This window comes from Canis lupus, chromosome 19 (assembly GCF_011100685.1).
Source record: "Canis lupus familiaris isolate Mischka breed German Shepherd chromosome 19, alternate assembly UU_Cfam_GSD_1.0, whole genome shotgun sequence".
NCBI classification, from domain to species: domain Eukaryota; kingdom Metazoa; phylum Chordata; class Mammalia; order Carnivora; family Canidae; genus Canis; species Canis lupus.
In genome coordinates, this window is record NC_049240.1 from 51,377,752 (window position 1) to 51,521,930 (window position 144,179).

Below are 144,179 nucleotides of genomic sequence, written 5' to 3' on the forward strand. Positions count from 1 at the left end.
TTATTTATTTGTATGACCTTTGCTGACCTCTTTTTTTTCTAATTTAAGAACTGTTTCACTGAAAATGAAAACCCACGCTGCTACTTAAAGTTTTACAATCTGTATACTGGCTGTTGACAGATCTTCTGTAGGATCTTCTGTAGGTCTTTCGTAACCAGGAAGGCAGATGAGAGCTTTCAGCCTTTTAGTGGCATCTTAAGCTAGTAATTTGCAATCTTAAAATCAAGTTCTTTAGATGCTTTCACAGTGAGTGCCTTTAAGGCAGATAGTACTTCCCTAAAATAGTTCAGGAAACTTTTTTTAAAGGGAAAACTTTAGCTCAAGAGTAAAATCCTTGCTTCTAGTTAAGAGTGATGCTACCATCAATCTTGGCAAAATACCCCCTAAAAATCTGTAGACTATTGCACAGAACCAGTACGCCAGCCTTACCTTTACTGAGACTGCTGAAAAGTAAATGACAGTGATCTGAAGACTTAGAGGCGGGGAAGGAACAGCTATGTCTGCAAAAAAAAGGTTGAACCGAAGAGCTACATTTATACACAGAAATATTACAGTCCATTCTACACCTGATACTTCTTGAAAAGCAGATAAATCATTTCTTAGGGCGTACTTTAAAAAATACATGGCAAGAACCCATTAATGAATTTTAGCTCTTGATAGTAGGGCTTTGGTGTCAGTCAAATCTGAGTTGAATTTCAGGGTCTGTCAATCATTCGCTACCTGTGTTGATTCCGAACACTGCCACTACTATGTTAGTTTTCTCAACTGTAAAATAATAGTCCCTGAATATCACAGCGTGTTTGACAGTTAAAAGGATTATGAACTACACAAGGATATGGATGGTCTTTTGTAAACCTTCCATGAAAACAGGCAATAAAATATTCTTGAACAAATGAAGTCACTACCACTTAGCAAATGTTTATTAAATTGCACTTTAAACAGACACCTGAATGAGTTCCTGCCTGAACTCCTGAATCTGTAAGGTGAGCACTTCCACATTCCCTTTAGGGATTTAATTTTTGATACAAATGAGTTTAGTTAATAGTGCCAAACACTTCACATTAATTGCGGGAATATTTTTCCAGGGATTTCCTAAAGTCCCCGTTAAAAAGACAAATTTTGTTCTTTTGGGACTGTGACAGGCCCAAGAATTTGCCTTTTAAAAAATTCTACAAGGCATTCTTCTATAGACAATATGAATAAGTACCACCTTTTGAAAAGAAGCCTGGAAGAAATTCATATTCGAACTTTTCACCTTTTTCTTCCATGTGAACTACCTTCGGGCCAAACTGTTCAGTCTTCTGAACTAGAAGACCTGGGTCTGGGATAGAATCCAAATTTTCCATGGATAGAGGAAAAAAAAAAATACAGCACCTCCCAATGGACCAAAAGATTACTCAGTACACCTCAACTCTTCCCATTGTTTCTTTACTGCTTTAGGATTTGTAAGAGCACTTGGCTGCTGGGTTGAAACGAACTCTTCAAATATACTACATGAATACTTGACAAGTATTAAATAAACATATGGTTCATTCCCTAAAACAGTCACATTTATTTCTTTGAACTGCTACTTACAAGATAATCTAACTCACTGGAATGGTAACTGCCCATGACTCAAAGGCAAGACAAAGCCCAGATACTACATGTGTAACAGTCCCCATAAATACAAAAATACAGGTTTATAAATATAAGAAAATGTAGTAACATATCTTGTTAAAGGACAATAGCTTTGAGTTCCTTAGAAAAGTATGCCTGAAACTTCATAACTGAAGCCACTGGTTATATTCATAACCAGCTTAGTGAGGATGTTGCCCACTGCCTAACATCTGTAGGACAGTTGGGGTATTTCTGCAAAGCATTCATAATTTGAGTATTATCCAAAAGGAGTTTCATCAGCTGGTACTCTCTCTGTGTATTTACCGAAGTCCTTTCCATGGGCTTTATTAATTCTAATTGTTGTAAGTGTTCAAAAGCCTGAAAGATGAAAGAAATAGTTAAGGTTGAATAGAGGAAGTAAATAAAGTTAATCTAGGGAACAATGAGGGTTGTGGTCAACTGTAGAACAGAGTGCCAGGAAACAAAACTTAATAGAAATTAGCAGGGCTCAAAAACCACTCTCATCAACCTCATAAAAACTTCATCTATCAGGTGAAGGAGTGTCAATATACAATTATCTGTCTTTGCACTGTTGAATGTGAACAGGGCAAACTCTAATTCAGTCTGCACAATATAGTTTTTCTTCCAAAGCTCATTCTGTATCTAACACCTGCTAGTTCTGAATTTAAAGGAAGGGCTTCTAGCTCTTTCTATGAAAACCTAACATCTGGTAAGACTAGTCAATTTTTAACTAATTACTTAGGTCATTCAAATTGCCATTTACATTCTCTTTTTAGTTTTGTAAAACGTTGCTATGTAGAAGCTTAACATAGATGAAAAAAAGCCAGAGGCAGGAATGATCCCTAGCAGTACACCATGACTGTTCAGCTGATCCTATAAAATAAATGGTTCAGCAGAGTGGTATGGGCACGACGGAAAGACAGGTTCCTTTTTCCCTAAGAAGTCTGAAGCACATGCCACGACCTGTCAAAACAGCCTTCTCTTCCATCTCCCTCCCCAAAAGAGCTGTTTACTGTTTCCTCTTACCTCTAATATTCATGTATTATGTCTTTTCCAACCCTGATTGTTTTAGGTATTTTATTAGAGTATGAAAACAAACCATTAAGTCATGACATAATAACCATTAAATACTGACAAAATGAAATAGATTCTGGAGCTTTTAATCCTTACAACCACATTGTAACAACAACAACAACAACAAACAAAAAACAAAAAACTTTGGAATTTATTCTTTATGTATCATAAAAAGTCTTCTGATGAAAAGAGAAATAATTCAGACACCACTTGTTTCTGAAAATGAGAAAACACTGGAAGCTGCAGGTATTATTGGAGCTGAATAAAACAGAGATTTAAAGTATTTCTAGGGAGGAAAATACTTTATTTAAAATTAAGATATGAGCAGATACAAATCACAAGAATTTAAATGTTCATGTAACCCTTTGTACTAATACAACCTCCACAAACTATGACTATCAGGCAGACATGGACATTAGGAATGGGAAAAAAAAAAACAACCTCCAGTAGGCTAAATTCTTTCCCTGTTGTTCTCAAGAAATGGTAATTGCCTTGTACTCACATTTTTTAGTTGGTATAAAAAATACAAGTCTGATCACTAAGGCCTATAAAGAATGATAAAGAACTTATGGGGCCAGTTTTAAAAAGAAAAGAAAAGAAAGAAGAAAAGAAAAGAGGGAGGGATGAAAGGAAAGAAGATGCTTTTCCCCATAAAGTCCTCTAGAACTGCACTGTCCAGTAAGGGAACCACAGATGGCTACTGCTTTTCGTGGAACTTGGTTTTTTATTTAAGTTTATCATTAATTTTAATTTAAAATCTGATACTCGAGTCAATTATAAAATTTTAAGTTAGTTTGGAACAATTTCAGAATGTAAATCTTCTTCAGCTACAAATTTTATGAAATCTAAAGAGCAAGTATTTCCAATGAATATTTAGTAAATTAAGATGCGTGTTAAGTGTAAACACATGTAATTTTTAAAAAATAGAAGATAAAATATTTCATTAATAATTTTCTGTATTGATTATAGATTAAAATATTTTTGGTATATTAGGTCAAGTAAAATTTGTCATTAAACTTAATTTAATTTCTTTTTACTTTTTTTGTTGGTACTAGAAAATCCAAAGTTACGTTATGTGGCTCACATATTTCTAGTGGACAATTGTATGTTCTAATGAAATTTCTTAAGTTTTAAAACTCATAACTTAACTAACCCCTAATAACACTTTGTATGTCCTCACTAGTCTATGATATTTTACTCTAGTTTCTTAATGGCTAATACCTGCATTTTTGTCTTTTTACTGCTAAGATTATAAAGCCAACCTTTGAGTTGTAAAGGGACAGAATTTTATCCATGCAGTGTAACGTCTAGTTCTTTGCACCATGCAGGGCCGGAAACAGACAGTAGAGGGCAGTATACTTCCACAAACTGGGAACAACTGGCTGCTTCAGATTATTCAAAGATTTCATTTTGAGGTAATTTTTGTCTGCTATGCAAAAAAATTTCTAAGATAAACACCTAATGTTACAAAATTAATAAGCGTGCAACTATGACATATACAACCAAACTGGATGTAAAAATATACCTGTATGTAGAAAAAGAACAGTGTAACTTAAGTCTTACCTTCATGACAACAGGTTTTTCAAAATTATAAACAGAATGGGCCTTCCTTTGAACAAACTTCTGAAATTCTGGACAGAAAGCAATACCAACATTAACACCCTCAAATAAGCAGTGAGGTACAGTCAGAAAGAAACCACCAAAGTCCCATCTCACCGTTATAGACCATTTGAAAATTAAAGGGTTCCTCTTCATAGATGTCATTTAAATGTTTCATTGCAATTATAAGACAGATTTCCAAGACTGAAAGACCTAGAGTAAAAGGAAAACAAATTATGAGTTTTATATTAACTTACTGATTCATAAGATTGAAAGAACTCTCCTCCAAATAGAATGACAGAGTCAAAGACAATGGTTTTGAGGGATGGCAGGAGATCAAGACCTTCCCCAGGTTCAAATGCGTTTCAATCACTCTAACTTATACAATCTTAAGCAAACTGTTCAAGCTTCCTGCGTTTGTGTAGCTTACAAATAAGAGCAAACTAAGAAGCATAAAGCTTACAGAGATGTTTTAAGGATGAGAGAATATTATCAAGCACTTCTCATATGTCCCATAATAAACATAAACTGAAACTACCATTATGTACTTCATTTTTAATTTTTTGTTTGAGAGAGAGAGAGAAAGACAGAGAGAGAAGTAGATTCCCCACTGAGCAGAGGGCCCAAAGCGAAGCTCTATTCCAGGACTCTGGGATCATGACCTGAGACGAAGGCATATGCACTGAGCCACCCTGGTGACCCTACAATTATGAACTTTAAATCACATAGGGTCCTTGATTATTCAGAGAAACCCTAAACATGTAGAAATTATATCTAAAATTTTTTTCCTGGAGAGAAGAAAATTTGTTATATTCTTTAAAGGCATAGTGAACGCTTCAATGCCAATGCTCTTTAGCAGAACTTGATGCAATGTGAATGCCTGCAATACAAGTCTTAGCTGGATATCCAGTGTAGCAAGGGAGGCAGAGTATCAAGTTTCTTTCACTTTGTTTTTTATTTTTAAGATTTTATTTTAAGAATAAAATAAACTCATTTGAGAGTCAGAGAGATTGCAGAGGGAGAGGGAGAGGTTGAGAAGCAGACTCGTTACTGAACAACTGATGTAGGGCTTGATCCCATGACCCTGAGATCATGATTTGAGTGGAAGGCAGACACCTAACCAATTGAACCACCCAGGCGCCTCAAGTTTCTTTCACTTTAAATGTGGGTGATGATACCTTTTGCAGGGCTGAGTTAAAGGCTCTATGAGTATAAAAGTATTCTGTGTTATAGTTAAGTATAGTTTTGAAAGAACTCCATTAACGTAGACTTATAAAAAAAAACTAAGCAGGTTTCTCACCATGTACAATATTTGCTTTAGAATCCATGCTGCACAACTGGTTTGCCTCCATCAGATCTGCTGCAGTCATAAATGGGTGTGATGTTGTTACACGATTTAAAGCGAGCATCTAGGGAAATGTGGATCAGAAAAACACAGGTTTATTAGGCATTCTGGAGATACTACTGAATTACTGAAAATCTAATTTGGAGTCTATTCTTATGGGAGAGTTAGTATCAATGCTTGGGAAAGGTATTCTCATACTTGGCTCTATTAAAATATAGTATTTTAATACATATGCTATATAACTCTATAAATGTAAAGCATAAAAAAAAAGTTCTTGCTGCTCTCTATCTCTTCCCACTTATATATTTAATTCACAATTTCTCAAAAGAAAAACATTTAGAAAAGAGGAGGGCAAGAAGAGATCCAAAATAGGTAAAGAACTCTATTAAAAGGTTATTTTGATTTCATGGGGAAAATGGAGCAGGGAAGTACCTTGAGCTCACCTCCTCATGGACACACCAAGGCTGCAATTACATATAAAGCAACTCTGAGAATGCCCTGAAAAGTAGCAGCTGAAGATTTTGTTCTGTTTTTGTTTGGGTTTTTTTTTTGCAGCTAAAGATACTTTTAAAAGCCACACTGAGAAGGGTAAAAGAAGCAGAGATGTGGTTGGGGTAGGAACTCAAATACCCAGTGCAGTGACCCACAGGCAGGAGGTGTGGAAATCCTTCCTGAGGAGTGAGGGGTTCAAACCCCATATTGGGCACCCTCTGCCTTGGGTATCCGCACAGAAAGAGGAGTCTCCATAATGTTTGGCTTTGAAAATCAGTGGGGCTTCATTCTGGCAGAGCCAGAGGATGATAGGAAATGGAGACTCCATTCTTACAGGGCCCACACACAATTTCAATTGCTCAGAGGCAGCAGTTTGAAAAACATCTGGGCCACATATGAAGGTATACTGACTAATATAAAGTATACATAATGCTGGAGAGACAGGGATCTATAGGAGCTTTCTTTGGGAATGAAAGTGCTAGCAGTACTATTTTTCTTGTTTTTCTTCAGCGAAGCTAGTTACATGCTTCCAAGAGCCAGTTGTGACACTATCCATCAACCTGGTTAGCACCACTATCCATGCCAGGGCCATCCCCCTGTGGAATTGCACCATCAGAATCACCCACCCAGCTAAGTTCCCCTTCTAAATAAGTCCTACCCAAGGGAAGGGGAGCCAACCCCACCCACTAGCAAGCACACAAATGTCATGGAGAGATCTCACAATGAGCCACATGGGGGCTGCCCAACCCACCTGCCCTCAGCAGCTGCAGCTGGGTCTCTCAGCCACCTGGGCTGGGGCCAGCTCTACACACTGGTGTGCCTGTAGTAGTTGTGATGAGGCACTGCAGCCATATGGGCCAGGAACCAGCCTTGACGAGTGCTCTCAGCAGCTGTGGCCCAGTGACAAGAGAGAAGTGCAAGTAGCCAATATGAAACAGCCCTGAAGCTCCAGGGTCTAATGACCAGAACAGATTGTACGTCTGGGCTCCAGAGAATGACTTCTATATAAGGCCACTACTTTTAAGACCAGGAGACACAGCTACCCAATATAAGCAAACACAAAGATTCAGATAAAATGAGACAGAAGAGTATGTTCCAAATGAAAAATGATGAAACCTCAGAAAAAGAACTAAATAATAGAGTTATTTAAGCAATCTACCTGGTAAAGATGTCAAAATAATGGTCAGAAAGATGATTACCACACTTGGGAAACAAGTGGATGAACTTAGTGAGAACTTCAACAAAGAGCTAAGAAATATAGAAAGGAATCAATCATAGCTGAAGAATATAATAATTTGAAGTAAACAACAGATTAAAAGATGCAGAAGAATGGATGAGCAATCTGAAGACAAGGTAATGGAACCCAAGTTGTACAGCACAGAGGAGGAAAAGGAGTTTAAAATATGAGAATATGTTAAGGGATCATGAAGACAACATCGACCATACAGACATTCACCTCTAGTGGTCCCAGAAGGAGAAGGATGAGAGTAAGGGGCAGAAAACTTATTTGAAGAGAGACACCTAGGTGGCACAGAGGCTGAGTGTCTGCCTTCGGCCCAGAGAGTGATCCTGGGATCAGGGGATTAAGTCCCATATCGGGCTCCCTGCAAGGAGCCTGCTTCTCCTTCTGCCTTCTCTGCCTCTTTCTCTGTGTATCTCATGAATAAGTAAATAAAATCTTAAAAAAAGAAAAGAAAAATTACTTCTTATTTGAAGAAATGATAGCTGAAAACTTCCCTAATCTGGGAAAGGAAACAAGACATCCAGGGCCAGGAAGTACAGAAAGCCCTAAAGAAGAGTAATCCAAGGAGGTCTAATATATAATATTCAAACAAAATACATAATATTCAAAGTGTTGAAAGGAAAAAACCTACAACCAATAATATACTACATAGCAAAATTACTATTCAGAATTGGAGAGAAAAAAAGTTTCCAAGATACAGGAATTCATCATCATTGAACCAGCCTTACAAGAAATGGTAAAGGCACTTCTTTAAGCAAAAATGAAAAGGCCCTAAGAGGAAGTAAAAAAAAAATTATGAATGACAAAATTTCACTGGTAAATTGGTTAGCCCAATGAGAGGCTTGAACACACAACCCTGAGATTGAGATCTGAGCCAAGATTAAGAGCTGAATGATTAAAAAACTGAGCCACCCAGGCGCCCCTAAAATGCTTTTGAATTTAAGCAACTACCAACTTATAACCACATACCAAAAACTTAAAACAGATACACAAAAAATAAAGAGAAAGGAATCCAAACATAATACTAAAGAAAATCATATAATCACAAGGGAAGAGAGCAAGAGAAGAAGGGAACAGAAAAGAACTATAAAGACAACTGAAAACAATGAAAGGGCAGTAAGTGCATACATGCCAATAAGCACTTTTAATGTCAATGGATTAAGTGCACCAATCAAAAGGCATAGGGATGCTGAACAGATTAAAAATAAAAACAAGAACCATCTATATGCTGCCTATACAATATTCACTTCAGACCTAAGAATACCCACACACTGAAAGTGTAGGGACAGAAAAAGATATTCCATGCAAATAGATACAAACATACAAACAAAAGGCCAGGATAGCGATACTTGTACCAAGCAAAACAGACCTTAAAAAAAACAAAGACTGTGCTAAGACACAAACAACATCATGTAATGATAAAGGGATCAATCCAGTAAGAGAATATAACTGTAAATATATATGCACCCAACACCGAAGCACCTGAACATATAAAGCAAATATTAACACACACAAAGGGAGAAACTGAATGTAATACTATAATTTTATATGTTAATTATAATTTAACACCTCACTTACATCAATACACAGATCATCCAGTCAGAAAATCAATTAAGGAAACACTGGCCTTAAAAACACACTAGCCAGGGTGGCTCAGTGGTTGAGCATCTGCCTTTGGCTCAGGGAGTGATCCCAGAGGACCAAGTCCCACACTGGGCTCCCTGTGATGAACCTGCCTCTCTGTGTCTTTCACGAACAAATAAATAAAAATCTAAAAACAACAACAAAAAATACACTAGCCAGATGGATTCAGCAGATACATACAGATCATTCCATCCAAAACCAGCACAAGACACCAAACACGTTCTTTTTAAGTGCACGTGGAACATTCTCCAGGACAAGTTACGTTAGGCCAGAAAACAAGTCTCAATAAATTTAATAAGACTGAAATCGTATCAAGCATCTTTTCCAAGCACAATGGTATGAAACAGGAAATCAATCACAAGAAAAAAACCTAGAAAAACCACAAACATGTGGAAACCAAATAACATACTACTAAACAACCAATGAGTCAAGAAAGAAATCAGAGATAACAGAAAAATACATGGAGACAAATGAGAAGGGAAACAGTGTTCCAAAAATCTTTGGGTCAGAGCAAAAGCAGTCTGAGGAGGAAGGTGATATGACTGAAACAGGCCTACCTAAAGAAACAAGTGAAACCTCAATGAAAGAATCTAATGTGACATTTAAAAGAAGTAGAAAAAGAAGAACAGAACAAGGGAGGAATACAGATCGGAATGAAAACAAATAAGAAATTTTTAAAAATCCAGAAAAAACATCAATGAAATTAAGAGCTGGCTGTTTGAAAAGACAAACAAAATTGATAAACCTTTAGAAAGATTCATCAAGATATAAAGAGGACTCAAAATCAGAAATAAAAGAGAAGTTACAACTGACACCACAGAAATCAATGGATTTCAAGAGACCACCTTGAAAATTTATACACCAACAAAATGTACAACCTAGAAGAAATGGATAAATTCCTAGAAACACACAATCTTCTAAGATTGAATCAGGAAGAAACAGAAAATCTGAACTACTAGTAACAAAATCAAAAAAGTAATTTAAAAACTTCTCTGGGGCACCTGGGTGGTGGTAGTGGATTAAGCACCCAACTATTGGTTTCTGCTCAGGTTGTGATCTTAGGGTCAGGAGATCCAGCCCTATGTCGGGCTTTCCACTCAGTGTGGAGTTGGCTTGAGATTCTCTCTTCTTCACCCTCTGCCCCTTCAGCTCATGCTCTAAAATAAAATAAATCCTTAAAAAATGATAACAACTCCCAAGAAATAAAATTTTAGGACCAGATAGGTTCGCAGGTGAATTCTCCCAAATATTCAGAGTTAATACCCATACTTCTCAAACTATTCCAAAAAACCGAAGAGGGAAGAATGACTACGAGGCCAGCATTAGACTAATACCAAAACCACACCAAGACACTACAGAAACAGAGTATTACGGGCCAATATTCCTGATGAACACAGATGCAAATATCCTCAACAAAATATTAGCAAACTGAAAACAATATATTAAAAGGATCATTCATCATGATCAAGTGGGATTTATTCCAGGGATCCAATGCTGGCTCAATATTCACAAATCAATCAATATGATGCACCATATTAACAAAATGAAGCATAAAAATCATACAATTGGCAAAAGAGATGCAGAAAAGCTTGGCAAAATTCAATATCCATTCAGGATAAAAGCACTTAACAAAGTTATATAGAAGGAACATACCTCAATACAGTAAAGGCCATGCGTGAAAATCCACAACCAGGATCATACTCAAAAGGTAAAAAGCTGAAAGCTTTTCCTTTAAGGTCAGGAACAAGACAAGGATGCAGACTCTCAAACTTTTATTATTAAACATGGTACTTGGGACCCCTGGGTGGCTCAGCGGTTGAGCGTCTGCCTTTGGCTCAGGGCATGATCTCGGGTCTGGGGATTGAGTCCCACATCAGGGTCCCTGTGAGGAGCCTGCTTCTCTCTCTGCCTATGTCTCTGCCTCTCTCTCTCTCATGAATAAATAAATAGATCTTAAAAAATAAAATAAAATAAAATAAACATGGTACTGGAAGTCTTAACTGCAGTAATCAGACAAGAAATAAAAGGCATCCAAATTGCTTAAGAAAAATGTGAAACTGTCACTACTTGCAGATGATATAATACTAGGGCAGGAAATTCTAAAGACTTCACCAAGAAACCATTAGAACCAACACAAAACTTCAGTAAAGTCGCAGGATAAAATATTAATACGCAGAAACCTGCTGTGTTTCTGTACACTAACAACAAACTAGCAGAAAGAGAAATTAAGAAAACAATCCCATTTACAACTGCATCAAAAAGAACAAAATATCTAGGAAGACATTTAACTAACCAATGAGGTAAAAAACCCGTCCTCTAAAACCTGTTAAGACACTGATTAAAGAAACTGAGAATGACACAAATAAATGGAAAAATATACCATGCTCATGAACTAACATTGTTAATGTTTGTTCTACCCTAAGCAATCTACAGCTTCAATGCAATCTCTATCTAAATACCAGTAACGGTTTTCACAGAACTAGAAGAAATAATCCTAAAATTTGTATGAAACCACAAAGGACCCTGGAATAGCCAGTGATCTTCAGAAAGAACAAACCTGGAAGTATCACACTCCCAGATTTCAAACTATACTACAAAGCTATAGTAATCAATACAGTATGCTACTGTCATGGAAACAGCCCCATAGATCAACGGAACTGAATAGTTGAATAAAAAATAAAGTCACAGGTTTATGGTTAATTAATCTATGACAAAAAGGCAAAAATATAGAATGAGGAAAAGATAGTCTCTTTAATAAATGGTATTGGGAAATTGGACAGTGACATTCAACAGAATGAAACTGGACCACTTTCCTACACCAAATGGATTAAAGACCTAAATACAAGGCCTGCAACCATAAAACTCTTTAAAAAATACTCTTGTCAGTAAACTCTTGGATATCTGTCTCAGCATATTTTTTTATAACTGCGTTTATGTGAGGACAACAACAACAAAAAAAAGCAAGTCAGACTATATAAAACTAAAATACTTTTCACAGTAAAGGGAATCATCAACAAACCAAAAAGTCAATCTCATTACTTCTCCCATATTTGTAAATATATTTGATTAGGAGGTTAGTATCCAAAATACATAAAGAACTCATAGAACTCAACACCAGAACCCAAAACGATTGGATTAAAAAGTGGGCAAGGAGCTGAACAGACACTTCCAAAGACATAATACAGATGGCCAACAGACACATGAAAAAATGCTCAACCTCACTAATCATCAGAATAAGACAAATCGAAATCACAATGAGAGATTACCTCATACCTATCCGAATGCTAGTATCAAAAAGATAAGAACAAGTGTTACGGAGGATATGGAGAAAAAGGAACCCTCCTGCTGTTAGGGGGAATATAAATTGGTACAGTCAGTATGGAAAATAGTATGTAGATTACTCAAAAATTAAATGGAACTACTGTACAATCCAACAACTGCATTTGTAAGTATTTATGCATAGAAAACAAAAACATATGTATGAATACGTATATATTCTTAGACAACACAGACTAATTTCTAAGTTTTATATAAATATCATATTGTACCTCTGTAACTTTCTTCACTGAACATCTATTCTGAGAACTTATGCATGTTGAGGTATCACTTCCAGCTCATTCATTTTTTTCTGTTATTACATTCCTTCATGTATACTCAATTTATTCTTTCCCTTGACAGCTGTCATTTTCTTTTTTTTTTTTTTTTGCAATTATAAACAGCATTGCTCTAAATAATCTTGTATATGCTGTCTTGTGCATCTGAGTTTCCCTAAATATCTAATTTGCAAAATTGCTTCAAAGTACCTGGACATATTTATACTAGCAGCCACAAATTTTAGTAGTCACAGACATTTACGATACCATTAGAAACAAATATATTTCTGTATACTAACAATGAACATATTGAAAACAATTAAAAACAAGATGTCATTTAAATATATTTACAAAGTATCATTTCCAAAAAATAATTAAATACTTAAGTATACATTTTAACCATATAAAAAGTCTTTGTGGTAAAAATTATAAAATGATTAAACAAATCAAAGAAAAACTAAATAAAAGGAGAAATGTACCATATTCCAGATTGGAAGATTGCAGATTAGAAGATTCAACATAGTAATCATGGTAATTCTCCCAAAATTTATCTGTAAATTCAATCCAATTCCCATCAAAATGTAATTACCTGGTGAAATAAGTAGCAAAAATAAAATGAATACAAACCAATAGCATGTGTAATGACCGTAGGTTTTTGCTGACATTGAAATGCTTTTGTAGTACTTCTCGCACACTTCTATCTTCCATGAGACACTAGAGAGAGAGAAAAAAAAAAAAAAGATAAGGAAGAAGGCAGTTTAAAACCTAACTATAATGTGCCTCACTGGTTGGTGTACCTCATTAACTCTATCTGATTATTTATTCATTATTAAATAGGCGTTGGTTTTATTTGCAGGATACAAAAATCAAAATGAAATTTCTAGTCTATTAATTTTCTTCTTAACCCTTTATGTTAATTAAATATCACAAAAATAAAACATAATACCTATCCCAAACTTTCTGGTGTAAAAAGGGAAACTATACAGTCATACCAGGGGGATGATCAAAACTCAGCACAAAACACAACAGAGTAAGAATTACCATATTTGGGGAAAAAAGGTAAAGCAATACAAAGAATGCTTAAACCGTATGAGTCAATAAGCTAAAAAGAAAGCATTATAGGGAACAACATGAGCAATGCAGAAAGATCGTGGCATACTGACAGAAGATGATTAGTCATGTAACCCTGAGTTTCAGTTATTGGCAAAGTGATTTCATGGTAAGACAAGGACAGAAAAACCTAATTGTAGGACACTGCAACTATCCATATTAGAGACAAAAAGGGTCTGAATTAATAGTGTAAGTAGAGAATTAAGACATTTATAGAAGACATGGTCTGATGGAAAGTCAAATAGTGACTTGTGGAAAAGCAAAGGCTTAAGAGGGAAGAAAAAAATCATAAATGGTATTTTGGGGACAGAATATCCTAAAAAGAATGAAGATGTGGTCAAGAAGTGAAACTTGATTATTAATATTTAAGAAGTAAATGGAAAAAGAAGAGCAAAAAGACTGAGAAAGATATTGAAGACTGGAAGAGAATCTAAGAGAGAGCAATTAAACCAAGGGGAAGGAAGTAGTGATCAACAATGTAAATAGTGCAAACTAAAATATATTTTGAGAAGCTAATCGCTTTGGAAATTTGGAGATCAATAAGCCTCTTGAAAAGGCTGTTATCTAAATAGCCAAGTGACCGCAATGAATTAGAATTAATGAAAAGGTACATTTAGCATTAAACAAAAAGTCAGAAGTAAGGAAAGGAAATTAACAGCTGGCAGAGCCAAAAATAGCCTGGGGAAGACTGACATAAATTCTCAAAAATCATCTGCAAGGAATAAGGATTCTTTTTCTTAAACAAAAACCCATAAAACCTCATTTTCTAGAGATGATACTGGTTTGCCTCTACTTCTACTGCAAGAAGATCCAAATTCAGGAATAAATTCTAGTATAATGGAATAAAGTTTTATGCACTCAGTGAATACATTATCCCATTATCCTAGCTGAAGTCCCCATTCCTTTGTCATTGCTTTCACTATTCTCTTTGACTTTATTTTTTTTTTTATAAATTTTTTTTTTTAATTTTTATTTATTTATGATAGTCACAGAGAGAGAGAGAGGCGCAGAGACACAGGCAGAGGGAGAAGCAGGCTCCATGCACTGGGAGCCCGATGTGGGATTCGATCCCAGGTCTCCAGGATCGTGCCCTGGGCCAAAGGCAGGCGCCAAACCGCTGCGCCACCCAGGGATCCCCTCTCTTTGACTTTAACAGCATTTGTTTGCTATTACTATACATATCTTTTTATCATAAACAGGATCAAGTACCCTTTGAAAGTACAGTAGATGAACATAAAATAATAAAGCAAAGTAATACACATAAAAAAACTTTTGGCAATTAACTGTAGTGCTGTTGAAAATATTAAAAAAATCGCCTGGGATAAAAATATTGATAAAAGAAATTTTCTCTGTAAGAATTCAGTTATTTTTAAGAATAGCTGGTTTAAAAAAAAAAAAAAAAAGAATAGCTGGTTAACTGCTTTTCTTCCACATGATGCTTTAAAGGGTTAACCTATACTCTTTCTTCTTATATAGAGGTCTGAATCCAACTCTCCATCTTTCTGAAAGCTATCACCTTCTTGCTTCCTTAATTACTTAATACGCTTTTAAAAAAAAAGTCTAGATCTATATGTGAGCCATTAAAACAATCTCTTATTACACTTTCACCTTGATTCAAACACTAGAAACTACCTGGAGATAAAGCTATTAAAAAAAAAAAAGCACTCTTTGAATGTCTATTTTATTTAACTATGATAGTCACTGAAGATATAAGATCTTGGGTTTTGAAACACGACTGATTTTATTTCTCTGGATTGAAAACTCCTTTATAGGAGTTGGCTCAGGAAATGATGCAAGGGAAATAAAGATGGAGAATGGCTGATGTCACCCCTTACAGGAACATGGAAACAAAGCAGACCTCTCCTGTTATTCAAGGAAGCCAAAACATTAACTTTTCACTAATGCAACACATGAATAGCAGTTGCAGAAGCAAGTTCTTATTCTGATTGTACAGTTTGCTTGGATGGTGCCCTCTTCACAGGTAGATCGTAAGCAGAATGTAACACAGTTTACTGGTAACTCAAAACTCAGGATGCTGTCCAGGGATAACTTAGTGGCAGCATAATAGGTACTAAACCTCCTAGTCAATTTCTGCTGAATCTTCTCACCTACTGCTAACAGGGAAGGTTATGACAGTAGGTAAACATTCCTGGAACTGAGCTATAGTACTTTGGGAGGGAATTTCCTTTGAGAAGAATTAAATACCATCTTTTAAAATGCTCCTTCATACAGGGATTTCTCTTCTACTGCAATGCTGTGATGGTATTTACTCTGCCTAACTTATTTGACTCATCCGGGGTAGGTAGGGCTACAACATTCAAGTTAGGCAGGATTCAACCCTATATCCTGAAGTTATTTCTTGGATGAGATTCCATAGGTGAAATTTGTTATCTATACTATTGTTTTTGTTTTAATCTGGGTATCAAAAAAAAAAAAAAAAAACTTGCTGGGTAGTCAGTACTCAGAGAAAGGATAGCTCCCTCAGTGCAACCCCACTTTTCCTGGACAGGGCCTCTGGCCATGGTGCTGACAAATATTTCAAGTGAAGTTCATCATTAGCATACCAAAGGGAAGTGGCAAATGAGGTAAGGATAAAGGGAACAAAGTATTAGAACTAAGAGACACAAACTTCAGTGACACTAGTTCTACATTATAAAAGAACTGCAAGATTGTTAAACACCCAAAACCAAAAGGATAGTGCTCACATTCACTTCTACCATCTGCCCCTAAATTCAGTGATATTAGGATCAGTAATGATCCTAAGGGTTAACCACACTCCTGCCACAGGGTTACCATTTTCCGAGCCATCTAGAATTATGCTTCAGGAGTAATTCCTTTCATCTAATTAACACTTCTATATACCTACTCAGATGCACAAAATGGAATAGAGGCTGGGAAGGATACAAAGACAGGTGTCAGCACTGTACAACCTGGGCTATGATGTCATCTTAGGAAAGAAAGGAAGCAGGGACAGGAATAAAAGTCCTGGCAAAGCAAAGACCATGAAAGATTGCATTTGAATCTCTAAAGCAGAAACACATACTGTCAGAAAAACATACTGTCCTAACAATATCATCAGTTCAGGAACTGTGGGTGAAAGCCTGAGAGTGAGGCACAGAAAAGTGGATTCAGAGGCCAAAGATGCAGAGCTCTGTTCCACTCTGGATCTAAGTAAGGAAAGGGACAATGTGGGAGTACCAAATATAAAGAGTTCCTAAAGACTATAATCTTAATAATAAGACAGAGTATCAGAAAGACTTCCTGGGACTGACAAATACCCGAGTCTCAGGCAAGATTAATTTGTGGAGAAGGGAGAAGGAAAAACCACACCTAAGGACAGCATAGAACAATATCTGAATTTTAAGGATAGAATCAACCATTTTTACATATAATTCTGTAGAGTACCACTAGAAAAAAATACAGAATTGTCAATCAGATCAAATGGAAAAGGTAAAACAAAGACTAATATGCAAAATTTGAACTCTTTATGTAAAAGCACCTTTAGTATGAAATGCTATAAACCAAATAATTACTCTGTAGTAAAAGGAGGTAAAATGGGCATGGATATAAGGGAAACCTGTACCTTCAACCAATGCATTCTTATACACTTACGAAATTTTATTTGGTGAACTTTTAGTAATCTCTACACCCGATGTGAGGCTTGAACCCGCAACCCCAACATCAAGAGTTGCATGCTCTTCCAAGTGAGCCAGCCAGATCTTCCCTTGTTCAGTGAACTTTTAATTTAAAAAAAGCAAAGTCCCCAAATTAACAATTTAAAAAAGGGAAAGTGCCCAAATTAACAGTGCTTAGATGAGAAGACTGTATTTTATAATCAAAGCAAGAATCAAGTTTCAGTTATGCAAGATAAGTACATTTTGGAGATCGAATAATTAACACTAAAAATGTGACTATGGTTAACAATAGTGTCATATACTTGAAATTTGCTAGAATAAGATAGCTTATAAGAATTCTCACCTCCTCCCATAAGAAAGAAAGAAAGAAAAAAGAAAAGAAAAGAAAAGAAAAGAAAAGAAAAGAAAAGAAAAGAAAAGAAAAGAAAAGAAAAGAAAAGAAAATAGTAACTACTAGGGTGATGGATGTTTTGAATAGTTTCACTGTGGTATTTCATGATGTATACGTGTATCAAATCAAGTTGTACAGATGAAACATACATAATTTTTGTCACTTATAGCTCAACAAAGCTGATAAAACTGTTTAAGAACAAAACAAATGCAAAGGTCCCACTTTTAATTTGATATTGATATTTAGGGTTAAAAATCATGACTGCTTTTTGAATCAGTATTTGTATATCCTTTGGGTAAATACACAGTAGAGTAATGCAACTGCTGGATCATAGGGTATTTCTGTTTTTGAGTAACTTCCATACTGTTCTCCACAGTGGCTGTACCAGTTTCAATTCCCACCACCAGTGTAAGAGGGTTCCCCTATCTCCACACCCTCATCAACATCTATTGTTTGCTGTGTTAATTTTAGCCATCCTGACAGGTGTGATGTGACATCTCACTGTAGTTTAGATTTGTCTTTCCCTGATGATGAGTGATATTGACCATCTTTTCATGTATCCATTAGTCATCTGTAGGTCTTCTTTGGAAAAATGTCTGTTCATGTCTTCTGCCCATTTCTTGACTGTATTATTTGTTTCTTAGGTGTTGAGTTTAATAAGTGGCTTTATATATTTATATACTAACCCTTTATCAGATAGGTCATTTGCAAATATCTTTTCCCATTCCGAAGGTTGCCTTTTAGTTTTGTTGACCGTTTCCGTATCTTTGCAGAAGCTTCTTATCTTGACGAAGTCCCAAAAATTCATTTCTGCTTGTGTTTCCCTTGCCTCAGGAGATAGATCTAATAAGAAATAGCTATGGCCAAGGTCAAAGAGGTTGCTGCCTGTGTTCTCTAGGATTTTGATGGTTTCATGTCTCATTAGGTCTTTTATCCATTTTGAATTTAGTTTTGTGTATGAATGTTTATACTCACATTACTAACAATAGCCAAATAAATTATGGAAAGAGCCCAAATGTCCATCAATAGATAAATGGATAAAGAAGTTATGGTGTATACATACAATATTACCTAAGACAAAAAAAAAAGAATGAAATGCTGCCATTTGTAATGCCATGGATGAAACCACAGAGTATTATGGTAAGGGAAATAAGTCAGAGAAAGACATATACTATGTGATTTCATCCATGTGGAATTTAAACGAAAGAGGGCCACAGGGAGTAAAAAGAGAGACAAACACAGGAAAGACTTGAACTCACTCTCATGACATGAGACCATGACATAAACCATAACCAAGAGTTGGACACTTTACTGACTGAGTTACCCAGGTGCCCTCAGACTCTTAACTACAGAGTACAAACTGAGGGTACTGGACAGTAGGTGCACAGGGGCTGGATTAAGTGGGTGATGGGTAATAAGGAAGGGACCTCCTGTGATAAAGACTGCATGTTATACGTTAGTGATGAATTGCTGGATACTGCACCCAAAACTAGTATTTCACGGTAGATAAACTAACTGAAATTAATTAATTTACAGATTTCATTTTTATTTATTCATGAGAGACAAAGACAGACAGGCAGAGACATAGGCAGAGGGAGAAGCAGGCTCCATCCAGGGAGCCTAATATGTGACTCAATCCTAGGACCCTGGGATCATGACCTGAGCAATGCAAAGGCTCAACCACTAAGCCACCCAGGTGCCCCACTAACTGAAATTTAAATAAAAACTTAATAAAACTACAAAAAATAATAAAATAATTATTACTTTGACATAAAACAATGTATTTTTTTTAGAGCTAGTGAATATACACTTTTCAACTTTAATTATCCAAAGATCTAATCATCTTCATCAGTATTTAATATCATAGACCAGTTTACCCCAATTCTTTTAAGACCAAGGACTCTACATTATTTTCTACTTTCAGAAGACCCATATTTTTGAGATTCTACCATGTGGGATTTATTCAGCAACAGTTTTTTAATTTTGTTATTAAACACACTCCCACACGTACACTCTCTCCCTTCTTCCTGCCAACTGAAAATTCCTGTCAGCGTATCGTAAACTGATGCTAGTATGCAGAGTTGATATGAATGGCCCATATAAGTTAGGCTATCCAATTCAAGATAAATTTACAGAGCCCAAAAGGTTTAGTAAACCTTTAAATCAGCATGTGATTGTGCCTGGATAGCTAAGACCCTGAGGGCTCCAGGGACTACAAGATGAGATTCACCAATACAGACAATATAACCAGAGGTGCCAAGCCTGGCTTGACTTAATAGACCCAATGAAATAAAAACTGAAATTGTACAAGAATTGGGGGGGGGGGGGGGGGGGGGGATCCGTACTGGACAGTTAGATATAAACCACTAAGCTAATATATAGATAAACTTGTAATTCATGAAAATAAAGCTTTCATAGCACTAAATATTAACAATCTTCACAATTTAACAATTTTTTCTGTATCAAACAATATTAATAATTTAGATTATTTAGAATAATCTAAAATAAAAGCCAGATAGAAATAAAAATCTCATTAAAGTTCTTTTGAGAGGGAACACTGAGTGGCTCAGTGGTTGAGCATGTGCCTTAGGCTCAGGGCATGATCCCAGGGTCCTGGGATCAAGTTCCATATCCCACGGGGAGCCTGCTTCTCTTTCTGCCTATGTCTCTGCCTCTCTCTGTGTATCTCTCATGAATAATAAAATCTTAAAAAATAATAAAGCTTTTTTTTAAGATTTTATTTATTTATTCATGAGACTACACAGAGCGGAGAGAGAGAGGCAGAGACACAGGCAGAGACACAGGCAGAGGGAGAAGCAGCTCCATGCAGGGAGCCCGATGTGGAACTCGATCCCGGGTCTCCAGGATCAGGCCCTGGGCTGAAGGCCGCGCTAAACCGCTGAGGCAAACGGGCTGCCCAATAAAGCTCTTTTGAGAGAGAAATTAGCATATGACATTTCAAATATCTTTTAAAAGAAAATAACACAAAAAAGTGTATAATTTGTATTAATGCAGTTTTATGCTACAATAATATTACAAACTGTGCTAATTTCCAGACTTGTTTAAACTTGTAGGTTTCAATGGTATATATAAGTAAGGCACAAAAATTATTTAAACTTTATTGCCTCTGTTCCAAGTTACCTGAACATTCTCATTCCACTTCTCAGAGAAGAGCTTGTCTGGAAATTCTGCAGGTAGAGATAATTGTTCTTTAAATATTTTAAGATACTGTGGAAAGCCAAATGAATTCATTAAATGTATCTGCCGGTGAGAAAATCGTGACTTCACTCTTTTTTCTAAGAGTTCCAAAATATCCTTAAAAACAAACAAAAATCCGTATTAGCTACATGTTAAAAAAAAAAAAAAACCCACCAATATTAGAGGCATACATATTTGAACTATCACTTTAAGTAACGATGCTTATCCTATAATACACAATTAAGCATTAAAAAGAACAAAAAACAAAAACGTATGCAAGCCTTCAAAAACTCGAATCATTCCTTTGACTTCCTTACAGTTATGCAAGCCACTTTTAATAATCCCCTTCTAAGCATCTGTGGGCCTGGTGATGTCATGCCTTTTTCCTACTATGCTATTCTCAGCTAATCTTCAGCATTCCAAGACCAACAATAGCTGCACAAAAAATTGTAACTAGTATTGAATACTTCTCTGCTACAGTAACACCAAGACTTTAAATAAGGAATTTCATACATTCTATGTAGAATTCAGATTTTAAAAAGGGCAAAATGCAGTAGACTTATTATATTCCTGAAAATTTAAATATCTTCATTGTTTTATGTAACAAAGACTCAAGAAGTAGCATACATAACTAAGAAAAATTCAGTTCTACACAAAACTACCTATAAATTCAAGCTGAAATAAACTATACGAGAGGAAACTTGCAGGAACACAGCATGACAGTGAGAAGTTATTCTCTCTCTTGGCTTTTTTACAGTGGTATTTAGAAACTGCTTGCATTTGTGCTATTTTTCCTTAAGAAGTTAGGAATCAAGTTTAGTATCAATTTTCTGTAAGGAAAAAAAAAGCTGTGGTGAGGCCCTAAATTATCGATTTTAAAATCTACCCAGATGATTTTCATAATAGCTAGGTATCAAATAGAGGAAAGAATTCAAATGATCAAAATGGGATCATGGTTAGTCCAGAAAAGATGACAGGCAAGATTAACAGCTTGGAGTTGGTAGGGAGAAAGTGAATGAAAAACCTGGAATTTTTTTTTGGTTAAAAATATAGTGCCAGCATAATTAAAAGAGAAGACATTATGTATAGAGATAGCAATATTATAAATTTGCTATTAAGGAGCAGCTCTAGATCATCCATATAGGCAGGAAGCTGAAAGGCAGTGGAAACAACACTCTATGCAAGCAATAATTAAGAGCTTTAACTTGGGAGGAGAAAGAAAGAGGTGGAAGTGAAAGACATCAGAGTAGTGGACAGTTGAGGACAGAAGTTGGCAATGTGGGAATAAAGGGAATAGTAAAAAAACAAAACAAAACAAAACCAAAAAAACCCACTTCCGGAGAGAAGAGGTTGTTTGCTAATAAAGTCACTAATCCATCTATCCTTTTGCTTTTCTCCTATAAACGTAGACATATAGACAGACTTGAATTGCACAGTTGGGAGAATCATACATTTAGACTTTTTAAAGGCTTATTATGACACTGCTAAAGAACAACAGATTCTTTATTTGGTCCTTCAATGGGTCAGTAACATTTGCCAGTGCTACTTCCACCCAAGGAAGACTTTTTTTTTTTTAAAGCAAGAAAGGAGATGCTTCCTTAACTCCTGCAGTGTGACTGATGTTTTGGCAAGGAGGAATAAAGATCTGTGAAGAACCAGACAGATGTTCTGTGAGGAAGGCTTACTATGAAGGCATATATCATAAACTCTAGAGCACTGGGGAAAACACGACAGAGAAAGACGCTCCATAGAAAAACAACACTGGAAGGAGGACTATTGAAAGATGACTTAGTTAAAAAAAAGACTTAGTAAAGCATTTCACTTTTCTAAAAAACAAAGAGCTGTAGGAAAGGAAAAAGAAGTAAATGGGCCTGACCACAGATCTGCCAAGAATGAAAGAGGGAAAGGAAGAATGAAAACAACAGATTCATGGCAGCCACAGTATGAGAAGAGAGATGATTCTTCTATACCAGTTTTACCTGAATTCAGGAAGAAAGTTTATAATGTAAAAGAAGATAACCAACAAAAACAAAAAAGGCCTGTGTAGTCATCCCAAGTATGTTAGGTTCAACATGTAGAAAAGTCTTCATAAAGTAATGTGATAGTGACATTGAGACTATGGTTAAAAATCATTCTAAAATCATCTTTAAGAAGCAAAAAAGGCACTATCTACTGTGACAGCTTGATAGAAGTAATCCCTTTCATTTCTGGAAATGTGTACCACAAAGATGGGACAGTATCATTTTCTATTCAAGTCTAAGCATTGTCAAAATATAGAATCCTAAGTATAAACTATTAGAGATTTTAATAAAATGGTGCGATTATTTAGTTTTCTCTTTACCTGCTAATGTAGAAATTATACTAGCATAATCTGACTTCATATTTTTTATTCAGTGATTCTACTAGAGGGAGGGAGAAAGGTATAAGTTTATGAGTATGTGTGATAAATGTCTTCTTGTTTTCTTCAATCTGAGTTGAAAAGTGGGATAAATGAACCAGGCACTAGTGAAACACATTTGAAAAAATGCTTGATATAATGACCTACATAAGTGACTATGTCAGTTATTAAGGTTTAATTTTCTAAATATGATAATCCATTTTTTAATAGAAAGAAAAACTTACCAATCTACATGTAAGACCAATAACTGCTAGTGGAGTCTGTGCAGACTGAGAAATGTCAAAAAGATTATAGAGGAGTGTTTGGTTTTTATGATGAGTAAAAAGATCAAATTCATCTAATATGAAGATCACTGGGCAGCTACTAGACCGGTCACCTAAGATAAAATAAGAGTTTTAGATATTAACAGGCAATTGTATCAACCTTTCTTAAATTTCCAAATTATTTACTACAGTTAAGGTGTTAAAACTCTATTCAACAAACATATATTGAAAACCTATTTTGGGTAGGATACTTAGCAAAGCCTATACATTTATTTAACAATAAAAAATTATTCACAAGACAGCCCTATTGCCCTCAATTAGTTCACAGTCTAATTATGAGACTCTAGTCATTTACTGATGAAAATTAAGAACATTACCTAAGTGACTATTGTTTTTAAAACTGTGTAAATATAATCTTCTAACATCAGCAAACTGACAGGGATCTCTTAACACCTACATAGACCAAAATACTTTGGGATTAATAATAAAGGGAGTCCCCCCAACTTATGAACAAAACTTTTGCCTCAAAGCAGATTTGTTTAGTTAGTAGAAATGCAAAGTGTATCTTCCCAAATATTTGTAACTTTACAAGTAACTGTTAAACCATGAAATTCAGCCAAAGCCACTTTTAACTCTTTCAAACCACAGGTTTTGTGAGCTACCACCACCACAATTTTAGTATTTCAACAGAGGAAAAGTTCAATATATGACTCTGTGGGATTTCATTTTTCGCATTACAATGAGGGAAACTACTTTAGCAGAAGAATCACTATTATCATAAGGTTTATGGCTTTATATTTACACAAACAAGTAAAAAGAAAATCTGGTATGGGGACAATGAACAGATAACAAAACATATACTGTAACCTAAAGGGCATTAAAATCACAAGGACTACTCAAAGAGTGTATAAACAAATCTGTATAATATAGAAATGTAGTATTTGATAAAATACACCATTAAAATCAACGGGGAAAAGTAGTGTATGCAAGATTAGCTCTTCACTTAACACCTTATCAAAATAATTCGTGTCAAATTACAAAATATATGTATTATATGAAAATAGAAACGAACACCTTCAAACTCGAGGGAAAAATACTGACTACATAAAAAATTTAAAATTTCTTTTCAGCACAAAAGTCCAAACCAAGGTAAGAGAAAAATGAGTGCATGAATTCTAAGTGAGTATCCGATAAACACCACCAAAATAAGGCAAAGAACCAACAAGAAAATACATAAACCAGGAAATATCAGTGTCCAATAATAATATGAAGTGATGGGCATCATCAACACCACAATTATGCATATCAAACTATGAGATGTATTTTTTCTCAGGCAGACATGAAAATTAATAATTGTAAATCAAAGTTGTAAAGGAAAAGGTACTCTTTTTTTTTTTTAATTTATTTATGATAGTCACAGAGAGAGAAAGAGAGAGAGGCAGAGACATAGACAGAGGGAGAAGCAGGCTCCATGCACCGGGAGCCCGATGTGGGATTCGATCCCGGGTCTCCAGGATCGCACCCTGGGCCAAAGGCAGGCACCAAACCGCTGCGCCACCCAGGGATCCCGAAAAGGTACTCTTAAATATGTTTAGATTTGAAATGGAACTTCGAGGGTAATTTGGTTATAGTTTTACTTTCTTTTTTTCTCTTTCCTTTTCCTTCTAAAGATTTATTTATTTGAGAGAGACAGAGAAAAAGAGACAGTAGGAGCAGGGGGAGAGGTAAAGGGAGTGGGGAAAGGAGGAGGAGAAGCAGACTTTCCCCTGAGCAGGGAGCCGGCTGAAGTGCTCAATCCCAAGACACTGGGATCATGACCTGAGCTGAAGGCAGACACTTAAGCAAGTGAGCCACCCAGGCCCCTATAATTATTCTTTTAAATATGGTAGTGTTTAATCCAGAACTCTACTCATTAAATTTATCCTAGGAAATATCTAAAAGATCATCTAAGCATCTAAGCATCTAATTATATAAAGTTAGAAATCAAACTTCATAACTGGTGATTAATAATTTATTATTTATTACATTTTTAAGTACAGGTAATTTATTAAACAATATATGAGAACCATAAAAATGATGATATAACTCACTATTTACTGACATGGAAAAAAACTCACAACATATTGCTCAGTGAAAAGATACACATTATACAATATGGGAACTTATTTTATTCTTATAAAAAATTAGATCCATCTGTATCGTCGAGAAATTGCAGGTAAATAAAGATATGAAACCAAATGTTAATTGGGATAATCACAGGGTGCCTCAGTGGTTCAGTCAGTTAAGGGTCCCAACTCTTGATCTCAGCTCAAGTCTTGATCTCAAGAGTCATCAGTTCAAGCCCCAAACTGGGCTCCATGCTGAGCATGGAGACTACTTTAAAAGTAATAATAACTGGGATAATAACTCTAACAGTCGAGGGATTACAGTGATCATTGTATTATGGCTTTTCACATTTTTTTTCTGGAAAAATATGTATCACTTTTATAATCAGGGGAAAAAGCTAAAAGATACCTTTGATGATGTTAAATATACTAACATTTACCTTTTTTTAAAGCTTCCAGAAGAAATGAAAGGTTTTCGGCAAAACTTCCCTGAGTAACAAAAAAAAAAAAAAAAAAAAAAAAAGAAACCATAATTAAAAGTTTAATGATACAAAGAGGACTATCTGATTCTTAGGCATTATATAGATACTATGTTTGTATTCCTAGATTAGTAAGTAGACAGATTCTAAGCTGGATATTTCCAGGTGCACCATTAAAAACTTAAATATAAAAGGAGACATGGATATAGTATTGAAAATGGCATTACTCTGTCATGCTCAAATTTTATATTTTCTAGATGGAGTCTGTAAAAATGCTACTTTTAATTTAAAGGCAGTTTTTAAGACTTGCTGTATTCTAAATACACCCAGAGAACAAGAAATCACTGCACTTTGTATCGTCAAATAGATTAACTTGTACCACTAAAAAAAATGCTCATATAATTTTACTCATATGTGGAATTTAAGAAAATAGATGAACAAAAGGGAAGGGGTAAGGGAGAAGAGAGAGGCAAACTATAAGACTCTCATAATTATAGAGAACAAACTGAGGGTCAACAGATGGGAGGCTGGGCAGGGGATAGGCTAAATGGGTGATGGGCATTAAGGAGCACTGGGTGTTACATATAAGTGATGAATCACTAAATTCTACTCCAGAAACCAGTATACACTATATGTTAACTTATACATAACTATGTTAACTAACTAGAATTTAAATACAAACAAAAAAACCCCATACTATATATTTTTTTAAGATTTTATTTATTTATTCATGAAAGAGAGACAGGCAGAGACATAAAACATAGGGAGAAGCAGGCTCCATGCAGGAAGCTCCATGTGGGACTCAATCCCAGGACTCTGGGATCATGCCCTGAGTTGAAGGCAGACACTCAACCGCTGGGCGACCCAGGCATCCCCCAAAAAACGTACTGTTAAAAATACATGTGCACAAATTTAAATGAGATCTAAAAGGGAACACGAAAAGAAATTGCCTCAAATTATTACATACTATAATAGTTTTCCCCTATTCAAGAGCATTTTATAGAATTCATATATATCATATCAAAATTGGCTATGTTTACTTGGAACATAGCCAAAATATTTTTGGATACAACTTAAATATTCTACATGGAAATTAACGAGGAGCAGATGCATTACCCAGATGTTTCAACTTGTGGATAAAGGCTTTGTTAAAATATTTTTTCATTTGTATCATTAATTTTTACTTCATTCAGAGTTTTTAATTTAAAGAAATAGCCAACTTTAAATTTGCAAAGACATAAAGGAGAAAATAAATCCACTTGTTTGTTTCCCAATGGAGAGAACAGATATAAAATAGCTAATAGGCATATTTTATAACTGTATCTTGTCAAATCAACATTTCCAAGATAGGTAGGGCAAGAGGTATTTTTCATAATATAAACAAAACCTCAGAGGCAATCTGTGGGTCAATCAGTGGTCAAAGTTATCCAAAGGTTGCTTGCCTTTTCCTTATTTTTTAAGAGACGGTTATACCTGACTTTAAGTGTTAAGTATGTTATTATATAAGTACATATGCAAATGAGAATATCCTTATATACATATACGTATGTATATATGTATAGTAATATATAAATTTGCTGTAAGTATGCCAAAACAGAAAGCGTCTGGGTTAAGTGACTTAGGTTCCTAATGTCCAGTCTTTGTCATTTTATGACCTTAAGGAAGCTAATTATGCTCTCTGAGCCTCAGGTTTCTTATCTATATAATGTAGAGGTTAAACTAATAATCACTCTATGTGATGATTATGATAACAATAGAAATGATAAATAATTGTGCCTTTTATTGTTTCCTATGAATCCAATAAGAATAGGTCCATTTAGGAAAGTCAGAAACCCCAGTTTAACATCAATTGCAAACCAAAAGCCAAACTGAGACTACATAATAGTAAATCTTGACCAAGTAGGCCACTGTATTCAACATCACATTCTGAACAGGAGATAAAACGTTAGACTTACAGAGGGGCATGCTGAACCTTTAAACATTGTGGAAGGGTAACACATGGTTGGCTGACCTTTTCATAGGTAATTATTACTAAAGAATGAAATTACCAAATGCTCAGAGGCTTACACAACAATGGCTGTGTCACTGCAGAAAAGAGTACACACTAGAGTGATAACACTGTATGATCACCAGTGAGCAAAAAATGAACTTGGTATGTACACAACCACTTCAACTGAATAACAGTATGAGGTTAAGTTATTTCATTATGAAAACTAAAGTATCTATGAATTAATTTAATCATGTTTCTCTTCAACCCTATAAATCAAGTGATAGTATAAAAAGTCTAATGAAAGTTCCAAAACATTTCTAATTAGTTTCATTTAAATCCCTGATGTTCATTATCCTTAGGTTCCAAAGCTGTTACAATAATGAGATATGAATTAAGTTTCTGAAAACATTTTAATAATAAGAGGTAACTGACATTTTATATTATGCAATAATATATATAAATGCTACATTACCAATCCAGCAATTTTAAACATAAATTGTTTAATGCTTCCTTTTGTCTTTAAAATAAATCTGTGAAGTATAAGATAATGCATATTTAACACAGGTGAGAAATCTGAACTTCAGAAATACTCATTAGCCATGATCATCAAGTAGTCAATAGTTTTAAGACAAGACTCAACTCTACCTTTTGTAGTTTCAAATTCAGCACATTTCCCCTTTATTACTCCCAGCTACCCAAGAAGTCTCAGGAGACTAAAAACAGGCTGCTAGAGTGTAGTACTTTAAAAAATATGTTAAACTATCTCCAAAGATAGGGAATCAAAATACTTAAAGATAAAAAAAAGTCTGATAATATCTACATAAACATGGATTTCTCGGGTATTTTATAGTCAATATAATCTACTTCAAAAAAATCTAAACATAAAGATATGCATAAATGCATCCTAGTACATTATACTTTTTTACGTTAAGAATCTTTTATATTTCAATTTAGAATCTCTGTAACAGTCCCTAGCCTTCCAAAAATACAAAAATATCTATGGCACACAAAAGTTAAAGCCTATTTAAAAGGATACTTACAAAAACTTTATCTCCAACTACATTTTCCAGATTTAACTGCCTTGTGATTTCCTTTAGGGCAATTTTATCATTGATCTGCAGCAGTCCTGAAATAAAGTCCAATTAAAAGCATTTAACTAAAATGAAATATTTATTTGATACAGTGCAGATTATTTTCTAGTCAAGTAAGTTTTCTAATTGTTTTTAAATTTAACTAGAAAGAAAAATATCAAAAGTCTGTTAGTTAACATTACTTCCTTTTTGAAACTCAGCAATGAAGACATTTGGTAAACTCAGAGAACTACTTTCCTTGGCATTCTTTTGTTTTAAAGAGAGAAAAGAAAGACCAAAAAACCAAGAGTCCTTGTGTACCTCTTCTACTATTATTATTTAATTTCTAAAAATACTATGTATGGTATATTAAAGTGAAAGTTAAACATGGATCATGTTTTTAAATTATAATTATTATCTACCTTTAAAACATACTAGTAAAATAAATTTTATATTATAAAAAGCTTGCAAGGCTTATATTCATTCCAATGGCAAAATGAGGATCTACTTACCATTTAGGTGAACTTGTAAAACATTTTCACTCACTTCTTCTACTTCCATTAGTTCTTTCAGAGCATGGTTTATTAACTAAATGGTATTAAAAAGTTTATGGAATATTTAATAATAGATTAAAAAATCGTAAGCCCATATTCTTTTTAAAACTATGAATAATGGGAACAGAGTAACATAAAAAGATTGCCATTTTAAACAAATAAATTTGCACATTATTCGTAGATAAAAGTTTAAGTGGAACATCTAACATCTAACTCAAGATGCCAAAAGCTAGGACTGTCACGGTCCCTCAATCATCTTCCCAAACTAATAAATGCTTAGAAACAACTGTCAAAGACATATTTCTCTATAAATCACATATAACTACAGCCACTTGAGAACTTCCTGTGTTAGTTCATTATTCATCTTTAACATTTATTCACCTAAATATAACTGAAATCATTTAAAAGCTATTGAAAAACATGTATTAGAACAATGCTATATGATTGCAAAAAGTCTACCCCAGTCAACATACTAATTTCTATGAAATACTGTTAATTACTCTGTATGTTATCATAAAATAAAAATAAAAAGAATACCAAGAGGATAAGTTGAAAAAGAGAGGTTTCCTCTATTAGTTGCTAGGTATAATAGCCACCCCTTATCTGAAGCTTCAGTTGCATGCGATGTGGAAGCAGATGGATTCTCCTTTTGACATTATGGGCAGAAGGTCAATAGTAGCCTAATGTTACATAATAATGCCTACATCATTCATCTAACTTCATCTCATCATGTAGACATTTTATCATTTCACATCATCACAAGAAGGTTAAGTACAATATATTTTGGCAGAAATACCACATTCATATAACTTTTATTATATTATAATCATTCTATTTATTACTAGTTGTTATTCTTAACGTCTTACTCTGCCTAACTTATACATTAAATTTTAACACAGGTAAAAAAACAAAACAAAACAAAAAAAAACAAAAAAAACCCCAGTATATATAAGGTTTGTTACTATCCCTGGGTTTGCCTTCAGGCATTCACTAGGGTCTTGGAATGTATGTCCTAAGGGTTAAGGCAGGCTACTGTATACAGAGAAAGACCTTATTAAAGAAATGTATAGCTTGCAAAGAAAAAAAAATTACTAATAATAATACAATAATTACTACTAAAAATACACTAAGAGTGTTATACCACCTTAAATTGTTCAATTAAAAAGTTTCAGATTTTTATAACCACATATTCCTATGCTACATACTTCCTATTCTCTTCTTTTTTGAGTAGTGCTATCTTATTACAATTATATTGCAATATAATACACATCTCTTCACATTAATATTGCATATTTTTAAAACTTAAAAATGAATAGAACTAAAGAAAAGCCAAAAGGCTTTTTTTTTTTTTTAAAGTTTGATTCATGAGACACACACAGAGAGGCATAGACACAGGCAGAGGGAGAAGCAGGATCCCACTAGGGAGCCCAACGTGGGACTCAATCCTGGGACTCCAGTACCATGCCCTGAGCCAAAGGCAGATGCTTAACTGCTAAGCAACACAGGTGTCCCCAAAAAGCTTTTAAAAAGAAGAATAATGATAAAGAATTACTAATATTAAAGCTACCTCTACAATTAGAAAATAAATGGTCCCTCAAAATAGGCTATGTATACAAAAGAAAATTAGTGAAGATGATATTAAAAGTGAAGGCAAAGGATCCCTGGGTGGCGCAGCAGTTTAGCGCCTGCCTTTGGCCCAGGGCGCAATCCTGGAGACCCGGGATCGAATCCCACATCGTGCTCTCGGTGCATGGAGCCTGCTTCTCCCTCTGCCTATGTCTCTGCCTCTCTCTCTCTCTCTCTCTTTGTGACTATCATAAATAAATAAAAATTAATTTTTTTTCATTAATAGTTGGGTTTATTTCACCAGTGGTTTGAAACTCTTGCCTTAGGCAAGAATACTACAGTAATTATACCAGGAATAGACAATTTCCTACACTGTCAAATATATAAAAAAGTTCCTCTTGCACTTTTCTCAACACTGATCAACAAGCAGATTCAGTCCACATTTGCTTTGATCAATCTACTGAGTTAACCCAAGCTTCTTCTTCAGAGACTCTGGCATTTCAGGTGGAGGTGGGCGAGGGAGCCTGAAGTAGACCTTCACAGAGTCATAGATGAACCACTGTAGTGCAGTCAGAGTGCCAATCATGATGATACGGGCAAAGAGTCCCTTCCATACACCTTTAAATCCGAGTCTCTGAAGGACTTGAGAAGCACTGCTTACCTTTCTCTTTATTCAACACAGATACCACAGAATCAGCAGGATGAGAAACAATTGCACAGAAGACTCCAGCTATATAACCTGCTACAAATGTTACAACCAGTTGCTCTGCCTTTGAACATTCACTTTGGGGCTTGGGAACCACAAACTTATATAATGCTTCAACAGTATGTTCAAAGCAGGCAAATTTCATCATGGTGTATGGTATCTGTCTCATCCAGAGAGGAGCAACCCCCTTGTAGAATGCTTTTAAAAGCCTTCTTCCTTATACATTTTGGGAGCTGCATCCCTCAAGGTGTTGGCATAACCTGGTTGGGTTTGAATTCTAACCTTAGCAGCTTCCATAGGAGCCAGGGCAATGTCAGCAAAGAATTCAGCACTGAGAGAGGCAGCCAAATATAGTGATGTGCGCCAGAGATAGGCATTCTCCTCTCCAAGCATGTTGCTATACAAGACTTTGAAAACTTCATAAAAGCCAAACTTGCAGAGCCCTTGCATAGAATAGCCAATGAAAGTCGGAGCCCATCCTTTAGCCAAACCACGAACACCATCCTCTTTAAGTGTAACTGAGAATCCATTAAATATGCCCTTGTGAAGACAATCAAAAAAGGATACTCAAAAAAGACACTGGAAGAACTGGTTCCATTTTGAAAAAATACTATTTGTATTTGGAACATTATATATGTCACTGCAACACTTTTGTGAAATAGAAGCAAATAACATTTTAAATTATTAGGTCTCAAAAAATAAATAGATAAATAAATAATTAGGTTTCACAAAAGGATATCAAAAATACTAAGTATTCTGGTATAACAAATGGAATTCTGCTTTGCTTGGATGGTTCAGCCCATTAAGCATCTAACTCTTGGTTTCAGCTCAGGTCATGATCTCAGGGTGGTGAGATCCTGCCCAGCATCTGGCTCTTTGCTGAGCACAGAGCTTGCTTAAGATTCTCTCCCTCTCTGCCTCTGCCTCTTACCCCATACTCACTCTTGTGTGCATGTGTGCTCTCTCAAAATAAATAAATCTAAATAAACCCCAATGGAATTCTACCTCAGATCATAGGTAATCTAAGTCCTCTTAAAAAGGGATATCTCAAAATATCAACTGTCATACTATGAAATAAACACCAGCTAAGAAGTGACATTCTTTATAGAGAACTGTCAGAAAATGAAGTGGTACTTCTTGGCCTTTAGAGCAAGTATGAGTCTACCACAAGACTTCATTCCCAGATTATACAAACATGGTATATCAAAGTACGGCCTTTACGACAGCTCCTTAGTAATCTGCAATGTTCTTCCATCCATTAATTGATATCTTACTTACATAATGGTTACATTTCCCTGGGTCTGATTATAGGTTTTAAATTATTTTATGGTTGGTAAATTGTTGAAAACTATTTCAAATTCTCTGCATAATGAAATGGCAGTAATAAAAACACATTCATTTTACATATGCATGAAGAAAGTTTTTCACAAAGGAAGATGGCAGTGGAGTAGGAGGATCCTAGGCTTGCTTCCTCTCATAAATACAAGTAGATAACCTATGAAATCATCCAAACAAATGAATGAAATCATCCAAATCAATGAAATCATCACCCAGAAACTGACCTGAAGATTGGCAGAGAAAGCTCCATAACTAAGGGTAGAGAAGAGGCCACATCAAAGATGGTAGAAATGCAGAGACTTATCTTGGGAGAGAAATGGATCGGAGCCAACGTGGTAGGAGGAAGCCACAGTCTCAGAGAAGTGAGACAAACACACAGGGGAGTACACAGGAAATGAATCCCCAAAAGATTGGTTTGGAAAGCTAGAGGGCCTCAATTTCTTGAGTTCTTGCAACCAGTGGGGCTTAAAGACTCGAGTTCCAAAGGTCAGCATGCTTGTTTCGAGGAGAATCTGAAGGACACTGGGGCTGCTCTTGGAGAGAAGGCAGAGAAAACAGTCTGCAGACATAAAGCAATCTAAAGAGTGCGTGAGGCACATAGTGCAGAGGTTAGTTGCTCATCTCAGAGTGTCCCAGGGAGAGGGTATTCACAGAGAGATCTCTGGGAGAAAAAAAATGAACTGACAGGTACCATTTACCTCCAACGCTCATCAGCATAAACACAGAGCTACTCAAAGAAAACAGCCTAGCACCCACACTTGCTACTAAACTTCCTTATACCAAGCCCAGCTCCATGCCATGGTGAATTGCCCTTCCCAGCCACTTTTGCCTCAGTCCCACCACAGTGGGGCCTCCCGCCCTCATAAGACTGGCTTAAACTCCTGCCAATACAACGTTGCCTCACACTTGATTCAGGTGATAGTGGTTAAAGGTTATCATTTTACAAGCAAACCAGAGCACATCTAGTTAAGATGAATCACATTCAGGCTAGGGACCAAATACATCCTACAAGAGGAAAAGAGCATCTGCAGATGACTGTCCTGAAAGATAAAGTAGCCAGGACAACACAACAGCAGAGTGCATGTAGCACAAATCCTCTGACATTCTCAGAAGTGCCAGGTCTTGAGGAAGAGAAGACACTACATGCAGGGCACTATAGAACCTCTTACTCATAAAATCATTGCCCTCCATCAGGGAACTACAAATCAAAACCACAATGAGATACCACCTCACATCAGTGAGAATAGCTAAAATGAACAAGTCTGGAAACAACAGATATTGGTGAGGATGCAGAGAAAGGGGAACCCTCTTACACTGTTGGTGGGAACGCAAACTGGTGCAGCCACTCTGGAAAACAGTATGGAGGTTCCTCAAAAAGTTAAAAATATAGCTACCCTACAATCCAGCAATTACACTACTAGGTATTTATTCAAAGGATACAAACAGTGATTCAAAGGGGCACCTGTACCCCAATGCTTACAGCAGCAATGTGTACAGTTGCCAATATGTGGAAAGAGCCTAGATGTCCAGATGAATGGAAAAGAAGATGTGGTATATGTATGCAATGGAGTATTATTCAGTCATCAAAAAGAATGAAATCTTGCCATCTGCAATGACGTGGATAGAACCAGAATATATTAAGTGATATAAGACAGTCAAAGACAAATACCACTATGAGTTCACTCACATGTAGAATTTAAGAAACAAATCAGATGAACATAGGGGAAGGGAAGGAAAAATAAAGTAAGAGGAAAACAGGGACGCAAACCATGAGACACTCTTAACTAGAGGGAATAAACTGAGGGCTGATGGAGTGGAGATGAATAGGGGGATAGCTAACTGGGTGGTGGGCATTAATAAGGGCACTTGAAATAATGAGCACTGACTATTCTATGCAACTGAAGAATCACTGAATTCTACCTCTGAAACTAATAACACAGTATGGGTTAATTAAATTGAATTTAAATACTTTTTTTTAAGCCATTGCCCTCAAAAACATGAGACATAACTGACTTTTCTAACATACAGAAACAGATACAGAGACTTAGATAAAATGAGAAGAGGAGTTTGTCCAAAATGAAAGAAAAGGACGAAGCCATGGTCAGACATCAAAATGAAACAGATATAAATAACATTCCTGATGGAGGATTTAGAACAATGATTGTATGTATACTCACTGGACTTGAGAAAAGACTGGAGCACATCAGTGAGACCATTAACACAGAGATAAAGAATAACAGCAGAGATAAAGGGCTCAATAAATGAAATGAGAAACATGCCTGATGGAGTGAACAGCAAGCTGGAAGAAGCAGAGGAATAAATTAACGACCCAGAAGACAGAGTAATGGAAAACAATCAAGCTGAACAAAAGAGAAGAAAAAGAATTATACAAAATTAGAATACTTGGAAACTTCAGTGTCACCACCCAATATAGTAAATAATTATTATAGGAGTCCCAGAAAAAGAGGAGAGCAAAGAGGGTAAATAATTCATTTGAAGAAATAACAGCTAAAAATTTCTCACATTTGGAGAAGAAAATAGATATCCAAATCCAGGAGGCACAAAGAACCCCTAACAAAATCAACAAAAGTAGATCCACACCAAGACAATTATAATTCTTATAATTAAGAATAAAGAAAAAAATAAAAAGAGCAGCATGACAAAAAAAAAAAAAAATTACATACAAAGGAAATACCAAGAAGGTATCAGTGAATTTTTCAGCAGGAATTTTCCAAGCCAGAAAAGAGTGCTATGTTATATGCAAAATGCTGAATGGGAAAAATCTGCAGCCAAGAATACTATTTCCAGCAGGGTTATCATTCACAATAGAAGGAGAGACAAAGAGTTTCCGCAAAAACTAAAGGAGCTCATGACCACTAAGCCAGCCCTGCAGGAAATATTAAAGGGGGTGGGGTCTCTTTGAGTGGAAGAGAGAGACCAAAAGCGATAAGATGAAGGGAGGAACACAGAAACAGTAAAAATGAATATGCCTGTAGAAAAATAAGACAAGGAATTCACAAGAAAAAGGATGTAAAATATGACCCCATAAACCTAAAATGCAGGGAGAAGAAGAGTAAAGAATGGGTTCAAACTTGAACAACCATCAACTTAATACAGACTACTATACATGGAAAATGTCACAAACATAATGACAACCACAGATAAAAAATGACTACTAAATATGCAAAGAATAAAAAAAAAAGAAATCCAAAACTATCACTAAAGAAAACCAGCAAACCATGAAAAAGAGAAAGGAGAGAAAATCTTCAGAAACAAGCACAAAATAATAAAGTATCAATAAATACATATTTTTCAATATTTACTTTGAATGCAAATGGACTAAATGCTTCAATTAAAAGACAGAGGGTGACAGAATGGATAGAAAAACAAAACCCATCCATAGGCTGCTTACAAGAAACTCATTTTAGACCTAAAGATATCTGCAGACTGAAAGTGAGGGGATGGAAAAATATTTATGATGCAAATGGATACTAAAAGCCAGAGTAGCAATACTTTTATTGGAAAAAATAGGCTTTAAAACAAAGATTGTAACAAGAGACAAAGAAGGACACTATATAATAATAAAGGGGGCAGGGATGCCTGGGTGTCTCAGTGGTTGAGTGTCTGCCTCTGGCTCAGGGTGTGATCCCGGGGTCCTGGGATTGAGTCCCACATCAGTCCCCACAGGGAGACTGCTTATCCCTCTGCCTATGTCTTTCCCTCTCTGTCTCTCTCATGAATAAATCAATAAAATCTTAAAAAAAAAAAATAGAAAAAAAGGAAAGGAATTAAAAAGAATAATAAAGGGGACAATCCAACAAGATAGAACAATGGTAAATGTTTATATATCTAACATGAGAACACACCAATACATAAAAGAGTTAATAACAAATACAAATGAGATAATAATACAATAGTAAGTGACGTTAACACCCCACTTATATCAGTGGACAAATCATCGAAACAGAAAATCAATAAGGAAACAATGACTTTGACACACTGGACAAGAAGGATTTAATAGTCAGAATCCCATCCTGAAACAGCAGAATACACATTCTTCTTGAGTGCACATGGAACATTCTTCAGAAAAGATCACATATTAGGTGACAAAACAAGCCTTAACAAATTAAAAAAAAAAAAAATTAAAGCCATAGCATGTATCTTTTATGACTACAATGCAATGAAACTAGAAGTCCATCACAAAGGAAAAATCTCAAAAAACCCACAAATACATGGAGGTTAAATAACATGCTACTAAATAATAAATGGTTCTACCAGAAAACCAAAAAAGATATTAAAAAGCACATGGAAACAAATGAATATGTAAAAACAAGGGTTAATAATAGCCTTTGGACTCAGTAAAAGTGGTCTGAAGAGGGGCGATAGCAATATAGACCTACTTCAAGAAGAAAGAAAAATCTCAAGTTAACAACCTAACCTTACACCTAAAGGCATTAGTAAAAGAACAAAAAACCCCTAAAATCAGCAGAAGTAAGGCAATAAGAAAGATTAGAGGAGAAATAAATGATACAGAAACACAAAATAAAACCAACAGATCAATGAAACTGGGAGCGATTCTTTGGGGGGAGAAAATCCATAAAACTGATAAATTTCTAGCCAGACTTAACAAGAAAAAAAAAAAAAAAAACCCAAACAAATAAAATCACAAATGAGAGATAGCAAACACCAAAAAATACAAGCAATTATAGAAGGACTTACAAAAAAGTACATGCCAACACTGAATTAGAAAATATGGATAAATTCCTAGAAATTTATAAACTACCAAAACTGAAAGAGGAAGAAATAGAAAATTTGAAAAGACTGATCACCAGCAAGAAAACTGAATCAGTAATAAAAAACGCCCAAGAAACAAAAACTCCAGGGCCAGAAGGCTTCTCAGGCCAATTGTATCAAACATTTAAATAACAGTTAATACCTATGTTTCTCAAAATATTCCAAAAAACAGAAAAGGAAAGCTTCAAATTCATTCTATGGGAGCAGCATTACCCTGAAACGCAAACCAGATAAAGACACTACAAAAGGAGAACTACAGGCCAAGATACCTGATGAACACAGATGCAAAAATCCTCAACAAAATACTAGCAAACCCAAATCAACAACACATTAAACCATTCACCATGATCAAGTGGGAATTCTTCCTGGGTTGCAAGGGTAGTTCAGTATTTGCAAATCAACATGATAAACACATCAATAACCGAAAGGAATAAGAACTGTATGATCAGCAGACGCAGAAAAAGCCATCTGACAAAGTATAACATCCATTTAGGATAAAAATTCTCAAAAAAGGTGGTTTAAGAGGGAATATGCCTGAATATAATAAGGCCATATAAGAAAAACCAACAGCTAACAACTTCCTCAATGGGGGGAAAACTGAGAGCCTTTCCCCTAAGGTGAGGAAAAAGACAAGGATATCTATTCTCACCATCTTTTTTTTTTTCTTATAAGATTTTAGCCATTTACTTATTTTGGAGAAAGAGAGAGCACAAGCAAGGGAAGCAGCAGAAGGACAGGGAGAAGCAGGCTCCCCACTTGGCACTGAGCCCCATGTGGGGCTCAATTCCAAGACCTTCGAATCATGACCTGAGCTGAAGTGAAGGCAGATGCTTAACCAACTGAGCCACCCAAGCGACCCTCACTCTCACCACTATCATTCTTTTTTTTTTTTTTTTTTTTTACCACTATCATTCAACATAAGACTGGAAGTCTAGCCACAGCAATCAGAGAACAAAAAGAAATTAAAAGGCAACCAAATAGGTAAAGAAGCAGTATAACTTTTCACTATTTACAGATGACATGATACTACATATAGAAAACCCAAAAGACTGGGACAAAAAAACCTGCTAAAACAAAAAAATGGAATCAGTAAAGTTGCAGGATACAAAAATCAATGTAGAGAAATTTGTTGCATTTATACACCAATAATGAAGCAGTAGAAAGAGAAATTAAGCAAACAATACTATTTACAATTGTGCTAAAAATAGTAACATATAGAAGATAAACACAACTGAGGAGGTAAAAGACCTATACTCTGAAAACTGTAAAAACTAATGAAAGAAACTGATGACAACACAAAGAAATGAAAAGTCATTCCATGCTGATGGTTGGAAGAACAAATACTGATAAAATGTCTATACTATCCAAAGCAATCCACACATTTAATGCAATCCCTGTCAAAATACCAACAGCATTTCTCACAAAGGCTAGCACAAACAATCCTAAAATTTCTATGGAACTACAAGACCCTGAATAGGCAAAGCAATCTTGAAAAAAGAAAATCAAAGCTGGAAGCATCCCAATTTGACACTTCAAGTTATATTACAAAGTTGCATTAATCAAAACACTATGATATGGTAAAGAATAGACCATTAGATCAAGAGAAAAGAATAGAAAACCAAGAGATAAACCCTTAATTTTATGTTCAACTAATATCTGACATATCAGGAAAGAATATCCAACAGGAAAAAGATAGTCACTTCAACAGCGCTAGGAAAACTGGAGAGCAACATGCAAAAGAATGAAACTGGGCCACTTTCTTACACCACACACAAAAATAAACTGAAAACTGATTGAAGACCTAACTTCAAGACCTGAAACCATAAAAATCCTACAAGGGAGCACAGGCAGTAATTTCTCTGACGCTGGTCATACTAACTCCTTTCTAGATAGGTTCGTCGAAGCAAGGGAAACAAAAGCAAGAATAAACTATTTGGATCACACCAAAATAAATAGTTCTACACAGTGAAGGAAACAACCAACAAAACTCAAAGGCAAGCAACTGAATGGGAGAAGATATTTGCAAATGACGTATCTTATAAGGTGTTAGTATCCAAAATATATAAAAAACTGACACAATTCAACATCCAAAAAAACCCAATTTGATTTAAAAATGGGTTGAAGATAGGAACAGACATTTCTCCAAAAAAAAAAAAAAAAGACGTACAGGTGGACAACAGACACATGAAAAGATATTCAACATTATTCATCGTTAAGGAAATGTAAATTAAAACCACAATGAGCTATCATGTCACACCTTTCAGAATGGCTAAAATAAAAACACAAGAAACAACAGGTGTTGCCAAGGATGTGTAGAAAAAGGAACTCTCTCGTACTAATTCAAAGGAAAATATGCCCCTCTGTGTTTACGGCAGCATTATTTACATTAGCCAAATGATGGAAGCACTCCAAGTATCTATCAATAGATTAAGGTATAAAAAAGATACACACACACACACACACACACACACACACACACACACACAACGGAATATTATTCAGCCATAAAAAAGAATGGAATACTGCCATTTGCAATGACATAGGTGGAGGTAGAGAGTATGATACTAAGTGAAATAAGTCAGTCAGAAAAACACAGATACCATATGATTTCACTCTAATGTGGAATTTAGTGAACTGTGAACACAAACTAGCAAAGGGAGAGAAAAAAAAAAAAAAAAGAAGCAAACCAAGAAACAGACTCAGACAGGAAACAAACTGATGATTACCAGAGGGGAGGTTGATAGGAGGAATGGGTGAAATAGGTGATGGGGATTAAGGAGTGCACCTGTCTCAATGAACACCAGGTGATTAAAATAAAAACTTTAAAAAAAGAGTTAAAACAAGTTTATAGCACCGTTTCCATTGAATTTACTTCAAACAAGTTACTATGATCTGCCTAGATCAGCTCTTACCTTTTCATGATGTGTTTGTGAGGTCTGAAAGAATTTAAGTGTATTAACATATGTGTTTTCAAATAATTTTAGCTCAATTCCGATGTTGCTAAAACTTACTGTGTGTAATAGGTAACCAATTGTATAATTTCAGTATTTTTCACATACAATGTCATCTTTCCAAATACTTTAAACTAATTATTTACCAAAAAAAAGTTGGTTATCCTACTTGGTAGGTTATCCTACCCAAGCAGGGTGACTAATATGGGTACCCTACTTCCAGTCTTTGTAGCTAACAATGTTATAAACATACTGGCATAGTTTATTTAGACCTGCCAGCAGCCAGGGATTTTTATGCTTATCTACTATTATTATTCCTAATATTTGTTTCTTTGGCTACAGTAATTTCTACATTGAAGAGTATTTTCATTTTCCAAATGACAGATTGTCATTTGGAATCACATCTGTTTTTCTTTTTTAAAAGATTTTGTTTATTCATAAGAGACACACAGAGAGAGGCAGAGACACAGGCAGAGGGAGAAGCAGGCTCCCTGCAGAGAGCCCAATGTGGAACTTGATCCGGGGACCCCGGGGTCAGATCTTGAGCCAAAGGAAGATGCTCAACCTGATGCAGGACTCAATCCCTGAACTGGGGATCACACCCTGAGCCAAAGGCAGACAGTCAATCACTGAGCCACCCAGGCATCCCTACATCTATTTCTTTTAATAAAATGTTTGAAATACAATAAGCCACCATAACAGCTATCTTTAAAAAAAAATTTTTTTTTAAAGATTTTATTTGACACAGAGCAAGCGCTCACATACACACGTGCCCACATGCATGCACTAGTAGGCAGAGCAGCTGGCAGAGGGAGAGGGCGGAGCAGGGAGCCCAATGTGAGGCTCAATCCTAGGACCCCGGGATCATGACATGAGCTGAAGGCAGATGCCTAACTGACTGAGCCACCCAGGTGCCCCACTAACTGTTATCTTTATCAATTAAACTGTAGATTCCAAAATTTTTGTACTTCAAATTGCTCGGTGATAAATATATCGTAATTTTATTTCTTATATTAAAATTTACATGAGAGTTCTTGTCTAAAACAATTTATGTCTTGGGATACTCTACACATAAACTACAAAAGTGAGAAAAGTTAAACAGTGCTCGTCAGCTGTCTGACCTCTCAATATCGGAGTGCAACAAGAATGAATCAAATAGTACTGGAACATCAAGTACAGGATTCTTCCATATTCTACTGAAGTCAGATTTGGTCAAAGCCCATCACAGGGCTCTGGTTTAAGATGTAGTAACATTAGGACAAAAATGCCAGCATAACAAGAACAATCTGTTTTATTAACTGAAAACTACTCCGTCTTAATGGCTATCATCTCCCTAAGCCCTGAAACGGTAGAAAAAAACTGACATAGGAGTTTATATAAAGATGGTATAACATGAAAGGAGATAGTAAGCTGATGAAAAAGATTAAATACTGCTGAAAATGTATATTTTAGAAAATAAATATTTTGGGCTCTTTAAGTCAGACTTAAATAAACACAAACAACAGACTAAGAAGGTGCATGACAAGGAGGCAGACTAGAAGGAAGGATTATTAGAAACTAAAATGCAGTATCACATTAGAAGCAAACAGAGGACGCCCGGGTGGCTCACCAGTTGAGCATCTGCCTTTGGCCCAGAGCGAGATCCTAGAGTCCCAGGATAGTGCTCACTTCAGCAGCACAAATACTAAAACTGGAGTCCCGGGATAGAGTCCCACATTGGGCTTCTGCATGGAGCCTGCTTCTCCCTCTGTGTCTTTGCCTATCTCTCTGTGTCTCTCGTGAATGAATAAAATCTTAAAAAAAAAAAAATTAAAAAAAAAAAGAAGGAGCAAACAATGGACGAGACGAAGAAAATCACACTAAAGATATTCCAGAATGCTGAGGGAGAGGAAGAAAAAGATGAAAAGAAAGAAACATGGAGAAATAACACAGAGAAATGAGATCAAAGGCTAATCCTAAGAAAGGACAAGAAGAAATGAAAGAGAATACTCAAAAATAAAATTATTTGTTAGTGAAAACAGACAAATTCATATTGAGGGTTTGTATAATATCAGTTAATTTTATCCTCAATGCTTAAACACAGCCTGTGAATAATAAATATAAGAGAAGGAAATAAAGGTATAAAAAGAAAGAGGAAAGGAAGAAATAAAACTTTCTTCTACTTGTAGATGACATGATTGTAGAAAATCCCAAAGAATTGACAAATTTTTAGAACCAATAATCAATTAAACCAAGATTGCAAGATACAAAACAATACACAAAAGTAATTTGCTTTCCTATATATAAGCAATGAACACTTGGAATCTGAAATTTAAAACATAGTACTATTCACATTAGTATCAAAAATATTTACATATGTAGGTACAAACCTAATGAAATATATAAGATTTATAAGAGGAAAACCACAAAACTCCAAGGAAATACCTAAGTAGATGGAAAGATAAATGGAAAGATAGCCCATGTTCATGAATGTGAAAATTCAATAGTTAAAGAAACCAATTTTTACAGTGTGATTTATAGATTGAAACTACAAATTAGCTCAAAAATTTCCAGTACTTGGAAATTAATATATTAATTCTAAAGTTAATACAAAAAGGGAAAGTACCCAGAATAGCCAAAACAATATTGAAGAAGCACACTGCCCAATTTTAAGACTTACTATAAAGCTACACTAATCAAGACAGGCAGAAATAGATGGACACAAATACAATTAACTGACATCTGAGAAAGAAGTGAAGGTAGTTCAAAGAAGAAGATAGCCTTGTCAACAAATTCTAACACAATTTAAACATTCATATTAAAAAAAAAAAAAAGAATCTAGACACAGATTTCAAAGATTTCAAATTGTTTTTTACACCTTTCAAAGAAATTAATTCAAAATCAATCACCAAACTAAATGTAAAACACAAAACCAAAAATCTTCTAGAAGGAAACATAGGAGAAAACCTACATCTAGGGCTTAGTGATTAAGTCTTAGATTTAACACCAAAGTCACAATCCATGGCTGATAAACTGAACTTATTTAAAATGAAAAAAAAACTGGGTGCACCTGGGTGGCTCAGTCAGGTAAGCGTCTGTCTTTGGCTCAGGTCATGATCTCAGGGTCCTGAGATTGAGCCCCGTGTAGGGATCCTGCTCAGCGAAGAGTCTGCTTCTCCCTCTCCCCCTAACCCTTTCCTCTTGGCTTGTGTGCATACACACGCTCTCTCTCTCAAATAAATAAAATCTTTAAAAAAATGAAAAAAATGCTTGCCAAGAAAAGGATTAATAGAATTAAAAGACAAACCGCAGATTCGAAGAACGTATTTGCAAAACACATATCCAAAATATACAAATAACTCTTAAAATATATCAATAAGAAACAAATCAACAGTTCAAAAATGGTCATAAAATACCAAAGATAGATGAAAATAAGCATATGAAAAATTACTTATTATACATAATTAGAGGACTGCAAATACAAACAGCATTGAGATTCCACCACCTCTCAACTGCAATAGCTGAAGTTAAAAACACTGAGAATACTGAGTGCTAATGAAGATGCATATGGTGACAAAAGCAAACGGTACAGTTACTTTGGAAGACAGATCAGTAGCTTCTTATAAAGCTAACCACGGTCTTAGCATATGATCCAGCAATTGGTGCTCGTAAGTTATTTACCCAATTAAGTTGAAGACTATGTCCGCATATATATATATATATATATGTCTTTATAATAGCTTTATTCACAACTGCCAAAAATTGGAACCAAGATTTCCTTTAATAGGTGAATGCATCAACAATGCCACATTCATACACTGTATTATTATTAAGCAAATAAAAGAAATGAGACTGTCAAGCCATGAAATGACATAAAGAAATCTTAAACTCATATGACAAACGGAAGAAGTCAATCTGAAAAGGCTATATATTTTATGATTCAAACTATGTAACATTCTGGAAAAGGCAAAACTTATGGGGGACAATAAAATAATTAGTGATTGCCAAGGGTTGCAGGTAGGAAGACGAGTAGATAAAGCACAGGGGATTTTTAGGGTGGTAGAATTATTTTGTATGGCACTGTAATGGTGGATACATGACATTATGCATTTATTAAAACCCACATAATTGTACATTACAAAGAGTGAACCTTTATGAAAACCATGGGATTTTAGTTAATAAAAACATACTAAAATTGATTCATCAATTTAACAAATGTACTATACTTGGGGAAGATGTTAATAACAGGGGAAGTTTATGTATGTGCATGGGGGAGTGGTTATAATAAGGGGGACTCTCTTTTATGCTTAATTTTCCTGGTAAAAAATAGATCTATTTTAGCCAATTTACTAATGAAATGGAGTATAGTTTTAATTTGTACTTAAACATCTTTGTAAGTGTTTACTAACTCTATTTCCTTTTTTTCTGAAACTTCTCCATCCGCTTAGGGACAAATTGCCAAGATGAAGTTCAGAATAAATTCAGGCATTAGCTGCTCAAGTTATATTTTTAGGCGTGACACGTTGACATACACATCACTACAATTCAACTTCTCTGTTGTAATGCCACTTTGTTTCAAGAGGCATAGTTTAGGATAGAATAGGTCCAATGTACTGATTTCCTAGAGTTCATTTTCTCAGAGTATCACTATGAGTTTCCTGAAAAATTAAAGCACTATCTAAAAATGTTTTCCTTTCTTCTTTTAAAAAATATTTATTTGAGAGAGACACAGAGATAGAGAAAGAGATAGAGCACAAGCAGAGAGGAGAGGGAGAGGCAGGCTTCCTGCCTGGCAGGGAGCCTGACTTGGGGCTTGATCCCAGAAATCCGGGATCATGACTTGAGCTGAAGGCATACGTCTAACCTACTGAGCTACTATGGTGTCCCTAAAAATGTTTTTCAAACATTTGTATGATGATATATTTTCCAAAGATCATAAAATAATGAAGATTGAAAAACAAATATCTTGTACTGAAAAATGATCTAAATTCATATTAAGGAGTTTCTTTTTAAAGATTCTATTTATTCATGAGACATACACAGAAGCAGAGACGCAGGCTGAGGGAGAAACGGGCTCCCTGCAGGGAGCACGACTGTGGGACTCGATCCTGGAACTCCAGGATCACGCCCTGAGCCGAAGGCAGAAGCTCAACCATTGAGCCACCCAGGTGTCCCATATTAAGGGCGTTTACAAAGTATCAGTTTTTATGACCTAAGGTTAGATATTAGTCTGTCATATTCATACTAAGACAAAGAAAATCTACAAGTATCTAGACAGGGAAAAATCAGAGAAACACAAGCTCAAAACAAGTTAGCTGTTGTCGCCAGTGAAATTCACCAAATACTGGTTAACTTGGCTTCTAGTCACTTAGGCAGAATACACCTGTTTACTCTCTTGAAATTAGGTGTGACCGTGTGACACTTTGGCCAGTGAACTATGAGAAGATGCACTCTGTATCACCTCCCGGTACGAAATCCAACAAGAGTGTGTGTCCATTGTCCATGTTTCATCATGGTCCCTTTTCCTGCATCAGCACTTGCTGCATGACCTTGCACTTTTATGTTTTAGAGGTGGCTACTTTCCTTAAACCTTATAAACCAAATCCTGCCAACTACAAACTTTTCTTTGGGGCTTCCTCACCTCTCTTGGCCTTCAAAGAATTGAACAGAATTACAGCCTTGCTCTGGATTAGGCAATGGCTTAAGGGAATGCGTAGGCCACTAAAACTCTCTCCATATCAGCAATATGGTTGTTTTACCTTATCATTGGTGAGTTCACTGGAGTAGCACTTTTAATTTCCTTCAAGAACTTTTCCTTTACATTCACAGCTTGGCTGTTTGGTGTAAGAGGCCTAGCCTTCAGTCTATCTTGGCTTTTGACAGGCCCACCTCACTAAACTCAGTCATCTCTAGCTTTTGATTTAAAGTGAGACATGCAGGACTCTCCCTTTCACTTGAACACCTGGCGGCCATTTGGGTTATTATTTGGCCTCATGTCATTATTCTTGTATCTTAGAGAATAAGTAGGCCTGAGGAAAGGGAGAGAGATGGGAGAGTGGAAGGCAGTGGAACAATCAGAACGAACACATTTACCCATTAAGTTTGCCATCTTATACAGGCATGGCTCCTGGCACCCCAAATCAATTATAATAGTAACATCAAAGATCACTGATCACAGATCACCATGACAAATATAATAATGGAAATACCTAAAATATTGTGAAAGTTACCAAAATGTGACATAGAGACAAAACAAGCAAATGCTGTTGGAATAAATGGTGCCTGCATACTTGCTCAACAAAGGGCTGCCAAAAATCTTTAATTTGTTAAAACAAAACAAAACAAAACACAAACACACGCAGTTATCTGCAAAGTGCAACAAAGCAAAGCAAAATGAAGTATGCCTGCATAAACTAATAAAAATATGATATTTTTTTCCCTTTTTTTCTGGACTACAGACAAATGTTTCTTTTCACAGATGTATAATAATCTATTATGTGGATTAATCAATCAGTATTCTGTTGATGGCCATTTATGTTGTTTCTCTTCTTTCACTATTTAAAAATGGTGTTGCAATGGGTAACTGTATATACATCATTTCACAAGTATAAATTCCTAGAAAGGGTTGCTGAATCAAAGGGTATATTACTTTGTAATGTGGTTAAATACTGTCTCTTATTCTAGTTATGTCAATTTATACTACCCACAGGAACACGTGACTAATTCCCTGTAAGTTTACAATCTTAATGTTATCAATTCTATAGGTATGTCAACCTGGTAGACAAATTTACTAATGTATTTAATTTGATTTGTATTTAACAGATTTGTATTTAATTTTCTGTGACATTTCTGTACATATCCTTTCCTCAGTGTTTTTACTGTTAATAATATTATTGTTAAAAATTTAAAACATTCTACAGCTAAAAGGCATACCAGTCACATGGTTTACTGTCAAAACCACCCAAACAGTACTGAAGTCAAACATAAAGGAAAATCATACTAAAGAACTCAAGAATAAAGAAATAGTGGTTGTATAAAATGATGAGCATAAGCACTGAACAAAATTAAATACAGTCAAAACTAAAAGATTATTGTAAATGGGAAAATTCTTCAAAGATTAAAAAAGAAATTATCTAGATATATATTCTCACTGGAAATGGGTGATTACAGTAAAACCCTTGTTTCCTCACCTTACCTAATATACAGTCAACATTTATTACTTTAAAAACAATCATTTCTTTTTTTATTTTTTAAAGATTTTATTTATTTATTCATGAGAGAGACAGAGAGAGAGAGGCAGAGAAACAGGCAGGGAGAAAAGCAGGCTCCATGCAGGGAGCCTGATGTGGGATTCGATCTCGGAACTCCAGGATCATGCCCTGGGCTGAAGGCAGGCGCTTAACCGCTGAGCCATCCAAGGCATCGCAAAAAACAATCTTATTTCTAATTAACATAACTTTATCTAATAAACAATTTTACTTCTGCAAATAATTTTTAAAAAGTATGTTAGTGAGAAACCTAAATTCATTGCATGTAATATAGCAGAAAAGAGCTTTTACATAGCACAAGTACTGAAAATTGATAGTAATATGCAAGAGTATCTTTTTGAGATAACTAAGCAAGTAAGATAAAGAGGGAAAGTAGAAAAGAATTCTAGAACATGTAATTGCACATACGAAAAAATTACTTGAGTTAGGGTTGAACAATAAACAATAATACAATGAGGGGGAAAAAGAATGCATCGTATGACAGTTACCTAATTTATAAATAGAAATAATGCTTACCTTGCAGGGTTAGGGTAAGAAATAAATGATAACACAAATAAAAAGCATAAGGTAAGGTACAGAACATAGATGAAAGGCACCAAGAATGTGCTCAAAAAATGCTAATTTGTTTTTTTCTACTGGCAATCACAAACTCTTCACAGACAAAGGCCATGATGGAAAAAACATCAATTGAAAATCTGTTACTGTGGGGAAAAATAAGGTATAAAAGTTATGCTCAACTCAAATATATCACCCTAAGTTTTAAGGCTTTGCATGTCTTTGATGATTTAAAAGAAAAAAAGCAAACTTAACAAAATAATGAAAATAATAAAAAATATTTTCAGTACTGTCTCTTAGAATCAAGGCACGCCTACAGAAACAAGGATATACCAGAAAGCAATTTACCATGGTCTTTCCTGATCCTCGTGGTCCAATAATGAGAACAGAGTTACTTTCTCCATAGATAGCAGTTCTTTTTAGCAGCTCAATTAAGTGTCTGAAATGACATAAATAAGCCAAAATTTAAAAAGGAAGCTGGAGTAATTTGTAAGATAATACTATTTAAAAGTTGAATTTGAGTAGGCACAGAAAACAGGCATTCCCTTTTTCTCTTTGGGCGCTTAACTTATGCTCCAAATTGTCCTACACAGAAAAACACAGAAGAGAGGGTGGGTCAAAATGAATTTTCTGGAAACCTAAAGAGGAAACCAAGTAAGTCTGTAATATCCTGGCTTTATGATGGTATGGGACAAGAGACAACAGTAGTAAGTCTTGGGACCTTTCACTCTGCAGATGGCTGTCCAATATTAGGTGCAAAAACTCAGAATTTTCTCCATAATACCAGATGGCAGGAGCAACACAAGATTGAAAGGTAAGGAGCTTTTTCATTATCTGCTCTTGCTTTATAATATTGAGTTTCTATTAAAAAAAAAAAAAGAATTTTTTTATTCCTATAAAAATGTCAACCTTATTCAGATAAAAATCCGTGTAATATAAAAATCCACGTAATACAATTTTTGCAGGACGCCTGGGTGGCTCAGCGGTTTAGCACCTGCCTTCGGCCCAGGACATCATCCTGGAGTCCTGGGATCAAGTCCCGCCTCAGGCTCCCTGCATGGAGCCTGCTTCTCCCTCTGCCTGTGTCTCTGCCTCTCTCTCTCTCAAGAATAATAAAATCTTAAAAATAAAAATATAGTTTTTGCAAAACCTAAGGACATCTTTAAATAGATTTATAGCAGACAAAGGGATAGCTCAACTTACTTGTATTGTACTTGTACTCCAAATAAGTTACTCTGTGGGCTCTGATGACAAAATCTTTCCCGTAAAATTCTTTGTACCTGATAAAAACAAAGTGAATAAATATAAATGAAAATGTTACACATGAAATAAAAAATGAATGAGAATATACTTTTATAGCAATTAGAATTAGGTATTAATGAGCCTATTCAAACCTCCCTAAATAACTTGTCTTTAAGAGTTCTGGTACCATTTTCATGAATTGTAAAATTAATGGTTCTTTTTACCTATCTCAAATCCTGGAGGAAGAGTGAGAATTTACTTGTATGGTTCAACAAGAGAAATAATTACTTACTTTAGCCACATTGGCAATTTGAGGGTTGGTTTATTGCAATGTGAATAAATGAATACTTTACTTTGTATGTAACATCTAAGCCACGGAACAAGAACAGGAGAGAATCTAATAATGTAATCTCATCTAATAATAATGCTCATGAACCATACCTCAATCTCTAGAGACCAAACAAATCTAAACTGGCTTAGCTCAAGCCCTATTTATCTGCATCTGTCATAAAAGTCGAGATTCTAAGAAAATAAGTTTAAAAGTTCATATAGTTACTGAGGACCTATTAGAAGCAGAGCATGTTACTACTAAAGAGCATGATCCATGCCTAAAGAAACATTAGAAATAAACAGGAAAGAATACACTGAAAAAAAGTAGTAATTCAGCATTTAAGGAAATACTCGAGTACATGGAAGAAATTAGATTCAGCTCTATCTATAAAATGAGGAATCACTGGAATGAATTAAAAAAAAAATTCTTGGAAGGACCTAAATTTTGAATTTGCCTTAGAATAAGGCCTTATACTGAGTTGTAAAACATTGTCAGATAATCTAGCACAATCTTTAAAAAGACCATTAAAAGCATTCCTTTTCTGCATCTGCTAATACAGAAATCTTCCAAAGACAAAAACCTTAGGAGGCTATTTCAGATTTGGTCCCATCATCAGAAACAAGAAGTTTCCAAGATTATATGCTTCTCTCAGACTGACAGCATGGGACTGATCTTTCATGTATCAAAAAGATAAAATCTGAGTTCTGTTTATATGTACCAGAAGCTAAGCAAAGCAAATTATTCACTGGAGATAAAATAATCCTAACTACCTTTATTTAAGAAGGGGAAAGAATAAGAGAAGTGAGGCCAGAAGAGCCAATTATTTGATTTTAAAATTAGTTTTGAAATCTTAATTTTTTTGGTCTATAAAATAGAGACAATAATGGTTTTCTGGTAGGCCTATTCTCAAGATTAAATAAGGCAACTGACTGGAACATAAGTATTGTATAAACTACAAACACTTAAATGAGCATATATAATCATGTAATAATAATAATACTAATCATAATATGTATTCCTCTACCTAGATAAGATCATTAGAAATCAAAAAGATAAACCACAGTCCTTTTCTTTTTTAAACTTCATTGAAATCTAATAAAAAGGAATAAAATCTAAGGGATAAAGTGAAGTGAAGCTATAGAAAACAGTGAAAGGTTCAAAAATCTCAAAGTGATCTGAGACAAAGGTTAAACAGGTGTACACGTGTATAGAAATTAATCAACCTGCCTGTGAAAGATTTATGCCCTTTATTTGGAAGTAAATTACACTTCAGCTAAAAATTTTTCATGAAACAGAGTTAGTTAAACATTTTCTTTCAAAAAAAAAAAAAAAAAAGTAAGGTCTTCCATGAAGGCATGCCAATAACACACATTTAATTTTGATGAGAAAAAACTATAGTTCTGGTCAAGTCAGATAACAGAAATGCCAGAACAGTTATTATATCCATGCCCTACTTTATTCCTTAAGATATATAGATATAAATATAGATGTGTGTTCAACTTGGAATATAGTATGGACTTAAAATAATATTAAATATTCATGATAAAAACACTCAACATACTAGAAAAAAAAGGCCAACATCCTCAACCTGATAAAGGACATCAAAAAAACCTATAGCTAACAACCCATCAATGGTGAAAGACTGAATGTATTTCCCCAAAATAAAAAACAAAACAATACTGTTCTTGTCATTGTTCTCAATATCATACTGAAAGTTCTAGCCATGGTAATTAGACAATAAAAAAAAATTAAAGTCAACCAGATTGAAAAGGAAGTTAAACTATATTTGCAGATGACATGCTCATATATAAAAAACTAAAGAATAAACTAAACATATTAGAACTACTAAGTCTGACAAGGCTGCAGGATACAAGATTAATATATAAAAATCAATTGCATTTAGACACATAACAAATAAATTAAAAAGCAATTCCATTTATAACAGCATCACAAGAAATAAAATAGGAATATATTTTAAAAAGGAAGTACAGAACTCTGAAGTAAACTGAAATTAGAACACATTTGGAAAGACAGGAGTCAAGTTAGGGTTCCAACTGTCTAGAGACTTACAAAGAATGAAAGTACAGTAAGACGTTCTCTCCCTGAGAATGGAAAGGGTGATTCTTCATGTTAAGGGGAGAATTCAAATTAAGATGACTATTTCTCTGATCAGCTTTACATGGTAACAGACTTTGAGGTTAATGAAAATGCATACTAACCTGTGAAAGGTACTCTGCATGTATTACGTTGTTACTCTTTGATTTACGACTGCTCATTTTAATACACTGAAATCCTTAAAAAACAAAAAAGCATGAATATAATACATTACTGGTTTATAAAGAGATGATTTAAGAATTTACTATTACAGAATCAAAAACACAAATTTTAAAACATGACAATGTCCAATTTCGCAAATTTCAAAAACTCTCAGCTGAATCTCTTGTGGTAATCATTTCACAGCATATGTAAATCAATCATGCTGTATACGTTCAACTTATACATTAATGTATGTTAATTATTTCTTACTAAAACTGAAAAAAACTCAACAGTTCTTGTCTAAGTGTAGGCTTTGACATTCCAATACGACACAGTATATGGTTCTTACAGACAACTAATTCCTACCTTTCCTCTCAACCCAATATTCACATTCCCTTCCTTAACTTAAAAAAAAAAACAAAACAAACAAAAAAAACTGTATGCTTCTTTCATACAGAATGTTTCTCTCCTCATCCATTCCATAGGATCGTCACCTTCCAGAAAGCCTTCGCTTCCTTTCCTTTCTTTAAAATTTTATTCATTTGATTTGGGGGGGGGGGGGGGAGCACAGGCAGGCAGGCAGGCAGGGGGAGAGGGAGCAGCAGACTCCCTGCTCAGGGAGCCTGACATGGAGAGTTCATCAGTCCCAGGACTCTGGGATGACCTGCCTTCGGGCTGAGCCATTCAGGTGCCCCAAGCCTTCACTTTCTTGCTTTACTCATCAAACATACATAATCACTAGAGTAGGTAAAATGCCTCTTCTGTGAACATCCATTTAATTGCCTAAATTTCTCTTCATCCATAATCAAATTACATTTAAAAAGACTGTTCACTTAATTGTCAGTATCCTCAAACTAAGTACATTTTAAAATTCTGAGCATTTAACACAATATCCAAATAAAATCGGCAATGATAACATTAATGAAAAACATGTAATAATAAAAAAAGAGAACTTTTAAAAAATCCTTCTTCAAAAAATAAAATCCTTCTTCAAGGCAGTATATTCACAGATAAATATCTCTGGCTAAAAATCTAATTTTCTTAGCACTGATTTCCAATAGCAATCCTTTACTAGTCTGGTAATAAGAACCTAAGCAGTGGTTACTTATATACCAGGAATTGTTAAAAGTGCTTTGCATTTAACTCATTTAATAACTTAATGACTCATATTTATTAATTTTACATACTGACAATTAGTTGCCAACCCCTCGGATGCTGTTTTATTCTTTTTTGGAAAGCTAACAGGATAGCATCTGAGCAAGGCCTTGACAGACAGCAAGGAAATCTGTCTCCCCCTTACTATATAACCCATGTAGCCAGGGCCTAAACTCCGTAGGGCTTCTGGCTCCAAGCTCCCACATTGGAAACTCAAGAACAGAGTAGTCAATTGTTGTTTTATCACATAAGAATACTTTTTCTTAGAAGAAGAGCAGTCTTCTCAGCTGCCCTAGGGTACACCTTCTAGCAGCCTAATACCTATGCAAGGCACTCTGAGAATCTTCACATTAATTATTTTTACTTTATTCTGCTTATTATTTTTTTCCTTAAACAAGAGCTGCATGTATAGGGAAAACCCTTTCAGCAACATGAAATAATATCCTCATTGTGGCTTAAAACACATCTGACATAAAAAAGGTCTAATAAATCAACATCTGACCTAACAAAAAGTCAATTATTGTTAGACAAAGAGCGTCAAGTATTTGTATCTTTTATAATTGACTGACAGCTTGCTAATAACACATTAAAAATGATTAGGAATATATTCTCCTTTCTGGAATTAGGGTAGTATATTTCATCTTTTATTTGCTGCTTTCAATAAAGACTTGAGGTTTAAGAGGAATATTTCAAATGAAGATTAAAATTACTAGTCAATATGTATGCTTTTACTTCTAACACAATTTGCCATGATTGTAATACTTTCCTTACTTATTTCAAACTTAAAGTTACTAGATGCATTTAGTATGTCTGAAAATTTCGGCACTATAGACTTAAATGTTTTACTGAATAGATGAAGAAGAGGTTTTCACTTTTTAAATTAAACCAGAAAAAAGTAAAAGCATGGGAAGTGAAGATGAAGACACCAGAGTTTTTCTAGAAATTTTGTTTTTCTTAGAAAGGCACAAGTGATGAAATTAAAAATATTATTCAACTCAGAACTGTAAGAAGTCCAGAAAAAAAATTTCTATATAAAATTTAATATAAATGCAAATTCCTAAAGAGCCAAAGAAAAGCAGAATTAAGACAAATGAGACTAAGACTGATGGTAATACTGTGTCCTCAAGAACTTTGTTACTAACTACTAGCAGGACCAAGATTTGGGTTCTGGTTTTGTGGTGTCCCTTTACAAATTAACTTTCCTAAGTCCCAGTTTTCTTCTCTGCAAAATTTGAAGTAAAACTATTATCTAATTCAAAGAATATTGTGGGGGTTAAGTTAAATGGTTTACCTGATACGCCATGCTATCAAATCCCACGCACAGTGACACAATACCCTTACTAAATTACCACATTACACTAGAGAGAAGAACCAAGAGGAGGATGGGGGAAGAGGAGGAAGCAAGAACACAGAATCTTGTTCTAAACAATTTCTTTGACAGTACTTCTTTGACAATGCAATAAATACAAAGTGCAAATTCAACTAAGGCACTGTAGTATCATGAAAGCATACTTCAGTGGCATACATTCACTGAGTTTTCCCTCAATATAAAAAATGCTGATTTGAATACTAGTAATAAAAAGAAATTATGGGTAGATCAATCTATAGTTACATGGATCTCAAAGACCTCAAGTCAGTAATGGTTAAGAAGCCACTCTGAAAAGCAGTATGCGAGTTCCTCAAGAAGTTAAAATTGGAGCTACCCTACAACCCAGCAATTGCACTGCTAGGTATTTACCCCAAAGATACAAATGTAGTGAAGTGATATGAAGGGGCACATGCACCCCAATGTTTATAATAGCAATGTCCAGAATAGCCAAACTATGGAAAGAGCCAAGATGTCCACTGACAGATGAATGAATAAAGATGACGTGGTATATAATGGAATATTACTCAGCAACCACAAAGGATGAATACTTACAATTTACATTAATATGGATGGAAATGAAGGTATTATGCTGAGCTTAGAAATAAGTCAATCAGAAAGACAATAATCATATGATTTCACTCATATGTGGAATATAAGAAACAGCAAACAGGATCAAAGAGGAAGAAAGGGAAAACTGAATGGGAAGAAATCAGAGAGGGAGACAAACCACGAGAAATTCTTAACTCTGGGAAACAAATTGAGAGTTGCTAGAGAGGAGATGGGTGGAGGATGGGGTAACTGGGTGTAGGGCATTACGGAGTGCATGTGATATTACATGCAACTGATGAATTACTAATCTCTATATCTAAAACTAATAATGTACTGTATGTATATAAACCTGAACTTAAATTAAAAACAAAAACCCGGGCAGCCCTGGTGGCGTAGCGGTTTAGCGCCACCTGCAGCCCAGGGCCTGATCCTGGAGACGCTGGATGTGGTTCCGCGTCAGGCTCCCTGAATGGAGCCTGCTTCTCTCTCTGCCTTTGTCTCTGCCTCTCTCTCTCTCTCTGCATCTCTATGAATAAATAAATAAAATCTTTAAAATAAAATAAAATAAATAAAAACAAAAACCCAAACCAAACCAAACCAAACCAAGATAATGATTGCTGGGCAGCATCCCCAGAGCTTCTGATTTAATAAGTTTAGAGTAGCACTTCAAAATTTGCATTTCTGATAAGTTCCCAGATGATGCTCCTATTGCCAGTCTCAGAACCATACTTCATGGTAAATGAACAAATAAGCTAGAAGGCTTCCTATTAGAAAAATAGATAACAGAGCATAAGCCCAAGTGGAAAAAGTTAAAGTTTTTCTTCCAGTTACTGAAAAGTAATAAAGGTTTTGTCCTATCATCTGATAATTCAGGGAACCTCAGAGGATATTCAAATAAACTCTTTAAGCAAAAAAGTGAAATACAGAAACAAACACTTGCTTGGATGTTGTATATTTATGTCATCCCCTGATTAAAATAAAACAAAACAATACAAAACAACTTTCTTTCCTGCAAAGAACTAAATTATTTTGACAAATATGTTTTAATAGCATAGAAAACAATGTTTTTAGTTTTTGATTAATCAGTATTTCTTGGGAAAAATTAAAATCCCTAGACTAAAAAAAAAACAAAATTAAGCAAAAATAAAAATTAGTACCTAAAAAATACTTTAAAAAGTAGTTAGCAAGCCATTACCGGTCTCAGACTGGTATCAAACAACATGAGAGGCACCTAGTATAAAAACAACAAAAAAAAAGGATGTGCTTGATTCAGAAGAGAGGGCAAACATTTGCTCTGATAAAGCCAGCTAAATAATGGTGCTAACTGAAGATTACAGCCTCACAGTTCCAATTACAAGATGAAAAAAGCACTAATGGTGTAGCAGTTGGATAGGCTGTGTCAGTTACTATGATGCCAAGTGGGTGGTAGGTGGCAAAGAGCAAGTAGTTTTTAGGAAGACATAAGCAAAAAGGATGAATGATCATAAAAAATAAAATAAATCCCAGGGCAACAGACTTGACTCTTCAGGGGTAGAAACCCTCTCTACTACATATTATTATTATAATACGTAGAGGTGGAAAAAAAACTGGATTAGTGTTACAGAACATGCCTGTAGGGCTCTTGGTAATGACAAAAAGGTTCTTTTTTAAAAAACCTGAGCAACTTAGGTCTGTGTTAGTTTGACCACTTCCCTGGACATAGATCTCCTGAGCATTAAGTGTCACATTTGAGATCATTATAGCTGTAGTGAAAACAAAATGGAGAAGTTCATTGTTAATATCCACAGAAGAAAGATACTTTTCTTCCCCAAAGGCCAGGTGCTATGAACACTGCCCAGAAAGAGATGACTGCACCAAAATCCAGGCTGCTCATCACAGAGATCCTATTAAGAGCAGTAAAAAAAATAAAAAGGAAAACAAAAACCCTATCTTTTCTAGAAAACCCTATCTTTTCTTTTTACTTAATGTTTCAATGCATTGGTCTTGGTGAATACATATGTAACCTAGTAAACTACCTGCCTTTATTTATTATATGTGTTTATGTAAGAGTGAAAGTTGACTCCAAATTATATAACCTTTTCTTTATATATTACCACCAGACCAAATGGTTCAGAATACAAAATGGAAATGACTACTTATTTTTTAACCATACAGGGACAATCAACATGGATAGACTATAATCCCTCAAGTCAGATTTATTTTTTTTAATTGAACTAGAGTTTGCACATAATGTTACATTAGTTCCAAATGTAAAATATAATGATTTAATAACTCTAAACATTATGCTCTGCTCACAAGGGCAGCTACCACCATCTGTCACCACACAGCACTATGACAATACCATTGAGTATACTCAGCTGTGACTTACACATTCCATAACTGGAAGCCTATACCTCCTATACCCCTTTACCCATTTGTCCATCCTCCCACCATCCCCTTCCCCTCTGGCAACCATCAGTTTGTTTTCTGTATTTCTCAGTCTGTTCCTATATTTTTGTTGTTGTTGTTGTTATTTACTTATTTGTTTTGTTTTTCAGATCCTACATGTAAGTAAAATAATTTGGTATTTGTCTTTCTCAGATTTCACTTAGTATAACGCCCTCTAGGTCTATGTATGTTGTTGCAAATAACAAGATCTCATTTTTTTTTATGGCTGAGTAATACTCCATTGTATATATACCATTAATCTGAACAAAAAAGTCAGATTGTTTTTAAATCTAGCGAATTGACCAAATATTTCTCAGCTTGTTGATTAGCAACAGCATATAACATCTGCATTGTAACATAAAACCTGATTTTGAATTATCAGTCTTAAAGGACCCAGAATTATCACATCTTCTGAAGGCACAGATTATGACACCTGCTTTGTATAACCACCAGCTAGAGCTGAAGCTGCTCAATAAATTACTGAATTGATTTAATAAATATTTCAAAGTAAAAAACATATTGCTTCATCAAAATAATACTGTTGTTTTAAGTCCTTTCATGTCACAAATTTTAGGCACTCATCTTGTCAGCTGCGTAAACTAAATATAAATTTTTTGGTAATATAATTATATGGGGATAACATTCCATGACTAATTTGACCCAAGAAAATAGTAAGATGGCTATGCAATGTATATTTGGCATATTCTCCAATTTCCATGTGTATATGTGTGAATTTCTGCATGCATATGTGTATGGGTAACACATATGTGTGTCTATGTATACATATAAAGGAGTTTATGGCTTCAATTTCAGAGAGTGCTTAAAGGAATATGTATTTACCATATTAAACACAAATTGTCACTGGGTGACATTACAAATAAAATAGAAGATAATACAACCTAAAAAAGGATTAAATATTTAAATGTATACGTGCCTCCCTGTATTTTAGTTAATGAGAAAACCGAGTAGCACAAGCTGATAAGGATTATCAATTAATTCAACAAATGTTTAGTGAATCAGTATGTATTATAACGCTGTGGGAAAACCACTATAAGAGAAATGAGTATTAAAGTTGGTCTCTATCCTCAAAAAGCTTAAAATCTGATTGGAATAAGATATATGAACATAAAAATAGAAAAGGCAGTAAGAGTATAAAACAAGGGGTAAACTCACAAATTTAGTAAAGGAAAAGACCTTAAAGAACATATAGTCTGCTTTTTTATAAGAGTAGAAATTGAGCAGAGATTTTTTTTAAAACCTGCCAAGATCATACAACTTACATATAAGCAGTAGTTGTTACCTCTAGTGACACTCAATGCAGCGTTCTGTTAAAGTGGCAAGAAAAAAAAAAACTGTAAACATCAAAAAGAGCCATCAAAATCATCACTAGGCTTTTCTCTAAGTGAATAAAAATATCAGATGAATGCATTCTTAAAGAAAATTCCTAGTATCCCAGATGTTCAAGGCCGACAATCTAGTTTTTTTCCAAATGTGCACCTGTATAGTTTAATAAACATGTGTATTTTTATTTATTTTTTAAAAAGATTTTATTTATTTATTCCTGAGAGACACAGAGAGAAGTGGAGACATAGAGGGAGAAGCAGACTCCTCACAGGGAGCCAGATGTGGGATTCAATCCCTGGATATGGATCACATCCTGAGCCAAAGGCAGATGCCCAACCACTGAGCCAGCCACCCAGGCGTTCCCTAAACGTGTATTTTTAAATTAGGTAACTTTAACATCAGAAAGTAACGTGTTTATCATATAAACTTTGGAAAGCCAATAAGGAGTCATGTGGATACGGATCCTGAGCAAAATGAAATCAGAGATCCCTATCCTTGTAATATTTATAAAACACACAATGAAAAAGAAATGCCCTAAGGGCATTATGGGAAGATGGATTATGGAAAGTAGGAAGCACCAGGAATCTCCACTAGAAAGCAACTGTACAGAACAGAATCTGATATAACTATTTTGGAACTCTAGAGTCTATTTAAGGTTTGTAATATCCAGAGAAAGGCTTGGAAAGCATATTGCCATTAATTTTGGTTAATTTCAGCTCTTTGCTCAGTAACAGCTATCCATCCCCCAATACTGAGCCCAGTGGGAGGCAGCTATGAACCTGTTACTGGAGTTCTTGCACACAGCTTGTGGTCATAGAATGGGTAAAACGAATCCTAAGGCCCAAATGTCAGAGATTTGTGTTGATGGTGGTCTCTCATCTCAGAGAAATAGACAAGTTGCCATCATTATTCCATTTCCTCTTATTGTTGGAAGTCCCTCTTCCTTCTGAGAAAGACCTTCCACGGGATTTAAAAGTCCAGTGCCACTTTTCTCTCCAGTGTTTACTTTTTTTTTTTTTTTGAGATACAGTGCTTGTTTGCTGGAGTGCAGAGGCAGGGGTGGGGCTACAGTGGAGGGGTCAGAGGTAGAAAGAGAATCTTATGCAGTATCATCTTATGCAGTATCCATACCAAGTGTTGAGACCGACATGGGGCTCCATCTCACAACCCTGAGATCAAGACCTGAGCTGAAACCAAGAGTTGGATACTTAACCAACTGAACCCCCCATGTGCCCCTACTATTCCTCTTTTTTGGGAGCCAGAGATTAAAGATTAGGACATTAAAAAAAAAAAAAAACTGCATAAAATCGGGGAATTAGAAAGTCATGATGCATGCCCAGGGAAAGGTACAGGGTTACAGGGACTTGAAAGACCTTAGTTTTATCCCTTAAACTGATCTTTGGCACAGGGACACACTATAACAATTTAAAAAGTAAAATAATAAAGACAAAAAAAGCAGCAAACCCTGCTGAAGGGAGAAATCTGATTTTCAAAGCTACTAAATTATTAGTTTCAAATGACCGTTTGTAAATAGAAAATACCAAGACATACAAAAGAAAAGTATGCCCCTAATCTTCATGTTGTTCAGGGGCCAACAACACTTCTATTTCAAGAGAAGAGTCTGTTAAGTGACAAAGTTAAGGAAAAAAAAAAATTCAAGAGGTCTATACTATAGTAATGTGAACAGACACTGTAACACTGTAAACCAAAGAAAGCATTTACAAGAGAAAACAAGTGAGAATGTGTCCTATTTACTTAGTTTTCAAAGCTGTCCAAGTAGGTCAAAGGTACAACAAAAGAATTTTTCCTGCCCTGCAGATGAACAAGCTCCAAGCTAATTGGTGCAAAATAATCCTCTCAGGTAAAACCAGTACTTACAGACTTTTACTTAAAATACTTACCTAAAAAATTAAAATTACATTATGCTTAGATAATATTTAATACATACACTGACATTAATATCTTCACTTGATCTGTGTTAGCAAGTCATGTCATGTCACTAACAGCAACCTAGGAAACCTAAGAATGGGAGTTAAGTAAGAGATAGGTTAAAAGGGACACCACAGGGCATCCTGGTGGCTCAGTGGTTTAGCGCCTGCCTTCAGCCCAGGGCCTGATCTTGGAGACAGGGATTGAGTCCCACGTTGGGCTCCCTGCATGGGGCCTGCTTCTCCCTCTGCCTGTGTCTCTGCCTCTCTCTGTGTCTGTCATGAATAAATAAGTAAAATCTTAAAAAAAAAAAGGGGGGGGGGACACCACATGGTTATTCATGTTGAGCTCATTACTACACAACATAGGTATATGAGCTCACTTGAATAGAATTAATGAAGCCAGCTAACTTAATGTACTTAAAGATACTATGATGTTTTAAATGAAAGTGAAGCAATTCGGGATCCCTGGGTGGCGCAGCGGTTTAGCGCCTGTCTTTGGCCCAGGGCGCGATCCTGGAGACCCGGGATCAAATCCCACGTCGGGCTCCCGGTGCATGGAGCCTGCTTCTCCCTCTGCCTGTGTCTCTTTCTCTCTCTCTGTGTGACTATCATAAATAAATAAAAATTAAAAAAAAAAAAAAAAGAAAGTGAAACAATTCAAACACTCCAAAAAAAAACCTGTGATCTTTCCTGGAATGAAAAGTGCGGCCTATCAAAAGCATATTGCTAAATAAATAGATAGATAGATTAAAAAAAAATACATAAAGTAAAAAAAAGTACGGCCTATCAAAAGCATATTGCTTAGCAAAAATAAAAATAAAAAATAATAAAGTAAAAAAACTTTACATAGAATCTTAAAAATAGAGATAGGAAAGAAATGGATTTTTGAAAGAAACTTGTGCTATAGAGAGAGCATTTTGAAAACCCTTTTATTTCTGATATTGTGGCTGAAAATGATGTATTATCTGTAAAAAATTGTCATAAATAGGCATTAAAAACACTTATAAAGAGAACTAACGTGTATTCCTATGAAGTGCATAAATAGGATTTATGTCCATCTGTTAAAAACATAACTTTTCAGTTTGGAAAAACAAAATTTCATGAGAAAAGATGAAATTTAGTAGAATTCCTACAAACTGTGTAAAACTGGTGGATAGGATTGAAAATGAAAAACGTACAAATTATTATTTTTTTTTCCAACAACCCTCTTTTGGACAAAATCCTAAAGTTCCAGCAGAGAGGAGTATGACTTTATGACATGAACTCTTAGTAAAATAAGATAAAATAAAATAAAGTAAAATAAAAAGATTTCTCTACGATGATGACTAAAGAAAACACTAAAAATAATAATACTATCACGAATCTTTGTTTATGCAAAAGCAAAAATACAAATTTCACTATTGTTTACTTAGTGTCTAACTCAGTATGGCTGACATTTTTCAAAGAACATTAAGAATGGTCAAAAATGTTAGAACTTTGCCTCTCCAGTTAGAAAAATGTTCTTGATTGGATAAACAGTCAAATAATGTAAAATGAAAGACACTTTAGGAGAAATCTGTGGGTAGTTTCCACGTTTTGTTATTGTTCTTTGAGATGAAACTGAGTAAAGAATATATTTGAGCTATTTTTCAGCCAGGCAGAATTAGTTTCCACACTTATCTCTTGCCAGCTGGAGTGTTTGTAGCAAGGAAAGGATTAAAATATAATTAAAAGAAAGGCTGAAGGTGGGACAAATAAGGGACAAACAGGTATAAATTCCAGGTATACTGACAAGCAAACATATTCTTAGTACTTCTTTAAAGGATCAGGTGAAAATGTTGTCTATAAAATTAAGTGGGTTTAGTTAAGGTTGGGCACAGTCTCTGGTAAGATGTTTCCCTGAGCTCCTCCTCACAGCTGAAGAGTAATCTCAAATAATTGCTTTTTTTGCATGTGATTTCTAGATAAAGCTGTCCACAGTAGAATTATTAGTTACTCCTGACAACTTTATATATTTTTTTCTTTCCATTTGTTCCCAGTGAATATAGAGGGGAAACAATTTACTTAAGAAATCACTCAAATCAAATGAATCCAAAGTTTTAACCATCTTTAGTCTAATTATATAACGACATGCTATTTTCTTCACTGATATTTTATAATGTCTAATATTTTATATTCAACATTCAAAACTGACTAAATAATTCATACTGAAAGGTCTGCAATTTTCCAGAAAAGCCATGTTCTCTCTTATTTCTTAGTTTTCAATTCTATATACCAATGTGCCTGGAACCACATATACATATGGAGACATACCCATACACCTAATACATGTATATACATGCATACGTACATACATATATGTGCAGAGATACGTACACATATGAATTTTTTAGTAAATGTATTTACTTTGCAAAGTACCTATTAGAATCCTGACATTAATGAATATGCTCCCAGAGTTGTTTCTAAGAACACCAGTGGATCAATAGTCAACAAAATAAGTAAACGCTATCAGTGGGAAAATCATGAACTTTAATGACACAAAATCTTCAGGTAAAAAAGGAATTTATAAGTTACTACAACATTTATGACTATTAACCATGAAACATCGTATGTATCAATTTTGTATCAGTGTAAAATAAAAACTTTTTAAAAATACACCTTTAAAATCTATTCTGAATTATATAGGCTAATGAAAGAAACACACATTTGCAAATAATCTAGAAATCCTTTCAGCTTTTGAAATCTATTATATCATTCTACTGGCACTGACTTATAACTACATCTTAAATGTCACACAAACCAACAGTACCCGATTTTCTCTGAACACATGGAATCTGACTAGCAATATGCTGAATAAGAAGAGGAATGAAGCTTGTGAACCAAAGCTAATGTGTTTACTTGGATGAATAAACAGTATAAAGGCAACAAAGACCTGAATCAATGAAACATCATTTCTTGGATGAAGGAAGGTATCATAATAGGACTTAATATTTAAGACCTAGGCACTAAAGTCAGTAAGAAGAGAACACATGTATATACTTATTTTTTTTTTTGAAAAACATATGAGTATACCTTATACTCTTAAAGTATAGTATTGTACAGTATTGTACTTGCAAGAGCAATTACTCCAGGGTGTATGTTCCTTTAAAAAGAATAATAAATAGCATCCTCCCCACTATTTGTTTTTTTTCCCTTTGACATGCTCACAGTTGAATTTATGCAAATATAAATATGATATGCTACAACCCCAGTGAACCAATTAGCAAATGTTAATTAAACTACTTTTAGAAGGAAAAAACTGAAAACAACACTGTCTTAGATAGAAACCACTTGAGAATCCCTAGAAATTATCCCATGTAAACTCGAAATCTTATAATTTACCCTAAAAACTTTAAGAACAGTTTGTTGTTTCTAATGAGACTCTTCAGCTTATGCACAAAGCATAAGGAAACCATATCCCTACAATATGAGTACTAGGGCCCAAGATTATATTCTTCCATTGTGTCTGCTAATGAATATACAGCCCCTATCCCTCATCAGCATGCTTAGATAACTGCCATGACAGTTGAAAAATCTCAGTTTAAACATTTATACTGTAGTAAGATCTCTACAAGTAATTGGATTTTTTAAAAAAGAGTACACCAAAAAAGTTTTTTTTTCTTTTGCTATAAAAAGACAGCTTAGAATTTTTTCTTACACAACGTTGTACAATACAGAGGAAAACTTCATCTTTTTGAGACTCCAAACCAGAATTTTCAGTAACTTACATTATTCTTTGTACTGCAAAATAGCTGTTCATCATGATGACTTTAAGACAATATCCAAAGTGTCTTCATAAAAGTTATACTCACTTGTTTTTAGCAGGATCATCAAACATAACTCCCTCATTCTCACATATGAAAACATTTGAGCACAAATTTACTCAGAAATCCAGTTATAGTCAGAGATTGAGGTTAAGCACTCAAGTGTAATATATCTATCCTTTTCTGCAAGCCACCCCCACTCAACTAAGGTTAAACTGATGATCAATTGTGAACAGACAGGTTCAAATATACTGTTTCCTTTATTCTTATGTAAACACCATTCTCTGTTCTGAAAAAATTGCTATTCTTTGACTACTCTTTACCTCAATTGATTCTTTGAGGTAAAGAGAACAACAATAAAAACCACCAGCATTGAAACAAAACTCACAACAATAAACAAAAGTACACAATACCTAGAAAAAAAAATACAGGCCTTTGGACTTTATTCTATGCACTTGACATAGAACAAACTAGACAAAGAGCAGAAAATATAGATATATGGCTCACACAGAATTCATAAACAGAATCAACAATTCTGGATCAAATATTAGCTAATAGCCTAATAAATAAAAGATAAACTACCTTTTAGAAAGCTGTAATAAGCTTTTAGAAAGCTTCAATTTATAATAGAATAGGTATCAAAATAAAACCAAGACTATATCCCCTCTTACTAGTACTAATATTATTCTAGAGAAATCAAGCACCAATAAAAAAAAATCCCACTAGGATAATTTTATGTGGTTTTTATATATGAAAGGAGTTTTAAACTTTTTTCTTCAAAACAAAGTGAATCTGAAAGATTCCTTCAATCAGTAAAATGCTAAATTTTAGTTCTCCAAACTCATTTCAGCCATTGGAACATGTTTATATATACATCGTTAAACTACATATGCTTACTAATGAAAATACATCTACTTCTCAATCAGAGATTATTGTTTGGCCAAGTATCTGTAATGAGCTCTTATTTCAGTGACAAACTGTAGCATCCTATAATTGTGTTAATATAGTGAACTAATAAATAAAAAGTTCCATTATTTAACATCCCACTTTCCTAATTAACTACCATAAATGGGAAAATCAGTAAGTGATATTCTGAGGTTAATACAAAATCACTTAACGATAGATAGAACAATCCAACCAGCAGATATAATAATTGTAAATATTTATGCACCCAACATAGTATCTAAATATATAAAACAACTAATAACAGATGAAGAAGAAATTAACAGGACTATGACTTAGATGGACCTAACAGATATATACAGGACATTCCCGTCAAAACCAGCAAAATATACATTGTTTTCAAGTGCATGTGGACTTTTCTCCAGAATAGATCATGATAGGCTACAAAACAAGTTTCAGTTCAAATATTAAAATCATGTCATGTATCTTTTCCAATCACAACAGAATGACAAATCAATCACAAGAAAAAATCTGGAGAATACATAGAGGCAAAATAACATGCCACTTAACAGTTAATGGATAAATAAAAAAAAATTAAAGAATAAAAAACACACGGAGACAAAAACAAAACACAATATCCAAACTTTGGGATGCAGCAAAAACTGTTATAAGAGGGAAGATTGTAGCAATACAGACTTACCTAAAGAAGCAAGAAAAATCTTAAAACAATCTAACCTTACACCTAAAAGAGCCAGAAAATGAACAGAAGCCCATAGCCAGGAGAAGAAAGGAAATAATGAAGATCTGAGCACAATAATGGAAATAAAGACTAAAACCACAATATATCAATGAAACCAGGAGGTGGTCCTTTGAAAAGATCAATACTGACAAGTCTTTAGCCACTCATCCAAAAAAGGAGAGGACTCAAGTAAAATCAGAAATGAAGAGGTAACAGTCAACATCAAAGATGTAAAAAAGATTGTAAGAGATTATGAAAAACTATATGCCAACAAATTGGACTACCTAAAAGAAATGGATAAATTCCTACAAACAGATAATGCACCAAAACTGAATCAGGATGAAAAACAATGCGAACAGATAATTTACTAGCAATGAAGTAGAGTAAGTAACCAAAAAACTCCCAAGAAGCAAAAGTCCAAAACCAGGGACACCTGGATGGCTCAGTCAGTTGGGCATCCAACTCCCGGTTTTGGCTAAGGTCATGATCTCAAGGTCATGAGATTGAGCCCCACATCGGGCTTCACACTCAGCAAGGAGTCTGCTTGGGATTCTCTCTCTCCCTCTCCTGCTCACACATGAATGCTTTATCTCTGAAGTAAATAAAATATTAAAAAAAAAAAAAAAAAAGTTCAAGACCAGACAGCTTCAGAGGTAAATCCTACCAAATATTTAAAGAAGAGTTAACACCTATTTTTCTCAAAGTATTCCAAAAAACAGAAGAAGGATAACTTCCAAATTCATTCTATGAGGCTGGCATTACCTTGATACTAAAACCAAATAAACACTATAAAAAAAGAAAACTACAAACTGGTATCTCTGATGAACAATTACAAAAAACTTCAACAAAATAATAGTGAACCAAATGCAACAATACATTAAACATATCATTCACCAGGACCAGGTGGGATTTATTTCAGGGATGCAAGGGTGGTTTCAGTATTTGCAAACTGATCAACATAATACATCCCATTAACAAGAGAAAAAAATATAAACCCTATGATCATCTCAGTAGATGTAGAAAAATCGCTTAACAAAAGTAACACATCCATTCATGATAAAAACTCTCGACAAAGTAAGTTTTGATGAAACATATCTCAACATGATAAAGGCCATATATGAAAAACACACATCAAACAACGGGTAAAAACTGAGAGCCCTTCCTCTAAGGTCAGGAACAAGACAAGGATGTCCACTCTAACCAATCTTATTCAGCACAGTACTAGAAGTCCTAGCCACAGTAATCAGTTGTGGAAAATAAATAAAAGGCATTCAAAGTGGTAAGGGTAAGTAAAACTCATTATTTGTAGATGACCTGGCATTACATATACAAAATCCTGGGGGGGGGGGGGGGGGGGAGAAGAAAAGAAAAAGAAAACCCTGAACACCCCACCCAAACTACTAGAATAGATAAATGAATCGAGTAAAGTCGCAGAATACAAAAAAGCAAAATACAAAAATCTGTTGCATTTCTATACACTAATAATAAAAGTGCAAGAAAGAGAAATCAGGAAAAACAGTCCTATTTACATTTAACCAAGATGATATTCTATACTCCTGGACTATACGAACTAATATTGTTAAAGTGTGCATACTACCTAAAGTGCTCTACGGATTGAATGCAAATCCCTACCAAAACTAGCACTGTTCACAAAACTAGAATAACACTAAAATTTGTATGGAATCACAAAAGATCCTGAATAGCTAAATCAACGCTGAGAAAGAAGATATTACAATCCCAGATTTCAAGATATACTACAAAGCCATAGAATCCAAACGGTATGATACTGGCAAAACATAGACAAAAGATCAACAAAATAGAAAGTCTAGAAATACACCCATGCTTTTAGAGTAAATTATTCTATGACAAAGCTAACAACAGTATACAAAAGGGAAAAATGGTACTGGGAAAACTGGACAACTACATGAAAAGAATGACACTGGACCACTTTGTTATACAAAGTATACAAGTATACAAAAATAAACTCATAATAAAGATTTAAAGGGAAATCTGAAACCATAAAACTAAAAGAAAACATAGGCAGTAATTTTTGACATCGGCCACAGAAACATTTTTCTAGATGTCTCCTCTGGCAAGGTAAATAAAAGCAAAATTAAACTACACCGAAATATAAAGCTTTTGTACAGCCAAGAAAACTATCAACAAAACTAAATGGAAGATGATATCTGAAAATGATATATTGGATAAAAGATTAATATCCAAAATATATAAAGAACTTACCCTACTCAACACCAAAAAAACCACAATCCAGTTAAAAAGTAGGCAGAAGATCTGAGTAGTCATTTTCCTCAGACATACAGATGAACGAACACATGAAAAGACGCTCAGTATTACTAATCATCAGGGAAATAAAAATTGAAAACACAATGAGCTATCACTTTATACCTACTTTATATCTGTCAAAATGGCTAAAATTGAAAACACAAGAAATGACAAGTATTGGTGAAGATGTAGAGAAAAAGGAACCCTCATGTACTGTTGGTGGGAATGCAAAACTGGTGAAGACATGGTGGAAAAGAGTATGGAGGTTCTTCAAAACTATTAAAAAATATAATTTTTTATATATAATTACCAAATGACCCAGTAATTGCAATACTAGGTACTGACCCAAAGGATACAAAAACACAAATCTAAAAAGATATATATATACATATGTCTTTCTATATATTAAATATATATAAAGATATATATATTAAGTATATACTAAATGTTATATAATATAAAATCAAATATATTTATATTTAAATAAAAGATATCTTTTATATGTATAAAAGAATATATATAAAATATGTATTAAGGGGATCCCTGGGTGACGCAGCGGTTTGGCGCCTGCCTTTGGCCCAGGGCACGATTCTGGAGACCCGGGATCAAATCCCACGTCGGGCTCCCGGTGCATGGAGCCTGCTTCTCCCTCTGCCTATGTCTCTGCCTCTCTCTCTCTCTCTCTCTCTCTGTGTGACTATCATAAATAAAATAAAAATTAAAAAAAATAGAATTAAAAAATATGTATTAAGGATATGTATTCTTTATATGTATAAGGATATATATAAAAACATATCTTTTTTACATATATATCTTAAAAACATATATATATGTACATGTATACACACACACCTATGCATATTGCAGCATTATTTATAATAGCTAAGATATGGAAGCAATTCAAGTGTCCATCCACAGATGAATGGTTAAAGATGATATGGTGGAGACAATGGAACATTACTCAGCCTTGGAAAAACAAGTGAGATCTTGTCATTTATAACATGAATGAACCTAGACTTGACTCATATGTGGAATTTAGGAAACAAAACAAAAAAAAATAGAGACAAAAAATCAAACTCTTAAGTACAGAAAACAAATATGTGGTTGCCGGAGGGTAGGTGGGTTGGGGGATGGTTAAAATAGATATAAAGAAGACATTAAGACTACACTTATCTTGATGAGCAATGAAATAAGTACAGTGTTAAATCATATTAGACACCTAAAAGTAGTAATACATGTTAATTAAACTTGAATTAAAAAAAAGTAAATTTCATTTTTAAAACATAGTTCTTTCTCATTAAAACTAAATTTATAAAGATTATATGGTATCGTATTTGGCATACAAAATTAAAACGTTCTGTGTTTGAGTTAACACGATAGTCTGTATCGGTGAGGTTGTGTACAATGGAAGCAACACAGAATAATGGTACAAATACATATTATTATAAGGCTCAACTTTATACAGACTTCAATCTTGCAATTCCACTTCCAGAAACTTTCTTAAAAGAAATAGTTACAGACATAGAAAAATGCCTAAAAATATTTAATATATAGATATAAGAAAGAAAATTAAATGCCACTGGAGACTATGTCATGATACACAAACAATGAAAAACACTCTTCAACAACAGTCCTAATTAAATTTTAAATTATTTTTAAAAATTAAATACCATTGGAGGCTATGTCATGATACACACACAGTGAAAAACACTCTAAAACAATAGTCCTGACTAATTTGATTTTAAAATAAAAACAACAACAAAAACATGATATATTGCTCAAAATGGATCAGGGTTTTCTGTCCAAAATGTAAGGAGCTTGGAAGTTAACACTCCTATCCTCACAGCAAGAAAAAATCTGAACGAACTGAAAAAACAAGAACTCTTCTTAGTTCTGTAAGAATGGTGTCATAGGGCAAACTGTTTCTTCTAATATTAGACATACACAGGCACATAAAGAGGATCACAGCTTATTGGAGCAGATGCCCAGGAATAGAAACAGCACTGGAGGCAATTCCAAAGTAGGAAAACTGAAAATTTACCAAATTGCTGGAGCTCAATGTTTATAAGTTTAAGAGTTAAAAGCTCCAGGAAGGCTGAATCTTAGAGAAGACTCCACATTTTTCCATGTTTTTATCTCCAGGAACCCTACTAGGTTTGCAGCAAGGATCAGAAAATAATTTCCTCGTTTCAACAGGGATACCAAAAAAACAGTCATACTGAAATACATCTGGGAGAAGGAACATTCTGTCCTCCTTGTTTAACAAGGCTTGTCCACAAAGCAAGGTATTTTACCAGAGCCTAACTGACCTGGGTAAGGGAAATACCCAACTCCAGCCCCTTCTTGCCTTCCTGACTCACTTAGAGGGGGTAATGTGTGTTTGTATGGAGGGGAAGTTAAGCAGTACCTGTAAAGGTCACAGCACAGGGCATACACTCACACACAAAAAACCAAGACCTAATTATAGGAATATATAATGCTTCCCCACCCCCAACATTTTATTGCCATATAAATAGGGCTCTTGTACTAAAGTATTTAAAAGTGAAAGAACTCTCACATCCTGTTTTTGAACTCTCTAGAGAATTCCCCCCCCCAAAAAAAAGATGGAGATAAAAGCAAGAACACAAAAGAAATTTTAGCTTCTGACACCTATGAGTACAACAAACAATAAAACACAGCCTACCTTTAAGCTGAATAAACACGAAAACCTCACACTAAAGACTTATGTACACTCAGTTCTTTATACACAGTACATCATTTCTGGCTTTCAACATGTTACAAGGCATATTAAAAGGAAAGAAAAATGTAACTTGAAGACACAGAATGAGGCTCAGATCTGACAAAGATTTTAGTATTAACAGACTGGGAGTATAAAACAACTATGACCAATACACTAAGGGCTCTAATGGAAAAAGCACGTAACCTGCAATTACAGGGAAGCAAAGATGGAATTTCTAAGAATGAATCAAAAGGAAATACCAAAAATCAAAAATACTAAAAAATAAAGAATGGTCTGATATGGTTAGCAGTACAGAAAAGACATAAGAAAAAATGTTATAAGGAATAGAAATAAGGAATTAGGAATATCCTGTTACATGATGCCTGTACTAATCATTAAATGGTATAGTGTTCTTTGAAAATGAGTTTGTATTGCTCATGCATGTACACTGCAAACTCTAAAACAATCACTGAAAGTAAAAAACAAGTAGAATTTATAGCCTGAGAGAAAAAAAAAACCCTGAATAATGTAAAATACTCAATTAAACCAAGAGAAGGCAGAAAAAGAATGGAGAACAAAAAAAAGAAACAAAAGACAATTTTTAACAACAGAAAAACAGCAATATATCTGGTAGCTATTAATCCAACTACGTCAGCAAGGACTTAAACGTTTAAGTAAATATACCAAGTAAAAAAGAGACTGTCAGACTGCGTAAAAAAACAAGACCCAATTATATGTTGTCTCCAAGAAACCTACTTTACATATAATGAAACAAATCAAAGTATAGAGACAAATAAAGATATATGCTAATCAAAAGAAAGTTGAAGTAGCTACACTAATTTTGCTACCAATTTCAAAGCAGACAGACATATCAGGAATAAAACACACTACATAATGAAAAAGGAATTAATTCCCCAATAAGATATAACAGTACTTACATATGCGTGTCTAGCAGAGCGTCAAAAAACGTGAAGCAAAAAAATGATAAAAATACTATAAGAAATTGATGAGTCACTCATATACTTGGAAACATCAATATTCCTCTTCTGGTAATTTACAGAAAATCAAGAAAGATATACCTGAATTGGACACGACCATCAGTCAAATGGATCTAATTATATTTATAGAATATTGCATTCAACAAGAACAGAAAACACATTCTTGTCAAGCTCACATAGCACATTCACCAATGAAGACCACATTTTGAGCCATAAAATACACCTCACATTTGAAAGAATAGAGATCATATAAGGAATGCTCTACTTCATAATAGAAAGATACCAAGAAAATCCCGTAACGTAGAGATCACACAACACACTTCCAAATAACACATGGGCCAAAGGTGAAAAATCAAGAAAAATAGAAACTGAGAAGGAAAGTGAAAATGCATATGGAACTTACCAAATATAAGGGATGCAGCAAAGCAGTCCTTAAGAGGACAATTTATAGCACTGAACACAGAAAAGAAAAAAAAAAAACCTAAAAAAAAAAAAATCAATAATCTAAGTTTTTACCTTAGAAAACTAGAAAAACAAATTCAACCCAAACTTTGCAAAAGAAATAATACAAATTAGAATAGAAATCAATCAGGAAAATCAGCAAAATAACTGGCTCAGTTTATATTTAAAATTAACATCTTGCTAGCCTAAGAAAAGATTTTAAAATACATAAATAATGATTATCAGAAATGAAAGCAAGACCATTAGTACTGACTCTATGAACATTAAAATGCTGATCAGAAAAATTATGAACTCTATGCCCACAAATTTGATACCTTGATGAAAAGAACCAATTCTTTGAAAGACACCATCTAACAAGTATACAAGAAAAAACAGATAATCTGAATATATTTATATGTATTAATAAATAGCCTTCCAAAACAGAAATCATCAAGGCTAGATAGATCCACTGATAAACTCTACCAAACATTTAAGGAAGAAATGATATTAATTCTTTACAAATGATACCAAGTCTCTTGCAAGAAATAAAGGTAAAGGCAAACTTTCTAATTCATTGTATGAGGTAAGTTTTACCCTAGTAAGAAAAGCAGACAATGACATTACAAAAAAGGGAAACTATACAAAAGTATCTTTCATAAATACAGATGCAAAAATTCTCAAACAAAAAAATTAACAAGTTCAATCACACGGTATATAAAAATAAAAAAATAAAAAAATAATTAAGTGGGATTCATTCCAAGTATGCAAGGCTCATTCACCATTCCTAAAGCAAATGATGTAATTCATAACAACAGGACACATAAATAAGATTTTATCAAGAGATGCAGAAAAAACATTTATTTCATAAAATCTGCCACCCATTTAAAAATACACTAGGGACTGGGGCACCTGGGTGGCTCAGTCAGTTAAGTGTCCAACTCTTGATTTCAGTTGTCATGATCTCAGGGTTATGAAGTTGAGCCCTGTGTCAGGTTCTATCTATGCTGGGCATGAAGCCTAAGGATTCTCTCTTACCTTTTTCCTCTGCCCCTCCCCCACCCAATGCTTGTGCATGCCTGCATGCTGTATCTCTTAAAAACAAAACAAAACAGAAAAGCCAAAAATCAAAATCCCCAAAACACCAGAAATAGAAGGGAAAAAACATCTACAAAAAAATCTACAGCTAACACCACATTTAATAGTGAGAAACTACATGCTTTCCCACTAAGATCAAGAATAAGGATCACCACTGGCATTCAAAATAGTACTCGAACCCTTAGTAATGCAATAAGAAAAGGAAATAAAAGGTATATAGATAGGGACAAAGAACTAAAACGGTCTCTATTTGTAGATGACAAGATCAGATAGGTAGAAAATCCCAAAGAATACACATACACAAACTAGTGAAATTAATAAACTACTCTAGCAAAGTTGCAGGACACAAAGTTAATATACCAATGTCAACTGCTTTCCTATACACCAATAATGAAATGGAATTTTAAATTAAAAACACAGTATCATTTCTATTAGTACTAAAGAAAAACCACCCACAGAATACTCACATATAAATCCAGTAACATACAAGATGGATGTAAGGAAAACTATAAAACTCTGATGAAAAAAATCAAAGAGGACCTAAATAAATGAACAGATATTCTATGTACATGCATAAGAAGACTCAGTATTGTTATTGTGCCAGTTCTTCCGATCTTAATCTAAGGATTCAATGAAATCTCAATCAAAATTCTAAAGTTATTCTGTGGATATGATAAACTGATTTTAAATTTTACATGGAAAGAAAAAACACACTGAACACACAACACAATATTGCAACAGAACAAAGTCTGAGGTCAGAAACTACCCACTACAAGACATACTATATAAAGTTAGGCTAATACATAAAATTGACCTCTGGACAACAAGAGTTTGAACTGCTTGGGTCTATTTCTACAAGCTTTTTAAAATATACAAATACAGTACAGTACAGTAAATGTATTTTCTCTTCCTAATGATTTTCTTAGTAACATTTTCTTTGCTCTAGGTTACTTTACTACAGCATAAGTACATATAACATACAAAATATGTTACCAATTGCTTATGTTATAGGTAAGGCTTCTAGTCAACAGCAGACTATTAGTAGTTAGGTTTGGGGGGAACTTAAGTCATACACTCATTTTGAACTGTATGGGGGGTTGCAACCTGGGTTGTTCAAGGGTCAACTGCATAGTGTGGCAATGACAAAAGAATAGAAAAATAAATGGAACAGAATAGAAAGCCAGATACAGACGCACGTAAATATTTCTGACAAAGAAGAGAAGATAATTCAACAAAGTCTAATGGTACTAAAACAAGTGAACACATACGGGCAAAAAACTAGTTGGCAGAGAACATAAACCTTTCATAAAAATTAACTCTAAATGGCTCATAGACCTATACATTAAATGCAGAACTGTATAACTTCTAAAAAGGAATAAAGAGTGGGTGGGGGGATAGGGTAACTGGGTGATAGGCATTGAGGGCACACAATGAGATGAGCAGTGGATGTTAATGTTGGCCAATTGAATTTAAATAAAATTTTAAGGATCTTATTCCAGACTATAAACAAGATAAAAAAAGGAATATACAATAAAAAAAACCTATGTGACTATGGGTTTGGCATTTTTTTTTTTTTAAAGATTTTATTTATCTATTCATGAGAGACACAGAGAGAGAGAGAAAGAGAGAGAGAGGCAGAGACACAGGCAGAGGGAGAAGCAGGCTCCACGCAAGGGAGCCCGACGTGGGACCTGATTCCGGGTCTCCAGGATCACACCCTGGGCTGCAGGCGGCGCCAAACCACTGCACCACTGGAGTTGCCATATATATATATTTATATATTTATATATTTATATTTAATTTATATTTATATTATTTATATTTATATTTATATTTTTTTAAAGCAGACTCCACACTGGGCTCCAATGTGGGGCTTGAACTCATGAATCTGAGATCAAGACCTGAGCTAAAACTGAATCAGATGCTTAACTGACTGAGCCACCCAGGCATCCCTGGCAATGAATTTTTAGATATAACATCAATAGCACAATTCAGTAAAGAAAAAAACTGATAAACTGAATTTTATTTAAATTAAAAGCTTTTGCTCTGAAGAAGACACTGTTAAGAGAACAAAGATAAAGACAGAGACAAAATATTTGCAAAACACATATATGATAAAAGACTGGCATCCAAAGCGTACAAAAAGCCTTAAAACTCAAAAACAAAAAAGGTTTAAAAATAACAAAAGATCTGAACACTTTACCAAATAAAATACATAGGTGGTAAATAAACATATGAAAAGATGCTCAGTTTCATATATCCCTAGGGAATTGCATATTAAAACCATGACATTTCAGTCTACATGTATTAGAATGTCCAAAGTCACAATAATGATGACAAAAATGCTGCTGAGAACAAAGAGAAGAACTCTGATTCACAGGGTACCTGGGTGGCTCAGTCAGGCATCTGACTCTCGGTTTTGGCTCATGAGCCCCATAAGGGAATCTGCACTCATTGTTGAGTCTGCTTGAGATTCTCTCTCCCTCTCACACTCCTCTTTCTCTCAAATAAAATCTTAAAAAAAAAAAAAACAACACTGCAGACTAGCATGTAAAATGGTACATCCACTCTAGAAAACACTATGGCAGTTTACAAAATTAAACCTGCTTTTACCACACCAATCTGGCAATTATGCACCTTGGTATTTATCCCAATGAGTCAAGGACTTACATCCACACAAAAACCTGCACCAGACTATTTATAACAATTTTATTAAAAATTGCCAAAACATGGACGCAACAAAGATATCCTTTAATAGGTAAACAGATCAACAACTGTGGTACAGTTTCATCATAAGATGAAATCTTATTTCATGCTAAAAACAAATCGGTTTATCAAGCCAGCTTAAGACATGAAGCAAAGTTAGATACATACTGCTAGGGGAAAAGGACAATTTGAAAATGATACACATTGTATCATTCCAACTATATGGAAAAGGCCAAACTATGGAGATAGTCAAAAAGATCATGGTTGCCAAGAATTCAAGAGAAGGGAGGATGGTAGAGCACAGGAGACTTTTAGGGCACTTAAATGATTTTCTGTAACACCGTCACCATGGATATGATGGTACGTTTGTCAAAACCCTTACGTATGACACATTACAAACCTTAATCTAAACTATGAATTTTCCTTAATAATAATGTATCAGTACTAGTTCATCAATTGTGACAAACACATCACTCTAGGCAAGATGCTAATAAGGAAAATGGTGTTAACAGTAGGGGAGATAGGCCAGTGGGAATATATGGGAATTTGTTGTACTCACTAGTCAGTTTTCCTGTAAACCCTAAAATTGCTCTAAATGATGAGTTTTTAATTAAAAAAAAAAAAAAAATCCAAAAAGACAAGGATGGATCAAAGTCACGATCTTAACTTTTCCCGGTCATTAACTATGGTGACCCCAAAACACATGGGAAAATAACAGACCTCAAAACTCTCTTTTTAAGGACAATTTGTGAAAAACCCAGGTGGGAACACAAACTTAATGGAAGATTTGTGAAAATGAAATATAAGCACAAAAGGCAGTCAGTTTCAAGCTAGTAAAACAGGAAACTTGCAAGATGAAAAGCTGTATAAAATAAAATATATAGCTTTGGCAGAGCATGACCCTACAGGTGGTGTGTCTGCAAAAACAATAATGGCAATTCAAATGAAAGATTAGCTATTTTAAAACTAATTCATCTTTTTTTTTTTTTTTACCAGAAATCAGAAGAGTATCCATATATAAAAGCAAGCATACTACAATATGAAAATAAGAAAAAATACTTGTATTTTATTCATTCTTGTTAACACTGATCATGGCACTAGTTAGGAATATAATTCCCAGAGATAAGCACCACCTCAAAAAGAATCTGGAGTGAACTGGGGGAATAAGGACACCTGGGTGGGTCAGTTGGTTAAGTATCTACCTTCAGCTGAGGTCATGATCCCAGGGGTCCTGGGATTGAGCCTCCCATCCGGGCTCCCTGATTGGCGGGGGAGCCTGCTTCTCTCTCCCTCTACCACTCCCCTTGCTTATGCTCTCTGGCGCTCTCTGTTGAGTAAGTAAATCTTTAATAAAGAGGGGAGGGAATAAACTGAAATAGAAGAAGGGGAAAAACTGTCAATTCCAGATTTAAACTACCTCGTAATTTATCATGGTCATCTTATATCTCATTTTCCCATTAAAGCATTTCATAAAATGTAGTCTCATTGGGCAATCCTGTTCAAATAGGGTAAACACATAACAAGATCACTTAATGACGAGTATTTTGGGCAGCCCCGGTGGCTCAGCGGTCTAGCGACGCCTTCAGCCCAGGGTGTGGTCCTGGAGACCTGGGATCAAGTCCACACACTTGTGCCTGTGTGTGTCTCTGCCTCTCTCTCTCTGTCACTCTCATGAATAAATAAATAAAATCTTAAAAAAATAAAAAATAACCAGTATTTTAATTTGGGCTAGAATTCTTCTTCAAAAAATTGCAGCACTAAAGTAGTTAAATGGACGCCTCTATCCCACTCAATCAGAAGGCTCTATAGAGTAACAAATAAGAACTCTACATTGAGGAATGCCAGGCACAGCAGAAGATGAGGGTATCATTAAAAAAAAAAAAAAATCAGGGGTACCTGGGTGACTCCGTTGATTAAGCAACCAAGTCTGGATTTTGGCTCAGGTCATGATCTCAGGGTTGTGGGACTGGGCTCAGCATGCAGAGTCTGCTGGTTCCTTTCCCCCTGACTGCCTCCCCAGCTCGTTCTATCGCTTAAATGAATAAATAAATAAAATCTTTAAACATAAAACCAAATGTTGTGATTCTTGTGCTGTTTTCACCTGGTTCTCAAAGCACTGGAAATCAGGCTTATGCTGCGAGCAAGGTTTCTCATAATAGATACTAATGACATTTTGAATTACCTCTCTGTTGTGGGTGGCTGTCTTATGCATTCTAGGATGTTCAACAGCACCTGCAGCTTCTATCCACCAGATTTCAATAGCAATTCACCCTTAATAATCACACGTCTCTGGACATTGCCAAATGTCTCCTGGGGGTCACAGTATCACAGCAGAGAATCACTGACTTAGAGGCAAAAAATTGGAAAATTCTTCTCATTGGGCTCTTACTAGCCTAAGAGAAAAGGCTTCGAAATAACACACAAAAAAGCAGATATCGGGGTTCCCCAAACCAAATATGCTCCAACTAAATCTTTCCACAGGGAGATCTAGTAATATGTAGCAAGCCTCCGCCAAATTCACAGAGCATGAAATAGCTTCTTAATGCCCTTCACATAAATTTGAACACACGATCAAGGATCACAAGATAGCTGAGAAAAGCCTCTAAGATGAAAGCCTTTAAAACATCCTAACAGAAAGGATAACTTAGAGAAAACAGAGTAAGCAGGGTGAAATAAACTTCAAAATGTAACTTTAATACATGAAGAGAAAAAAGTATCAGGATGCCATTTTAAAAATGTAGAGATCAAAAGAGGTACTAGAAATTAAAAATATAACAATAGAAATTAAAATCTTAAATGTTTTTTTTAAATCCAGAAAGTAAAAAAAAAAAAAATCCATAAAGTGTCCAAGAAACTTAAAGCAAAAGAATGTCAAGAGAAATACACCTAAGAATATAAGATCTAATTGCAATTTCGGAACCAAAACCACAGACAAGGAAATTAGAGTAAAAGTATCAGAAACTTTCTCAGAACTAAGGAATAGAAGTTGCCAGAAAGAACCCATGAAATGTACAGCAAAGTGGATACCTATAGACTTATAACTCACATCACTAGGACTTTTTTTTTTAAAGGTTTATTTATTCATGAGACACACACACACACACACACACACACACACAGGCAGAGACACAGAGGGAGAAGCAGGGTCCATGCGGGGAGCCCGACGTGGGACTCGATCCAGGTCCCCAGGATCACGCCCTAGGCTGGAGGCGGCACTAAACTGCTGAGCCACCCAGGCTGTCCCACTGTGACATTTCAGAACACAAGGTATCCTAAAGAGAACCTTCTATAAACTTCAAACAAATAGGGTGTGGAAGCTTCCACTGAGAAGAAAAAAATGAAATGCAAAATGTTGAAAATAAGAATAGCATCAGATTTTATATCAAACACTAAAAATTCGCTCGCAATTCTGGAGAAAAAAACATTTCCAACTTAGAATTCTACACTCAAATAAGTTAGAGTAATCTAAAGACATTTAGAGATACCCAACACCTCAAAACATTTGCCTCTCAGCTACTGGAGACTGTGACCAATCAAAATGAGGATAACCATTAACCTCAGTGGGTAACTATTAATCCTTAATGATGATAAGGGACATTAAAGAAATTCTAAACCATACCCTCAAAAGAAAAAAGATCCCCAAAGAAAATTCAGATATGCAAAATTTAACACAAGACAAGGAATTACACGGAATACAGGAGAGGATCCATCACAGGATGGAGAGAGGTTGCATGAAGGGGTGACCATATCAAGCAGCCAGCCTAAACGGAAGACCAGAATGTTCTAGAAGAAATTACTCAATGATGGTTAAACTGATTTAAAACCCTATGGAGAGGATATGCTAACAACGAGTAGATCTTTTGGGACTGAATTAATGATAAACATTGAGAAAGTATACAGACATAGAATGATTATCAACCAAAAAGTAAGGTGTCACTGGAATGATGGAGGATGGTTTGGAAAAACCTCAATTTAAATAATCAAGACAGGAAGTCAACAGATAATGCCTAAAATGGAAAAATCAAGTGGTAGCACATGTTATTTGGAAATAGAAATACCACAAGAACCACGCAAAAAAGTTTAAAAGGTGTTTGCCCCTAAAGATGGGGAAATGGGAGCTTTAACATCCACCTTGTCCAACATCATACACTTCCCGAGGCTTAGCAAGGTGTGGGGATAAAGGCACAACCATTTCGGTCCACTGTGGTGCAACTCTAGTGAGCCACATTCTGGAGAATTAAACTTGAGATAAATAAATGTAATCTGTTTTTAACAAGCCATGTACAAGTAGTTACTACTTCAAGAACATGTTCTTTTAAATCATTAACTCAAAAACTGCTTGAAACTATTTTCTAAATTTTAACTCACCCAAGTGAGTGATGCCTGGATGGCTCAGTTAGTTAAGCATATGACTCTTGATTTCAGCTCAAGTCAGGATCTCAGGGTTGTGAGAAAGAGCTCTGTACAGGCAGGATCCCCACACTGTAGGCAGTCGGCTGGAGTTTCTCACTCTCTCCCTCTCTGCTCCTCCCCCACTTGCATGCCTGAGCTCTCTCTAAAATAAATAAATCCAGGGCAGCACCAGTGGCTCGGCGGTTTAGCGCCGTCTTCAGTCCAGGGCCAGATCCTGGAGACCCAAGATCAAGTCCCACATCAGGCTCTCTGCGTGGAGCCTGCCTCTCCCTCTGCCTGTGTCTCTGCCTCTCTCTCTGTGTGTCATTCTCATGAATAAATGAATAATCTAAATAAATAAATAAATAAATAAATAAATACAAATCTTCAAAAAAAGAGGCATGTATGACTTAAAAACTGTAAACTAATGTATGACTTAGGATAAAATACACGAGTTTGGTTGAAGTAGAAAGATCTTGAAATCAAATCTCAAAAATTAATAAAGAAAAAAAGAGGATGTTTCTACCCATGGTAATGGCAGATCAGAATGATCCTGCTGAAACCAACAAAAAAATCTTCACAATAGAAATCAAATAATAAAATAATAAAGCAGTATGAAATCACATGCCAAAATCTACAAAGTAAACCGGGGGTTGGGGGGGAAGGTGGGGGGGGGAGACACAAAAAACCCTTACTCAGCCACTTCTTCCTGAGGCTTTTTACCTATCCAGAAAATAAGGCTGAGAAAACAGAAGGCAGGCTGAATTCCTGGTTGCTTTGCAGGGCTACAAGAAAAAAAAAAAAAAAAAGAAAAAAGAAAAATCAAAGCACAGGACCCACCAAATGTGCGATGCAAACACATCATCACCCAAATTAAGTTGAGATCCTAAGAGCAACATTCCCAGGATTGGGGAGAACTTGATGTACAAAAGAACTCATAGGACTCAACACCTAAAGCCCTGCTTATTGTCATGTATACAACAGAAGTAATCTGAAGTCTTGCACATCAACTAAGTGACTTGGGACTGGTGGCACGCCTGCCTACTCATCTTTCCTAGGGAAACACGTCTTCTTAAAAAAGATACTGTTATCCTAAGACTTATATATTTCCATAATTTTTCAAATCCAACAACTAGCACACAGGCACAGAAGAAAAAAATCATGAACCAGCAGAAATAGACCCTTAAAAAATTAGAAACTGAAATTATCGGTCAAAAAGAAATTACAAATACTGTGCCAAAAAAAGCCACAGCTGTAATATTTAGCAAGTAGCTGAAACACTAAGAATTTGAATGATTTACTTCTTAAAAAGACACTGATCCAGAGATTCAAGTATCTCAATGAACACAAAACAGGTAAAAGAAAATTCTGTACAAACATCATAAAGAAATAGCAGAAACTTAAGACAAAGAAAACATTTTTTTTGCAGACTTCTTTCAAAGCAGCACGTATTAGATCGACAACTGACTGCTCAAAATCAGTAATGGAAGCCAATAAATAAATAAATAAATAAATAAATAAGCCTACAGTGGAACATTTTCTTCAAGATTCTGAAGGATAACCACAATCTACAATTTAAAAGGCCCAAAACATTCTTCAAGATTGAAGATGAATCAAGACACTATAAGGGAAGCAAGAAATTAAGATAATTGGCTGTCAGCACATTTGTATTAAAAATACTCTAAATAGTGTATTAAAAGCAAAATGAAAAAGATCTTCAAAGAAAATTCAGAGATGCAACAATTAATGAAAACTGAAAGTAATAAAAATATAGGAATATGTAACCTAAACACTGATGGTAAGAACAGTACTGTCCAAGTGAAATACAAATAGCGCTCATATATATAATTTAAAATTCTCTAGTACCTAGGTTAAAAAAGGTAAAACAAAGTAAATTCACTTATTGTAATTTCAGCATGCGATCATAATAAAAGGCTGAACTATTTTACAGTGTTTTCATACTAAGTCTTAGAAATCTGGTATTTGATAATTACAGAATATGACAATTCAGATGCTAAATTGACACCAGAAATACTTGACCTTATTTTTATCAAGTTCCCAGTCAAGAAAGTACATTTACGTGCCCAAGTTGTTCCAAACATACTTAAGGGTTTTTCAACAACTGAATCAAGTATCAATTTTCAAGTTTAAATTAACACTACATAAAACTAAAAATTCATTTCCTCAGCAACACTAGCCATATTTCAAGTGGACCACGCCAGCCATAAGCGGGCTAAGGCATTGGGGTAGCACAAGTATAGAACCTCTTACTTTGAGTTAAAGTTACAGTTTTAAAATACTAATAGCATATAAACCAGTAAAGAATGAAATGAAGATAAAACCATTCAGGGAGCGAGAAGTGCTCCAAGCACAGATAAAGTATTTGCCACGCTGGTCAAATCTTTAAGTAAAACAAAGAAAACCCAATAGAAATATTGTGAAAAGGAAAAGACAATTCAAAGAAGAAATCAAAATATCCAAAAAATGTTTCACAAAAGGCTCAAAGTCATTAATAACCAGAGCACTGTAAATTAAAACAATAACATAAAGCCACATTCATCATGTTGGCAAAAATGAAAAATATCAACTGTTGGTGAGAATGTAGGAAAAAAAGGGATGTATCATATATTGCTGGTGGGAGTATAAATTGATATATCTATTTTATAAAAGTTTGGCATAAGCTACGCTCGGCAAAAAATGCATGCTATGTGCATAAAAATACCATCATAAAAACATTCACAGCATCATTGCTTCTGATTGCTAAAAACAGGACACAACCCGAATGTCCAATATCAGGCTAGCTAAATTAACTATGGTTTATTCATAACAAGACTTTCTACACCACACTTACCATAGACATTACAAAAATGAAAAAAATATGTACAACAGCTAAAATCTACTAACAGGGTTAAATACTGATGAAACGAGAATACATAATGTGCAACCGTTTTAATAAAGGTGAAAAACAGGCAAAATTCATCTACATCGTGTAGGAAAGCCAACCTTGGTGGTTAACAAAATACTTAAAAACAGGAAATAATTACCCTAAAAATTACTTCAGTGTGGCGCTCCGGAAGTGGGGCAGCAGGAATGGATGGGGGAGGAGTAGGTAGGTCTCCAGCGCCAACGATGTTCCGGTTCTTGACTTTGGTTGGAGATCACCAGGCTGTTCACTTGGTGATTATTCACTACACTGCATACCTAGGATTTGTGCACTTTTTTGCATATTTCGTATTTTAACATTAAAAAAAAAATCTAAATTTGTTTAGCTAGGGCACTTGAATTGCCTTGTTCGAACTTTTTTTTCTTTTATAAAGTGGTAAATGTTTAGTTGCAATATAAACGAAATTTTAAGGCACAGGAGTGTAGTTTCCATTCCGTTTGACAAGACTACTCTATCCACAGAGGAAGTCGTAAGGCAGTGGAGTGTCTGTGGATAGGTCTACTGCCAAAACAGAAGTAAAATGTGGAAAAGTAGCAACTTTGACAGTGTATCCTAAAGAACCCCTTACGGAATCAACTAATACCAACACGACAAACACGGAGCACTCTAGAGTACTCGTCTCTCTCTCTCTCTCTTTTTTTTTTAAAGATTTTATTTATCCATGAGAGACCCAGAGAGAGAGGCAGAGACACAGGCAGAGGGAGAAGCAGGCTCCATGCAGGGAGCCCGACGGGGGACTCGATCCCGGGACCCTGGGGTCACGCCCGGGCTGAAGGCGGCGCTAACCACTGAGCCCCCCTGGATTCCCTGGTCTTAAAAGAAACCATAAAGAGTGATAGCCTCTCAAAGCACTTTTACAGAAGATTAACTAACTTAAAGATTCCAACGCTCCTAGTTAGGATTGTACGCGATGAATATGGGAAAAGAAACAGAGATATTTACTTTAAGAAGCCTTACTAACTAATGTGAATTCATGAATCCCTTAAGGGTTGCAATTACTATCATACGAGGGTAACATTTCCGGGGGGGAAAAAAATGGCATTTAATTGAGAAACCCGAGCCTCTAAAGCCGAGACAGGTAACCAAAGAAACTTAACGAAATATCCATTACAACAGGAAAAGGAAAATTTTCTTGTCCTTTACCAACTCTGACAGCACAGAGACGACACAACCCCAAATCCCCGTCCGAAAACGAGCAACGGGCGAGGTGTGGCCGCGGCAACGCCAAGACGCGGGAGGGGGAATCCCCCGGCTCACCCCCTCCCCAAACCCACTGCGGGGTTCCAGGAGGGGCGGCGAGGCGCGCAGCGCGGGTGGTGCAGCTAAGGCCCGAGTTGGCAGGATGCCCCCAGGATGCCCCCCGGGCGCCCGCAGGATGCCCCCAGGATGCTCCCCGGGCGCCCCCAAGATGCCCCCCGGATGCCTCCAGGATGCCCCCAAGATGCACCACGGGCGCCCCCAGGATGCTCCCCGGATGCCTCCAGGACGCACCCCGGGCGCCCCCAGGATGCTCCTCGGATGTCTCCAGGATGCCCCCGGGCGCCCCCAGGATGCTCCCAGGATGCCCCCCGCCCCGCTCTGAGCGGAAGCGGCAGCCAACAGGACCGCCCGCGGAGGCCGCAGCCCCCAGCCGCGTCCCGCCGCAGGACCGCCGAGCCCCCCCCCCCCGCCTCGGGGCGTCGCGGGGAAGCCGTGCAGGCCCGGGGATCCCGCGGCAGCCGCGCGGCGCGGCCTGCCCCCCGCGCGGGCCTGCCCGGCCTACACAAGCCTGCCCGCCTCCCGCGCTCCCAGCCTCCGCCACCATCCGTCCTCATCCCTTTCGAGTCGCCCTTTCGCCGCGGGCGAGACCCCGGCCTCCGTTTGGCGGCCAGCCCGCCGCGCCGGGGCCTCTCCCGGGAAAAGCCTGCCCTTACCGGGGAGGGGCGGGGAGGGAGGGCGGAGGAGGACTCCGGCGAGCACGAGAACCGCGCCGCGGCCGCCGCGCGCCGCGCAGTCGCCTCAGCTCCACCTGCCGCTGCCAACGGGACGCCACCACTCCCGGCATGCCCCGCGCACGCAGCGCGTCTCCCGCCGGGGCACGTGACCCGCTCGCGTCTCTCCCTCTCAGTCTCCCTCCCTCCCCCTGTGGGCCCGCCCACTTCCGCTCCTCCGCTTTCCCTTAGGAGCGAGGAGGGGGCGTGAAGCGGGGAGCGGGGAGCCGGGAGCGGGGAGCGGGGAGCGGGGAGGGGGGGAGGAGAGTTAAAGAGTAGCAACTTCCTCCTACTCCCCGCCCCCGCCCCTCTACCCCCCGCTACAACGTCTTCCGGGTCGCCCGCGCCTCGGAGGCTGCTGGGAGGCCGTCTCATTTCCTCCCCTCCCCCTCCTCCTGCCGTCCACCAACCAAGCCTCCCGTCAGGGAGGGACATGCGCAGTGGGCGCCTCCCGTCTCTTCTACCCGAACCCCCCCTCCCCCCCCCCGGCAGAGAGACCCCAGCAGCAGCAGCAGCTGATGATGAAGAGAGAGGCAGTGGCAGAGGGGGGGCACCTTTTATTTCTATTTTTAAAGGGACAGGACACTAATTCTGCCCCGCTTCAACCTTGAATCGAGGGGGGTGGGGGGGAGGCGCCCGAGTTCCTTCCCCCACCCTCCAGCCCCGAGCCCCGAGAGGGGGATTGAGCCCGAGGAGAGCAGGGGAAGAAGGAGTTTCTTCTTCTTCGCAAACCCCCATCCACGACTCCTACCCCCTCACCCCTCCGCCAGCCTCCCTCCCGAGCCCCCTCCACCCTCCTCCTCTCCGGCCGCGAGAGGGGAGAGAAAGAAGCAGAAGCCTCCCGGCAGCACAGCCCCTCGCCGCCGCCGCCGCCGCCGCCGCCGCCGCCGCCGCCGGGCCCTGGCTGGAGACATCTCCCTGCCCGCGCCCGGAGCCGCCGCTTGCCCGGCTCGCCGCCGCCGCCGCCGCCCCCCCTTTATTACCCTTTGTGTCATCCTCCGCGGCTCCGGGGAAGGCGCCCAAAAGTGGGGGGCCGGAAAGGTAAGTGCGTCCGCGGGGGCCCCGCCGCCGTCCCCCGGCTCCGACTTGAACTCCGGGGCGGCGGGAGCCGCGAACCACATACGCAGTGGAGCTCGCGGCGAGGAGGGGGTGGTGCTGGGGGGCGCGGGGAGGGGTGTGCGAGCGGGGCGCCGGCCTGTCACCGGACCGCGCCACTTTTATTTTTATTTGCTGTTGTCAAAAGTGGCTTCTCCCCTCCGGCTCACATCTTGATTGTGTCTTTGCTCCCCCCCCCGCCCCGGGGGGGGGGCGGCGTAGGAAAACAACCCCCTCCTTCCTCCAATGAGGCGCCAGGGAGAGAGGCAGAAAGAGGCACACTTTGTAGATGTCACTTGAAAAAATTCATTTGGAGAGCTTTTTTTTTTTTTTTTTGCTTTTTTTTTTTTTTTTAAATTCCTCCTCCCCCCCCCCCACCCCCCCACCTCCCCCCCGCCCAGGAAAAGCTCCGCTGCATTTGTGGGGATCTGATCTGGGATGTGTCGGAACTGCTTATCCATTTGTAGACCTGAGTGGTTGTTGTTTTTTTTTTTTTTTTTTTTTTAATCCTCCCCCTTTTTTGGGGGGATTCTGTATGTGATTTGGGAAATTGACTTCTCTGTTGGAACAGACTTGGTTTTTGCTTTCTGGCTTTGCTCCTCTTTTTCTTTCCTTTTTTTTTTTTTGTTGTTGTTGTGTTGGAACAGACTTGGTTTTTGCTTTCTGGCTTTGCTTCTCTTTTTCTTTCCTTTTTTTTTTTTTTTTTTTTTTTGTTGTTGTTGTTGTTGTGTTGGAACAGACTTGGTTTTTGCTTTCTGGGTCTGCTTCTCTTTCTTTCCCTTCTTCTTTTTTTGTTGTTGTTGTTGTTGTGTTGGAACAGACTTGGTTTTTGCTTTCTGGCTTTGCTTCTCTTTTTCTTTCCTTTTTTTTTTTTTTGTTGTTGTTGTTGTGTCTGACTTGCATGGAAGATTTCACATCTTTAGTTGATAGAGGCCTTTGGCTAGGTGTTGACTTGTATGACTGCTTTTTTTTTTTTTTTTTTTTTCCTCTGGTGAAATGCTCATTCCATAGACCAGCATGTAAAGTTCAAAGCTTAAAATGCTCAAAGTTCGAATGCCACCGGTATTGTCTCTCCCCTGCATACGTTCCTGATGATTTATTTTCCATAACACGAGACTGTTAACTGCTTCCTAATTAATCTGGGTATTTTTCTGATCTTTGTAACTTGTCTGAACAAGTAATCCCCATTGAAAACTTTACGTTGCTCTGGCTTCATGGAAGGCCAGACCTCTCCATCAATAGTTTGCTGGATTGGTACCACTTTCAGTTTTAACTGAATTATTTATTTAGTGTTGTAAATGGAGAGGAGTTTTTCATCTCCTGGGGTACTGAACCAGATTGCTCAGTGCATGGGAAAGGAGACAGATCTCTAAAATGCATCTTCAGGAGTCCAGTCGCGAAGTCCTAGTTAGGATATTCATTCTCGTTGGACATGAATTGAAAGATAAACCCAGGTTTAGGTCTGTAGGAGAAGAGTCTTCCTAAAAATCACTGTGGCTTTCAAATTCAGTGTTGCATTTTTGTCTCACAGATGTTAGAAAGTATGTTTCCAAGGTAGGCCTTTTACTAGGGCTTACATTGGAAAGTGGCATTTTGTCTCCTACATAACATTTCTTTATCCTTTCCTTGAAGATGGATGCACACATTCATATACACACACACTCTCTCTGTCTTTCTCTCTCTCTCACACACACACCCTTTTTTGTAACTGCATTGGTATCTCTGATCCCGTAATTTATGTCAGCAAAAAATATTCTCCTGTAAAGCAGCAATTTTATGATCAGACTGGTAATATGAAAACAGCAATTTGATCAAATAGAAAGGATCGAAGAAAAATAAATCTAGACGGATGTTTGACGTACATATTATAACAGCATGGTAATAGTTTCGATTTTTTTTTTTTTATTTTCTTGATGGTGAAGCCCAAACATAATATCTATCGCTTCTATTTTAGTGGCAAAAATGAACTGCAAATGTAGAAACTTGTTCTGCAGAATTCTCATTAACGTGTGTGCAAAAGTAGACATTGAGACACGGGGAAAGAGCTGTGTAGCAGTAAACAATATGGTCTTATTTCCCTCCTTTCTGTTATAAATTTGAACAGTTTCTTACCTTTCTCTGAGGTTATAACTGGTGCACTTCAGCAGAAATCTATGTCAAGTTCAAGTTCTTCTCACAACATCAATACTACTGTTCCAGGTCCACCTAGGATTCCTCGTCCTCACCCTAATTCCTCAGCAACCTTAATGTAAGAGTGAGAAAGTAGAACTTAGTGAAGAAATCAATTTTAAGTAAAGCGAATTGTGTAGATAATTGGATGGTAGTTGCCCCGTCGGCAGCTGAGTAAAAATTTACAGTCTTGAGTATAATACCTTTATTTAATTTATGTCTGCTTTTCTTTGGAAAACACTTCTTTATCCCACCACTCCTAGGGTAACCCTGTATGGCTTGAGAATTTTAGGCTTCCTCTAAGGTGGAAAATGATTTATATTTAGAAACCGTTTTTATTATGGCTTATTTTTTGAATATTAAGAAACTTTGAGATTGCAATTTTCATCTAAGTGATATCTTGGAGGTCGCTTTATCCAGCTCTTTATTTTCCAAATCGCTGAAGCTTGGAGAGCTTGAGGAACTTGCCTAGGTTCCAAGGCCTCTAAGTGGGCAGACTATGCATGGACCAGACAACTTAGGTCTCTTAATATTCACTACGCTACACTACCTCATTTTCTTTGCTCAGAAATGAAACTGTCATTCACAATTTTGCATATAGCACTTAACGGATTTTATGTGGAGGCATAATATTCTAAGAATATTTAGGTAAATAGCTTTAAGCCAAAATTTTGTCTATTTATAATTCAGTTATTTGTTGTTGATTTAAAAGGTACTGATCTCTCTCATTCTGGATAGTTACTATTTTGAGAATTATTTCAGCTTCCCCTGATGCTTATTTTTTCTCTGCACTTCTAATTCATCAGTAAATATGCTTCTTGCTCTTGGATGAAAGACCCGCATGTAAGAATGAGGCATATTGTATTATAAATGTTTACCTGTCAGTCTTGCTCTGTGAACCACTAAAGACTAAGGATTTTTTGGCTTGTTAACATTTTATATCCCTTACAGCACAGTGTCCGGTGCACAGTAGGCCCTACTGATTGTTGGTCGTCAATGACGATAGAGTTAGGTATATTTGAATTTCCTTGCTCCCATGTGTGGGATTCCTTTCTTCCTTTTTTCTTTCCTCTCCCCCTTGCTATGACTTCTCCACTACCATGAATTTTTAAATTTATTTTTGCTGTAGCACTCACTTTTTCTCTTAGCCAAATTAAATCCTGCTAACAACACAGTGCTCATAGAAAGTAAAAACATATTCCCTCGGATCCTTGTCCAGGATGCAATTCAACAAAAGTAATTTATTTTTAATAAGCGATTTCAAAAAAATTCCAATTAAAGATATACTAGCAGATGTTCAAGATACACTTAAATCTCATTTCATTGATTGACTAGTGCAATAGGTTATTGGAATGATTAGGCCACTTTTACCAGCTCTATAAAGCAACTGTTACTTAGGTGACATGTTTCCCTGACTTTGTTTTTTTGGTCCTTACCCAGACACTTATCAACTTTCCAGTTTTCTATGGATATGAAGATTTACTTCTAGTCATCACTGGGACCCCATGAAGTCAGCCAGAAAGCCTATGTCCAACTTATGTACCTTTGCAAACTTGTCTGGATTTTGAATGTATGTGCAAAACAGATTGTATTTAGGTATTCATTAAACATCTATTGAGCATCTACTGTCTGTCAGGCACAGTGCTAGGCATCTGAGAAACAAGGATGGTCCCTACAGTTTAATGTGAAGAGATGTTTTAATTGTATTCCACAAGTATATTGATCATGACTTTATTTTGATGTTTCTTCCTAAATAAGTTTTATATCAACTAAATGGATACTGTTAGGTGTAAAAAAAATGCATGTTTAAGAAGGATTTTGCTGTATTTTATTAAAATAGAAAAATATAAAGAAAAATTTTCCACTTAATACTGTATTCTGGGGATTTCTATTCTGTGTATAACTCATTAATTTTAGACCGTAAAATTAGTGTATGTGGCTATCATTGCTAGTATTTTATTGATGAATACTTTTATTTGAAGGTTATCAACATTGTTCATTGAAGTATCTCATTAAATTATTCCCCTGCAAAAACAAAACCCAAACTCTCCAAACTTAAACTTTTTTTTTTTTTTCTCAGAAGTAACTTTTCTTTTTACATTTCATATAACATGTTATCTTTCATGGTTCATTGGAAGACATGGCATATTATCATTTTGATCGTTTAATTTCTATAGTTTAATCTAACAGTATAATTATCATGGAATAATTACAGTATATCCTATTTAGGAGTTTTGGAATTTTCAGTGTGCACGAGATAAATTCCTCCAAGATCCTCATTAGAAGCTTTCTAGTTCTAGCTCTAAATTGGTTAGTTCAAATTTTTAATCTTCATTATGTGATACAACTTCAATAAAATGATTTGAAAGTTTCTTAGTTAATGAATGTTTCGAAACCAAAGAATACTATCTTGGTTCCTATCATGGCATTCATATGTAATTAGGGAGAAATTTCCTGTATTATCTTTTTCCCTTAAACTGTACTTTTTAGAATAATACTGATTCAGTTTGAAAGGAGGGACTCCCTTGCTGATATAGTATTTTGTGAAGTTAAACAGATTTCTGAAGGTCAATTCTGTTCTCTTTCAAATCCATTCTTAACTTTTTATTTTAGTAATAAACATAGTTACCATTTATTTTAGGTGTCTAACACTGTGTTAAATATATCAATACACTGATCCTGTGAACTTTGAACATTGTTCCCATTTTGCAAATGGGGAAACCTATTACTGACAAAATCACATTTTACATATAGCAGCAAAACACTTAATCACAGTAAATTCATAACACTTTAAAACACAGCCACAATAGTTTTTATCAGTCAGTAAGCACTTTGGTAAACAGTAAAATCACGGCCCCAGTAACTTATTGATAGAGTGATGAACAATTTCTTAAAGTTTACAAGGACAGAAAAACAATAAATAAACCCAGTTTTTTATAAGGAACATAGATGCAGACTAGTGTGCAACTTGAAATAAAATACACTTTACCCTTGAACAATACAGGTTTGAACTGCGGGTCCACTTATATGCAGAATTTTTATAGTACTATAAGTATATTTTTTTCTGCCTTATGATTTTCTAAACTTTCTTCCCTCTAGCTTTATTGTAAGAATTCAATATATAATACATGCAGCATACAAAATATGTGTTGATTGACTGTTTATGTTATAGGTAAGACTTCTAGAAGGTCAATGGTAGGCTTTTAGTAGTGAAGTTTTAGGGGAGTCAGACGTTACATGAGATTTTCAACTGTACAGAGGTCAGCGCTCATTGTTCAGGGGCCAGCTGTATACATAAAGTCAGTCTTCTCTTTGTATGGCAAACATTACATTTAGGCTTTCTACATATTGAGCTTCCTCTCTCTTGCGTGGGTTACACTTACCATTTTGTTAGGTGAAGTTTGAAGGTTCTAACAATTTGTGACCCAATGAATATTTACTGTAAACATTTTAATGTAAATGTTGTAATGGAAAACCTCTACACAGAGGGAACATATATTGCCTGGTGGTTGAGTGTGTGTGTGTGTGTGTGTGTGTGTGTGTATACACACACACACACACACATATATATAGATAGATAGATATAATCTTCTGGACCCTGTATCTTATAAGATCTTCATAATTACTACATTACACATATAGGATGAAGTTTAATGTATTCTTTTTAGTACTACTTTAAGTCAGAAATATTTTTAGTATGAGAATGGACAACTTGTTGGATTCCTTAGATGTTTAGATTATTATATAGTTGTTCTTTAAAGCAACTACTGAATTAAAATAGGTTTTGTCCCAGCTAACCAGATTTACTTTCACATCCTTTGCTTCTAGGAGAAAAGAGTAATTTTTAAAAATTCTGTTAAGTAATTTTCATATGCATCCTAAGTAAATATACTTTCATCCTATAAGCATGAATTGACTATCGTTCTATAAATAATTATGCCAATGCATTATGACCCATAGAACTTGGATATATTTTTAAATGCTGAGAACTATTCTCTGAAATTTATTATATTTCAGAAAGGAAATTTTATAACAAATTGGTTTTATTGCTTTACAGAATAAGTAATCAGTGGGATAGAATAAGTCTATGGCCTCAAATAATTTCCTTAGATAACCTAAAGGTAATTCCTAATAGGCAAAGACAATACCTAAAGATAAAAGTTAAAAGTACAGTTTCTAACTCATCATTGTTTCTGTTTGACATATTTCTGTAATATCATGTGAGATTTCAGAAGTTGGAATGACTCAGTATAATTTTTCAGACACGTGTTGAGACCAGGCTTAACGTATATTAAGCTATGTCTTCTAATGTAGCTGCACGTAATAGAGAAGAAAATCATGATGATGTCAAACCTGGTGAAAACCATATACTTCATTCAGAGTTCTATGTTGACTAATTCTAATTTGAGTCCTGTTTCAGTTGACCTATATAACCTTTTCTTAGAGAACTTGTAATTAAATCTGTGTCATTGAGTAATTTATCAGAACGTATTGTTTTAAAGGACCAAAATGATTTATATAAATCAGTCACCCGCCTTGCAGTGTTGAAAAATTTTTGCACATCCATGCTTCACTGAGTTCTTTGCCAACCAAACAAGATTGAGGCAATTAGAGGAAAAATTTCTGTATGGTGCCAGTGTTAAGATTTACATTCTTGTGCTGCCCTTTTTAAAAATTTAACATCTATATTTTGGAAGTTGGAAGTGAACCTAAAATGTTTCTTAAGTTTTGACTGAATGCTAAGTTATATTAAGATTTATCCTGGTATCCAAAGCTATTGTTTTCTGTATACCTTGAGTACAGAAATGTCTACTGATCTGTTGACCGTTAATTAACTTAATCCTACATTCTTAATATTACTACTATCTAAAAATAATAGTCTTGGCTGTGTACATGTAGTCTTCCACGTCAACAAAAGTATTGATTTTTAAATAGCTTCTTTACTTGGGATATACTGATCTAAAAAACAGCTGCTATGTAAGATAAAAAGGATTTTTACTTATTTGGAAAGTTAAATATAAAATTTATCATTAATTAATATTAAGCAAATATTTAGAAAGTCAAATACATGTTCCAAGAAATGACAGAAATTGCAGAGGCTATTTTTTTTAGCATTATTCCAAAATCATTTTCCTTCTCCCACATTTGTCACACAGGAGTTTGTGCTGAAGGATTTCTTGGCCATTTTAGAGACTGTAATCTAGTTAAAAGGTTTGTTTATACTTCCCATCTCTGTTCTGCTGATGGTATTAGAATGCAGGCCAGAGCCAGACATCTAACTGTTTATAACATTCAAACTTCAATTAAAGCTGCAGTGTTCAGTTCACTATATATCAGAAAGCTTTATACCAGCTACAAATATCACCAGTAATGATGGCAATGATTTTGTGTAGCCATAGGCTCTCCTAAATCATGCCATTCCTTATGAATACTTTTTTTTCATTTAGGCAGTATTAACGTTAATTCTTTTATAGAAATCTAAAAATGCAGCCTATTTTCTACCAGAAATAGTATAGCATTTCCTTCAGCAGTTTCTTTTGATAATAAAGCCTAACAGCTTATATTATTATGTATCTTATTTAAGTGACCCAGTTTAGTGTTGTGTTTTTTGTTTTGGGGTTTTTTTTCTTTTTAGTAAATTCTATAGTAGATGTTTGCTAATTGACTCAACTCCTGTTTTCCAGTTTGAAGAACATAGCAATGTGTTGCCTATTAGAAAACAAAAATAACAGTCACATTACTGCAGCGATGTATGTATGGGAGGAGACTAAACATACATAATACAGATTTTAATTTAATCTTATGTTGCTTTTCTGGTTTGCTGTTCCTGCTGTTTGTGGTTTCTATGTTCTAAGTATGTTGGTAAACTGTTTTAAAAGTTTTTTTTTTTCTTTTTGAAGCTATTAAGAATTCTTAAAATTTCTTCACCAGCTTCACTATTTTTGTGCAATCTACCTCATTGATTTAGAAAATGAGTTATGTGTATATGTGTTCCGTTATTCTAATAAGTAGGCACATTTGCTACATTATAATGTTTTCTCTTTTTTTGAAAGCTAAATTTTGCTTTTTGCTAATTGTTGTCCTTGATTACTAAATGTCTGCATTCTTTATGTACATATATTTTTATTAAAATACAAGTTTAAGGAGGTTTAAAAATTTAAGGAAAGATGAAAAAATCATATTAAATTCAATGAATACTTGCTAAAATGCTTTTAATTAAAATATATTACAATGGAAAAATCTACATTATTCATTTTCCTGGGGACTGAAAGAAATGATTCGTTTATTTTGAAATTTTATAAGAAAGTTAGAAAATACTACCTGTGGTCTCTCAGAATGAGAGCTAACAACGACCATGCAGAATTTGGATTTGTAAGCTAAAAAACATGGAAAGATCTCCAAGATAAGCTAAATTGAAAACATGTCACAAAATAATATGTACACTATGATCCCATTTATGTAAAATATGCACACACAGAATAATACGCATGTACTATATAAGTATACTTATGTACATATAATACATATTTTATACCATGTACACATATATTTCTAAAATAAAAAAAATTGTATAAAATACATGCCTTTTGTTTATGTAAATACTTTAAGAAAAAGTCTGGAAGGGCAGCCCCGGTGGCACAGCGGTTTAGAGCCACCTGCAGCCTGGGGTGTGATCCTGGAGATCCAGGATCGAGTCCCACATCGGGCTCCTTGCATGGAGCCTGCTTCTCCCTCTGCCTGTGTCTCTGTCTCTGTCTCTCTCTCTCTGTCTCTCATGAATAAATAAATAAAATCTTAAAAAAAAAAGTCTGGAAAATACAGCAATTTATATCCTTGGTTTATAGAAAGTGTGTAAGTGGGATGCTGGAAGATTGAGAACTCTTAGAATTTGTATACTTCAGCATTACTTGGATTTATTTTTAACAAGTTTATATTCATGCAGTAATTTTATAAAGGCAAAAAATACTTGTGTATTAAAGGAATGAGTAAAAGAATGATCCAGGAAAATTGTAGTACTATCCCCTAATCATCACATGAATATATCCCTTCAATACCTTGAAGAGAATTGAGTATTGGCTAACAATCATCATAACTTGATACGGAATAAGGTCTGTTAGACTGATGTAATCTTATCTAACAGGGTGAAAAGTGTAGTCAATCGAGGGAGGAACAATGGCTATAATCTACCTGACTTTAAATACTTTGATTCTTATTGCAAAATGCATTTCTTACTAACCTAGGAAAATTTTGACTAGGGAACTAGTGGTGTGAAGAATGTTTGTCATAAAGTCAGTTTTAGTTTGAGATAAGGTATATGTTGGACTTAAGATAGACTTATTATTTTAATCAGTGCTCCAAATTATATGCTCCTTCAAAATATGGATGGCATAGTCACTTAACATTTTTAAAATTTTTCTGTATTCAGGTAATGGTTTGAATAGAAGACAAAGATAAAACAAGTTTTTAAAATTCTTTTTTTTTTTTTTTTAAGGGACTGAAACATGAAAACACACTTCAGGAGCTTTAGTAAAATGACATCAAACTGAGCCTGAAAATATGCAGTGTAAAGAAGCAATTAGAATTCTGTAGAGTTAATCACAGTGGGCTTCTTGGGAGAACATGAGTTAATCAGGGTTTAGATAGAGGAGAAACGGTAGGTTGGTTCAGGAGAAAGTAACTCAAGAAGACAAAGCTTCCAATGCGATGAGGGGATGGGGAAGCTTACCTTTAGTAGTTTGAAAACTAGGATTAAAATTCAAAATAACCTGGTAAATTGAAAATTGGGTTAGAAATAATACATCTTGCATTTTTGTTTTTAACACTTTATTTCCAAGAATGCAGGTCAGAAAAGAAATAGGGAAATAATAACTTGCAGAAAACCTAAGGAAGTTAATAGTTTTTTGTAATTTTAACTGGAAAATTTGTGAAGAATCTAAAGCAAGTATATTATATATGATTTGGAAATGAAACACTGTGTAGTTAAAACAGGAAAATTATATTTTTCCTTTTAAAATTAAAATTAATACTCTAGTTGTCCCTAGGATCAATAGTAAATAGTACACAAATAAAACTATGACTCTTATATATAAATAAATTCTAAAAATAACAAAGATATAGCTTATGTTTTCTCCGTTTACTTAGCGAGTTTTATTTGCATCTGGCATAATTTATTTCTAGCTGGCCCCATCTTGTCAGACAATACCACCTATCCCTACCATGACAAATGGACCTTTTTTCCCCCTGAAAAGAGGAAAAGAGTTCTATCAAATATGGCTCTGTATTGTTTTAACTTGAAAAATCAGTGATTTTTCTCTTATGTAGGGGTCATTGACTCAGTATTCTTTCTCTCTCTCTCTCTCTTTCTTTTTTTTTTTTTTTTAACCAGTGGTTTCCCAATGTCTTTTTTTCTAATAAATATGTGTTGACACCTATGATGTGCTCACTAAAATAGTGACCAAAAATAGACATGGATCTTGCTCTTCTGGACTTATCCTAGAGATACAGATATTAATCAAATAATCATATAAATAAGTGCAAAGCTGAAACTATTCCAATTACTTACTTTCTTTTTTTTTTTTTTTTTTTTTTTGAGGAACTGCTTAGTTAGCTGAAATCTAATGAATTAGTTAACTTGATCAAGAGGGAGAAAAGTTTTTTAGAGGTAACAAACAGAATGTATAAAGGTACTGAGGGGTGAGAGAGCATAGTACCTAGCATTAAATGACAGAATAACAGATGGTAAGAACTAGGGAGTGCGTGGTAAAAGGTGATGCTAGAGATTTAGGTGGGAATCAAACTGCAAGATGTTATAGGCCTACGTTTTCTTTATCCTTAGGATTAATATTTATACTTAGACTAATATTCTTTGTGCTCAGTTCAAAAACTTCTAAAAGGGTTTATTATAAGAGTTCATTTTTGTTTGAGTTTAAAACTCATAGTGATTTTCCCCATGGAATCATGGTTATAGTGGTCAAGTTATATAAAACCCCTTTAACACAGAAAACAATGGTAAGTAGTGACCATAACCTTATGCCTTAAACAAGTAGGCAGAGTTTAGAAAAGAAAAAGAAGAAAGGGAATTAAAATTAATGTCTGTATGTATTCAGGAGAATATCCTGGTGTGAATAAACTGAGTTGTAAATAATGAAGAAAAAGAAAAGCCTACAAATGTGCTAGGCTGGAGTAGGATATCATAGCAAATGATCTTAAGGGACACATTCAGTGGGACAACTTGAAAAGACCTTTAACTGGCACCTCGATATATCACATTGTGGTACCTGGAGCAAACCAAGACAGACAGAGTAGAAGACATATTCACAAATTGAATGTCCTAAATCTAGGGCATGTTTGTGTTGATGTTATTAGAACTCAGAAATTTTTTAAATTCCTTTAAGAAAAGCAGAATTACAAACTGATCGCAATACAATGCCAACTTTATTTTGGCTTTTTTTAGATTAATTTATACAGTCAGAATTAATTACAAATTATTAGGTTGCATGAACTATTTCAGGCCTCCATATTAGCCTTGAAAATATGATGTATCTCGGAGTAGTAGTTTTTTTTTTTTTTTTTTTAAAGATTCTATTTATTTATTTGAAAGAGAGAGCACAGGCATGAGCAAAGCAGGTGGGGAGGAAAAGGGAGAGAGAATAAGGGAGACGCAGACTCTGCTGAGCAGGGATTCCAGTGCTTCATGACCGAAGCTAAAGGCAGATGCTTAACTGACTGAGCCACCCAGGAACCCCTAGGGTAGTAATTTTAAAGACAAATTTGAAGAAATTAAATTTTTAATTATTGTTTTCCATGTAACTTATACTGTTGATAAAATATATTCATGTTAATCTTTAAGTTGTAAGCTTCTTTGAATGCCAGTTTCTATCTGTATTAAGTAATAAACAATCTGATTAATAAAAGTTCAAGAAATACCCTAAATGCTAAGACCATTATAAAAAGTGGATTAAGTCACTTGAATTTTATTAAGACCAAGATATTGCAAAGATGTGTTAAATCGTAAGGATGAGGTAAAATATGTACAAGCGTTCATAGAATAGACAAGGTGCGTCACATTATTGTTCGTCAGTAAATTTTGCCACTGGGTCATCCATCAGATGATCTTGAATTTAACTTTCTGGCATTCTCAGAAATGGCAGGCTATGCTTTTAAAGCTGGTTAACATCTAAAATCAAAAACTACAGAATTGAGTTTAGTTCTTCTTTGTTCACTTATTTCCTTTTTACTAGTTTATAGAACATTCTTACTGAGATGATATCACTACCATTGGTTTATTTTTCATGAAGTGTCTAGCAGACCACTTAGGATTTCAGTCCTAGGACATAAGTGTTTGGGAAGCTTATTCGTGTTGAAAAGATGTCTACTAAATTTATTTAATAACACTTAAGGGTCAGGATACCTTTTAAACAGAAATGAAGAATCACTTGGGAGTTGTTTAGGGATTGATGTGTTCCTTATTTTACAACTTCCTACTTGTCTTTCTATCAAAGTATCCCGAGATCCCTAGTTCTGTGATAAGCTAATAGGTATGAGACATACCTCACCAAAATGCCTTTATCGGATACAGTTTAGAAAATAACAATTATGATTAAAGAATGCTGGATAGGATTTTTTAGTGTAGTAGTTAGTATTCATGTATATTGAGTGCTTACTTTTTGCCACTCACTTTGCTAAGCATTTTACATACATTATCTTATTTAAACCTTCTAAAAACAACAAAAGAACCATCCAGAAGTACATTCTTCATATTGTGTCACTGCTTATACACACCAATGCAAAAAATTCTGTTAAGAATGTAAAAGTGAGACAGATACCATTTTAAACTGTTAAAACATTATAACTTTGGATAAGAAAGATTATGAAATTTATGCTTAAATATTGAATTTAAAATATATTTCTATATCTTTTTTATATTTGGAATGAACTATTTTATTGGATTTTTTAATCTGAATGTAGTTGACACACATTATGTTTGTTTCAGGTATGTAATGGATTGATTCAACAACTCTATGTTATGCTGTGCTCACTGCAAGTGTAGCTACCAGCTGTCACCATGCAACACTATTACAGTACCATTGATTATATTCCCTATGCTTTACATGTTATTCTTGTGACTTAATTCATTCCATAACCGGAAGTTGGTTGCATTTCAGTATACTAATAATGAAGTAGGAGAAAGAGAAATTAAGAAAACAATTCCATTTACAATTGCACCAGAAAGAATAAAAGACCTAGCGATAAACTTAACCAAGTAGGTGAAACACCTGTACTCTGAAAACTATAAAACACTGATGAAAGGAATTAGAGATGACGCAAACAAATGCAAAGATATCCTATGCTCATGCATTCGAAGACTTAATATTGTTAAAGTGTCTGTATAACCCAAATTTAATTCATTGCCTATCAGAATACCAACAGCATTTTTCACAGAACTAAAATAAGAATTACTAAATTTGTATGGTTTCACAAGAAAACACCCAAATAGCCAAAGCAAGCTTGAGAAAGAAAAACAAAGCTGGAGATAGCACAATTCCAGAATTTGAGATACACTACAAGTCTGTAGTATAATATTCACAGATGATCAGTGATAACCATACTTTTTTTGATTAATAAGGGACAACTTTTAGAGCTTCAGAGATGGTCCTGAGTTTGAACACTGGCTCCATATACTGATTGTTCCGAATGTAGGATTGTCTGTAAAATTTGTATAGTGACTTATTTCTCACAGGGTTGTGACTGATAAATACTGGAGTGCATATGAAATCCTAGCATCTTGTGGATATTCACTAAAATTTCATTTCATTTCCTTCTCTTTCTGTGCTTCTATTATTAGTAATAACCATGTTTCAGAATCTTTGTGAAATTATGAATTAAATTTTTTCATCTTTTTTAAAAAATAAAATTATCCGTTACTCCTAAAAATATTTTAAGACTTTCTGTGAAATTCTACACATGGATCTGATCTACTCTTACCTTTTTACTTTTCTTCACTTAGCTAATAAAATGGGCACCTTATAAATATTGTGGAACTCAGATATTAGAGAAGTTTGAATAAATGATCACACTTCATTAATGTAAATATTCTACTCCTAGCTTACAACAGTGTTTTGGTAATTCTTATTAAGTGAAATAAAATGGAAATAGGTTACTTTTCTTTGTCTAGTTTCCCCAAATTAAATAGGCAGTGTTAAAAAAAGTTAAGAGCTTGGACTATAGAGCCAGGCTGTCTGGATTCAAATCCTTGTTCTACCAATTCCTACCTGTATCACATTCTGTGCCTCAATATCCTCATTAGTAAAATACGTATAATGATTGTGCCCACCGCAAGGTTATCTAATAAGATATATATGTATATATATCTTATATATATCTTTAAAAATGCCTGGCACATACTTTTAAAAGTATTAACTGTTCTAGTGTGATTATATGTATTGTCTGCATTAGTTGTAATATTGAAAAACTGTTAACTTAAATGTCATAGTGACTAACTTGGTAGTTTCTCATTTGTCACAATAAAACAAATTCAGTTTGGTTTTTAGTATATTTTTTATTTTCTTAAAGATTTGATTTATTCATGAGAGACACAGAGAGAGGCAGAGACACAGGCAGAGGAAGAAGCAGGCTCCATGGGAGCCCTATGCAGGACTCGATCTCAGGACCCCAGGATCACGACCTGAGCCAAAGGCAGACGCTCAACCACTGAGCAACCCAGGAGTCCCAAAACAAATTCAGTTTAATGTATGGTTACTTGAGAATTATGTCCAGACTTTTATGTATAATTTTGTACTTTCCAGATTCTTTGTTATTTTTAAGTTTTGATCTTATTTGTTGAAAGATAGTGGGGAAAACATCCCTATTGTTTCACATAAAGTAACAGACATACAGAAAGTTCAGATCTTTTAAAGCACGACAGTAGAAAAGTCAGTAGAAAGCCTAAATTTGAATTCAGAGTATTTCATGTGCCAATATGTTGAGCCAAGCTATGTCTATTCTTTATTAAGTATTCAAACAACAAACCTATTAGTTGGCAAAATAAATAAGGTAAAAGTTATTTTGTTCTTCAAAAATTTTATTGGCTTGTGTTTCCTTTGGATGTGTCCTCTTAAGTTTCTATTCACTGAAACTTATATGGAAAAAATTATTTTAAATGGGATTAGATTAATGAAAGCTATCTCTTTGGATATTTAAGGACTGTATATTTTTAAAAATTATCAATAGCTTCTCTCTCCCCACCCTCATGAACTAGTTCAAAAACTCCTTCCCTATTTCTCATGTTATCAATGCTCTCATACTACATATTACATATTATAGGTTCATTGTGCTTTTCCAAGCCATCTTAGAAACTGAACCATTGTTGTTAATATTTAATTCCTATGGAAAAAAATTCTGAGTTTCAAAGAATAAATTATTATTTTACAATTAACTTTTGAAAAGCACTAGGATTATAAGAACAGCATATTTCTATAAAGACATGTTAAAGGAACGTTAAAAAGTTTTTTCTTGTTTAAAATATGTAGTGTCTATAATTCATCAATTTAAGAGAGTGATAAACAGATTGGTTGGTATCCAAAAAGTAATAACTGATGGTGACCAAAAGACTCAGAACTATCTCTTTGAGAGAGAATTGTAAATGATTTGTAGACAAATAAGTAACAGAAGAGTATCTAATTTCAAATTTGTAATTATTTTTCATAGTTGCTTAGGAGGTAGGATTATTATAAAAAATAACTTACTATGAATTTTCTTTTTAAAATAGCAAAACTTAAAATTTAGTATTCCAGTCTTAAAATTTACAGACTTTTATGGGAATTTTTACATAACTGCCACTTAAATTCTAGAAATTTAAAGATAATTCTGTATGTGTCTAAAATAGCAAGATACTAACTCAAAGCTACAATGGCCTTGCTACTTTCCTCATGAAGTAATGTTCAGATTTTGTAAAGACGTTCTACAAAATGTTCTCTCTCTCTCGCATTCTCTCTCTGATATTTTGATGTGTTCACTCTGCTGATGGGGGCATAGACTCAGGGATCATAATCATCTGATAACCTAGTTTGAAAATTCAAATTACTTTGTAAATGCTGATGTGACTAAACCACTTAAGTTTCTGCTAAAAAAAATATGTTAAAAGTCTTTTTTTTTTTTTTTTAAGTTCTGACTTGTGAAAAGAATTATTCTCTTTAAATGAGATGGTTATGGACATTTTAGACTATTAAGGCTAACATCAGCTGCTAAGGGACATCAAATCCTGACTCAAGGAAGCAGTAATATTTTTATAGGCAGGAATTTTTCTCAGAGAGAAAGCATACATTGTTGTACTTAACACTTGTTATATATGTAGTTAGGTAAAGAGAGACCTAGGACTCAAGAAACAATTTTCAGCTTTTCATAGTAATATCAGAGAAGCATAAATACTCATTCAGTTACTTGTCCTCCAAATGATATTTGCTATGAGTCAGTTATTTAGCAATGAATAAGACAGGGAGGGACCATGGCACTTAAGAGTGATCAACATTGCCAAGAGTTAACAAGTCTTTGATGTACTTAGAGAATGAATATATAAGTTGAGTTGTAAGACTTTTCTAGATGATGATAATAAAGGCATGTAATTTTCAATCTCTTAGTTTTATTGATGAAGAAATAAAGACTCATGCCAGAAAAAAAATGGTTTATCCAAGATCATATAGCAAGTGATATATGCAGGACTGAGGTCCCCTGCCTCTTGGTCTATTCGCCATTTGGTTTAAAACAGGAAGCTGAAAGAGAAGAAAGTAAGGCAAAGTGCCTAGAAATTTAGATCAGCTACTTTTGACTTGAATATTATTAATGTAATATAGAAATTATACTTGTTAAACTTATTGCTTTGTGCTTGTTTGTACTTTATTTGAATTTCGTTAAATTTTTTTTGGCTCTCCTTTAACATTTACTAAATAGTTTTTAAGGGCCTTACTGTGTTCATATTTGTACAGAATTTTTTAAAGGGATCTCTGTGCCCCTGAAAACCATTTACGTTGGTTCTATGATTCTGAAGTCTTGTCCACCAAAACTTTTCAGGGGTATATTTGGGATTTTTTTCTAAGTAAAGAAAGTTGTTTTAATTATCTTGCATTTGCTAAGCTATAGTGTACTTGTTGCTGCAAAAAAAAAATAAAGAAAGAAAAACAGAATGGTATAAGATTAAAGAAACAATTTTTTCTGGGATGCTTTTGATCTAACACTGGTTTAAAATCCTGTTCCTGTAGACCATTCCTGGATATGTCTGATAAGAAAGGCTTCATAATAAATTATAAAGGGTATTCCAATTACAAATAAAGTTTTGATTAATAAATTACAAGGATTTGTAAAAAAAAAAAGTTTCATAATTTCATCTTTGTTTCCATTGTAATTTTCATATCTGTTTTTCAGCGTTACTGTTTAAATTTTTTTAGGTTAACAAAAAGTCTGATTTTTTTTAAAGGATATTATATAGAAAAACTAAGTACACATCCTAGTAACTTACTTTGACTTGGGGACAATAAAGCACAATTATAGGATCACATTTGAAAAGTAAATAAAGTGTTTGAAAGTTGAGTCTGCAAAGCTAGACATAGTAACAACAGGAAACATCCCACCTACAATGCATATGGTAAATGAGAAAGATGGTGCAACAGACTACAGACGAAGTAGCTGGGACTTAAAAACACATATTCTGCTTTACAACCTTAGATCTATCATCTTAGAAATAATAATACTATATCTTTCATCCAGATACCAAGACATGAACTATTTTTATTTACAAGAAAGCTTTTTTAAGGTATCTACTTCATATTGATATATTATTTAGAACTAGGTTATAATGTTTCCTGTATGCTTTATATTTTGGGGGGTATATATTCATAATTTTGTCTCTTAGGGTACATACTATAGTCACTTTATTTTGCCAAATTTTAATAAATTTGTTACATGAAAAATTGAACCTGTAAATCTGTAAAGTAAATGTTGAAAAGTTTCACTGAAGAATTCCTGTAAATAGAAAGCTCTTCTGATGTACTTAAGTGTTTTTAAAATTACTTCCTACTCTGGACTAAAAGAGATACAAGAAAACTCAGTGCTGAAATGTCAGAAGCCACTGCTGCTTGACTTGTAATCAGAAATGAGAGTAAAACATTTCTGAAATTTTAGCAATAAACTAATAAAATATTCTGCATACAGAAACTATTTGCATATAGTTTCTGAATATATTCATTTTGAGTTACTGTATATTCTTTAATTTTATTATCTTTCAAATTTGTACAGTCTATATGAAAATAATATATAGAATAAGGAGTTTTGCATGTAAAATGACATGTGAGTATCAAGCAGGAGAGCACTGGACTGTTAGTTATGTTTCAAAATATTTGATAGTTTGGGTATGTGCTATTGCTCCTCATTTAAGAAAAGGGAATCTAGTGGTCTATAATATTGGGTTATTGTCTAGTTCAATATTTAATCAGTACCCTACTGATAGGGTAAGCTCTTGTCCATTAAATGTGAGCATATAGTATATGCACAGTTAGATATCCAGTCCAATGATTCTTTTTTTTATATTTCTGTAATCTAATTAATTAAAACCAAAATGGCTAATTTGTAAATTTAGTGGTATCATTGTTGAAATTTATAATTAGGCAAATATAATAAATAATTGCTATAAATAACTAATAGTGTTTTTAAATACAGGCTTTTTCTGTTTTATTTGTCCAAACACCAGTATCAGTTTTTTTATTTAATCTTTAAATTAAACACATTTTAATCCTTATCATAAATAAATCCATTATTATTTATCTCATCCTTAACAGTTTGACATGTCAAAGCAATACTTTTTGTTTGCTTTTACACACACTTCTTTCTCCTAAATCTAAGATACTGTTTCTAATGAATGCACATTAAAATCATTAAAGATCATCCTCTAACATTTAAATCAGAATTTCTGAGAATGAGAATCTTGGTATGGTTATTTTTAAAAGTTTCTCAGAAGATGCTAAAGTATGGCCAGTATTGAGAATTATTGTTCTAGAGCTGAAGTCTGCTGGGTTGGCAATCTCATGCCTTGCACTTGAGAGATGCTTAAACACTAGGTTCATAGGTTGCTAGAGGGCTGTTGACATTGCAGAATATGGACTTATTTTTGGACTGACACCAGAGTGTAATGAGGAATCCTGTGAGGGCAGCTTCTGGATCCTCACTCTAATTGCTTAGACTAGGGCAGGATAGCTGAGGGCACTCCTCATAGCTTGGCCCAGGGAAGAAGTAGGAGAGGGGCCTTCTGACTGGTTAGGTGAAATTGAAGTGAATTTAGAAGTTTGGGAAAGTAATAGTTAAAAATGGCCAATTATATAGCCATTCATGTCCTGAAGTGCCTTGAAATGGACCTCCAAAAGAGCTGCCCCCCTGCCATAATGAATAGTCTTTCTTAGGGAGCAAGATGAGAACTGGGTATTAACAGATTGTGCTGTTTAACAGTGCTCTCCCTCGTCCCAGCACACACCTGCACACTCACACATTTCATACACACTGCCACCCTTTATTCTAAATCCAGTAAGTCATACATGTTTTGATGCGGAAATTGATTACTGAGGCAAAAGAAGATTCTTTGTCTCCACTGCCTTTCTTCTGCTTTCCCACTGTCCAAAAGCATTAACAAAAAACTTTTAATACCGGTGTGCTACTACTTGAAATTCCTTAAGGGGAACAGATTCTCTCCTTAAATAGAGGTGAAGGAAGCATCCTGTCCTTACCTGTATTTTACTCTGAGAGGGAGGGAAAGGATAGAAAAGCTCTGACCACTGAGGGAGAACTTAACTTCCTGGTTTGCTGCTTATCTTTCATTGTAAATCGATACATAAAAGATAATGTACAAAAGTATTGTTACCCTTCTCAACCTCAGGTGAGCAGTTAAGTTGCAGGTAAGTGATCAGCATATATAGTATTCTTAAAAAAGGCAGAATTTCTCGTTCATAAGAATCTACATGGATAGGGATCCCTGGGTGGCGCAGCGGTTTGGCGCCTGCCTTTGGCCCGGGGCACGATCCTGGAGACCCGGGATCGAATCCCACGTCGGGCTCCCGGTACATGGAACCTGCTTCTCCCTCTGCCTGTGTCTCTGCCTCTCTCTCTCTCTCTCTGTGTGACTATCATAAATAAATAAAAAATTAAAAAAAAAAAAAAGAATCTACATGGATAAAAATAGTAAACACCACTTTAATAAGAGCTATTAGGTGGATGTTAACCATAGTTCAGAAAAAAACATTTTCTTTCTTTTTTTTAAAGATTTATTTATTTATCATAGAGAGAGAGAGAGAGGCAGAGACACAGGAGGAGGGAGAAGCAGGCTCCATGCCGAGAGCCTGATGCGGGACTCGATCCCAGGACTCCAGGATCGCGCACTGGGCCAAAGGCAGGCGCTAAACCGCTGCGCCACCCAGGGATCCCCCTTCTTTCTTTTTTCTACAGAATAGTCATTAGAATAACTAAACATCCGGATGAACAAGGTGCTGCTATACTAAGAGTTCAGTGATTGTACATCTCTCTATACCCTTTTTGGCAATTTTTCCTATCATTTATTTTTGTGGCTGAATAACAGTCTAAAGTTAAGTCTTACTTTGCATGACTGATGAGAAGTATATGCCTCTATGAGGAAGAAATGGGGTTTATGACTTAAAGATAAAACATCTCTCACGGCTGTGAGTAAGCTATAGGGAACTTCAAGTAAAAAGCCAGAATGCCCCCCCCCCCACTTTTAAATAATGCTGTTGGATACCTAAAGCTATTTAGCTTTTCAAAAACAGGGATAATTTTTAAATTTTTACATTATCAAGGCACATTACATTTATTTTTAAATCTATACATTTCCTCTAAAATCTACATTGAATAGAGAATAAAATGAAATTTATATTAACAAATCTGGAAAGATGAGGAAGGAGCCACAAAACAGCCCCCCCAAAAAACAAAAAAACCCTGCAAATAAGTGAAGTTGCAGATTTCAAAATCTCTTGGAAAGGAAATAGTGATGTTTGATAAAGTTTTGATACTAGCATTTGGTGATTTTATAAAAATTGCAATTTGGTGACTTCTCTAAAGATAAAAAAGGAAAAGGAACCAGACTAGTAGTGCTAAAGGAAACCTTCATAAGATGTGGGAATCCTGTTGCTGGTCAGAGACTATTTTATTGGGGCTTCAGGGCTTCCACAGGCAAGTTGGCTTTTGCTCTCTTTTGGAGCTTGGCTTCCTTTGAAAATATGATAAAAGTATTGGACTCTGGAGGGAGGGAGTCCATGAAAAACTCTGTAACCCTTATGTATCAGCAAGTTTATGAATCTGCTGAAGGCTGATTATTAACCCCCTAGACCACCTGCTTCAGAAGAACCTGAGTTGCCTATTTATTTTTTTAAAGATTTTATTTATTTATTCATTATTCGTAGAGACAGAGAGAGAGAGAGAGGCAGAGACACAGGCAGAGAGGGAAGCAGGCTCCATGCAGAGAGCCTGACGCGGGACTTGATCTAGGGTCTCCAGGCTCACGTCCTGGGCTGCAGGCGGTGCTAAACCACTGCGCCACCGGGGCTGGCCCCTGAGTTGCCTATTTAAACGCACACCATATCCCATACCTACTATGTAGGAATTTCCAAGGAGCTGGCTTCTGGAATCTGCATTTTAACAAGGCTTCCCACGTGATTCTTCTGTTCACTGTTAAGTTTGAGAATCACTGCTCCAGAGCTTTACATATTATTCGAATTCTGCCCTTAGCCTGGGAACAAGGTTTTCAGTTGATTTACTATACATTACCTACTAAATTCTTGACTTACCTACAAAAATATCAAGTTGATGGATTGATGAACACCAGGATGGTAAAGACATGCAGTTATTCGTTATTTTTATTAAAGGAAATACGAGTTATAAACATTTTGCCCCATGTACATAATATACAAATTAATATAAACTTCTTATTAAGACTTTAAGACTTATTTTAGTCTTAGTAAGATACACCTATTTCTCCTAAAATATATCTCTGGTTACTCAAGTGTTTAATAGACTTCAGACTAGGATTTCCAGTGATAGCTCTTGAGAGTACTGCTAAGTCAGAACAATTGAGGTTGGATCCAATGACTTTTACAATTGTTTAAAAATATATGCAGCTTTACCTCAAATGTATATAGTGATATAACTGTTTCCAAGAAGAAACCTCTCTATGTCTGAATGAATCAGTGTTACTTGTAATGCACATATTAAGTAGTGGCATGTAAATTAATGCTGCTAAAACAGTTTAAAGACTGCTTGAAAATAGTATGTAAAATTGGACAAACATTTCCTTCTAAATCTTATTATGGTCTTAATTTATTTTTGCTGGTTTCCTTCATAGATAAATTCAGGGTTGAACTTTAGACTAATAGGGACATGCCGTTATCTCATTTCAAATGATTAAATCTGGATTAATGAGCTAGTATGCCCATGTTGCTGAACTATTTAGTATTAATGCATAAACACTTTTGTACCATGGCACTGGGCAACAGGTTATGAGTCCAATACTCTTAGGACTTTCTGTTTAAACACAGAAGAGAAAATTCCCTAGTTAAGGATTATAACTTGTATTTTAGTCAACTTACTCATCAAACATGTTGTTGGAGTCAAGGGAGACCTGTAAAACAAACTGCTTAGTGAAGGATCTTTATTGCTAAGGGGGGGAAAAAAGGTGATCAGTGATAAGTCAGAAATATCATTTTTCTGTGGGAAAAATACTTGTGCTATTATTACATTATTTATTGGTAAAATAAAAAGACCTATAAATGTTCATCTATGTATTTCTTTCTTAACAGCAGATTAAAGTTAGTTGGGTAAATACTGCCAGTGTAAATTCTGTTATTCCTAAGGTCCTTACTTCTGGAAAATACATGAAAATACACTAGAAAATTTTTTTCATGTCTCCTGTGATCACCCAAATTTACATAAAAATGACAGTTTATATATTCTACAAATATTAAAATTTAGTTGATAATTTATCACTGTGTCTTATTTCTGACTAAAAATTTATGTTTTCCTACAATATGCAACTTTTTATGATATATTTTTCAGTGTATTGAATTTAATTTCTTGGTTCCCTTTGATTTCCTCCTCACATGCATGAGGGCATACACACATGTATTTACACACACACATATATATGCTATTTTATCTCTGCAATAAGAATTACATATATTTCTATATAGACAAAATGGATTACAATGGTTATAGTTTTAATAGCTAACATTTGGATTAGCATAGTAACTGGTACATAATATTACATACTTTGTGTGCATTATGTCATTTAATCCACAGAGTCACCTTCAAAGTAGATATAATTTTTATCCCCATTTTATAGATGAGAAAGCATTTTTAAGTGAACTAACTCCTTGAAGGCTGCATGAAAATAAACTTTAAACTAGGTTTAATGTCAGTATTTGACTTTTTAAGCAGTATGCCCTAGTAACTTTGAAGATGATTTTATGGTATAATATCCAAAGTCTTATATGAAAAACAATATTTTAAAATGTTGAGTCTTCTCTCCACTCATGAAGAACACATTAAGGCAAAATACTAGCTTGCCTGCTTATTAAATACCAGGGATAGTTATAGACACTTTTAAATACAGCATTTAATCCTTATTTATGAGATAAGTCTTGTTATCCTCTCATACAGTTTTGAACTAAAGGTCTACTTTTTAACTTGCTCAAAGTCGTGTATGCTCTGACAGAACCAATATCTGACACCATAGTCCTTGCGACTGGTGAGTAAAAGACTGAATTTGGATCATGTCATTTTCTCAAGTAGACCAGATACTGATTATTCCATGATGAAAAGCAGATAAACCAGGAGTTAGAGGGGAAAATGTCCTTTAGCTACTAGTAAATGTAAAGGAATGTCATTTTTCTTTCTTTTTTGCTTTCATGCTGTAAAAGTATATTAGGATTCTTTGTACATACCGATTTAGCAAATTTTGATGACTTTTGCTTCTTAATCCTATAATGGATAATAAAATTATATCTTGATTTACGTACTGAATCATGGTCCATACAAATCAAGTCAGTTCACCAGATATTTGTTATTATTGTTTTAATGAGCCTTTCTATATGCTAGTGATGTTGCAAAGGAAAGAAAATACAAGATCTTTAAAGATTTTAGCATTGGTTGAGAAGTCTACATAAACACATTAAACTAATTCAACAACATATGATTAGGTCTTAGACTAAGTGGTTAACATTATGTCCCAAAGGTCCTTCAAAATCAGCATTTTTGTAATTAAACTCATTTACATCTCTCAAAACATCTCCTTCTGCTTATATTTACGCTCTTGCATGGTGTCATTCTGTTCCCCCATTCCCAAGTTAGAAATGTCACCATCTTCTACTCTTTGCTTTACCTCCATAGTCAGTTACCAAATCCTATAGAACTTGTCTCCTTCATAACCCCTAAGTCTACCCATTTATATCTTCATGTTATTCTTATTTCTGTTGCTTTAGCTCATTTTTTGGCTAGACAATGGTAGTAAGTAGCCTTTTTAGCTAATAAATCTACCTCTGGCCTTCCCTGTACTCTATATTCTATCTTTTGCTGAAGTCAGTTGTTCCCAAACACAAATCTAGTTTTGTCACTACCCTGATTAAAGTCATTCAGAGGTCTCCATCTCAGTTTCTATAAAATCATATTTTCAGTCTGGCACATAAGTCTATTTATTTTACTCCATCTTAGACCTCCAGCCTTGCTTTTCCCCTTGTTGCAGCTCACCAGACTGCTTCCGCTTCAATATTATGTTGGGCTTCTTCAGGTCTCCTTGCTTTTAGACATGTGCCGTCTTCTGTACAGTGCCTCTTGCCTTACCCATTCCTCATTGCTCCCCACTCCCCCCACCTCGCCAAATGAACATGTTTTACTATAAGGCCCAATTCCGATGTTACTTCTATCAAATCATCCTAACTCTCCTCAGGCAGAATTAATTTGCTTCTTTTTTTGTTAATGGCACACACGTTTATCTTTTTATTTTAAAGTTCTCTTTACCTTTAGTGTCTACCTATCCCTAAGATTATGAAGTGCTTGCTTTGTTTTTATTTGTGCTTTAAAATCTAGCCCAAGCCATAGTAGATGATGGATGTCCTAGATATATTGTAGTCATTAAGGACATGGCCTTTGCAAAGAGACAGACCTGAATTGAAGTAAGGACTCTGAAACCAAAAAGAATGGAGTACATTCTGTGTGGAGAAATGGAAAGTTTCAAGAAGGAAGAAACATGGGCAATGGCATGTCTGGATGTTTTTCACACCTGCTTGGCCAGTTAGGGACAAGTAATACCTCAAACCTACCCAACGACCATATGGAAACAAAGAAATGCAGTTAGCCAAGATTTTTACTAAGTTCCTCAATGTATGTGTGGCTTTGTGCTACACAAGCACTACAGGTTCAAAAAATAGGAAGAAATGGATTCTGCATTTGAAAAAATTCAGAGTGAATAAAGAAAATAGGTAAATAAACAAATATAATATCTAGAAATGTATGTTTATAAAGTAATTCTGAGTTCCAGAAACCCCTTATGATAAAAATATATTCTTTGGCAGAAAACTTCAAATCCAAAGTGATGCCCTCACAAAATTTTAAAGTGTAAATTGGAATTCTACAGGTGGATAAGATGGTAAGGACTTAGTAGAGAAAGAACAGCATGTATGAAGGTATGAGATAGAAAAACAAGCAGCAAGTCCAGAAAAATCATTCATATATATGGTGATTTATTTTAGAAAGCCTCACAAAGAAGTCTCCAATAAGATATCATAGGAAATTCCCAACTTAAATGTTTAAATATGCTTTCTTGAAAAAAATCCTTTTATATCAATTTAGTTGTTATCCTTTCCCTTTGAAGTATAAAGTGGATAGGAGCATGAACTTTGGAGATCAGAATTTGAGTTCAAATCCTGAAAGTTTAAGTATCATTTTATCCATTCAAAAAAAAGGGGGCTAATGGGGCACTTGGCTGACTCATTCAGTAGAGCATGTGACTCTTGATATTCTGTGTTGGAAGTTCAAGCCCCACCTTGGGTGTAGAGATTACTGAAAAATAAAATCTTAAAAAAAGGATGGGGAGGGACGCCTGGGTGGCTCAGTTGGTTAGTGATCTGCCTTCAGCTCTGGTCATGATCCCCAGGATCCTGGGATAGATCCCCACCTGAGGCTTTCTGCGCAGCAAGGAGTCTGCTGCTCCTTCTCCTTGTGCCCCTCCCCCTGCTGGTTCTCTCTTTCTCTCAAATGAATAACGTCTATTTTAAAAAAGGGGGGATATTAATTCTACGTACCTACCTCCCTCTCAGTGTTTTTAAGAAGATTCTGAGAGAGCATACAAAGTTGTTGGCACAGTACCTGGTCCATAAGAGAGTCTCAGTAGGACTCCTGACAGGCTATTTTTTTTAACTCATATTTAAGAAGTGATTTATTGAATGCTTACTATTTACTAGGGCTGGAATTACAAAGATGAGTAAGGCACAACCTCTGCCCTTGAAAAATTTATAATTTAGTGAGTATATGTACTATATTATGCTATATATTGAGAATCAACAGTTATAACCTGACACATGCTTTAATGGGGTTAATAATGTAAGAGCTAAGAAAAGCACCTGAAACTACTTGGGAGCGTTAGGAAAGTCTTCATCAAGGAAGACTGTCTCTTGGAGAATGAAGAACAGCTTGCTGGTTTGGAGTTGGAAGATCCAGAGGAGTGAGGCTTTCCGGGAAGAGAGCATATTCCAAAGGAAGGTTAAGATAACAAAACTTGTTCAGAGAAAAACAAGCAATATGAAAACCTCTAAAAGAAAAGAATGAGAGTAGAAAACATACAAGGGACTGAATATTCTCAGGTGGAACTCACTGGTTGAAAAGTCCCCCAGAGTGCCTGAAGTTCCACCTTTGCTCCTCTGAGAGAAAAGAAGTGATAAATCCCTCAAGGTGAGTATAAGAGAAACCTCTCTGAAAAATTGCCCCGTCACAGCCTGGAATGCTCTCATGGTCCACTCAGGAGGCGTGGAGTCTTGCCTGGGTCTAAGAGAACACCAGCAGTGCTCTGAACAGTCAGCACTGAGTCAAGGGGGGAAGCAGGAGGGGCAAAGGAATGGGGTTTCTCTAGTGATACTACTTTGAGAGGTGGTGCCAGCAGCAGAAGTAAAAGTGACCACGTTGTAGAGGGATGGTAAGAAGTCCTTTTTGTGGTTGCTGGAAGTTTCTGATCTGACTGACTGATTAGACTGTGGCTTGACTGGACGGTGGCATATTCACTGGTTCTCAGCAGCCCAGTGATTTTTACCCAGAAATTGGACAGCCCCTTAGCTCCCTAGAAGCTAGAAGTCATGTGACATGTGCATGTGGTCATATCCCAGGGAGTCATCTATTCTTTACCTTTCTTTTGAACCAGCGGAGGAGGTTGGATAGCACTAGAAATCCCCGGAAATCTTTGGGTATGCACTAGCCATAGAATAATCATGCTATGGTTTTATACCCCAAAACTATTTCCAGACTATCCAGACTATGAGGCTATTGGCAATATCTTTTAAACCAGAAAGCAAAGAAGAAGAAAACTTGAAATTTGTTGAGCTTTTATCTTGCTTTCTTGGTTGTTTTTTTTTTTTTTTTTTGAAGGGGGGTGGAGGATTTTTTAAATTGAGATAAAATTGACGTAATGTGAATGTCACCATTGTAACCGTTTGAGAGTGTTTTCAGTAGTTTTGGGTATATAAATGATGTTGTGGAACCATCACCACTATCTAATTTCAGAATATTTCTATCACTCTATAAAGAAACCTGTTAACAGTCACTTAAAATTTCCCCGTCCACCACCCCTGGCAGCCTCTAATCTACTTTGTTTCTATTGATATGCTTAGTCTGGACATTTCATATAAATGGAATCATATAATTATGTCTGGCTTATTTTATTTAGCATAATGTTTCATCCATGTGATAGTGTGCATCAATACTTAAGCCCTTTTTATGGTTGAATAATTTTTCATTTATGGATATAGCGCATTCTGTTTATCAGTTGAATAGACATTTGGGTTGCTTTCACTTTTTGGTTATTATAGATAATGCTGCTGTAAACATTTATGTTCAAGTTTTTGTGTAATCGTATGTTTTCAGTATTCTTAGGTATGTACTTGAAGTGGAATTTCTGGGTCATACGGTAATTCTATGTTTAACATCGGAGGGACTGCCAGACTCTTATAAAGTGGTCGCTCCATTTTGCATTCCCACCAGTCATATATGAGGGGTAGTTTCTGCACATGCTTGCCAACATTTATTATGTATCTTTTTAATGACAGCTGTTTCTAGTTGGTGTGAAGTGGTATCTCATTTGATTTTGTTTTGGATTTCCTAATGGCTAATGTTATTCAACATCTTTTTTGTGTTTTTTTTTTTATTAAAATCTTTCGCCCTTTTTTAAAATGAACCGTTTATCTTGTTACTGTTGAGTTGTAAGAGGATTTTTTTTAATTTTTTAATTTTTATTTATTTATGATAGTCACAGAGAGAGAGAGAGAGAGAGAGGCAGAGACAGAGACATAGGCAGAGGGAGAAGCAGGCTCCATGCACCGGGAGCCCGACGTGGGATTCGATCCCGGGTCTCCAGGATCGCGCCCTGGGCCAAAGGCAGGCGCTAAACCGCTGCGCCAAAGGCAGGCGCTAAACCGCTGCGCCACCCAGGGATCCCTGTAAGAGGATTTTTGAACATATATATTTTGGACACTAGACTCATCAAATATATATATTTGTAAATATTTCTCCCATTCTGTGTGCTATCCTTTCACTTTCTTGATAAGATCCTTTGCACAGGGCAGTCCAGGTGGCTCAGCTGTTTGGCACCACCTTCAGCCCAGGGTGTGATCCTGGAGACCCGGGATCAAGTCCACATCGGGCTCCCTGCATGGAGCCTGCTTCTCCCTCTGCCTGTCTCTCTCTCTCTCTCTCTCTCCCTCTGTCTCTCATGAATAAATAAATAAAATCTTTTAAAAAAAAATCCTTTGCACAAAAGTTTTTAATTGTACAATTAAACTATCTTGTTGTTAATTGAACTCTTACTGTCTTATTAAAAAAAACAATGCCTAATCCAAGGTAACAGAGATTTAAACCTTTGCTTCTAGGAGTTATATATATTTAGTTCTTGCATATAAGTCTTTGATCCATTTTGTATGGATCCATTTTGTATGAAGTAAAGGTCCAAATTCATTCTTTTGTGTATCCACTTCTCCCAACACCGTTTGTTGAAGAAACTATTCTTTCCTGATTGAATGATCTTGGCACCCTTGTCAAAAATCAATTGATCATAATCATATGGATATATTTCAGACTCCGTTCTTTTCCATTGATTTATGTTTCTCCTTATGTCGCTACCACTTTGAGTCGGTTTTGAGCACTGTAGCTTTGTAGTAAGTTTTGAAATCAGTAAATATGAATCCAACTTTTTTTATTTCTAAGACTGCTTTGTCTATTCAGGATGATTTGGCTATTCAGGATATCTGTATGAATTTTAAAATCAGCTTGTCCGTTTCTGAAAAAGAAAGGAAGAGAAGAGAAGAAAAAAAGAAAAGGAAAAGGCTGTTGAAATTTTCATAGAAGTTGCATTGAATCTCCAGATCAGTTAGAGATTTTTACGATCTTAATATTTACTTTCCAATCCATGAACATGGGATGCCTTTCTATTTATGTAGGTCTCTTAAATTCTTTAGACAATGTTTTGTAGTTTTCAGTGTACAAGTCCTACACTTCTTGATTAAATTTATTCCTATTTTATTCCTGTTGATGCTATTGTAAATGGAATTGTTTTCTTAATTTCCTCTTTTTGTTCCTTGCTAGCATTTAAAAGTACAACTGCTTTTTGCATATTGAGCTTGTATACTATAACTATGCTTAACTCATTAGCTCCAATAATTTCTTACAGATGCCTCAGGGTTTTATATAGATAAAATTATATTTTCTGCAGATATAATTTGTTTTTTGTTTACTTTTTCATTTCTAGTGTAGATGCCTTTTTTTTTTTTTTTTTTTTTTTTTTTTGCCTAATTACCCTTGCTAGAACTTCTAGTATCATGTTGAATAGAAAGGTATGAACAGAGATCCTTTTCTTTTTCCTGATCTTGGGGAAAGGCTTTCACTATCTCAACATTAAGTATATTATCTGTGGAATTTCTTTTTTTTCTTGTCTTTTTTTTTTTTTTCTTAAATATTACTTCAGGTTAAGGAAATTTCTGCTACTTGTTTGTTGAGTGGTTTGTTTTGTTTTATTTTTTGGTCATGAAATGTTGTTGGATTTTGTCATAGGCTTTTTTGCATCTCCTGAGTTGATCACATGGTTTTTCACTTTGTTCTATTAATATAGTGTATTACATACATTGAGTTTCAAATGTTGAACCAACCATGCATTACCAGAGTAAATCCCACTTGATTATCATGTATAACCCGTATAAATGCTACTAGATTTGATTTTCTATATTTTGTTGATGATTGTTGCATTTATATTCATAAGAGATATTGGTCTATAGTTTCCTTGTGCTTTCTTTTTTTGGCTTTGTATCAGGATATAATGGTCTCATAGGATGAGTTAAGGAGTATTCTTTCTTCCTCTATTTCTTGGAAGAGCTTGAGAAAGATTGTTATTAATTTTTCTTTAAAGAATTGGAAGAGGGATCCCTGGGTGGCGCAGCGGTTTGGCACCTGCCTTTGGCCCAGGGCGTGATCCTGGAGACCCGGGATCGAATCCCACGTCCGGCTCCCAGTGCGTGGAGCCTGCTTCTCTCTCTGCCTGTGTCTCTGCCTCTCTCGCTCTCTCTCTCTCTGTGTGACTATCATAAATAACTTAAAAAAAAAAAAAAAAGATTTGGAAGAATTCACCAGTGAAGCCATCTGATCCTGGATTTTTATATTAGAAATTTTTTGATTATTGATGTAAATCTTTTTAGTTGTTATAGGCACATTTCAGGTTTTCTGTTCCTTCTTCAGTCAGTTTTGGTAGTCTGTATGTTTCTAGGAATTTCTCCTTTTCATTTAGGTTATCTAATTTGTTGGCATACAGTTGTTTATCATATATTCTTATAATCCTTTTTTATTTGTATAAAGTCCATAGTAGTGTCCCTGTTTTGATTATTGATTACTAATGATAATCTTTTCTTTTTGTGTATGTATGGTCTATCTTGCAGAAAGTTTGTGAATTTTACTGATCTTTTCAGAGAACCAACTTTTGGTTTTGTTGTTTTTTTTCTCTTTTATTATCTATTTTTAAATTTTTATCACTGCTCTAATCTTTATTATTTTTCTTCTTTTTTGGGCTTACTTTGCTCTGTTTCTGGTTTATTAAGATAGAAGATTTGTTATTGATTTGAGATCTTTCTTCTTTATTAATATGAGCATTTACAGCTATAAATTTCCCCTTTAACAATGCTTTTGATGCAGGCATGCTGGGTCTGAAGACCCAGAGAGACCTCTCACAGGAGCAGCCAAGAGGGTCCTTGGCTTCAAGCAGGATAGAAATCAAAATGAACCAGAGAAAGTGTAAACAGAGTTTATTGAATAGTGTAAGTGAAATGTAGAGAATAGCAGACTAAGTTTCTGGGAGGCTTGGAAAGGAAAGCAGAATGAGTCTTGTCACTTGGGACTAGGAGTTTATGTTGGAAAGGGGTTTATGGTATGTGTTCCTTCAGGAATCCAGGGTAAGGTCCAATCAAAGATGAGTGTCCGGTGAACAATAAGTGTCATTTCCTAAATTGCTGAAGGTAGGAGGTATTGATGCCAGCTACAACTGAGGTTTGTTTGAAGCTAATATCCTGAAACGTTTGGGATTTGACTCTTCTTCTGGTGTTATTTATTAGGTGTTTGGGGCCTAAGACAAAACTCAGAGAATGATTACCTTTCCTTCCCCTTGAGGTGGGAGCATACCTTCTTTGGCTTATTCACAGGCAAACTATGGAACATGAGTAAGTGGGGCCTACCAGAGAAGCAGCATAGATGGAGCCTTCCTAAAATGGAGACCCTTCAGCTTCCCTACTTGATATTCACTGTATACCATAAGTTTTCATATGTTGTGCTTTCATTTTCTTTTGTTTCAAGGTATTTTCTAATTTTTCTTGTGATTTCTTTTTTGACCTGTTGGTTATTTAGAAGTGTGTTGTCTAATTTCCACATATTTGTGAATTCTTCAAATTTCTTTCTGCTGTTGACTTAGACTTTCATACCATTGTGGCCAGAAAACACCCTTTGAGTTCAGTTTTTGAAGCTCAGATATACAATACTTCTGTTATCAGAGGTTTTCTTGGATAGCACTGCTCTAATATAGTGCTTTTTAAAATGTGTTTTATGGACCGGTGCTGATCTGCAAACTATCACTGTTTTTGTGACAAAATAAGTACAAAAGTTGAAAATGTTTAGAAACATTAATAACTGCAACATCTAAGCACATGACTAATTATCCAGCAATTCATTTTTATTGTATTTTACATGAGTATTGATCTGTAACAGATTGGAAATTTTAATGAATACAACTAGGTGTTCATAATGGATAGTTTGAGGAGCACTACTCTGAGGTGGGTTTACGTAGAATTGCAGAATCACAGTCTATGCATATGTTCAACTTTACAAGATCAATTCATTCTGTTTTCCAAAATCATTCTATCACTTTATTCTCCTACCACTAGGGTATGAGAATTTCCATTGCTTTATTGTTTCTCTGACCCTTGGTATTTCCTCCTCTAACCCCCTTTTGTAAAAGTTTTGCATTTGATAGGCGTGAAATGGCATCTTTCAATTTTAGTTGGCATTTCTTAAATTACTAATGAGGCTAAGTATATTTTCACATATATATAGTACGTTTGTGATTCCATTTTCATATTTTAGGAATTCTTTATATGTCTGGATACTACTTTCTATGCATATAGCCAATATCTTTTCCCATTTGTCTTTTGTTTTTATGGTGCTTCAATGAAAAGAAGTTCTTGATTTTTCTTGTTTTGTGTTTTAATAAACTTTCCTATTATTTTTTTTTTAGTTTTAAACTATTATGTTCTACATTTCTTTATATTTACCTGCACCTGAATTGGATTTCTGTGTAGAATTTGAGATAAGGATCTAACTTTATTGTTTCCTTCAGTAGTTAAGCATACCAGCATTGTTTATTAAACGGATTCTCCTTTACCATTAATTTTCAATGCTCCATTGGTTTTAAATTGTTTTAATAGGGATCCCTGGGTGGCGCAGCGGTTTAGCGCCTGCCTTTGGCCCAGGGCGCGATCCTGGAGACCCGGGATTGAGTCCCACGTCGGGCTCCCGGTGCATGGAGCCTGCTTCTTCCTCTGCCTGTGTCTCTGCCTCTCTCTCTCTCTCTCTCTCTCTCTCTCTGTGTGACTATCATAAATAAATAAAAATTTAAAAAAAAATAAATTGTTTTAATATATGTATGGGTCATCTTCTGGACTCACTATTCATGTTCATTGGTCAGTTTGTCTAACCTTTGCCTTAATTGCTACACCTTTAAAATAAATCTTGATAGCTGATAGCATAAGTCTTGTCGCATAGTGCTTCCAAGGAAATTTGATGATTGGTGTGTCATAGTCTATAAGAAACCTCATGTGGATTTTTATTAGAATCGACATCGTCATCATAACAAGTCTTTAAGAATATAGGATACTTCTTGTATTTTACTCTTTAATGTTTCACAGAGTTTTGAGATTTTTCCCAGTATATTTTTTCTATATAGTTTTGATATTTTAGAATATAATGTATCTTATTTTTGTACAGGAATGCAGTTCTCTTTCGTATATCTGTTGTTTATCTAGGAAGCTTGCTGTACATACTTTATCATTCTAATAACTTATCTGTACATTCTTAGAATATTTTAAAAATAGATCATCTTTCTCAGCAAATAGTAAAATTTTGTTCCTTTCAAAGCCTTATACCCATTATTTTTCCTCTTTGCTTTTTTTTGAAATATCTTTTAGAAGTTTTTTTTTTTTAAGATTTTTTATTTATTTATTCATTCAGAGAGAGCGAAGAGAGATCCTCTTTGCTTTTATATGGGGACTAGAATCTCCAGTCCTGATGATAATGAACATCCTTGTAATGATGCTTCTTTAAAAAAGTGCTTTCTACATGTCACCTTTTAAGTATGACTTTTTTTTGTGAATGCCTTTTATTAGATTTTAAAGTCCTTTTCTGTTCCTAGTATTAAGTTTTTATTACACGTAAATACTGAGTCATATTAAGTGCATTTATTGAGTTGTTTATATGATTTTTCTTCTTCTTTAATCTGTTAATGCGAATGTTAAATTAAATTACATTTAAGTGATTTTCTAAATTAAACTGACTTGCCATTCCTGTTAAAAACCAACTTAGTCATGTTGTAACACCTTTTTTCTACATTGCTGGATTAGGTTTTAAAAATGTTTGGTTTGGGTGTTTTGCGTCTCTGTTCATGAAGCAAGACTGCTCTGTATTTGTCCTTTTTTTTTTTTTAATAGTTGATATTTACCCTTTTTATTTTTTCATTCTCTGGAAGTGTTTGTATAAGATTAGAATTTTGTTCGAATGCATTCTGAAAAATACCTACAACCCATCAGAGCTGTTGTTTTTGTGAGAGCGTGAGAAGGTGTTTAACTTTAGATAAAATTACTTTAGTGGTTAAAGAATATTTAGAGTCTTAGTTTATTCTTTAGGTAACATTAGAGTTTTCTAGGAATTCATCTATGTGCGTGTATTTTTGTTTATAGGCATAAAGATGTTATATTCTCTTATCTGTTTAATATATGCATTATGTTACATTCCACTTTTCACATATGACATTTTTTATTTATGCTTCTTTGTTGTGTATGATTAACCCTGTAATGGCATTATCAATTTTGTTCATCTTTTTGAAAAACTAGGTTTTGATACCACTGATACTATTATGTGCTTATTTCCTAATTCATTTATTGATATAACTATCTTTTATTATTTTTTTCTTTAACTTTTTAATTTTACTTTATTCATTATATATTCTTCTGGCTTTTTAAACTTCAATTTAGATGCTTTCTCATTAATTTTCAGGGTTTTATCCTTTTTTACTATAAGCATTTAAGACCATTAACTATCCACTAAGTATTGCTTTAACTGTATTTCACAAGTTTTGAAATGTAGTTTTCCATTACTCTCTTCTTGTAAATATATTTTAATTTGTATTATTCTTCAGTGACTCCTGTGTTCTTTAAATGTATTTTGTTTTGTTTGCCTAAAGCCTTTCAAAATATCTTTTTTTGTTACGATTTCTATATTTTAAAGGCATGTGGTCATGAGAAGTGAACAATATGAAGACCTCGCTATTTAGTAAAGGGATCATGATTCTTAGAGTCCTATACTGTGCTACTGGGTTTGATTTTTTTTTTTTAATTTAAATCCAATATACTAAAAAAAAAGGTACATCCAGTGTACTTTAGAATTTGTAATTTAGTCCAAATGCATTTGTTATACTATCATTCCTTAGATTTCTTCCCTAGAATCTTAGATCCTAGATATTAACAGAATCATAGAGGGAATGACCACAAAATTATTCCCATGCTTAAAAAAAAAATTGGATTCTACAAACTATATTGAATTGTGCTGTTGTTTTATATTTTAATTGGTTTATTTTGTTTTCTGGACCCTGAAATAAGCACTAGTGTAAATGTGGTTAAGAACAGACATTAAAATCTGCAATGTTACTCATAGTTCATTCCCAGAGACATTATATCAATGATGACATATTTCACCCTATAATTTAAATTCTTTACAGTCCAAGAATATAAGAACATTGTTCTTAGAGTTCTGTCTTAAGGGAGAAAATGTATAACTCTCATCTCCCTACCTTTTACCTCAGAATTTGAGTCCACATTTTTTTCCTTTGTTTTTTTTCCTACTTTTATCTTACAACATATATCATTTACTTACCATTTAAGTATCATTTATTTGCCATTTAACAGTGTCATGAACTGTTTTTCCCAAAACTATCTTTTAGATGCTCACCAATACCTTATAAATTAGGTAGTGTCTATATATTCCTAATAATGAAACCAGACTGAAATGCTAAATTTAATTGTCAATGTCCCTTAGCTAGTAAGTGTGAAAAGCCAGAATTCAAACCCATTTACCCCCAATGTTGTCAGCTTTTATGTTTGTATAAGTTATATTCTGTAGATCTTTTTGTAATATGTGTGATCTTATTAAGAAACAACTTTAAATTATGGATGGCTTAACATGTTTCAATATATGAATATTTATTTTGACTTTCTAGATTGCTTTAATTTGCATTGCAAATGCTTTAAAAAAAGTTTTCAGAGGTTTTTGTTTGCTACTAAATATTCTCCACTGTCATTTATCTTTAGTTTCATCACTTCATTAAAAAAAAAATGAGCAAAGTGTAATCATAAAATTTGATTCTGTCTCCCTACATACTTTTCTATTTTTCTCTAACATCTGTATAGGGTAGACACAGTGCTTGAAGCTTTCCTTAGGTAGATTTCAGTACTTCTGTTTGACTTTAAAAGTTTTGTTTAATGAGTATCTCCTGGGTAAAAATTATGAGTGAGTTATTAGCTTAAAAACTTTCTGCCAGAATGCTTTGTGTGTGTGTGTGTGTGGGTGTGTGTGTGCGCGCGCGCATTAAACATGGCATTGCAGAAGAACATAGTAGCCTTATGTGACCTTGGTCAGAACTTCTGGCTATTTGATATTTAAATTAAGTCATTGGAACACAGTAAAAGTGTTTCATAGAGTGTACTGGATGGATGGATGGATGGATGGATAGATGAGTGAGTAAATGAAACGTTTGCATAGTTTTTATAGTATCTAGTCTCCTGTATATGTATGTTTGTAATGTTGCTAATGTTATAGATACAACAGAAGGAAGACTTCTGCATGAAGAACCCTGGCAAGAACTTAAAAATCCCTGATGGTGGTATTATTTGCTTATATAAAAGGTTATGTATCTATTTCTATAGTTTGCATCTTAGCATCATTTAAAAATACATACTTAACTGAAGAGTTGTTAATGACTTTTTTATTATGAAATGTTTATACATGTATAAAAGCTGGTTCTGACAACAGAAGAAAAGTATAACTTATTAGTCTTCCACATATACAATAAGCTACGACAATTCACATTTATTAATGGAATACCCAGAAAGCAGCTTTTTACCCTATTTGTATCATAATACCCTTTTTTTCCACCTTCATTGAGCTATAATTGAAAACAAAATTTCAGATGTATCATGTGATGATTTGATATACATATACATGGTGATAGGATTTCCTCCATTGAGTTAATTAGCATATCCGTCACCTCACGTTTGTCTTTTGGTTGCAAACATCTAAGCTCTACTCTCTTAGCAAGCTTCTGTTATATATTGCATTGTTATCAACTGTAGTCATACTATACAGTAGAGCTATCACCATACTCTTAAATTTGGATGAAAGGAGTTTAACTTGATACTAGTAGTAATGTAATTAATATTAAGTGAGATATGCAAATATATTAATATAATTAAAACATTTAATACTCTGAATTTAAATACATTTAAAATTACTTTTCAATTAAGAAATAACTAAAGGAAATTCTTATAATTCCTTAAAGGCGTTCTCTAGGACAGGGCCAGGAGGAATCTAGGGTCTTGGTGATTGGTGAGATGCTTTCAGGTATTTGGAGGCCTCAAATGCATGGAGCCATGACTTAAAATGCCCCGTTTTTAAATCTTTTAATTATATGGGTTATACAAAACCAGTTTTCGTCATTCATTCCTGTAGTACTTGATAAATTCCCATGTTTTTTTCTTTCCACTGTTAGGGTTAATTGAACTGCTCTGTTTTTATGTTGCATATAATTAAAAACATTATTCTAGGGCCTAAGTAAAGTATGGACTGCTCTCAAATATTCCAAAATTCATTGAAATTTTTAAGTTAAAAATATGTTTATTTGGGAATGCAGGGTAGCTTAGTTAAGCGGCTGCCTTTGGCTCAGGGCATGATCTCAGGGTCCTGAGGCCCCAGTAGGGCGCCCTGCTCAGCGAGGAGTCTGCTTCTCTTTCTGCTCCTTCCCCTGCTCATGCTTGTTTGAATTCTCTCTCTCTCTCTGTCAAATAAATAAATAAAATCTTTAAAATGTTTATTTTGTTGTTAGTTATCCTAGAATTTTGTTAACATGTTAAATAGAAGACTTCACAGAAGAAATAGAAAAATTTATTTCCAAATTTCTTTTTCTTCTTACTGATAACGCATGATTATTTGTTTTTATAAATATATTTTTGTCATTTATCCCTTAGTGACAAAACCTACCTAACCTCAGTCAAATCCTATGTATCATTTTTGCCTCCTTTCATAATTAGAAATGGTTCTGCTAGTGCTTATCCTGTTACTTTGGTACTTTATTATTTGTTCATTACCTAACTAAAGAGGGTTGGCACATTTCCATCAAGATGATAAAAAGTTTAGGTAGGACTAGTTTTTGATGGTAATACTCCTTAGCCCTCTTCATTATTCATTATATTTTACATATTTTTTCTCCATTGCAAAAATTTTCAAATCTCAATTTTGAAATAGTTGACTCCATTTTTTTTTTTTAAGATTCTATTTATTTATTCATGAAAGACACAGAGAGAGAGAGGCAAAGACACAGGCAGAGGGAGAAGCGCAGGCTCCATGCAACGGTCTGATGTGGGACTCGATCCCGGGTCCCCAGGATTTGATTTTGCCAGAGTTTTTAAAACTCAAAAAATATAATATCTACTAGTTTTCCAATTTTACTTACAATCCCTTAGAATTTTTATTTAGAATATTACTTTTTACAAAATGCTCTTCCCTGTGTCATAAAGAACTGCTTACCTACAGGAGATGTAGTTCACCTGAACTGTAATTATAAGATTATTGTAATTATAAGTAACTAGTAATAGTATTTAAAGGATCAATGGCACATTAGCAAATTTGTTTTTTCTTTTTATGTTCCCCTTTTCTGTTTTCAAGTGTACTTCATACTCACTTTGGTAAATCTAGGAAGTACATACAATTAGAAAGAACCACTGTTAAGACTGTAGCGTATTTCCTTTCTTTTTTGTACCCTGTTCCCTTTCATAATTGAGATCATATTGTGCATCTGGTACTTCCTACTCAAAGAAAGAGGGGAAATCTACCCCAACATCAAATATTTTCATGTTATTCAAAACTTTAAATGTAGTCTTTCTTGTGTGTACATCATGATTTACTTAGCCATTCACTTAATGTTAGACTTTATATTGTTTCCAATATTTCATTATTATTCCATGGGAGTGAATGCTTTTTTGTCTAGGACTGTCAACATCTCAATGTCCAAAGACTAGAGTTCTTGAAAGTGAAATCTCTGAGTCAAAGTCTATGAAAAACTTAAAAGCTATTGACTCATGTTGTTAGTTTACATCTTAAGAAATATGAAACTGACTGATACATCCCATCTGGATGTATATCAGAATGGCTTACCATACAGTTGAAAGCTTTGGATTTTCTCCACTTTAAGATCTTTAATTTTTATTTAGTGGGTTCTCAGGATGTTAATATTTCTCCTGTCTTCTTTACCATCACCACTTCTTTTTTAATAACATATTTATTCATGAAATCCACTTTGTTCTTTTCATGTATTCTATTGAGGCCTTAATTTTTTAATTTACGAATATGTAAGAGTATATTATACAGTATGTATATTAACATTTTGTCATGTTGGCTGAAAATATTTTCCCAATTTGTTTGTACAGTTGATCCTTGAACATGTGGAGATGAAGGATACTAATCCTCTACATAGGTGAAAATTTGCATATAAATTTTGACTCTCCAAAGCTTAACTACTAATAGTCCACTATTGATCAGAGCCTTACCAATAACATAAACAACTGATAAACACATATTTTGTATATGTATTATATATAGTATTCTTATAATAAAGTAAGCTAGAGAAAAAATCAAAAGGAAAATGAATTTACATACTGTACTTTTAAAACTGTATATGAGTGGACCTGTGCAGTTCAAACCCATGTTCCAAAATTATCATAAAATTATTCTATAAATGTTCTGTTGGCAGTCTTAACCTTGAGATGGATAGATAGAATAATGTATACATACACACAAATATCATTTTAGCTTTCTTTTTTTTGCATAGAAGAAAGTTACAAAATGCTAAAATTTGACATTATTTCATAGAATCTTAATTTTTGAAAAGTAAAAAACTCATGGTTCCTGCTTTTAAAGCATTTGTAGTCTTTATTCAAATTGTGCATACTTTTTAAACTACATTCTTCAGAGCTTATACTAGCCATAGAAAGTGTGAATCCCTTAACATATTTTCAAAATGTATATAACTTTATATGGTGTATTTAGTAATTTAAACACTTAACACTGAAATTTTATGTTCTATAAGCTCAGAATAATATATAAACTGTTGCTAACATTTTTAATTTGATGTAAACAGTGTGTTATTTGCAGATGTGTGATTACTGTTACAGGCAAAGAAATCTATTTTGAACTTTTGTTTGAGTTTTTAATAATTAGGGGTATTCAAATTATAAAATCACTCGAGTTTTACCTATGTTGTTAGGATTTTTTTTTTAATTTTTATTTATTTATGATAGTCACAGAGAGAGAGGCAGAGACACAGGCAGAGGAAGAAGCAGGCTCCATGCACCGGGAGCCTGATGTGGGATTCGATCCCAGGTCTCCAGGATCGTGCCCTGGGCCAAAGGCAGGCGCTAAACCGCTGCGCCACCCAGGGATCCCTGTTGTTAGGATTTTTAATGTTATTTTTCCTTCCTCTACTGACATTCTGTGACAAGGATTTTTCAAATATTACAATTACATGTACAACTCTAAAAGGGAAAAAATTATTTTAGACTCTTTTCTAGAAAATTTCTTTTATATATATATGTGTGATATATATAACAATTTCAATATGAAGCAGGTATGAACTCAATTTCTCATCTCTTACATAACTGTAACTACCACCCAGCCCCATTAACAAAATAAAGTGTACAGACAAAAAACAATTACACATTGTCTTAGAGAAGACAAGAATTTCTCTGAATATATTCAGAGGCTCCTTGGGACCTATGACCCAGTTTGAAAGCAGTTCACTTAGCCTCTCTCTGTTTCAGTATTCTAATTCGATTTTTGAAAATATTTGAAAATAATTGTCTTGGTCACTAATAGAAAAAACACAAATATTTTAAAAGAAATTTGAGGTACATAATACTTTAAGAATTTATTTTAGGGATTGTGGATGGACTGAGTACCAGTGCCACTTTCATTTGTTTAGAATTTGTTATTCAAATGTTTTGAATTTGTTTTTCCTAAAGTTTTAGAACCTTATGCATTTTTTGTCTCTATTTTTGTATATATCTTTCGTTTTAAAAACATCCAGGTTTTAATTTACCTGAGAAATAGAAGGAAAATAAATGGCAGGGATAGAAGTTGGAGATGTTTTGGATTTGTTCTAGGTAGTATTACCCTAATGCATGGCCCAACACACTTTTTCTGTAAAGGGTCAGATAGTAAGGCCCTTCCTGCTTTTTTTTTTTTTTAAGATTTTTTTTATTTATTCATGAGAGACATACAGATTGAGAGAGAGAGAGGCAGAGACACAGGCAGAGGGAGAAGCAGGCTCCATGCAGGGAACCAGACGTGGGACTCCACCCCGGGTCTCCAGGACCATACCCCAGGCTTAAGGCGGCGCTAAACCGGGCCACCAGGGCTCTCCTGCTTTCTGCTTTATGAGCCAGATTCAACATTGCTTTTGTAGTGTGAAACCAGCCATTGACAATACACAAATGAATAAGACATGCCTGTGTTCCAGTACAAAGTGGTTTGTGTTTGTTTGTTTAACAAAAACAGATGATGGGCTTAATTTGCTGACTCCTGTGCTAATGTATATTTTGGACAACACTGTCTATGTGTGAGCAAGGGCTCACTTATTTTAAAAAATTGTAGATCTTGATAGAGGCCTCTCTCATGGCAGCTTTTGCCACCCATACAGTTTACACATCCTGAAAAACCCATGAATATATCAATTATAATATTGCTACTTTTTATTTATCAATATTTTAGACTTTTTACCCACATCTCTACCTAACCCAGATATTGAACCACAATACTAATGATCTCATTCTTTCATGGACATTGATCTTTCTGGCTTAAGCTCAGTATCCAGATGCTAGGTTGACCCCATAGGTATCCAGTATCAACAGGCTATATAGCGATCCCCCACCATTGCCATCCTGTTTGCTCAGACTGACTTGATAACTTCCTTAGTACTAGTAAACATCCTGTTCTTGAGATCCGATGGATCTGCAGCCCCTTTGCCCAGCAGAATCCTTATGCTTCTGGCTCTGCTTTATATAGAGTAGATATTGAGGAAACTTACTGCTCCTACCGATTGTCTTCAGATGTCACCACTACACAAAGATTCCTTTCATATTGCTCCTCCTATCAGAAAAGATCATTTGGAAATTGTTGCTACCTTGGATCAAATCTACATTTTTTTCCTAACCCCTTAATACTAATTTGGTTGTCACAAATTAGTATCTAATTGGTTGATACTCACCTTTCTCTGATGATAGCTAACGTGCCCAGCCCCCACTAGTCCCAGCAATTTTACATAGAGCCCATCAAGCCTTATAACTGAACTCACTTTCCTTCTCTCACTTAATGACAAACCTATTAAATGAGCTATAATTTTTAGGTAATACTACAAATGATTAGAGGCTATTTATATTAGCCAATTTTTCTAATTTTCCATCCCTCTTGCTTCCTTCTTTCCCCCTCTTTCTTTCTTTTACTCCTTTAGTAATTGATGTATGAAAAACCGAATACCTGGAATATTGACAGCAATTCATATTTACACGTAGCTCACTACTTTTATACTATGTATTTCTGATAACCTACTTGAGAGCTGAAATTATCCCTTATGGTCACTTCCTGATACCTAATATTATGGTTCATCTTGTCTTACTTTCTTCAGGCCCCAAAACCCAGTAGGCAGGTGAGAGATTCTTCACTGCTTTGGAGTTTTAGCAGAGGTAGAGCTGCACAGACACCATCTGAGACAATAAATTTAAGGCATCGCCACTTTCCAAAAGGAAGATTTGGGGCTAGATAGCGCCCAATCTCATCCCTAGATTTTTACATATATAAGTCCTACCTGCTTGGAGCAAGAATAGAGAAAGTGTAAAATATCTTTGCCCACCTCTGGAATATATACCAAGAAGGGTGTAAAAAGGCCTCCTTCCAGCCATTTAGGCCTCGAGGATGAGGCTTTCCTCTTTCCTGATAGTCTAGTATTTCCCAGCATTATTATTATTTTTTAAGATTTTATTCATAAGAGACACAGAGAGAGGGAGAGACATAGACAGGGGGAGAAGCAGGCTCCTTCCAGGGAGCCTGATGCAGGAGTCCGTCCCCGGAGGGGATCACACCCTGAGTCCAAGGCAGACGCTCATCTGCTGAGCCACCCAGGCATCCCTTCCCAGTATTATTAAAGCAGGAGGGGGAGTTAGGTGATGTGAGAATATCTTTAAGATTGGAAGAAGCTGGGGAGGAGGGCGGGGGGTGGGAGTGAATGGGTGACGGGCACTGGGTGTTATTCTGTATGTTAGTAAATTGAACACCAATAAAAAAAAAAAAATAAAAAAAAAATAAAAATAAAAAAAAAAAAAAAAAAAAAAAAAAAAAAAAAAAAGATTGGAAGAAGCTGGAACCAGTAAGCTGTGTGGACCAGAGGTTCTAACTAACAGTTGAAAAGGGCAAACCTATGAATTTGTGAGGTGCTCCTGTGTTTTCCTAGCCTGTGAACGTTCTCTGTCCCATGGTTGAAACCAGTCTGTTTCCTTTAATAGTAACAATTCTGAAGCAAGGTCATGAGCATTTGAAATCATCATTCAACAAAAAATGTAGGGAAAACCAATCTGAAGAAAGGAAAGTAATATTGTAATATCACAGTATAATGTAATAAAATGAATTTTTTCAAAGTTGAATATGTTAAAGTTAATGACTGTTAGATAAGCCAGAGATGGCATGGAAGGTAGGGGAATAACAATGTCATAATATGCTAAATTTGAATTCTTGTGGATTTTTCAGTAGAAAACACTGTGAACTCTGAGCCTTGTGTGAGGGGATTTTTTTTTTTTTAGAATTTTTATTTATTTATTTATTTAAATGTAGAGTTTTTATTTAAATTCTAGTTAACACATGGTAAAATTGGTTTTAGGTGTAGAAGTTAGTGACTCATCACTTACATATAATACCCAGTGCTCATCTTGTGGGAGTTTTTCTTAAAAGTAAGAAGATTGTTTATGTGTGCTCATTGCCTGGAATGTATACAAAGCAAAGCTGAAAACATGAACTTAGCGTTTAATTGATATGTGGTTGCTAAAGCATATCTGTTATTTGTATGTTCCAAAAGTAAGCATGCTCTATTGTTAAAGCTTCGGGGGGGAGGGAGCAAGAGACGTGCAGCATTATTTCCATTGGTTATATTTATAGACATTTGTTTGTCTTAAATGCCATATGTTTAATAGGTGAATAATTTATGTTCATCTCATGATGAAGCCTCATCTCTCACTACCTCCTCTCTTTAGTATTTAATATTTTCTTCAATACTAAGCTGAAAACCATTTTTAGGTCTACCACATGTATATGTTTTTTCTCACCTCCAGGCCTTTGCTCAAGGTATGCTTTCAAGAAGAATGCATTTCACCTATCTGTACTTGTTTCTTTATTATTATTTAAGATTTGATTTAGCGTACGAGGCTTCTTTTGCCCTTCGGTGACTTACCTAATGGCATCATCCAGTTTTGTACTCTGTCGTATTAGAATTTTCTGGCAATATCTAGAGAACAAAGATGGAGTTTCGAGCAGCTAGCACAGATCATGGCATGTAGAAAATGCTTCATGAATACTTGTGGAACTGAGTGTAGACTTAAGAATATCAGTACCTATTCTGGTTAATGCCAAGAAAACACTAGTTAATGTTGATAGAAATTTTGACTCTGTTCATAGTAATTATGTATAATAGAATGTAAAAGATATACTCTCTGAATATTCATTAATTCAGTACCTTTATTGAGTACTTGCTTTGAACCAAACTCTATGATAAACATTGATATGTCTAGGAGCTTTATCTTTTTTTTTTTTTTTTTTTTAAATTTTTATTTATTTATGATAGTCACAGAGAGAGAGAGAGAGAGAGAGAGAGGCAGAGACACAGGCAGAGGGAGAAGCAGGCTCCATGCACCGGGAGCCCGATGTGGAACTCGATCCTGGGTCTCCAGGATCGCGCCCTGGGCCAAAGGCAGGCGCCAAACCGCTGCGCCACCCAGGGATCCCTGTCTAGGAGCTTTAAATGTATCAACAACAAAGAAGGATTTTGAACTCTCCATTAAGAATTACTCAGTGATAGGCATTTTTGTTATATTTGATTTTCTTTACAGGTTATTGTTAGACCTAGCTCAGGATACAATCTTCAAGAACTCAGTCAACTTTTTACTTCATTTGCCAAGGCATAAGTAAATTTTCCTTAAGTTCTGAGACCTCCAAGACTTAAGAGATGAATCTGTATTTTATAGATTTATTCCAGATACTATTTACTTAGAGTGAGATTCTAAACTATATTCACTTATCTGCTTGCCTACAAAATAAAAACACTGAACTTAGATCGTTTCTATTGAAACACTAACTAGAATTAAGTAGAAATAAGTGGTGTTTAGGATTACAAAATCATTTCATTCACTTCTTTTCCCCTATTTTACACTACTTCTTACTTCTACCTCTTCCCATCCTTACCCCCCCCCATCCTCCAAAGCTGACTTTTGAAATCTCATTGTGACTGAATGTTCATTCTTACTGTCATCTCTCACCAGTGCTTCAAGAAAGTATCTTGCCCTATATGGGCAAAGGTTTGACAAAAACATTTTCCCCTTCAGCTTGAGAGTTTGACCTTCTTTGCTAACTCTCTAGCTCTGTTTCCTTGGTTACATGATAAGAGTAGTATATCAGTTGTGTCAGCAGACATTACTTATGGTAAAAATGCCCCCTAATTGATAAACTTCATTGGTACTATTGTACTATAAATACTTGGCAGGAAGCCACATCTTGTGTTTCCTTGAATGTGGTGACTCTTATAAATGGATGTGTCCTTTGGAGAAATCCTGGAAGCTATGCCTATGGAGTTGTTACAAGAGATACTACAGATGGTGCAGGAGGCCTATAAGTCAGTGCAACTTTCTCATCTGTTTGCTGTGGGTCTCATCTTGTACCAAAATTGTGATCCAGGAGTCCAGGAAAGAGGAGTCCAGGAAAGAAAGCTCCCAGATGACTGTATGAAGCACTACGTGGACTGCTGCAAGGACTTCTGTAGAAGAGGAACAGCTGATTGTGTGCTGCTGGCAAGCATTGGTGCTTTTCCTGTAATATTCTGTATAGATTCGTGTTGATAGTAGCCTATGGTTGTCCTGAGTCTGCATATTCAGTTGAACCTAAGAAGATTTCTTAGTTTGTATTGATGATCTGGCTACACTTTGTCTCCAGAATTGTACTAAGGAGAGATTGTATTGAAAGAATACAAGCAAAGATTTTGGGTTAGATATCTCAAAGTAATGCTTGTCTGTGATCATAGTATACATGAAGACATGAGTGTCTTCTCAAGTCCAAGAGTTCTTTCCACAGTAGATTGTTGAATATTTACAACAAATAGCTTTTGTTGGAGAAAGTCTGATATAGTTGTATGTTGCAATATTTATTTATCAAATATTCCACTGATAGTGCATTGATAGGCGCCTTTTTTGTTGTTTTTATGCTTCAGGGACCACCTTAAGAGGTGAAGAGATGGGGGATCCCTGGGTGGTGCAGTGAATTAGCGCCTGCCTTTGGCCCAGGGCGCGATCCTGGAGACCCGGGATCGAATCCCACGTCGGGCTTCCGGTGCATAGAGCCTGCTTCTCCCTCTGCCTATGTCTCTGCCTCTCTCTCTCTCTCTCTCTCTGTGACTATCATTAAAAAAAAAAAGAAGAAAAAATAAAAAAAGAGGTGAAGAGATGATGGGTGATAATTTTAACTAGCACTTTGTGGGTACTTTATTTCACTTTTCACTATATCATTGCTCTCATTGTGTACCATACTGATAGATTCTACATCTAATTTTACTAATAGTTATTCAATTATTTTACTTAAAATTTGATTTTGAAGCCATTTGTAAGAAATTTTCTAATCTTGGTGTGAAGTAATTTTAAGTGATGTGCTGTTATTAGTGGGTAAAGGAAAATATCACAGATTTTTGAAAATTGGAAAACACTTCAAAACCCAAATTTTCAGCTAATACAAGATCATTCATTTAATTTTTGCTATGGTATGGAAACTATGTTCTCTTCTGAAAATTTTCCATGTCTGGATAAATAAAAGTTTCAAAATGTATAATTCCATTGTTCATTCCAAACCTTTTATATACATAGAAAAGGGGGAGGGAGGGAAGGAGGAAGGAAGAAAGTGAGAGAAAGAAAAAGAGATGTATCTATTTCTATTTTAATGGGATCAAAGTTGCATACTGTTATACAGACTGTTTTCACTTAATACCTCATGAATGTATTTCCATGTTAATAGATTTTCATCACTATAATATTAAAATACAGAATAGAGTTCTAAATGGAAGAACCATAATTTGTCTGACCAATCCACTATTGTTGGCATTTATGTTTTTTCCTTAGTGACAGGAATCTCTCTTAATAACTCAGATTAAATGATCATCCAACCAATGCTTTTTACTGCATTTAACATTTACATAAGTGTCATCTTATAATATGTACCTGTGTTTAGCAGCTATGTTGGAAAGCTGGATAATAAGGAGCTCATGGGGAACTAGAAGGCAGTTCCCATTTCTAAAAAGTATTACTGAATGATTTTCCCATTTTCAGTGCCTTCATTAATTAAATAATAAAAATACTTAATAAGATGAAAGGACAAAAGTATATGATATACAAAAGTATATGATACTTTTTTGCCCATTGCATCATTGAACTTCATGCCATTCTTCTGATACTACCTAATGAATTCTGGATTGTTAGAATTATAGAAAAATCTGGCAACTTCATTAGTGTAAAACTTGGAAATACAGAAATAACATTAATGAAGATCTTAATACTATTTTTTTTATACAACAGTCTTTGAAAATTTAAATGTCGGGGGCACCTGGGTGGCTCATTTGTTTAAGCATAAACAACTATATTACAATTTCTCTTTCTGACAAACTACAGCTCTCTTACATATGTAAACATACATAGGTATTTATATATCATGTATTTTTCTCTGTGTGTGTATATATGTAGATGTGGATTTATGTATTTGTGCATGTAAATATGTGAATAGTTAGCAGAGGACCAGTTTATTGAGACAGATGTGCTAAGTCACTTTATATTTTCATTTAATCTAGCTAATAATCCAATGAAATAGGCACTATTCTTATCCTTTCTTTCTTTTCCTTTTTTTTTTTTTTTTTTTTAGGAGTTTATTTCTTAATTGGAGAGAGACAGCACAAGCATGGGGTAGGGAGGTGGAAAACAGAGGGAGAGGGATAAGCAGGCTCCCTGCTGAACAGGAAGCTTGACATGGGGCTTGATCTCAGAACCCTGGGATAATGACCTGAGCCAAAGGCAGATGCTTAACCAACTGAGCTACCCAGGTGCCCCCCTCCTTTCTTTTGAGATAAGGACACTAACCTTTAGAGATAAGTAGTAACTTGTCCAAGGCTACACAGTCATCAAATAATAGATGTTAAGACTGAAACTCATGTCTTTTAGGGTTTTCTGGAATTGTACTAACATATAAATATATGCTCAAGATGGTACCTCTTGGGGGATCTGTTTACCAAAATGATCTGAAGTATTTTCTCTCTGATAATTTAGCATTGCCCATTTCTCTTCTGGGACCTCTCAGGCTGGCCTTTGTCTTTAAAATACCTTTGTTTTAAACACTTTTCTCCTACAAATTTTGTACAGATGTTATGTTGGCTGTCTTTTAGTTGAAAATGGAATAAAATATTAGCATACTGCGTTTTGGAATCAATAAGTTTTAAAATAATGTTCATGGTGAATTCTAATACTAAATTTGAAAGATTATATAAAGAAAATTTTAAAAGTTCATTGGACAGTGCATTTCAACAAAATGTCTGACATCATCTTACCGTCTGGAGTAAATAATAGCAAAATGTGCATGTCTATTCTCCACGCTCTAATCACTGTATGCCAATATACATTCACCTAGAAAATTTATGCTAACTGGAAGATAGGTTCTACATTGCTTATACCCTCCAATATAATAGCATTTACCATGGTAGATATAATGTCTTGAGACCTACTGAAAATTCTAATCACAAACACCTTTAAGTAATGGGACTGGGTAAATATTTATAGTTACCTGAAATCTGCGTAGTGAAAATGAGTCATTTAGTTAAAAAAATAAGTTTACTAAATTATACCATCTTACACAATTCATCCTTCAGGATAATATATTTTTAGATGCAAAAAGAATTCCTGTTTTACCAGAAATCAAACTTTTAAAAAATGTATAGGCCAAAATGTAGACTTTAAACTTTATGTATAAAATTTCTTTTTTAAAAAAAAGACTTAATCTATTTGAAAGAGACAGTGTGGGCAGGAGAGGGGCAAACAGAGAGGGGGAGAATCTCAAGTAGATTCCCTGCTGAGTTGAGAGCCCCTCAAAGGGCTCCATCTCACAAACTCAAGATCGTGACCTTACCCGAAACCAAGAGGCACCCAGGCACACCTAAAACTTTTGTTTTAGAAATTGACATTATTTGCTCTAAGTCCAAAAAATATTTTTGGGGCACCTGTGTAACTCAGTCAAGCGTCCAACTCTTGATTTTGGCTCATGTCATGGTTTCAGGGTTGTGAGATTGAAGCCTAACTGGGACTCTGTGCTGGGCATGGAGCCTGCTTAGGATTCTCTTCCCCCTCTGCCCAGCCCCCTAAAAAACTTCTAAAGTCTGTGTTTTCATACACACACTCACACACACACACACACACACACACGTTATACAGCATAAAGAAAAATACTAGCTCTTTTTATTAAAGTGATATATTCATGCTTAGCATTCTATTTTTCTGGAGGCATAACCTATATACATACCAATCAAGGATTTGCTTGAATGGTAAGTTGAATACTTTTAAATTTAACATATTACTTTAATTCTGTAGAGGATAATTGAATTAGTTGTTGTTTGAAAACTGAATAAAATGGCATTCATTTACTGCTAACAGTAGATCATTACTTACCACAACAGGCTCTTGTATTATGAATATATCAGATTTATTTATTACCTCAAAAGTTTTATCATTCCAAATTTTTATATACCATGAAAACTAGATCAGTTAGATATGACTGGGAGCAGTATTTCCTTTCACCAGTGGTAAATGTTTATGTAGGTTTTCTTTAAGCTTTCTAAACAAGTGATTTGATTAAGAAATACAGATTTCTGTTTTATTTTGTTAATGTTCTAGGTTACTCATATGCAGCTCTAAAGTTTATCCTTTTAACAAAAATTGCATGGGAGATGAAATTAAGCGATGGAGGGAGTAAATACTACATCTTAGTTTCTTTGCAAACCCAAGGCCTGAAACTCATCCCATAGAACTGGCCAAGAATCCTCAGAAAAAATATTTTAGTTTTTTAGTATCTGATGTAATCTAAATATGCTGCACTCCTCAAAAGTGTGAGGTTCTCACAGTGATGCTTTTTTGTTACTGTGTGACAAGAAGATAGATAAGATTAAGAAACCCACAGGGATGATGAAGTCAGTTTAGAAGAAAGAAAGGTCACCATTGTCTTAATTTTAGATTCACTGGGTTTGGTGGGGGAGGGGGTGAGGTATAGATAAAACTCTTGGAAGTTAAGGGGAGGGCACATTGCTAAAATTGGTGGATTTTAACATTGAATGTTAAAATTCAATGTCGTAATTGTTTTTCATGAATCAAATTAAAACTAAATGACTTTGTCGTCCCTCTTCCTTGTTCTTACATTTAAAAACATTTCTTCAGTGGAAGCAAGCTAAATGTCCATTAATAGAAGGTAGTTTAAATCCATATGGTACATTCTTTAATGGCATACTGTACAGCAACTTAAAATGGCAGATGTAGACTAATATAATAACCAAGACATGGAAACAACTTATGTCCATTGGCAGATGAACTTATAAAGAAGGTATGATTATAATATATATGTAACAATATATAGTTTGTGTGTACACACACACACACACACACACCAAAAAAAGAAATATTATTCAATCATTAAGAAGGAAATCCTGCCATTTGTGACACATAGATGGACCGTTGAGGGCATTATGCCAAGTGAAATAACTCAGACAAAGAAAACAAATGCCATATGATGTCACTTATATGTAGAATCCAAAAAAACCCCAAGCTCCTAGATGCAGAGAACAGATTAATGGTTACCAAACGTAGGGGGGTGAAGATGGGGCTAGAATGGTTGAAGGTGATCAAAAGGGCCTAAATTGCAGTTATAAGGTAGGTAAGTTCTGGGAATGGACTGTACAGTTTGGTGACTTTAGTTAATACTGTGTTTTATGTTGGGACATTGCTAAGAGAGAAGATCTTAAAATTTCTCATTAAAAAAATTACCTATGTGCAGTGATGAATGTTAATTAGTTATTGTGGTAATCACTTGTAGTGTATACATATATCAAATCATGATAAGTATTAATATGAAAATGACATTTAAATTAAATTGTTTTATTAATAGTTATTGAGCACTTATACTTAATGTCTAGGTACTATTCTAAGCAATTAGCATGGAATATATCTCATAGCCTCAAAACCCCATGAGATAGGTACTATTTTTATCATTATTTTAAAGATGATTTACCTTAGACAAAAATAACTTTCTGAAGATCACCTGGCTATTAAAAAGAAAAGCTAATTTATGGATCCAGACATCTGATTCCAGAGCCAGTGCTGGTAACTGTGTTATATGGATCTAATATGGAAGTGTGCATTTTATAAAATGATAGGTAAAAATAACATACAAGATACAGTATGATTCTATTTGCATAAAATTGTTAACCCTTGTTATTTTAGGCTTATAAGATACCAGATAATTTTTTTCTTCCATGAATTTTTTATTGTTAGTAATTATGATTGTTCTATTCAGAAAAAGTAAATAAAGCTTTGTGTTTTGGAAATAAATAACCCACTGCTCAAAGTATCCTCTCTTCCACTTCTCCATTTGTGTTTCTTCCCTTCCCCATCAATTTTGGTGCTTTAACTTCTACAAACCAGCAATAACATGCTTAGTCTTCTTTTTTTTATTTTTTTTTTAAGATTTTATTTATTTATTCATGAGAGACACACACACAGAGAGGCAGAGACACAGGCAGAGGGAGAAGCAGGCTCCATGCAGGGAGCCCGATGTGGGACTCGATTCCAGGGACTCCAGGATCATGCCCTGGGCTGAAGGCAGGCACTAAACTGCTGGGCCACCCAGGGATCCCCATGTTTAGTCTTCTTACCTTCAGGTCTGTCTTTGGTACAAGGACCCTTTTATATTTGTTTTTTGTTTGTTTGTTTTTAAATTTTTTTTATCGGAGTTCAATTTGCCAACGTATAGTATAACACCCAGTGCTCATCCCGCCAAGTGCCCCCCTCAGTGCCCATCACCCAGTCACCCCAGCCCCCCGATCACCTCCCTTTCCACTACCCCTTGTTCGTTTCCCAGAATTAGTTGTCTCATGTTTTGTCACCCTCACTGATATTTTCACTCATTTTCTCTCCTTACCCCTTTATTCCCTTTCACTATTTTTTATATTCCCCAAAAGAATGAGACCATATAATGTTTGTCCTTCTCCGATTGATTTATTTCACTCAGCATAATACCCTCCAGTTCCATCCACGTCAAAGCAAATGGTGGGTATTTGTCGTTTCTAATGGCTGAGGAATATTCCATTGTAGATATAGACCACATCTTCTCTATCCATCATTTTTCGATGGACACTCCACAGTTTGGCTGTTGTGGACATTGCTGCTATAAACATTGGGGTGCGGGTGTTCCGGTGTTTCCATCTGTATCTTTGGGGTAAATCCCCAGCAGTGCAATTGCTGGGTTGTAGGGCAGATCTATTTTTAACTGTTTGAGGAACTTACACAGTTTTCCAGAGTGGCTGCACCAGTTCACATTCCCACCAACAGTGCAGGAGGGTTCCCCTTTCTCCACATCCTCTCTAACATTGGTTGTTTCCTGTCTTGTTTGATTAAACCAGTTTATAGATATGCTATTTCCTTTTAAAAAGAGTAGTGTGTATTAACTGGAGAATAATAAACCCCAAAAGAACAGAATTTTTTTACATGAGGATATGTCAGTAATGATTTGGAAAAGATCCTGAGTGGTTTAAGGAATGCTGACCTCCTACTTCCCCCAGACTCTGTTATAATGTTATACGAGGATGTTGGGAGAATAAAGATTTCTTCCTTTAGAAAGGCCCACCAGAGAAAGGGGTCCTCTGGGTTTCTACTAAGACAAATAGGTCGCTAGAGAGAGCATTTTGTCAAGAAGATGGAGGCAGAGGGGATTGTAATTGTTAATTAGTAATTATAGTAGCGGGAATAGAGGTACAGTAGAAAAAAACATTATGGAAAGGAATTATTCAAAAAGTAGTTCAGGGAAGAAGCCCAGGGTAGAATGAGGCAACTAAGGAAGACTATAGATGACTCTAGAAGAGGGATTTATATTTCAGGGGGTAACCAGAGATGGAACTTGAGGCATAGTGTGATAAACTAGATTTAGTCAGGTTTGTTTCTTTGGGGTTTTTGTTGTTGTTGTTGTTGTTGTTGTTGGTTGGAAATCAGTCAAAAGTAAAAACTGATGTACTCTGTTTGAAATCAGAATGGGAGTCTAGAATCCTGCCCATTATACCTCTTTTCCTTGTCTGATCTCTCTCCCTTTGCCCTTCTCTCAAAAAACAGACTAGGCTAAGAGAAATGCGAATAATTGTACTGAAAGGGTTATGACCTCAGTTATAGGACTTTTTTCATCTATAGATATTTTTATGTGTATATCTAAAAGATAACTCAGTTTAAAAATAACCACAATACCATTACCATGCTTTAAAAAGTTGGACACAGTCCTAATTATCATTATACATCAGTCAGTTTTCAGATTTTTTTCAATTGCATTATATATTGGCCCTTTTTTTTTTTGTTTTTTTGTTGGGGTTTTTTTGGTACTTTTTCATTTGAATCAAGGTCTAAATAAGATCCATATATTACAATTGGTTGAGATCTCTCCTAAGTGTTTCTGAATCTATCTGTATAGGTTTTCTCTTTCAGGATTAATAATTGACTAGACATACTTTTATATATACAATATCTCTAATCATGGAAATTTTAGAAAATAGCAATCTATATTGTAAGAATTATATTTATGAGAAAATATTTACGGTTTTTTATACAGCTTTCACATAAATGTATTAATGAAAATAATTAGTTTGCAAGAGGTCAGGAGCCACTAGTAATTATCCAACTTATTTAATTGTGAATAATATCTATATGGTTGTTTTCTTACTTTGCTCTACAAGTGTACTCTTAGAATGAAAATATCATCCTGATTATACTACCCTGGTTAGGAAAACGGGTCAGAAAAATAAAAAAAAAAATTGGTTATTTATCCCAAGTCACCCTTAGAAACTAGTTTGAAAATTCAGAGCACTTGAATTTTTTTTTAGCAGAGTGATAAAAATGCTTTTATTCTTCTGCTGTGTACTACAGACAGATGTAAGTTTTAAAATAGATTGCATGTAGCCTGAACATGAGAGTATGATTGGTAGTGTATCAGTCAGGATAGGCTATATTATGGGGTAGTAAGAAACAACCACAAAACCTCAGTGGTTTGAAACAATAGAGGTTTATTTCTTACTCTCCTTGTATGTCCATCATGGTCAGAGATATCTATGCTCATAATAGTCACTTAGGGACCTTATGAAGCAGCCACCATTCAATCATTGCTGATCATCACACTGGAAAAAAAGAAAAAAAGAGCTCTGGAAGATCTTGCATCTACAATTAAATGTTCCAGCCTGGAAGTCACAAATCCAATCACAAAAAGGCTGGGAAGTTAGATTTCTGTCTGCCTCAGAGAGAAGAAACCAGCTTATTGGTGAACAGTACAGATACCTAACACTATAAGTGATAATTTTGTTACTGACTGCTAACAGATTTATTAATTTATTCACTTATTTGTTTCAATAATCAAATATTTATTGAATGGTTTCTATGTGAAAGTCACTGTACTAGACAGTAGAAATATTAATGTGAATAAAATACATCATTCGTCTCCAGAATCTCAGAGTCTTGTAGAGGCAAAAGGCAAGTAATTCTATATAAGGGATCAACAGACTATCGCCCACAGGCCAAATCTAGCCTGCAGCCTGTTTTTATATGGCCCTTAAACTAAAAATGTCTTACATTGTTAAAGGGTTGAAAAAGCAACTGAACAAAAAGAATATGAACACACTGTAAGTGGCCCACACAGCCTAAAATATTTACTGTCCGAACCCCTTTACTGTAAAAAAGTTGTCTAACATCTGTTCCGTAATTTAATGCTCTTCAAACTACTTGTTATCTAGCTCATTGTCAGATAAAACACACAATTATATTGTAAGCTCCATATATCTCTTATTAATGTGTCTTTTGTTTGATCTGATTACGCATTTCTTTTTTTTTCCTTATATATATTTTTATTTTAATTACAGTGTAGATAACATACAGTGTTATTTTCAGGTATACAATATAGTGATTCAAGAATTCCATATATTATTAACTGTTCATCAAGATAAATGTACTCTTACTCCCTTCACCTATTTTCACCCATCCCCCTCTCCCCACCTCCCCTCTGGTAACCATCAGTTTGTTCTACATCTATACTTAACAGTCTGTTTTTAGTTTGTCTCTTTTTTAAAAAAATTGTTTTATTTCTTAAATTTCACATATGAGTGAAATCAAGTAGTATTTGTCTTTCTCTGATTTATTTCACTTAGCATTATAGTTTCTAGTTCCACCTGTGTTGTTGCAAATGACAAGATTTCATTCATTTTTATGTCTGAATAATATTCTGTGATGTATATATAAACCACTTCTTTATCCAGTGATCTATCAATAGACACTTGGGCTGCTTCCATAGTTTGGCTAATACAAATAATGCTGCAGTAAACATAAGGGTACATCTATACCTTTGAATTAGTGTTTTTGTATTGTGAGGGTAGATGCCCAGTAGTGCAGTTACTGGA

General features: G+C 35.1%; 2 protein-coding genes and 1 long non-coding RNA gene across 5 annotated transcripts; 1 reads left to right on the forward strand and 2 right to left on the reverse strand.

The window, feature by feature from the left end:
• Positions 1–898: 898 nt before the first annotated feature.
• ORC4 (origin recognition complex subunit 4) lies at positions 899–87,663 on the reverse strand. Of its 3 annotated transcripts, none has more exons than XM_038565137.1 (14): positions 87,517–87,663; positions 52,750–52,823; positions 50,161–50,237; positions 49,306–49,396; positions 29,759–29,834; positions 29,217–29,302; positions 26,148–26,196; positions 23,564–23,715; positions 20,885–21,058; positions 13,235–13,321; positions 5,591–5,699; positions 4,408–4,503; positions 4,255–4,322; positions 899–1,974 (listed from the first exon to the last, which is right to left on the reverse strand). In XM_038565137.1, the coding sequence occupies exons 2-14, from the start codon at positions 52,804–52,806 to the stop codon at positions 1,786–1,788; spliced, it is 1,311 nt and encodes a 436-aa protein (XP_038421065.1). In that variant the 5' UTR covers positions 52,807–52,823; positions 87,517–87,663; the 3' UTR covers positions 899–1,785. The 3 variants fall into 3 exon arrangements, with proteins under 3 accessions (XP_038421065.1, XP_038421067.1, XP_038421066.1); XM_038565139.1 differs by lacking the exon at positions 87,517–87,663 and adding an exon at positions 86,477–86,585; XM_038565138.1 differs by lacking the exon at positions 87,517–87,663 and adding an exon at positions 84,664–84,776.
• On the reverse strand, positions 31,729–34,121 carry LOC102154192 (phosphate carrier protein, mitochondrial-like). Its single transcript, XM_038565223.1, is given in 4 exon segments — positions 31,729–32,024; positions 32,026–32,277; positions 32,280–32,638; positions 34,109–34,121. Coding segments are annotated over 4 exon segments (825 nt in total). The 3' UTR covers positions 31,729–31,823.
• A 1,294-nt stretch (positions 87,664–88,957) lies between the features above and the next one.
• Positions 88,958–91,836, forward strand: LOC119864497. The gene is made up of 2 exons (XR_005374321.1): positions 88,958–89,876; positions 91,238–91,836. It is a non-coding gene; the product is annotated as an uncharacterized LOC119864497 (long non-coding RNA).
• The last annotated feature ends 52,343 nt before the right edge of the window (positions 91,837–144,179 follow it).

Coding starts and splice junctions, on each gene's coding strand:
- ORC4 (XM_038565137.1), bottom strand. CDS start 52,806: ATGAGCAGTCGTAAATCAAAGAGTAACAACGTAATACATGCAGAGTAC. Junction 5,700..13,234: donor GGTCATTACACATGCTATTG/GTTTGTATTCAT, acceptor ACATTTCCCTAG/ATGCTCGCTTTAAATCGTGT. Junction 4,323..4,407: donor TTTTCAAATGGTCTATAACG/GTGAGATGGGAC, acceptor CTTTCTGTCCAG/AATTTCAGAAGTTTGTTCAA.